The following is a 103,809-nucleotide window of genomic DNA, read 5'->3' on the forward strand; positions in this document are numbered from 1 at the left end:
CTAGCGATTTTTGCTAAATTTGACTATGCATTTAATTACGCAGGTTGCTTCAGAAATCACTACTTAATGATGACATTATCATCACATCAATCTAGGGGCTATTATAAAGCACATATTGGGCAGAAAGGGATGCATTCGATACCCCGGATTCCAGAGTATGTGTTAACTATTATTGGCCACTTTGAGGATTAGCCTTTATGAAACATGTAAATTGATCTTATATGCATGATGAAAGTGCTCAACCTGGTATAATGGTCTTACTAAACAATTGAAAAATAAGCTAAAAATTGCTCAAACAAAGTCATTAGATTTATACATGGGTATGAATGTAGATCAAATTTGAAATTATCAGATTTTGATACAATATGATTGTTATATATTGAAATATAGAAAGTTTACAAGGCAATTAAGGCTTAACCATGTGTATAAAATTGTGAACAAAAATGTCCATCCTTTAGTTATTTCGCCAAGATGTCTGACATGAATTTGCATAATACTAGGGGCTCAGATTGTAACATTTATGTGCCCTAGAGGAATAGTTTTTCCTGTGATATGGATTATCTGTTAGGTTTAAATGGAGCCAATATTTTGGCCTTGGACGATTTGTATTTAAAAGGACCCCATTGGAAATAAATTGTAAAATTTTATGGGCTATCCTGTGAAATTATATATGTCTTAATCTTAATGTTTGTTTTATTTTAACTGTAATTTAATCATTATACCTCTAAGGAAATACCTTTCTTTTTATTTGTGATCTTTTTGTATTATTCTTAAAGTGACACTCTTATTTAAAATCAATACATACACATGTATAACAAACATAAACTTTGTCTGGTAAACCTTAAACTATACTTACTAAATAATGCATTTATGGAAAATATTAATTACTGATCAACAGATTGTAACCGTGTATTTAATAGCAGAAAGCGCAAACATATTATATGATAGGTGAATGCTAAAAGATTTACTGTAGTCTAATATAGTCTAATTAATTAAGATGTTTTATGAATACCAGCTCAGTTTTTATTAGCATACCCCTTATAAACTGGCAGAGTATAGAATGTCCCTCATTCATTCAAAGCTTGTGCCACACATATGTTTTATGTTTATTCAGAAATACATGTAGACACTGTCCATGTGTATACATTTGAGAAAATAATATATATATATTAGTTGTCAAGTGATCAATGCAATATTTATAATATACAAAACATGACATCGCATAGAATACAAAACGTATAACTATTGTATATATATATATGTAGAAATTAAAAAATCAATACGTGACACTATACAGTATGACAGCGAGAGATAGTTTATAGGCTATCGCTATCTAGTCATAATAATAATGATACGTGTTTCTTAAATTAAATGCATAATAAACATACATGGCTAAATTTCTATTCACTTGAATATTTTCGGATTGCATCAATTCAACAAATTTTGGTACGTTTGGTCTATTTCGATAATACTAGAGATATATGACTTTCGTAATTCGTTATATAGAGGGCATTCAAGAATAAAATAAAATTCATCTTCCAATACATCACACAAAATACATTTTCTATTTTCAAAATATACTGGTTCGGGTCTGTGTCATCTTCCTGCTTCTATTTATAATCTATGAGATTAATTTACATAGATCTTTTCTAAACTTATATATACTAACATTCGTCAAATAAGGTTGCAACACAAAATTACAAAACAGTGTGTAAGTTCTTGCACGTGACGAGTTATCAAGTTCTGACCTCCAGTCTTGGATAAATGTATCATTAAGCCTAGACTTCAACAAAGGCATAAATATATTTTCATCACCAACACCTTGATTCAACCAAGCATAATGAAATCCAAGAGATTGTAACAATGTACATACAGATTTTGCCCAAGACTTACAGTTTGGCTGTGTTTCTAGGTTACTACACATTTGAGTGTAAACACCTTTAGTATATTTATGATCTTCTAATTTAACAACCTTTAACCAATATCTTATCACATTAACAGCTCTTCTGCTTAATAATGAAGTTCTACCAAGCTCTCCATAGATGAAACTATTCTGAGTTTGAATGTTAACACCTAAGATATTTTTACAGAAATTTAAATGAACTCTTTCTAGAGCAAGATAATTATTTAGACTCCAAATTTCTGATCCATAATTTAAAATTGGGAGAATTAATTTATCAAACAGATCTAATTTATTTTGTATGGAAATTGAGGGAAATTTTATCAAATATGAATTTAATTTAAAAACATCCTTAGATGCTTGTCCTGCTAGTGTATTAAAGGTTGCTGTAAAAGAGCCCCCACTTGTAAAAACAATACCTGTATAAAGTGTCTGACTATCTCTACATCACAAGGGGTCACTGTTTAATGGGCTAGCTTAAACTTTAGACTAAAACTGTTTGCAAGCTGCAAAGGAAATTTGAAAAATCTAGTTAATTGTGTGTAGAGTGAGGGAGGGGGGTGGGGTGGGGGGGGCTAAAGCGTTAAATCAGATAAAGTCATAGTTCTTTTGAATTTCTCTCGTTAAATCAGACTTGTACAAATTAATTTACGTGGTTGGCACACATACTTCCTTAATTTGATCAAATCCTTTTATATCAAAGGACTGTTATTTGCAGTTTCAGAGAAGATTTTCAATGATGTAATTATATACTATATAGAAAACCTGTCACCTCTTTTTCAGGGGAGCTTTAAACCACAGGGCCATACTTTGAACAATCTTTGTAAAAGACATCTACATTGTACACCTATGTCAGACTGCATACACAGTGCTATTAGGAAGTAGTTTTTATTTAAATAGTAAAGAATTATTTTGTCCCTCTTAATTTGTGCTTGGTATTCAATTCATATAACATGTTACCATGATAACTTAGTGCTGTTGATAAATATTAGGCACTGCCTTCTGTCTAATGCTATTCATATTACTGCTGCAGACATTTGTACATAGCAAAGCAAGTTGAGTAGACTAAGATAAGATGAATATCGTTTTTAAAGTATGAAATATTGAAATGTCTTTTAAATACTTTGACCATCAAATTTCATAACATGGTGTCAGCAGTTCATCACACAGCTATTGAGAATGGAATACCAAACATAATTTTATTCTTTATTTTATACCCATCATCAATCCAAATGCAATACATATCACAAAATACTTTAACCCATATTCCGCTCTAGTGCAATACGGCCATATACCACTCTTGTGACGTCACGTCATAACAAGTATGTTGCGCAATATTAAATTGACGTCATTAAACCAGTGAGTGCATCCTTAAAATGATTTTTTTATGCAAAGAAGTGGCTTCTAAGTGATCAGTAATGTATATAATAAAAGGGTTATAAGTACTGCGTTTTGATCCGGATATGGCGGAATGTCATATTTGATTCTGGTAGTTTTTTGGTAGAATTTATTCGGCTTGTGCCTTGTGAAATCCTAATCTGCAAAAATCTGCTTGAGTGGAATACAACCTCCTGGATCAAAACGCAGTACTTATAACCATAGGCGGATCCAGGGGGGGGGGGCGGACCCGGCGCCCCCTCCCCCCTAAAATTTTCCAAGTATATGTATAAATTATTAATATCGTTCCATCATTGTAGATAGCTTTTAAGGTTATGATTTGCTCCACATAAAAAAAATAGATCTCGATTTACCGTGGTTGTATCGAACATCTATTTGGCCACATTGGACTCTTACGAAACATAATTGGTCCGAGACGTTGTGGAACGCTCTTATCGATTAAATTATCTATTATGACGTATTCAGTAGAATGTGTTAGCGTTTGGCTATCCTCCGTTTTTACGGCTATACACAGGAAGTAAAACGCCGTTCAATCGGACACATGCGTAATTTTGTAGTGAATATCGGACGGCTGAAATACATGCGGGGAATATCGGACACAACAGTTATTTTAATAAAATATGTTCTGGTTTTATTCGACATTGTGTTGAATGTATTAACCCTGAGAAGTCAGTGAAACAGACGTTTGCTCGTCTGTTTCACTTTTCGGATCGTTCGTCATAACACTGTTTATAGCGGTAAGGGACAATTTACGAGAGGCAATTCATTTAAACTCATAAAAAAAAAAAATTCCCACTGTGGCGTCAATTTCTATCTGCTCGAGATACTAATACATGCGTACATTGTATCTATGAAGTAAATGGGTAATTTCGATAAAGTTTCGTTTGTAACCCTAAGCATGCCGATAGCGACCGTAGTGATGTCGTCAACCAGATTGGATCCGGATCAGACGCCGTGTAACTCGGCGTCTAATCCGGATCCAAACCGTTTAGCAATCCAGTAACATTTTCACCAAATCCGATAATATGAAACAAGATTAACTTAAGAGATTAAATACACGAGAATTCAGCGGACTACTTACTTAAAGCAGACACTTTCACTCGGTGTCACTGAACAAACATTAAAGTTTGCCCAATAAATGTATGAATTACTTTTTTAATTTTACCAAGGTCTTTCAATTTATGAGGGAAAAAACTTGATCTATAGGGAGGTGACGATCAGCTTAACGGCGTTACTACGTTACAAAGTGTCTCTCGCAGTTCAAGCTTTGTAAAAACAGTGTAAACTATGGAACGCCGGGGCGCAATGCTTCTTGCGAAATGCGAAATACTTCAAGCTTTTTGCATAATGCTTTTTTTTTTGCAAAAGGCTTAATGCTTTATGCGAAATGCTTTTTGCGAATTGCTTAATGCGAAATTCTTTTTGCGAAATGCGAAATGCGAAAAGCTTCAATTAAATATTTTTTACCGTTGTTAGCATAAATTGAGCAGAATCATTTTGTATGAAATGAAAAAAGGAACACATTAATTTGAAAAATACTTTTATCTGCATGTAATAGAGGTGAAAAATAATACGTTTGTTGTGTCTATTCATTAGAATAACATATATAAACACACCAATACAATATAATATTCAGAAACGGTAAAGTAAAGAGGTGTCCTAGAGAAAATATGCCAGAAAGTCAGTTAGATTGCAAATAGCAAGATGTGCAACTCTGTATATTGCTGTAAACGCGTTAGGTTAGAAAGAGTATCGTTTCTTCCACCGTATAATTGGCGCCGCACTGAAGTGCGCGCCTATTATGGAATGGGAATTTATTTTAGTTAGTGGTAGGGGCGGTTTTTAAGTTGGTTGACATTTGGGTTTTACTGTTATTTTATAATGATTAAAAAATGCAAATGGGTGGCGATTGTATGGATGTTAAAAATGCTTTTTATGGTTGAATAGATAGTCTTCAATTTATCTTCAAAACATTATTTCGGAAGAACGACAAATAAATTTAATAACTGTTCCCGATTCGTTTACGTTTTCCGATTGGTTACCTGAAATATCTGAAATATCATGTGCCAGAAATGTAAAATATGTGGACCGGTAATTATGTGAATGGGAATAATTATGTTTAATGTTGTTTTGTTATGTTTACTGCATTGATTAACCATGAGGTAATCTTTTTTCTTTAATCTAATCGATATTGGAATTAAGTTTTCACCTAACTTTATTTGTTAATGTGTTGAAGGTGACATTAGTAAAATTTTATTACGATTGTCCCCGAGTTGTAACACATACCGGATGTTGCTATTTTTAGAACCAGAAGATATTCCCCGCTATTCATAGGTCAATAATGGAATTTCTACATCGTAGCAGTTGGAAACTCGGGTGATGATTTTATCATGAATATACGTTTAAAATAAGTAAACACTCAAAGTGGACACTGACAGTTGATTACGATACACCTAAAAATTTGAGTCATTACAGTAAAACATGGATTATAAGTGAATTATACGCGTAAGAGAAGATTTTCTGTCGAAAAAACGAATGTCAACAATCGGCATGGAACTGGGATATTCGTATCAAAGGGCTATGTATGTAAGTATCTTTGAGTAGTTGTGTACGTTGATGTGTTTGTTTTTTAATTTATCTTTGGAATTCTAAAATCAGTTTTATTTGCTAAATGTTAAGGCAGCGTGTTAATATTTTTACATACATGTACTATAATTATATATTATTATAAATACACATGTTACATCTACTTATGTACCAGTCAATTGTAACCACGCCCCCCCCCCAGGTCGGGGGTATACCGGTGATACCGGGGGGAAAGGACCGTGTTTTTACCTTCGAGGTGTCCCCACAGTGCCGGGTGAATGCGGTGGTGGGGCATGGTTACTTTGACTTTCGGTCCAGCCAACCCCAGGTAAAATCCTCGTCCTGCGAGAACAAACTGATTGTCAAATCCCTGCCATATGCCCCCGCACCCCAGGGAGCCTAGGTAAGGCATATTCCCCGCTATATTTTGCTTGAAGACAAAACCACCGCATTCACCCGGCACTGCAGGGCCACCTGAAAGGTAAAAACACAGCCCGTTTCCCTGGCTATCCCCGGCATAACGCCGGACCTGGGGGGCCGTGGTTACAATTGACTGATGCATTATGTACATGTTATATATTTTTAAATGTACTTATGCACATTATTTATGTATATGATATGAGTATGTAATCTTTTATTTGATTGTTTTATCTTAGAAAAATATTAGACTTAAAATTTTGTTTAAAAATGATGTGTTTTGGTATGTGACCTATTTTTAACATACCATAATACATAAACATATCCATTATTTGTTTACAAACTGCATATTTTCAAAATAAACCTGTAAGAAAAGACGTACATGGTTTCGGGCTAGGAGCCACGACAGCTTTGACACTAGCGACATTCATTTGCTTGGTGTAGGTCTCGTTAAAACCCCGTACTGTTGTAAATCATTATCAACCATATGCACAACTACACGTTTGTGCTTACCAATTTACTCTTGGCTAAAACGGATATTAGTGCAGAATGTATAATTGGTACATGTGCATTTGTCTTTTACAGTTGTAGTTTCTGCCGGTTGATAATCAGAAGTTTAATTTCTTTCAGGTAGGAAAATGACTGAATATTGCTAAGTCAACAAATTGGGATTATGAAGAATTCCAGCCTGCATTAAATATGTTAGATCATTGAGACAGATTTGACATCCATGTCATCCACAATGCAGTCACATCTGATAGAGATGATGTGAGTATTTCATATAAAACATATTTGAGTTGGTGTTTGTTGTTTTATAAACTCACTGTATTCAATAATCAAGTGGTGGTGGTGGTGGTGGTGATGATGACAATGATGATGATGATGATGATGATGATGATGATGATGAATTTTATTGATAAATTTAGTAATTTCCTTTATATATTATCTACATGTATGTATCAGCTTGTTGTGTTTTTTTTTAATAATGTCGAGAAATATTAAACTGTTTATATTTTATTTTGTATATACATGTATGGCAGTATTATTATCTATACTAATAAGTTAGAAAGGCTTTTAAAGTACATTTTTTTCCTTTACAGCACTAAACATTCTAGATGGGTAAAGAACCTGAAGGGGCATAACAACCAAATCAGCATTGACTCAGCATTGAGTATTTATCATCTGTGCACACACTACAATAGTCTGGAGTTCCTTCCCCTAACACTATCGTTATCGTACTGTATGAAATATCAGTAAGCAGGGAACCAGACTAACACTACAAGTACAAACGCATGGGAACAGACCAAACTTCAAATGTTGTGAAGACTTATTGTGAAAAATTCTAAATGTAAGAATACCATTGACAAAATAAAACAAATAGACATCGATTACCTACAGAGACTGTTTACATGTTATAATATTAAAAAGACAAATTAGTTGAGAACTTTCACTCTGACATTTTTGGAGGGGCATTACCGCCTACATGTACATAGTGTTCTTGTTTCTTTACATATTTTAATTTGAAAGTACATTCATTGTTTTTAAATCTGAATTCTGAGTAAGTATCATATGTAAAATTCATTTATTTGAATGATTACATTTTATGAATAAGTCCAATAAAGCTTTATCAATTTTTACAAGAAAAGGGTTGATTTTTAAGCGTTCCATTAGCTATAAAAATGTATGGTTACATGACATTATGTATATTTTCTTCAAAATTGAACGGTAAACTATCATAAATTGTCTTTTAAATTGTTCATTAGACATCATAGAAAATATTTAAAATGATTTCAGCAGGTTGTCTTATTATTAATTATTTTTTATGAATTTATAAAACTGCTTTATATTTTCAAACATCGAAATACTGCTCTGTTCAGAAGACTCACAAGATCAATCCAAATGATTTGTTTGCATGTGTATCAATAATGCTGTTCGGTTGAACTTATGTTTTCTGTTAACTGAAGTTTATTTCACCAGAAACTGTTGTGTTTATTTCATAAGCTCTGATAATGTGAAACAAAAATCAAATATAGACAAAATATTTACTTTTCGCTCTTTGTAGCCCTTGGAGTTTGGGTTTGGGTGTAATGAAACTTAAATAACTTTAATTCACGGTAAAATATCTTCAAAATTTGGATAAAAGTCCCATAGTGTACCTTGATAATATTATGTTGTCGGTGAAAGTTTTTATTAAAGTGTGTATAACTTAAATACCTTAATTCAGTTTAAATAATTATGGCCTTTAATAATTTTTGTTTTCAAATAGATTTCCTGTTATATTGAGCTTTGTCAATTTTGTTGTTGTTTTGTATTATGTACAATTACTACTTCTATTTCCTAACTTAAATTTTTTGTCTCATTTGTCAAATTGAATTGGTACATATTTCATATAAAGTGAAAAAAACACACACTATTTTTAAAGATGCACTCTTACTCCCAAACAAGACTTATCACAATTAATATTATTGTTTTGATTTTTCAAAATGGGTTGATAGATGTCAACAACAATGTTTCTAATGAAGGATTTTGAGTTCAATTTGCTAATAAGAATGAACATAAAACATGGTGTTTCTGCCTTGTGATACTATAGAAGACCACAGTAAATCTTTTAGCAATCACCAATCATTTACTATTTGTCATGCTTTCTGCTATTATAAACAGAGTCACAAGCTTGTTATAAATCAGTAAACAATATTTCAGTAAATGCAGTTCCTTGGTGTGGGGATTGCTTTATTTATTTATTTAATGAACGGTATAGAAGTTTTTTTTTATTAAAATCCCAACTTGCCCTAAAACTTTTACTTGCCTAAAACTTTAACCTAAGTCAATCAGGGGCCATAACTAAGGATATTGAGTTATGTAACCTCATTTGGTGATGGTCCTGAACAATTGAGTGAAGTATAAAGTCAATTGAATGAAGGGTATAGAAGCTATTAAACAATATCCCAACCTGCCCTAAAACTTTAACCTAAGTTCCATAGTCAATCAGGGGCCATAATTTGTATAAAAGACAATATGGAGTTATCTAACCTCATTATGTGGTGGCTCTGAACATCTGTGTGAAGTATTAAGTCAATTGAATGAATGGTATTGGAGTTATAAGTGAAAATCCCAACTTGCCCTAAAACTTTAACCTGCCCTAAAACTTTAACCTAAGTCAATCAGGGGCCATAACTTGTATTAAGGTTAATATGGAGTTATGTAAGCTCATTGTGTGATGGTCCTGAACAACTGTGTGAAGTATTAAGTCAATTGAACAAAGGATATAGAAGTTATTAATAAATATTCCAACTTGTCCTAAAACTTTAACCTTAGTTCCATAGTCAATCAGGGGCCATAATCTATGTAAATAATAATATGGAGTTATCTAACCTCATCATGTGATGGCCCTGAACAACTGCCTGAAATATTAAGTCAATTGAATGTAGGGTATTTGACTTATAAGTGAAAATCCCAACTTGCCCTAAAACTTTAACCGGACGCCGATTTACCGTTTTTACAACTTTTTTTTGTCTTGGAAAGAGCAAATTTTTGCGTAAACATCTTCAAACCAATGATATCAGAGTGTTGACAAACAATCAGCTCGTAGTTTGTCATATTTCCATTCGAAAATTAATGTTAAATGGCTTAAACCGTTACTAACAGTTTAAGAATAATGCTTAAAACATTATTTTTTTTACTTTAATATAAAAATCTGCCATCTAAATTTTGGTCAGCAGTCTTATATAACTGGTTTCCATGGATTTTCGCAAAAATTGGCTCGTTCCAAGACAAAAAATAAAAAAGTTGTCAAAATGAGAGTGCAGCTTTAAACTCATAATAAAATTTCAATGCACTACATTTGACATAATTTTAAACAGATGAAAAAATGTTATTTTTAAAAAGCACAATATATCCTTAAGTGACCTTACATTATAATGAATTCATTCAGATCATTATTAAGTGACTTTTCTTGCACTTAAATGTGAACAAGAAAGCTTGGGATTGAACACTAAATGAAACAAGAATGAAATTAAATGAATCACAAAATATCATCAGAATTATACACACAAATGTTCTTTGATATACAAAAAAAGGAAACTTTTTAGACTTTCAAAAATTTAACATTTACTAAATTTACAAGGACGGGTGATTGCCAAAGTATTTGCCAAATGTACTGCAACAGCTGATACCTGTTGCCTAGATCACTTAGGCAAAAGAAACGTTTCTTTTTTGTATATCAAAGACACCAAATATCTTCAGATGTGTTGTTTATCTCATTGTATGTATCCAAAATGGTTTTAAACAACATTTTAGTGACAAACAATGATTCAGATGCCTGTGCTCTGATCAGAGTAAATTTTGAGGTCAATAAGTAGACTGGTACCCTGATTTACTTTTCCTAAAAAATATCAAGTTATACAGGTACGCGGCATATGGTTTTTAGTAAACATTTATAGTATTTGAATAGTAAATACCAAAAATCATGTTGTATTTTAAAAAAGTGCAAAGTTCCACGCGATGATAAGTTAAAAAAAAACTTTGTATCGAAAAGAAAATATCACGGAAACATGCAAATTATGTCGAAAAAAAAAGAACAGGGACCGACTTCGGAATACCAACATTGTATACAAAGGTTAACAATACTTTTTTTAAACCAACTTTCCTGGTTGTTTTCTACTTAGAACGCACGCTTTATTCGCTTAACGTACGAATTCACAAACATTTCGAATGCGCGACGGGCACCGCGGTTAGCTGATACTGGGTTCTTTTCGGATAAAAGAGAAAGAGGGTACCAGTCTATCAATACAGAGCATTGAACGGAAAAATTTCGATGCGTACTTTTCCAATATGTTCATATTCTTATTGCATATAATCTGACCGTATGCAAGAACATTCATATAGTTAACCCGATTAATTCACTCGCTACGTATGAAATTCTTGTGCTTCATTAAAAGAACATGCAGTTAGCTTGAATTGTGAGGAGAACTATTTTTATTGGATGTTTTCATTGTAATCAGTTCTGGTACTACTTTGATTATTCAAATTCGCTAACGGCAATCCAATCAAAATACAGCGTATGAATACATTACGTCAGTGAACCCCCAGATGCGGCTTGAAAATGCAGAGGGCGCGTTTATGGCTATGAACAAGGCCACAAGTGCCCTAGTCCAAAAATCATTACTTTAGTCTTGGTAGAATTAACACTTAGCTTCCATCTATCACAATACTCTTCTTATATAAATAAACCTTTTTTAACTCATTCTCAGAATCAGCCATGATTTCAATATCATCAGCATGTAACAGCAGAAATAATTTTAACATGCCCATATCAATGCCTTTGAACCCATTCAGCATGTAATGTTCTTCTATGTCATTTAAATACATTGAAAATAAAAATGGAGATAAACTTTCTCCCTGCCTCACACCTAAGAAACATGTAAAATCTTCATTACTTACTGTATTATTAAGTTTTATTCTTGATTTAACATTTGAATACATAGATTTTATAACATTTAACATGTTTCCTCTAACTCTTAATCTTAAAAGCTTATACCATATGATATCTCCCACCAAAAAATCGAACGCCTTCGTAAAGTCAACAAAAACTGCATACAGTCTCTTTTTATTCTCTAACAAATAATTAATGATACCATGTAAAACAAAGATATTGTCGACAGTACCAATATTCTGTCTAAATCCTGCTTGAGCTTCAATATACACATGATAATTTTCCGCCCCAAAATTCAACCTATTATTTATCACTTTAGTAAACAATTTACCAAAAGTACAATTAATAATGTAATTCCCCTACTGGGTGAGTACCTAAATCGAAACACTATTTTTAGATAGACTTGCACCACAACTACAAAAATTTCCATCAGCATACTAGGATTCAAGACCAATTGGTTGATATAAAGGCATTTTTGTAGATATTACCAATCTGCAGGAAAAGTACTTTATTAACCGCACAATCAAGGACTGCCATTTTCGTCCTCGGAGTACCTAAATATGGAACAGTTTTAATTCGTTATTTATTTTTATGTATTCTTTTAAAATTATTGCTCCATGTTTCGTTTAAGTAAATTAATAATTCATTTTATTTCCATTTTCTTTTTTTGTCATTTTTTGTCAGTAAAATTTTATGGTTTCAGTAAAATATAGGCTGTACCAATATGCTGTGATTGTGGCAAGCATGAAGTCTTTCCCCCGCATGCCATGTATTGACATTTGAACATGAACAACTTTAAATGATCGCAGTATTTGAAATACTTACCGGAGAATCGTGTTCCTTGGAACTGGTATCTGAAGCAAGCGTCTTTATTGATTAAAATCGTAAATAAACTGATCTCGATCGGAAAAACACTTTTATAATAGGTGTTCCATATTTAGGTACTGTTCCGATTTAGGTACTCGCCCAGTATAGTTATTTGCATTATCCTTATCACCTTTCTTGTGTAATGGAACTATAAAGCCTTCTGACCATGCATCTGGAAAATATCCCATATCAAACAATTTATCAATTTAACAAAGTACAAAACGCCTTCAAAAAACAGTCACTATTAATACCATTTAAAAAACTCATTTAACAAATAATAAGGCCCTGCTGCCTTACCATTATTCAATTGCCTACATGCCTTAACAATTTCAACATGAGTAAAAGCTTCATTCAGTTCCTCAAACATAGTATTTAATTCCCCAAATACATATCATTGAAATGAATAATATCTTCATCAGGTTGATAAAAATTTGAGTCTGGGTCATTGATAGCTTAAAAATACTCTAGGAAATCTTTATTTGACAAATTCAATTTGAACTAAAATTCATAACTCAGAACTAAAACATTAAACGTTAAGTTTATAACTATTAGTATTACAGCACGTGAGATTTTGTATGCCCCAAGGGGTGGCATAAAGTTATCTGATCGTCAGTCAGTCCACCCGTCCGTCCCCACAGTTTCCGATCAATATCTGAAGATCGCTTAGACCCAGCTAGGGTTCTTGTACTTTGTAAGCAGGTTGGTCATGACCAGCAGATAAAGGCTTTTCAGTTTGGTCAAAGTTCAAGGTCGTGGTGACCTGGTTTCCGATCAATATATGAAGAACACTTAGGCTCAGGGATCTTTAACTTTCTAGGTAGGTAGGTAGGTCATGACCATGCTATTAACTCTACTGAGTTTGAAGTCAGGGGGTCAAAGGTCAAGGTCGTGGTGACCTTCAGTTGAAAATCGGTTTACATTCAATATCTGAAGAACGCTTTGGCTCAGGGACCTCATACTTGGTAGTTTGGTTGGTCATGACCAGCAGATGAACCATATCAATTTAGAGGTCAGTGGATTTTTTTGACCAGCAGATGAACCCTATTGCGTTTAGTGTTAAGGTCAGTGGGTTAAAGGTCGAGATCGTTGTGACCGTGAGCTGGAAATACGTATTTTCTTATCAATAATTGAAATACGCTTCCAGTAGGTCTATAGACCTTGAACTTGGTAGAGGTCCCTTAAACATGACCAGCACCCTAACTATTTTGACGTCAGATGTCAAGGTCGTGGTGTCCTTGAGTTGAAAATCCGATTTCGTTCAATAATTAGAGTGCCTGTATCCAGGTACCTCAAACCTGGGACTCCCAGCTCAAACTTGGTATCCTGGCGGACTGCGTATGCTTCTTTTTAGTTATATGTTTCATAATTTTATATTGCACAAATAAAATGAAATGAAACTGTTGTCTGTTTTATTTGTTCCCTTGCATGGGCCTTCATTTCTTTCTTTCCTTTGGAATCGTTGGGTTAATAAGAGGTGCTTACACTATTTAAGCGCTTGGTTTTGCTGATCAATTTTCCGCCGGATTTTGGAGTTTATAAAGTAACAGACAGGTTTTGAGTGTATTTTTGTTTGTTTTTTTGAGTGTATTTTTGTTTGTTTGAATCCTTATATGTATAACATCTAACGCATGACAGTCGGACATGAACTTGTCATTTCGATTTGATGTGAACATTTCGTAAATCTGGCCACTGTAAAAGATAATGTGCAATAACTGCAAAGTTTAAACTCGGATACTGGACTTACCGAATTACGATTATTTACCGAAAGACGGATAAAATTACAGAAATACAGAAATACGCATGAAAGTTACCGAAAGACGCCTTCTACACATTTTTTTTATTGTCGGTATATTAATATTTCACAAATATCCTGAAAATGGGTAAAACACTTCTATTTTGCGTCACTTTCGGTAAAAATAAGCTTCAATTGTTAACCATAACAGTAGAATTGTCAGAAAACTTCATTTGAAAAAGAATGTGAATGCTAGTGTTATTTTTTTTAAGTTATACTTGAAACAACACCAATTTGTCATTTTTAATTATTGCCAAATTACACTCTTCGTTTAAAATGATTTCACATGTAAAATACTTCTTTAAAATCATGTTGTTTTTGTTTCATAAAATTATACATATTGCAGCCTAGGCAGGTTATATGAGGCTCATTTAGACTTGGACCAGTGATAACAGGGTTCATGATGGGTGAATATATCATTTTGTACCCATGTGAAAGCCATTAGAAGGGATGATGCATTCCTTTGCCTCTCTTGTGGTGATAAGTAACTAAAAAGTGACTGTATGGCAAATATGTAAATATTTAATTTTTTTTTTTTTTTTAAATAAAATGCATTAAACAGTTTAAACAAGTTATACAAATTAAAATAAAAAATATTGTGTACAAACTTTTGTTGCGAAGTATAGTTAAAGGTCATGGTCGAAAGCATGTTGTATCTAGGTCAAATACAACATATGACAGCCGCCATTTTGGATTCAAAATGTAAACAACAGACGATTGAAACAGATTTTATTTTTTTGTTTTTTGAAAGATGAATGATTGCTTTAAATGGTACACACAAACATTTATTTTTTATTATCACTTATTAATGATTAAAATGTAAATAATCCTTAGGCGGTCGAAAACCCGTTGTTCCGGGTTACATTACCAACCCAAATTTCAGAGAAAAAGATGAAGATATGATGATGTTGTAGGCAGTTGAAATTTCATTATTAAAGATCGAATTCCGCTAGCTAAAGAACTTCAGCGAACACATTATATATTACCTTTTTGGACGTGTTAGCTGAAGAGAACGCCGTATCCAAACCCTACCAGAATTTGTGACATTTTTATGTCACGCTGTTATTTCACTTGTTTGCATTGTACAGACAAAATAACTATACTGGCTAAGGTCACAAATCCAAACACTTTTTGAGGTTTTTTACAATTATCTTGGAGAGTTTTTGTTGTAGTAAGTTAAAATTTCGTATGAAACATCTTTGGTTCATGTGAAAACAGCTGTAAAAGTACAGATTCATGATCTCATCAATTTCATGTCGAAAATCGTTCATTTTATGGACAGTAAATCACCCTTAAATTTATGCTATGGAGGGCACAAATACTGAACAGTTGAAAAGCGAAAATACATGGTCATACAATTATAATTAAAAAGTATGCTATTTTAAATAAACACTTAGCTGCAAAGTGATTTATTGTTTCCGATGTTTTTTCAAAACATTCGCTTCGAATGTATACCGTGATTTCTATTTATAAATATCTTGAATGTAGGTCAACATAACTGCAAAACCTAAAGATGCGCGTGCGCCCTCTGACGTCATTCCCCCATGTGCTACATTTTGATCTTTAAGCGTATAAACATTGAATGGCATTTTTGAGACCAATACTTAACAAAACAAGATAAAACTTCGCAAGTGTGACCAAGGCAAGCCTCTGTATTGATCTAGATCATCGAATAATCGATCACTGTAAACAAACGCGTGTTTTAGCCGGTGTTTGGGATTTGTGCCTGTTCGGAAATGTACCGTCAACCAGTATCCTCAGGTAAATGAAGTAAAATGTAGTTCACAAGCACATTTTCAAAACCAAAAAACGGTTTATAGATAGTTAATTTATCATTTTAATAAATCTGATTATAAGCATTCCTTAACTAGGTCATAGTTGTGTTCAAATTTAATCACGTGACACCAAGATTTTCAGAAAATACCCATGTGACCTACATTTGACCTCACAAATGTGACCTACATTTGACCTCACAAATGTAGTGTTTATTTTGCTGTTATTTTTTTCTATTTTAAATAATGAGTAAATAACTAATAACAAATCAATTGTTTTTACTTTAATATCAAAGGGTATTTTCAGCCTTACTGCAATTGGTTTCAACTAAATTAACAATGTGAATCCGATACTATAAATAGAATCCATCGACGTCATCATGGTCATGTGATTGCATTGCATCATCACACTCAATTGATTCTGGTTAACTTTACTATGGGGGTTACGCCATAACTTTAATGTGTTGTAAACATCAAAATAATAAATATCAACATTAAAGTTATGGAAGCCAGAACTAGAATTCCGCGTGCCGACTCACCAACCGAAAGACAGATAAAAACTTCCAATATACACAATTATTCCAATTAATGATGACCTCATAATATTCATATATCTAAAACACACACATAAAAGGGGAAATGTTAATGAAAATATTTACTTATTGGTCAATTTGAATAAAGACAATGTCAGTGAAATAGTTGTCTCCCTTCACCAACCTAAAGACGGTTTAACATATTAATAAGTTGTTTGATTATGAAAATGATTATGAATTAATAATAATTCAGTTATATTCTTATAGAAATGTTAGAATAATAAACAACAATTGAAAATATCGAAACACACCATTATTGCAAACGTTTCGTAAACAAATGTCGTACAAGAACTAGAACGCACAATGGAATGTTATGATATTGGAATTCTTAAAACGATAAAAAAAAAATTCAGTCAAACAAAGACATGTGCGCAGTCCAAGTAGGTCAAAGCATCGGAACGCTTTGTGAAATGGCCAATCCATTCATTACATTTTTAATTTCGAGTGCATGCATATGATAGAAAAAAAAATAAAGGTAAAGGATGCAATTTATTCTGAACCTTAGAATCCATATGACAGTGCACAATAGTCGAAAGTGTCGTTAAAATGCAAGGTAAGTACTGGTTAAATTGAAGGAGTAGACATATCTTCAAATAGAAAGCATAGTAAAGCAGAAAAATGTCTGTTATACAGTCTGATATGCATCTGTACAAAATAATGACAACATGTTTTTCAACCGTAAAATTTTGTTGAAGTATGAGTAGATTTAAATTCGAACAATATTTATTACATTTTACCCCAGTAATATAGAGTGTCTACTCATTCATTTTGTTTTTGCAATAATCTAGAAGATTAATTATATATGTGTCCTTGATGTAATGATATTAAAAGAAAATACATTAAGAAATGTACTTAAAATTTGCAGAATGTACATGTATTAGCAGTGCTCCAGCCAGGATTTGAAAAGGGCAGGGTGGAGTTTTGAAAAGGGCAAACTACATGAGTCGTGTAGGGGCGATTGGGGGTCGTTGTGGGGGGGGGGGGGGGTCCACCCCTGTCACAAGGGGTTTTTTTTAGGGGGGGGGGGGTCTCCACCTCGAATTTGTTTTGTGTTCATACTCAATTTAAATCATTTTCCATGATTTCCAGACTTGAACAAAAAAAGTTTGTTTTTTTTCTCCAAATTTGGAAGGGTGTGTTTGAATATCAAAATTAAAATTTGTCTTTTTGTCTGTGGTAGTATGATTGTACTTGTCTGGAGTCTTCTCTAGTGCAATGTCACATTTTTCTCCAAAAAATCATGTAAAATGAAGAAAAAAGACAGTTGAAGCAATCAAATAAATAAATACACAAAAAAAAAAATATGTAGGGGACGAATCTTAGTTTGGTACGATCAGGATTGGGTACGAATGTTACATTCAGCCTGGCTGTTTTTTTAATTGTCTTTGGTAGAATAATGATTAATATGCTAATGTTTTAAAATAAAATGACAATACAAATCACTGCCCTTGCTTTAAAAATCACTTATAAAACATGGAACATTGATAAAATAACTCCGAAATTCGTTCTGACAAAATGGCGCTTTCGGCGAATTTTGACATGATCGTAACCATGATATGTAAACAGTACATAAAGCATCAACATATATTTGTGGGTTACAATGAAATTTTTATCATGAATATTTTACAAATAAACTTTAAAAAACATTTACTGAAATGGTGATGTATTTGATTGTGTTAGCGCCACCTTTGTTATGTTTACAAATCGGCAGTGACCGTCTGCTTCAAATTAACAATGTTTAAATGGCGATTTTCGTCAGTACAATACAATTAACAATTATTTTTAAAGATTTAATTGTGTTTGACAACCTTTTTGACCATCCCTTCACATTTTCTATCGCATTTTACGAACTTTCATCATTAAATGAACGAATTCTCAATGTATATTCTGATTGGCTGACATTCAATATCTCCGCCTTCTGCCGATGTTTCCCTATTTGTCTCTTCTTAATTATTGGATTAGAAGATGACCGATTATGAATACACTGGTCGTCTGCTCACTACACAATTAGCTGTCATATGACTTGGACAAGGCACATGGGAAGATGAAAGGGCAGTACGGCATATTTTAAGCAGTCAATGGGGGCATGATGACACCTAGCGGGAACACTACTATCATAAGTATTACGTAATTTGTCTCAATTATGACAGCGGATTAAGGGCTGTCGATATTTTATAATGATTTCAATAGTAAAAAGGGCACTAACAGGATAATTGGTGCTAACAGAGCATTTGTGAAAAGGGCACTACTCAAAAAGGGGACAGGGCGGTAAGAAAAGAGGCACGGGCGCTGCGCCATTGAAAAACGGGCTAGCTGGAGCACTGATTAGTGCATGTTAATTATAGAACTATATTATCGGTATTGATAGTATGTCTGTCATTTCATTCACGTTATTACAGTACGTAAAATATTAGCACATTAATTGACATGTCAAACTGTATATGTGAATTGGCGACTGTAAAGGATGTTATGTATCATAAAGGCTTTTGTTTTAACTTAGTTACTTCATTATACCCCCGACAAACGAAGTTTGAAGGGGTATATTGGAGTCACCCTGTAGTCGGTCGGTCGGTCGATTTGTCGGTCCGTCCCTTGCAATTTACCTTGTCTGGAGCATAACTTAAAAACTACTGGATGGAATTGGATTAAACTTCATACAATGGTAGAGCATAATGATAGGAAGTGCAGTGTAATAACCATAACTCTATTATTGCTTATTACTGAGTTATTGCCCTTTGTTACTTTTTTTGTCCGGAGTATTACTTGAAAAGTACTTGATGGAATTCATTGGAACTTCATACATGTGTAAAGCACAATGAGAGGAAGTGCAGTGTTCAAGAACCATAACTCTACTTTAGCTAATTACTGAGTTATTGCCCTTTATTTGTTTTTTTTTGGCTGTCAATTTTTTTTCCAGACATTAACTTGCAAACTACGAGACGGAATTTATTGAAACTTCATACAATGGTAAAGCACAATGAGAGGAAGTGCAGTGCACAAGAACCATAACTCTATTTTAGCTAATTACATTATGGCCTTTGTTACTTTTTTCTTGTCCCATCATAACTTGAAACTATTGGATGGAATTTAATAAACCTTCATACAGTGATAGATCATAATGAGAGGAAGTGCAATGTACAGGAACTGCGATTCTATTTCAGCTAATTAAAGAGTTAATGCCCTTTGTTACTTTTTTCTTGTCCGGAGCATAACTTGAAAACTATTGGATGGAATTTAATAAAGCTTCATACAGTGATAGATCATAATGAGAGGAAGTGCAGTGTACATGAACCACAATTCTATTTCAGTCAATTACAGAGTTATTGCCCTTTGTTACTTTTTTCTTGTCCGGAGCATAACTTGAAAACTATTGGATGGAATTTAATAAAGCTTCATACAGTGATAGATCATAATGAGAGGAAGTGCAGGGAACAAGAACCACAATTCTATTTCCAGGGTTCGAATTTAACTTTGAGGAGCACTCGCAAAATTTTGCGAGTGCATTTTGAGGCAACTCGCAAAATGAAAAATCAACTTGCAATTTTATTATTTGCTTTATTCCCTTATAATATTGTCTAATTAAAGTAGAAATTAACACCTAAGACATATTATGAATATTAAAAAGTATCAATCTTGAGTGACTCGACTACTAGAACTTGTTGATGGCTTATTCTATTTGGAGGGTATGGAAAGACTCATCTGATGCTGGCAGCTTTTTGATAACAAAGCTGTCCAATAATTTGACATTGTTCACTTTGTATATTTACCCTCGCCATCGGGTAATTTAATACCCATTCGACAAGCACGCTACAGATTTCATTAAGTCTATAAGTATTAAAAACAATAAAATAATAAATCTAAAATAAAAAAGCAACAGTAAATGTAGCGTGGATACTTTGGACCATGAAATATATTGATCAACGAAGTCTATTCATTTTGACAGTCGGGCGGAAATATATTCAAAGGATGATGGGGTTAACATGTAGTGCGCGAAAGCGCTAAATTTAGCCAATGATTAAGCTAGGTGATTACGTCATTCGTATTAACTTTGTATTATGCACGCCTCGGAGCATCCCGGAAAGATTCGAGATAAAACTCGGCCTTTTTTCCGTACTTGTTCTATTTTTGAAAACCTACTAGAGGGTGACTCCGTACTGTCTTCCTTATAACGGTAGTGTAAACATGCCCCTTACAGGCTGTTTACACTCGACTACGTAGCGGAATTAAGTTCAGGTTTATTCTCCTTTCCTTTTAACATTTTGTGGTCTAGAAAAAGCCACTCGCAGAATTTTGCGAGCTTGAATAAAAGTCACTCGCAATTTCCAAATGTCGCTCGCATTTTGCGAGTATGCGAGTCTAAATTCGAACCCTGATTTCAGTCAATTACAAAGTTATTGCCCTTTGTTACTTTTTTCTTGTCCGGAGCATAACTTGAAAACTATTGGATGGAATTTAATAAAGCTTCATACAGTGATAGATCATAATGAGAGGAAGTGCAGGGAACAAGAACCACAATTCTATTTCAGTCAATTACAGAGTTATTGCCCTTTGTTACTTTTTTCTTGTCCGGAGCATAATTTAAAACTATTGGATGGAATTTAATAAAGCTTCATACAGTGATAGATCATAATGAGAGGAAGTGCAGTGTACAGGAACCACAATTCTATTTCAGCTAATTACAGAGTTACTGCCCTTTGTTACTTTTTTCTTGTCCGGAGCATAACTTGAAAACTATTGGATGGAATTTAATAGAACTTCATACAGTGATAGATCATAATGAGAGGAAGTGCAGTGTACATGAACCACAATTCTATATCAAATAATTACAGAGTTATTGCCCTTTGTTACTTTTTTCTTGTCCGGAGCATAACTTGAAAAAAAGTAACTCATTTATAGATGGTCATAGGCAATCGTATATTCTGTGCTTTAGAACATCAAATATATCAGTATTAACATCTCAGTATTAGCATCACTGATATTGTTTAAAGCCTTTTTTCTAACTACATAATAAAAAAATGAATAACTGACGATAGTCCATAAAATAAAGTTGTCATTTATAGGTTGGCTTTCCAAATAGTTGACAGCAATTTCATTTCAGGGTGGCGTTCGGGGGTATTAATCACCTTCAGTGATAGCTCTAGTTATAAACAAAACTACATGAAATTATAATCTTCTTTGTATTAGGATTGATTGCTATTCATTTTGACATTGAAATATTTATTACGTATTATTTATCTGGGGCTTCTTCTACTAAATAATTCCAAATTTAATTCTTTTACTTAATAGCATTAACAGACATACTTTCAATATCGATACCAAGATCGGTACGAGTAGTAAACATAGAACGATTGTGTACTTACAGACTCCAACATGCCATGTCCGGAAAGTCGTTAAGTCTTACAAACCAGGGCAAGTCTGAGCGTATGCTTCTTGTAACTTACGGTGTAGCGATACAACTTGATTAGTCACACATCGGCAAGCATCGATAATAGTTCATGTGACATAATCACACATCTTAATCCAGTTATTTTGACAAAATACAAGCCCGTAAAAACTGTTGGTGATGGCAACTGCCTGTATAGAGCTGCTTCTTTAGCATTGACTGGGTCTGAGAACAATCACATGTTACTTCTTCTGATGGCTGCTATTGAAATCATTCAAAATAAAGCATACTATGATGTAAAGAAGTCAAAGAGCAAATTCCTTAATGATGTTAGTCCGACAGTTCTAATGCAGCTAATAAAACATAAAATAAAGTATTTTAAGTTATAACTGTTTCATTTCAATAATGAACATATCTACATAGTTACTTACAAATGATATTTGTTGTACATCATAATTCAACTTAATTTGATGCAAGGCAATGCCTATATTTTTGCTGATATGAACTTAGGTAGTAACAACTTTCTTTTCTTCATGGTCATATTTAAGCATGGTGCATTCAATGGTAAATCTTAATATTTTCTTCAAACTCAATGTCAATTTAATTTTTTTGTATTGTGTGTCACATTTGTGTGTAAAACAAGATGAATTTCCATTTCATTAGCATTGCTGTTTGCATTGTGCATTTTCCATATCTATACCATTCATATGTATATATGTCTTTGTCAATGATATTGTAAGTTAATCAATCTATTTATTTGCAGCATTCAATTTTTGTTATTCAAATTTTTATGACTTGTGTTTTGTGCAGCCTTCCGTATTCTATTTATTCATATGTATATGTTATTGTGTAAAGAATGATTGAAAAATAAAATAAAAAGTTAGTATTAAGTTAACTGTATGTAATTGTCTTGTTTTTACTTCAGCTTAACCATTTTCATAAATCGTATTTCGGTTAACGATGGGAGAATACTCTTTTTTGGCTAAATAAAGGAAATTCTTTGTCAATAAACTCATAATTAATAAAAAAAATTTATAATTTTTGGCTACAATGCGTATAATCATTATATATATATATATATAGGATAATCAAAAAATAAATACATTAGAAGGCGTCTTTCGGTAACTTTCTTGCGTATTTCGGTAATTTTATTCGTCTTTCGGTAATAAAACGTATTTTGGAAAGTCTAGTATCCCACAGTTGATTGCACTTCCTGCTTTTGTTAACCAGGTTTTCAACGAAAACCTGGTTATTAGAATGTTGTTGTCGTTGGGGGGACGGGCGGGCGGACGGGCAGGCGGGCGTCAAACATTGATTTCTGTTCAATAACTTTAGTTAGCATTGATAGATATTGATGAAACTTGGTGTGTAGGTAGCTTTTGGGAAGAGCTAGCTTGGGATTGCTTTTGAGGGGGGTGGGGCTAAGGTCAAGGTCACTGTTACTAAAAATAGAAAAATGGTTTCTGCCCAATAACTTTAGTTAGCATTGATAGATATTGACGAAACTTGGTGTGTAAGTTGCTTATGTGAAGAGCTAGCTTGGGATTGCTTTTGAGTGGGGAGGGGCTAAGGTCAAGGTCACTATTACTTAAAATAGAAAAATGGTAAAGGTCACTGTTACTTAAAATAGAAAAATGGTTTCTGCCCAATAACTTTAGTTAGCATTGATAGATATTGATGAAACTTGGTGTGTAGGTAGCTTATGTACAGAGCTAGCTTGGGATTGCTTTTGAGGGGGTTGGGGCTAAGGTCAAGGTCACCTGTTACTAAAAATAGAAAAATGGTTTCTGCCTAATAACATAAGTTAGCATTGATAGATATTGATGAAACTTAGTGTGTAGGTAGCTTATGTGAAGAGCTAGCTTAGAATTGCTTTTGAGTGGGGAGGGGCTAAGGTCAAGGTCACTATTACTAAAAATAGAAAAATGGTGGGCTGCCAACAGTAATTTTCAGTTACGTCTCTTTTTGATAAAAGTAAAGATAAAGTCATACAACAAATTAATTGGCTATAATTTCTGATTGCCCATAACAAAAACCTGGTTTCGTCGCATTGCGGCGCTTCTAGTATTATATTTATTTTGATTATTGTGTTTGAAGATTACCAGTTAGTTACATTATTTTATGTGAATTTAGATAACCATTTTTTGGTAAAATAAGTTGAAGCAAAATAGAGTTACTGACAGGTCTCTTTGTTAATGCAAACAGTCACAAATAACATACTGATTTATGATTCTTTGCTTTGTAGTTAAATTATATAAGTAAACATGAAAGTCTAAATAAATATTTTACTATTGTTTAACATTGATCCCCTTGAGAGGACCCCCTGAAAAAATCATGACATCACAACATGTGTGCAACCCTTGTTTGATTAGGTCAAATAAAAAAAAAACCTGTGTTTTTGGTAACATGGCGGAAAAAAATAGGGTCGGTCAGCCGGGATCTTTTTTTTTTTACAGTTTCAATTTCATCCAATATTCTGTTGCATTGGATCAATTATATATGAGCCGCATCGCGCGATTTTGGGCCTTTGGACATAATTATTACAAATGAAATAATCATTAATAAAAAATGCCAAAAATAATGATTTTTCCTATGTACATCAATTTTTTCCCAACTTCTTTCTCTCTAAGGTTTGTCATTGGTGCATCATTTTCTCGACAATTTATGACCATTGGTTAACTCATGTTTCCATGGCAACCATGGATTTTGTCCCGACATATTTTGACTGGGTTGATAGTCTGTGTTTAAAACGGCAAAATGTATCAAAAATACAAAAATGATTCATTATTTTTATCTTAATTTATGTTCTTTAAAGATTCTGTGATAAGAAAATAATTTAAATCATCAGCTAGTTTAACACGTAACTTACGCAATTTAAATGATATCATCATGAAATTCTCAGAATATCTTCCTGAAATATCAAGCCATTCAAATATCTTAAAACATTGTAATAGTGAAAATATGTCCGAAGGCCCTAAATCGCGCGACGCGGTTCATATGTTATATATATATATATATATATATATATATATATATATATATATATATATAAGCGTTTCATAATTTACAAAAAGTCAGAAAAAAACAGCTTTGTTTAATGTCTGAAATCATTTCTTTACCTTCGACTACTGTTTTTTCACGCCTATAAGACATGATTGGTTTTTAGAACAAACACAGCACTTCAATTTCTACAAATCTGTGATAATGTTCTAGCAAAACAGTCAATTATCAACTAAATTTGTTAATTTGCTTGAAGAAAATCACCGATATTCTTGTCAAATTTGAGCTTTCTAATGTGGAGGTAGGTTAATAATAGAACAAGTAAACGCGGATTTATTTTAGGTATCTTATTATCGTAATATCAAAGTTTAATTCATATTTGTAGTGAATTCAAACATTTTGGTCATTGTTTTTAAGATTCTCAGACGACGATTATTATTATCCCTCTTCGCAGAAGAGGGGTATATTGCTTTGCACATGTCGGTCGGTCTGTCAGTAGACCAAAGCTTGTCCGAGTGATAACTCAACAATTCCTGGATGTATGGTCATCAAAATTCATATGAAGATAGGGCCTGACCAGTAGATGACCCCTATTGATTTAAGGGGCCATCGGGTTAAAGGTCAAGGTCACAGTGACCTTAAATGGTAAAAGGATTTTAAAGTTTGTCTGAGTGGTTAATCAACAGTGACCTTGACTGATAAAATGTTGTCTGATTGGAAATTTGACAATGCCTGCACTTATGTCCCTCAACCTTGACCTGGAGGTTGGGTCTGACTAGTAGATGACTCCCTATTGATTTTGGGGATCATCGGACCAAAGATCAAGGTCACATTAACCTTGAATGATAAAAAGTTGTCAGATTGATAACTCGACAATGCCTGCACCCATGGCCCTCAAACTTGACTTATGGATTTGGCCTGACCAGTAGATGACCCCTATTTATTTTGGGGGTCATTGGGCCAAAGTTCAAGTTCACATTGACCTTTAAAGACAAACGGTTGTCTGAGTGATAGCTCGAAAATGCCTGCACCCATGGCCCTCAAAATAGACTTGGAGGTTGGGCCAGACCACTGGATTACCCCTATTTATATGGGGGGGGGTCATCAGGTCAAAGGTCAAGGTCACAGTGACCTTGAAGCCAATTCCTGGACTTAGGGTCATAAAACTTGACATGAAGGTTGGGCCACTAGATGACCCGTGTTGATTTTGGGTTTCACCTTTAACAGGAAAAAGTTAACAAAGCTTCTCCCAGTGAAAACTCAACAAAGCCTGGAGCTATGATCATCAAATTTGACATGAAGGCAGGGCCTGACCAGTAGATGACCCCTATTGATTTTAGGAGTTATCGGGGCAAAGGTCAATGTCACAATGACCTTGAATGCGAAAATGTTGTTTGAGTGATAACTCGACAATACCTGCACCCATGGCCCTCAAATTTGACTAGGGGGTTGGACCTGTCCTGTTGGTGACCCCTTTTAATTTAAGGTGTCAAAGGTCAAGGTCACAGTGATCTGTAACGCCGAAGGTTGTCTGTGTGATAACTTGACACTGCCTGCACCCATGGCCCTCAAACTTGACATGGAGGTCCATGCATATTTCATTCAATTGTGATAATAATCCTGACAACATGGAACAGGGGGGCATAATGTTTATTCTTGTTAATTATTATTTTTTCGATGGTATGGTATTTTTTAACCAGCCTAAACGAAATCCTGGCAATAAAATCAGATCATACAGTATCTGACTGACCGATTAAAATACAAATTATAGCCATTCACCTTTGATCTCATCTCGCTCGTACTCTGACATCACAAATTGCACTGTTTGATCTGCAGCCGACACAATCCAATAAATATGTTGTTAACTTTCGCAGGTGGTTTGCTTGGATTTCAGTTGATGGGACTTTAATTAGGCGAAATAAATAACGATTGATAATTGCAGATAAATTAATGCAGTGTTCTCAATAAGAACTGGCTGCCGGTCAAAATGGACGGTTCAAATGGCAATTGGGCCGATTCAAATTTTGAAAACTAAATGAATTTTTAGTAGAAGCTGGTCGGTTACTTTACTATTTGAGACGGTTCAACCGAAACTTATTGAGAACCCTGTTAATGTGATGATTAATAAAGTGTGTATTGGAACATGGCATTTAGCCTGCATGAATTCGCAAAGCCTAATTTTAAGAAACCTGCATGATATACGCAAAACCTATGCATGATATATGCAAAGCCTTATATTAAGAAAAAAGTAAGTTTTGTTTTTAACATGTGGATAAATAACGCCACAAACTATATCCTATATATTTTCATTATAAAGGCAGCAAACATGTTTGGACCATAAACAATCATTTGCCAATTAGAAGATATCATACAGGGTTCACCGAACTCAGCCATTTTGTTTTCCTGTTGACAAAGCGTCTCGGTAATACATATCAGGATTGAAAGTATATTCTCCGGGAACAGAGACAGAGAAACAACGAAAATAACGACGATATATTTTATGTTTGATTTTTTTACTTTTATGCCTTAAAAAAAGAAAAATTATGTGGGTCGGGCTACCGGAAACACAGGTGGGGTTTTTCTTGGCCTTATTGTAATTATTGATTATATTGAATAGAAATAATTGATCTCCTATCAAACAGTTAAGAAACCCTGGGGGAAATTGAGCGCAGGCACAGACATATAACACTAGAATACTCTATTAGAGGGATGTGATTACTATTAGACTATTATAGGTCATGATTATGAAAACAATGCTGTTTCCAGCATTACTACAATGCATCTGTTAAACATATTCAAGGTTCACAATGTTTCCAGCATTACTGCAATGCATCTGTTAAACATATTCAAGGTTCACAATGTTTCCAGCATTACTACAATGCATCTGTTAAACATATTCAAGGTTCACAATGTTTCCAGCATTACTACAATGCATCTGTTAAACATATTCAAGGTTCACAATGTTTCCAGCATTACTACGATGCATTTGTTAAATATATTAATTATTCGTGGTTTGGAATGTTTTTAACATTACTACTGTATTTTCTCGACTATAAGACGGGGAAATTTGGTCCTGATTTTGAACCTTAAAGTAGGGGGCCGTCTTATAGGCGAGTCTATAAGAATTTCATAAAGAATAGAGTCCTAATCAGGAATATTCAACATAAGGTATTCAACTGACTGATTTATTGTCTGTGGATGACACCCCAATAAAAGTGACACGATCACACCCATCAGATTAAGATGACCATAGATCTGCTTTGTTTCGCTACGATGAACACTCAATATAACACATGTTATCGGTCCAAACACGTTGTTTTTCACAGGAGACATATTTTGTTACCTTTAAAATAAAAATATTTTGACAATTTTTTTTTTAAAATGCATTGTTATTTTTTCTATGTCGTAAATAAAACTTACTTTTTCCTTACTATAAGGCTTTGCATATATCATGCACATGCATGTAACTAGCAGATTTCAATACATATTTCATTAATCGTTACATTAATTTATCCGCAATCATCAATGGTTATTTATTACTCAAAATTTAAGTCCCATCAACTGCAATCCAAACAAACACTTACGAAAATATAACTCGTTAACACATGTAATGGAATTTGTTCTGTTTGTCGGTTGCAGATCAAACAGTACAATTTGTGACGTCACAGCACGAGCTGTTTAAAGATCAAAGATGCACTGCAATGGTTTGTATTTAAATCAAAGGTCAATCAAATACCGTATGAACCCACTTAAATCCCAAAATTGCGTCTAGGCTGGTTAAAACATACCATACCATCGGAGAATAAAAATCAATTATCCCAAGCAAATGAACAAATTTAGTTGATATTTGACTGTTAGGCTTGAACATTATCATAGACTTGGAGAATTTCAAGTGCTGGATTTGCTTTAAAAGTTTACCCCGTCTTATAAACGAGTTAAGACAAAAACACCAGATTTTATGGGCAAAGTCAGGGGGTCGTCTTAAAAGCGGATCGCCTTATAGTCGGGAAAATACGGTACAATGCATTACTACGATGCATTTGTTAAACAAATTCGTTGTTTGGAATGTTTCCAGCATTACTACGATGCATTTGCTAAACAAACTCGTGGCTTGGAATGTTTCCAGCATTACTACGATGCGTTTGCTAAACAAACTCATGGCTTGGAATGTTTCCAGCATTACTACGATGCATTTGCTAAACAAACTCGTGGCTTGGAATGTTTCCAGCATTACTGCGATGCATTTGCTAAACAAACTCGTGGCTTGGAATGTTTCCAGCATTACTGCGATGCATTTGCTAAACATAATCATGGTTTGGAATGTTTCCAGCATTACTGCGATGCATTTGATAAACATAATCATGGTTTGGAATGTTTCCAGCATTACTGCGATGCATTTGATAACAGTCTTCGCACTATTTTTTTTCAAGCACTAGCCCAGTCGGGCTAGCAGCCTGGAAAAAGCACTAGCCCGAATCAAGTTTCACTAGCCCGAACCAAAATAACTTTTTAACAGAGATATATTAATATATGTGTAAGGTAATAAAGCTATAACACCAGTAAACTGTTTTCTCATTTTAATCTCTACTGTATTCCATCAACAATGAAAACACAAGGTAGGTCTTCTGACATCTCGCATTCAGTTTCTCCGTCACTATTGTCTCCATCATACATCATCTTCTCTGGCACCAGCGATGTCCTAGTTGACTAAATGTAATGCATGAAATTGCATAAAATTTATTTGTCAAAATAACTGTTCAACCGAAAATAGTATTTAATAATTATTGTAAAATTCAGTACAAACAGTTATATTGTAACTGAGATCTTGTGTCTGTCACCTCGTCTGCCTGGTCCATCTCATCTGCCTTGTCGAAATCAGAGTCTGTAAGGGTGATTACCTCCTTGGGTCTTGCAGGCTGCTTTATACCCTCTCCTACTCGTCTCTTCTGGCCAGATGGTGTAGAGGTCTGAAATTGTTAACATGTACATTGTATTAAACATGTAGATTATTCAATTATTGTTTGTCATGCTTTTGAATTCATATAGTTTCATATACTTTTTAATAACTATATCAATTCTTGCTTTATTTAACCTACCATCCATTCAGTATGTTGTACCTTTGACAAAGGCATTGTCATTGGTTGGGGAGTACTGTTTACAAATGCTACAAGTCATAATACACTCACTGTAACAAAGCCATGGTCTGTTCACAGTCCAAAATGACTGGAACTTTCGTTTTCTTGCCTGTTCATAAACCTTAGTTACCTCCTTTTTAGCATCAGGCCTGTCACTAGGAGCCTTTCTTTTCGGGGTAGCTCCTTCGAAATAACGTGAAGCGACATCGATCAGTGTGAAGAAATGACAGCTACACGATTAGACTGTATCCCGTTCTCAATTTTTCAAGCTTCCCTCAAGTACACAAAATGTTACATTTTGAATAAGCGTTTATCGATCTGATGCGAATAGCGGTAAACCAGTCATAGTGCAAGCGTCTAATAAGCGCATTTCAATAAGCGTCTAGGTAGCCTGTTGTAACAGATACGGATACCGATAGGTAAAACATTTCGGATAATTATTTTTCGGAAAAATCACTCGAAAGGGCAGGCTAGTGACTTGATTTTTTCAGTCAACCGAGCGGAAAACAGCTCGACTCGGTCGATGGTCGAGTGGGTTACGTCGAAGACTGTGATAAACATAATCGTGGTTTGGAATGTTTCCAGCATTACTGGGATGCATTTGTTAAACATAATCGTGGTTTTGAATGTTTCCAGCATTACTACGATGCATTTGCTAAACAAACTCGTGGCTTGGAATGTTTCCAGCATCACTACGATGCATTTGCTAAACAAACTCGTGGCTTGGAATGTTCCCAGCATTACTGCGATGCATTTGCTAAACAAACTCGTGGCTTGGAATGTTTCCAGCATAACTGCGATGCATTTGCTAAACATAATCATGGCTTGGAATGTTTCCAGCATTACTGCGATGCATTTGCTAAACATAATCATGGCTTGGAATGTTTCCAGCATTACTGCGATGCATTTGATAAACATAATCATGGTTTGGAATGTTTCCAGCATTACTGCGATGCATTTGTTAAACAAACTGGTGGTTTGGATTGTTCCCAGCATTCCTACGATGCATTTGCTTAACATAATCGTGGTTCGGAATGTTTCCAGCATTCCTACGATGCATTTGCTAAACATAATCTTTGTTTGGAATGTTTCCAGCATTACTATGATGCATTTGTTAAACAAACTCGTGGTTTGGAACGTTTCCAGTATTCCTACGATGCATTTGCTAAACATAATCTTTGTTTGGAATGTTTCCAGCATTACTATGATGCATTTGTTAAACAAACTCGTGGTTTGGAACGTTTCCAGTATTCCTACGATGCATTTGTTAAACATAATTATGGCTTAGAATGTTTCCAGCATTACTACAATGCATTTGCTAAACATAATCATGGTTTGGAATGTTTCCAGCATTACTACGATGCATGTGTTAAACATAATCATGGTTTGGAATGGGTTTTTTATAAAAATTGTTGCAAATTTCTTAAAATCGCTTTGTTTTCCTCTACAGATTAAAACATGGCATTTGAGTTTGGTTTTCAAAACTTCGGAGAAGATGAAGAAGAAGATGACTTTGAAGGGCAGGTATAATTATGTTTCATCCTTTTTGTGTACAGTCTGAAAGAATGCTAAGATGCATGGGTGAAAAATTTCTGTTTTATGACGGATTTCCTGTTTTTTCAGCCTTCACAGAGGTCGTTTTTTACAAATTGTTTATATCTGGAGAGATTTTACAGGGTTGGGGGTGGGGGTTACCATTTTAATTCTAAAAACAGAAATGACTATTGAATAGTCTCCTAAATAATAGCATTTGCAGCACATCGATACTACTCGAACGTAGTCAGAAATAGTAGTTCATTTCCTTACGAATGACCTATATTTCATTGGTGATCTTCGTCTGCTTCCGTAGATCATGTGAACTAGCTGCACATTGGGGAATTACTTGAATAACTTCGTCAACCTTTTATGACCTACCACACATTGGTGGCAAAATTGTAAAAACGGAAAAATGTCAACAATTTTCAACTATGGGCCTTGAGAATAATTTAACTTGAAACTTAAAAAGATTATTAATAAAGTTTCTACACATAGGCTACACAACTTATGAGCTTGAACAACTAATGACCAGACTGTCACTGACAAAAAAAAATTGAAATGGCAGTGGTGCTGTCAGAAGTACAGTAGATACAAAGGGTTTAAATAGGATCCTATTTTACTGTGACAAAGTATGCCATTATGTTGATGCAACATCTATTGAACATAATCTTTTGATTTTTTTGACAAAAAAATGAGCAGAAATCTCTCAATTCATGTATCCACTGATACTTCTAATTGTTGATATGTTTTTCTGATTATTTTCTACCCTACCAGAGCACACAATATATACATGACAAGTGGCTTTGTGTTTGAAAATGTAAGGTAATGCCAGAGGCCCCCTGGAACCCCTGACCAGGGCTTTGCCCTGGACCCACCTTGGACAAGGTCTCCATTTTCACTTTCATAAGAACTTTGTGTAACCATTACTAATTAATACAGTTCTCGTTAAAACACCTCTTTTTATTCAATCTTCAACCACATGTTTCTGAAAAAGCTGCGGGTAGGGATCATAAAGTTTGACAAGCATTTCTTGTGAACTGAGCTCCAGATAAGCAGAGTATCAGCATAAAAACACTAAATTAAAATTACAGAAAAGTAAATTCAATTCAATTTCAAGTATTAAATAGCACATATAAAATGATGGTTTACTTGAACACAGTAGCTTATATTGTTTTACAGCTTTGGCATAGTGTTTTTGAAACTAGTTGTAATGTACCAATCATGGTATTAAAATAAATCCAGCCATCTCATTTTGTGTTATTGAAAATGTTTGGGATCTTGCTTTATGTCACTATGACAACATTAATATGAATTGATTTAAACGGCTTTGAATGACAGACACAATAATTAACAACTCGGTAAGCTAATCGCATAAACTTAAATTATATTCAAAACCCATTATGCATACCTACATTTAAATGAGTATATAACTATACATGACAATCAAAATATTGTACTGTTCTATAAAAATTATATTAAAAGGAATTGTTTTCAACAATGTACCCTGGTATTGAAATTTTATTGAGGCTTTTCACCCTTTTTTTCTAGTTATTTGCGGCCATTAATGTACATTACATATTAGTTGATCCATACACAGATTATATTTTTTATAAGTTAGGCATGTTTCTTGTTATTTTGTTTCCAGTGGAAAGGCGCAGGCTTGCGGGATGGTCTTATTCTGTTAGTGGACTGCACCAAACAGATGTTTGATGTGGAAAATGAGGATGAAGAAGAGAGTCTCTTTCAGCTCTGTATTCGGGTATGCAAGACATTTTAGTGATCTTTGAAATTTACCTATTGGTCACTGTTTTCTTTCACTGACCACTAGACTGCTTTTTTGAATGATGCTTAGCTTTTAAAGCCCTCTGGTGATGCATTGACTTTTAAATGATTGCTGAAAATGTTATGATTATATTATAAAACAGAGCTAGCCTATATGTGGTAACAGTACAAGTACCAGTATACGGATTAGGGCTGGTTGATATCAAATCTTGATAACTAGTTATTTGTTTAAAAAGAACCATTTAAATTTCAAACGCCAAAATTTAAGAGCCAAGCCCAAACTAGCACTTCCTGACTGTGAAATATAAATAATTTACAACCATTTAAAAATGCAAATTTTTAAACAATTGTGATAATTCTAGACTTTGTAAAATTAATGGAAGTGTTGTTTTTTTGTTATGTTTTTTGAAATCTAATGATAAAATGAAATTTGCAGTGCTGCAAGACTACCCTGCAGAACAAAATCATCAGTAGCGAGAAGGATTTGATTGGCATTGTTTTCTTCGGAACTGTGAGTTCTTTGCTTGTTTTATGTTTTATACTATGATAATGACAAGAAATCAAAAAACTTTTGTTAAAAGAAAATGGTGAAGAACCTCTTGCAATTATAAATCTTTGATCATTCTTTTGTCACCAATATATACAACTGAAGGCCAAAAAGTAATTGCTGATGGCATTGATGCTACCTTGCTTGCCTGAGAAACTGGTTGTCAAAGTTGATCTTACGTTGGCCGCCATTAAATATTACCTTTTGTGGCCCACCCCCCTTGTTCATGTAGTTAATAATGTTTATAAGGGGCAAGTATTAAGGTGTTGTGGGTTAATCTGTTCAAAACCTTTTATTTAAGCTATTTTCAGAAATACAGTGGAACCTCGCTAAACCCGATCTCCACAAAACCGGAATCCTCGGGATACCGGACTTTTTTCAGAGTCCCGATTTTTCCCTTATACTTTTCAATGTAAAATAATCCCCACAAAACCGGAACCTTGGAATTCCGGATACCGGACAAAAAAATCGAGAAAATTTGTTAGTTGTCAACGTAATTTTACCTCGCAAAACCGGACGTTTATTTGTTCAAACATGTCAAAATGATTTTGTGTATTAGGAATTCGCGAATCGCGTGTCACTTTGTCACTTTGTTTTGACAGCCGGTGCGTCGTTAAATATTGCACCTTTGATGTTGTGATAACTCGATAATCGATAATGATGATTCCGCTGTGGATTGACTGCCGCGCGATAATCAAACGTTAATCAAACTTGTGAAAAGAAAAATTGATTGAGACATTAATTTGTTTGTTGTAGAAAATAAAGAACTAGAAACGGTTATTAAGTGATCATTTTGGGGGGTTGTTTTATCTAAAGACTTCTATGAGTGAATCAAATTAGAGCGGTGCGTTGATTAAAATATCAATATACTTAACAAGCATTAAATTACGCGAGTTGTTTTATTATTTTAGACTCGGAAAAAAGATGATTATAAAAACGCAGAAATATGTTTATCACTTTTGCATGTGCTTTAATCATGTCTCAACCTCCGTCTAAACTTACTCCGTACATCAAATCCTCACTAAACCGGAATCCTCACTAAACCGGAAATTTTCCCCGGTCCGGACCTTGTCCGGTTTAGTGAGTTTTCACTGTATATGTAAATTAGAAAGCCTTTAATGGCAGGAACAATTTTTTTTCAAACTTGTCATGTAGGTGTATATTTGGTAGCTTTTTTGCAAGTATTTAAATGTTTCTTTTAATTTCAGGAAAAGTCAAAGAATCCTAATGATTTCAAGCACATTTATGTGTATCAGGTAAATTATGAAATCAGACTCAGATTAGTGTGTTAACATTTGCCTTGGTAGTTATTAAATGAGCTAAGGTATACAAGGGTTCTTTGGAAACTGAAAATGCATCATTCATGACTAATTACTGATTTTTAAATCAATTACATGCAAAGTAATGCAGAAAATTGTTGACAACCAATGTGGTTGTTTGAAAGAGCAAATACAGTCATCTTTTAATACATTATACTCCAATTCTATCACAAGAACTGATTTTAATTTGATGTCTGCTATAAGTCTGTGACTTCTTACGTAAATTGGTGCTTTTAAATGACAGTAAAATGTCTGGCTTCAGCGTCAATAAGCGTTTTGCAAGCACTTGAATAGCATCAAAGTAAAAAAAAAGAATGTTATAATCTTTGTACAAGCAAAATATGGAAACTAACAAAACAGGGACTAACAAAACAGGGCCTGATAAAATAGGGCCTGGCAAAACAGGTCCTGATAAAACAAGGTCTGACAAAAAAGGGCCTGACAAAACAGGACCTGACAAAATAGGGCCTGACAAAATAGGGCCTTACTCATTGGCCTGACAGAACAGGGCCTGACAAAACAGGGCCTGACAAAACAGGGCCTGACTAAACAGGACCTGACAAAATAGGGCCTGACAAAATAGGGCCTTACTCATTGGCCTGACAGAACAGGGCCTGACAAAACAGGGCCTGACTAAACAGCCTGACAAAACAGGACCTGACTAAATGGCCTGACAAAATAGGACCTGACTAAACGTCCTCACAACCAGGGCCTGATAAAACAGGACCTGACTAAACGTCCTCACAACCAGGGCCTGATAAAACAGGACCTGATTAAATGGCCTGACAAAACAGGACCTGACTAAATAGGGCCTGACTAATAGGCCTGACAAAAACAGGGCATGACAAAATAGGGCCTGTCTAATAGGCCTGACAAAAACAGGGCATGATTAAACAGGCCCTGACAAAACAGGACCTGATTAAATGGCCTGACAAAACAGGGCCTGACAAAATAGGGCCTAACTAATAGGCCTGACAAAAACAGGGCATGACAAAATAGGGCCTGTCTAATAGGCCTGACAAAAACAGGGCATGACAAAATAGGCCCTGACAAAACAGGACCTGATTAAATGGCCTGACAAAATAGGGCCTGACAAAATAGGGCCTGACTAATAGGCCTGACAAAAACAGGGCATGACAAAATAGGGCCTGTCTAATAGGCCTGACAAAAACAGGGCATGACAAAATAGGGCCTGTCTAATAGGCCTGACAAAAACAGGGCATGATTAAACAGGCCCTGACAAAACAGGACCTGATTAAATGGCCTGACAAAACAGGGCCTGACAAAATAGGGCCTGACTAATAGACCTGACAAAAACAGGGCATGATTAAACAGGCCCTGACAAAACGGGGCCTGACTAAACATGGCCTGACAAAATAGGACCTTACTCATTGGCCTGACAGAACAGGGCCTGACAAAACAGGACCTGATTAAATGGCCTGACAAAACAGGGCCTGACAAAGTAGGGCCTGACTAATAGGCCTGACAAAAACAGGGCCTGATTAAACAGGCCCTGACAAAACGGGGCCTGACTAAACATGGCCTGACAAAATAGGTCCTGACTAAACAAGGCCTGTGAAAAAGGTGACAAAGGTTACAAGGGCAATCTGGAAGTTGGTCATTCGTACAAGATCATGATATTTCAGGGAGTTAAAACCTATAAATAGAAGGCAAACATAAAATGATAAGAAAAAGTCAAAATTAACAACTGATTCAGTGATTTTTTTCTGATCGATTCTTAACATATTCTTTTTTCCCAAATGTGAAAGAAAAAAATCCAATTTTTTTGGATTTTTGTTGTTGATGTTTTTAACTATTAAATGACCATATTGGACCCCAAACAGTTCAGAGTTGGTGTTTTTTTAAAGAAACAAACTTTATCACATTCTTTAATCTTTCTTTTTATTTTTATACGCCTGAAGGGTCGTATTATGTTATGGCCTCCATCGTCTGTCTGTCTGTCTGTCCGTCCGTTAGCAATTCCGTGTCCGGGCCATAACTTGGTAACTAATAAAGCGATTTTCAAATAACTTTATACAAATCATCACTACATTAAAAGGATGTGTCGCGCACAATTTCCAGGTCCATACCTCAAAGACTAGAATCACCATGGGGGTGCGTTAGCAAATCCGTGTCCGGACCACAACTTGGTCACTAATAAAGTCATTTTCAAATAACTTTATACAAAGCATCATTACATTAAAAGGATGTGTCGCGCGCAATTTCCAGGTTGATACCTCAAACACTAGAATCACCATGGGGGGGGGCGTTAGCAATTCCATGTCCAGGCCATAACTGGGTTACTACTAAAGCAATTTTCAAATAACTTTACACAAATCATCTCTACATTAAAAGGATTTGTCAAGCATGCTTTCCAGGTCTGTACCTCAAAGGCTAATTTCACTGGGGGGCGTTAGCAATTCCGTTAGCAATTCCGTGTCCAGGCCACAACTTTGTGTTACTACTAATAAAGGAATTTTTAGAAAACGTATCCTAGCCACAACTTTGTAACCAATAAAGCAATTTTTAGATAACTTTATACAAATTATTGCTACATTAAAAGGATGTGTTGTGAGCACTTTCCAAGTCCTGCTACTTTTAAACTTAGTAAGCAGTATACTAGCATAACCTAAATGTTTATTAAAGACCTCAAGCCGAATCTTCTTCGGGCGTATAATGCTCCGTTTCGCGGTGCTCTTGTTTAATGTAATCTTGTTCATTGGCAATGTTGGTAATCCCAATTTTAGTCAAATTGACACATTAATCCCCAATGAGAAAGGCCCTGTCCTGCCCTATTCACAACATGGTGGGAAACTGGATTTGACTATTACAAATTTTATGAAATAATAATTTGTGCTACATTATTACCTTTGAAGCAAATGCGCAAGTGGGGGATACTATGTGAGCGACTTAGCTATGTTCTTACATAAACTGCACTGTGAACCGATATAGGGTGTTTATGAAATGCTCCTGATGTATCAGTTATTCCCAATTTACTCAAAATTCATATTTAGGATTATTCTACAATAAAGGGATCGTTCAAGCGCATTATTTTTGTTGATTTTATGAATACCTTTTCACTTATAAATGCTGTCTTAAAACTTACTGAACAACTCTGGATAGCGATAGTCTAAATCATAATAACATGTGTTCATTACTTAGTATCTAACAGTGCTGAATTGAACATAGGAGCTGATGATGCACTGACTCAGATATTTCACTGTTTATTGAAATATCCATGCACCTACATTGCCTGGTAAAAGTACTGGCACCTTTATAACCACAAAGCATCAACAGGTTGAAAGAATTATAATTGTGCCTTGGAAATTACATCCTATTTAACATTCTGAATTTCACTCATTATGTTCTCAAATAATTTGACCTTGATACTATTTATATACATGTTTTTTTAGGAGCTTGACCAACCAGGAGCCACTAGAATTCTGGAGCTGGAGGAAATGTGTGAAGGTACTGTATGAAATATTTTAGTATTATAGTATTGGATGTTTGTATTTTAAGAGTGTTGTTTGCAATACTGCATAGAATATCATATTCTTTCAGGTAGTTATTACAAGTGTTTTGGGCATCCTTTGTTTTGTAAAAAAAAGATCAGCCTTTCAGTATCACATCACTGGTATCCATGAGCTTTAAACTAACCTTTAGTGTGTTGGAGTTGTGTAAACAAAATAAAAGCTTGTTTAATACCATTTAATCTTTTGTAGGTTGTCATTAAAACTTGAATCCTGGTAAAAAATATCTGTACATGTTCAATAATGCCCAACAGTCTGATTAAAAAGTACAACAGACAAAAATTGACAACCAATCCACCATGCAGTCACTTTTTATCTTTGTGTGCATCCTTTTGTCTTTAAAAATGCTTGCGATGAATATTTCCAAACTGCATGGGAAGAAATGGCAGGGTTTCCTGAAAACATTTAAACTACATATGGCTATCTGTCCAAAGAGGCTTTTCAGGGTCATTTGGCATATTCCGGTGACAGTTCTTGTTTTACAAATTGCTTCAAGACCAAGTAAACTCCTATAAGCCTCTAATTTGACATGTGTATCTGATTTTAGAGAAACACAAGACATTCACAGTAGACTATGGTCACAGCCTGGCATTCTCTCTCAGTGAGGCATTATGGACCTGTCAGAATATGTTTGCTAACAGGTAGTGGTCCATAATTCATTTAAGTTCATCTATCCTTATGTTTTGTCCTATTAAAGTTTTACTGTTGTTGTTTTTTTAAACAAAACTCTTAGTGCTTGTGTATTTGTTACTTTCCTAAAATGGCTATGTTCCATGTTGCAGATTAATGATTTAGGCAGATATGTTGATTGAATACCAAGCTCATTGCTGGGTAAATTACATATAACACGTTACATAAAATATGTTTGTGTTACAAATGATAAACCTTTACTTAACAGTCCACAGAAGGTGAATTCCAAAAGAATCCTGCTGTTCACATGCAATGAGGATCCCCACACAGGGAATGCACAGTTACAGGTCAGAGTCTTAACATTGCCTCCTACAGAAAGCATCTCTACATAACTGACACTAAAGTATTTTCAGGGGAATATGAAGATTTCATTGGAAAGTTAATGTTCTCATTTTATTTATTTTTTGTCTCCTCTGCTGTTTTTTTAACCAGGTTTTCACATAGTGAAACCTGGTTATTAGAATGGCGAACGTCGTTGTTCGGGAGGGCAGGCGGCCGGACGGCGTCAAACTCACCTATGAAACTGAATAATTTTAGTAAGGGGTGACATATCTTGACCAAACTTGGTGTATAGAAAGAGTTTATGGGTACCTTTCATGGGATTGCATTTGGGGTCCCTAGGGTCAAGGTCAAGCTCACTGTTACTAAAAATAGAAAAATGGTTGAAACTGAATAACTTTAATAAGGGATAACATACCTTGACTAAACTTGGTCTATAGGCAGATTTTATGGAGACCTTTCATGGGATTGCGTTTGGGGTCCCTTGGGTCAAGGTCAAGGTCACTGTTACTAAAAATAGAAAAACAGTTGAAACTGAATAACGTTAGTTAGGGATGACATATCTTGACTTAATTTGGTCTAGAGTAAGAGTGTATGGAGACCTTTCATGGGAGTGCGTTTGGGGTCCCTAGGGTCAAGGTCAAGGTCACTGTTACTAAAAATAGAAAAACGGTTGAAACTGAATATCTTGGAGTTAGGGATGATATATATTGACTAAACTTGCTCAATATGAAGAGTTTATGGAGACCTTTCATGGGATTGCGTTTAGGGTCCCTAGGGTCAAGGTCACTGTTACTAAAAATAGAAAAAGAGTTGAAACTGAATAACTTTAGTTAGGATTGACATATCTTGACCAAACTTGGTCAATGGGAAGAGTTTATAAATACCTTTCATGGGATTGTGTTTGGGGTCCCTAGGGTCAAGGTCAAGGTCACTGTTACTAAAAATGGAAAAACGGTTGAAACTGAATTACTTTAGTTAGGGATGACAGATCTTGACTAAACTTGGTCTATAGGAAGAGTTTATGGAGACCTTTCATGGGATTGCGTTTGGGGTCCCTAGGTTAAAGATCAAGGTGACAGTTACTAAAAATAGAAAAACAGTTGAAACTGAATAACTTTAGTAAGGGTAGACATATCTTGACCAAACTTGGTCTATAGAAAGAGTTTATGGATACCTTTTATGGGATTGGGATTGGGGTCCCTAGGTTCAAGGTCAAGGTCACTTTTACTAAAAATAGAAAACAGTTGAAACTGAATAATTTTAGACAGGGTCTACATATCTTGACCAAACTAGGTATAAAGGAAGAGTTTATGGATACCTTTCATGGGATTGCGTTTGGGGTCCCTAGATTCAAGGTCAAGGTCACTGTTACTAAAAATAGAAAAATGGTTGAAACTGAATAACTTAAGTTAGGGTTGACATATCCTGACCCAACTTGGTATAAAGGAAGAGTTTATGGATACCTTTCAATGGATTGCATTTGGGGTCCCTAGGGTCAAGGTCACTGTTACTAAAAATAGAAAAACAGACACAGGCTGAAGTTCTTCTGTCAATCATTAAAAACCTGGTTTCGTTGCATTGCGGCGTTTCTTGTTGTTGTTTTAAATTGTTGAGGAATGTCATAGCTTTGATGTCAGCATCAGATATGGAATGCAAAATCTGTAACCTCAGGGATAACTTAATGTTAATATGAAGATTGATACATATATCAGGTAAGGCGAAAACTCTTTTTTTTTCACAGGACATTGCGACAGGTAAACTAAAAGTTGCTGGGAACCATTTAAAAATACATACAGAATTTTGTAATTACTGGACATTGTGACCAACCAGACACCCAACAATGATATCAGCTTGTGATGAAGCACAATGAGCAAGATAGCCAACAATGGCATCAATTTGTCATGAAAGCACCTCAAGCGAGACAGCCAACAATGGCATGAACTAGTCATTAAAAGACCACAAACCAGCCATTGTTGGCTGTCTCGCTTGAGGTGCTTTCATGACAAATTGACGTCATTGTTGGCTGTCAGGTTTGTTGTCTTTTAATGACTAGTTCATGCCATTGCAGGCTGCCTCACTTGAGGTGCTTTCATGACAAGTTGACGTCATTGTTAGCTGTCTGGTTCGTGGTGCTTTAATGACTAGCTGATGTCATTGTTGGCTGTCTGGTTTGTGGTGCTTTAATGACAAGTTGACGTCATTGCTGGCTGTCTGGTTCGTGGTGCTTTCATGACAAGTTGAGGTTATTGTTGGCTCTCTGGTTCGTGGTGCTTTAATGACAAGTTGAGGTTATTGTTGGCTCTCTGGTTCGTGGTGCTTTAATGACTAGCTGATGTCATTGTTGGCTGTCTGGTTCGTGGTGCTTTAATGACAAGTTGACGTCATTGTTGGCTCTCTGGTTCGTGGTGCTTTAATGACTAGTTGACGCCATTGTTGGCTGTCTGGTTTGTGGTGCTTTAATGACTAGTTGACGCCATTGTTGGCTGTCTGGTTCGTGGTGCTTTAATGACTAGTTGACGCCATTGTTGGCTGTCTGGTTTGTGGTGCTTTAATGACAAGTTGACGTCATTGTTGGCTGTCTGGTTCGTGGTGCTATACTGACAAGTTGATGCCAGCTGTCTGGATTGAGGTGCTTATATGACTAGTTGACGCCATTGTTGGCTGCTTGGTTCGTAGTGCTTTCATGACAAGTTGATGTCATTGTTGGCTGTCTGGTTCGTGGTGCTATACTGACAAGTTGATGCCAGCTGTCTGGATTGAGGTGCTTATATGACTAGTTGACGCCATTGTTGGCTGCCTGGTTCGTAGTGCTTTCATGACAAGTTGATATCATTGTTGGCTGTCTGGTTCGTGGTGCTATACTGACAAGTTGATGCCAGCTGTCTGGATTGAGGTGCTTATATGACTAGTTGATGTCATTGTTGGCTGTCTGGATTGAGGTGCTTATATGACAAGTGGATGTCATTGTTGGCTGTCTGGTTTGTGGTGCTATACTTACAAGTTGATGCCAGCTGTCTGGATTGAGGTGCTTATATGACAAGTTGATGTCATTGTTGGCTGTCTGGTTCGTGGTGCTATACTTACAAGTTGATGCCAGCTGTCTGGATTGAGGTGCTTATATGACAAGTTGATGTCATTGTTGGCTGCCTGGTTCGTAGTGCTTACATGACAAGTTGATGTCATTGTTGGCTGTCTGGTTCGTGGTGCTATACTGACAAGTTGATGCCAGCTGTCTGGATTGAGGTGCTTTCATGACAAGTTGATGTCATTGTTGGCTGTCTGGTTCGTGGTGCTATACTGACAAGTTGATGCCAGCTGTCTGGATTGAGGTGCTTATATGACAAGTTGATGTCATTGTTGGCTGCCTGGTTCGTGGTGCTATACTGACAAGTTGATGCCAGCTGTCTGGATTGAGGTGCTTACATGACAAGTTGATGTCATTGTTGGCTGTCTGGTTCGTGGTGCTATACTGACAAGTTGATGCCAGCTGTCTGGATTGAGGTGCTTTAATGACAAGTTGATGTTATTGTTGGCTGCCTGGTTCGTAGTGCTTTCATGACTAGTTGACGTCATTGTTGGAGGTTTTTTTGTCCGGAGTATAATTTGAAAAGTTCTGGATGGAATTCATTGGAACTTCATACAATGGTAAAGCACAATGAGAGTAAGTGCAGTGTTCAAGAACCATAACTCTACTTTAGCTAATTACTGAGTTATTGCCCTTTATGTGGGTTTTTTTGCTGTCAATTTTTTTTCCAGACATTAACTTGCAAACTACTAGATGGAATTTATTGAAACTTCATACGATGGTAAAGCACAATGAGAGGATGTGCAGTGCACAAGAACCATAACTCTATTTTAGCTAATTTCAGAGTTATGGCCTTTAATATTTTTTTCTGGTCCGGAGCATAACTTGAAAAAAAGTAACTTAACTCATTTATAGATGGTCATAGGCAATCGTATATTCTGTGCTTTAGAACATCAAATATATCAGTATTAACATCTCAGTATTAGCATCACTGATATTGTTTAAAGCTTTTTTTCTAACTTTTCAAAACATAATCAAAAAATGAATAACTGACGATAGTCCATAAAATAAAGTTGTCATTTATAGGTTGGCTTTCCAAATAGTTGACTGCAATTTCATATCAGGGCAGCATTCGGGGGGGGGGGGGGGGGGGTAGCTCTAGTTGACTGCTTTGTTGGCTATCTGGTTCGTGGTGCTTTAATGATTTGTTGAGGCCATTGTTAGCAGTCAGGAATTGGTGCTTAAATGACTAATTGATGACATTGTTTGCTGTCAGGTTTGTGGTGCTTTAATAACAAATGGATGTCATTGCTGGCTGTCAGGTTTGTGGTGCTTAAATAACAAATGGATGTCATTGCTGGCTGTCAGGTTTGTGCTGCGTTAATAACAAACCGATGTCATTGCTGGCTGTCAGGTTTGTGGTGCTTTAATAACAAACCGATGTCATTGCTGGTTGTCAGGTTTGTGGTGCTTTAATAACAAACCGATGTCATTGCTGGCTGTCAGGTTTGTGGTGCTTTAATAACAAACCGATGTCATTGCTGGTTGTCAGGTTTGTGGTGCTTTAATAACAAACCGATGTCATTGCTGGCTGTCAGGTTTGTGGTGCTTTAATAACAAATGGATGTCATTGCTGGCTGTCAGGTTTGTGCTGCGTTAATAACAAACCGATGTCATTGCTGGTTGTCAGGTTTGTGGTGCTTTAATAACAAATGGATGTCATTGCTGGCTGTCAGGTTTGTGGTGCTTTAATAACAAACCGATGTCATTGCTGGTTGTCAGGTTTGTGGTGCTTTAATAACAAATGGATGTCATTGCTGGTTGTCAGGTTTGTGGTGCTTTAATAACAAACCGATGTCATTGCTGGTTGTCAGGTTTGTGGTGCTTTAATAACAAACCGATGTCATTGCTGGCTGTCAGGTTTGTGGTGCTTTAATAACAAATGGATGTCATTGCTGGCTGTCAGGTTTGTGCTGCGTTAATAACAAACCGATGTCATTGCTGGTTGTCAGGTTTGTGGTGCTTTAATAACAAATGGATGTCATTGCTGGCTGTCAGGTTTGTGGTGCTTAAATAACAAATGGATGTCATTGCTGGTTGTCAGGTTTGTGGTGCTTTAATAACAAATGGATGTCATTGCTGGCTGTCAGGTTTGTGGTGCTTAAATAACAAACCGATGTCATTGCTGGCTGTCAGGTTTGTGGTGCTTAAATAACAAACCGATGTCATTGCTGGCTGTCAGGTTTGTGGTGCTTTAATAACAAACCGATGTCATTGCTGGCTGTCAGGTTTGTGCTGCGTTAATAACAAACCGATGTCATTGCTGGCTGTAATGACAAGGTGATGTCATTGTTAGCTGTCAAGTTTTGTGTTTAGGTCATCATGTTGAGTGCTGGTCTAGGGACTGTTGTTTGAATAATCAATATTAATCAGTATTTCATCATTTGGAATTGATATGAATGAGTGACTTAAAACTAAACTGTGTTTATAGTCTATATTGTTTATTTCTCATTGATAGCGGCAGGCCAAGACCAAAGCTAGTGACTTGAATGAGACAGGAATCGATCTTGAACTGATGCACCTTCAACTGCCAGGGCATACATTTGATGTGAACAAGTTTTACAAGGTATGACATAGTGTTGTGCCGATGATCGATTATAATCGACAATTGATCGGAAAGGCCTACATTGGCGACAATCAATAGTGAAATTAAAAAATTGATTATAGAAACAAGGGACGTAACCGCTACCGACTTTGTAACCAGTAAAGTTAATGTCATTAAAATATTTTTTGTTTCTGGTTAATGCTAGTAAATGTTAAAATGTTAAGGTGGTAATATATTAAGTTACCTACTCATATACTTTTCAAGTCAGTAAGTCAATACAGTATCTTATTACAAATTTTATTTGTAATTTAACTGCTAAAGGATTGGTTTCTAACTTCTCATGTTTGTGGGTTAAAAGTGATTTTTAAAACATATTACCGTTTACTTCTTACCATGTGAGAATTTGGTTTTCAGTTTTCTGTCTGAAAACATACAGTTTTTTAGCTTGACTATTCGAAGAATAGGTGGGCTATACTATTCGCCCCAGCGTCGGCGGTGGCGTCCAGTTAAAGTTTTAGGGCAAGTTGGGATTTTAACTTATAAATCCAATACACTTCATTCAATTGACTTAATACTTCACACAGCTGTTCAGGGCCATCACATGATGAGGTTAGATAACTCCATATCATTCTTTACACATATTATGGCCCCTGATTGGCTATGGAACTGGTTAAAGTTTTAGGGTAAGTTGGAATATTTATTAATAACTTCTATATCCTTTGTTCAATTGACTTAATACTTCACACAGATGTTCAGGACCATCACACAAGGAGGTTACGTAACTCCATATTATCCTAAATACAAGTTATGGCCCCTGATTGACTTAGGTTAAAGTTTTAGGGCAGGTTAAAGTTTTAGGGCAAGTTGGGATTTTAACTTAAAACTCCAATACCATTCATTCAATTGACTTAATACTTCACACAGATGTTCAGAGCCATCACATAATGAGGTTAGATAACTCCATATTATCTTTTGTACAAATTATGGCCCCTGATTGACTATGGAACTTAGGTTAAAGTTTTAGGACAGGTTGGGATATTGTTTAATAACTTCTATACCCTTCATTCAATTGACTTAATACTTCACACAATTGTTCAGGACCATCACCCAATGAGGTTACATAACTCCATATCCTTAATACAAATTATGGCCCCTGATTGACTTAGGTTAAAGTTTTAGGCAAGTAAAAGTTAAGGGCAAGTTTCTACAAACTTCTATACCTTTCATTAAATGCACTTACTAATATTCAAAATTATTTACGACCATCTTACAACAAGAAACATAACTCCGTTTTAAGCCGAAATACAAATTATGGCCCTTGAATTTTTTGATTTTTTTTTTTTTATTTCCTTTGAAAGGCATATTTGTATATTCTTAACCACATTTTCATAATGGGAAATCAAGTTATTTGAATGACTTGCGTCATTGTTTGGGCGGGCTGGTGGGAGGGCAGCATCAGTAACCTTATGTATCGAATAATTTTAGTTAGGTTTGACATAAAGAGACCAAATTTTGGTATTATTACATCGTTATTGTATTCTAAGTCAAAGCGGCGTAGTCAAGCGCGCTGTCTTACGATGGCTCTTGTTTAACTGCTTGATGTACTTGTAACTGACTGATTATTAAAAAGAAATTTATATCTTCCTCTGTGTTTATTTTACACATGTATACAATACTAAATGTAAGACAAAAAATAGAGCCTGTGGTCTCATGTTGTGTAATAGTAACTTTTAAACACTAAAGGATAGTTGCGTTCTGTATAAATAAGGTAATTTATACAAATAAATGTACATACAATATTGTAAGGGAACATTGGTTCTTAAAACTGATGCATGTAAACATCTGTTGGCCAAAGATAATTAAATAATGATTAAATCGATTAATAACCAATCATTGATCGGTTTCATAAACCGATTATCAATAGTTATTTTTTTGTCCGATTCCCAACACAAGTATGACATTTATAAGTTGCAAGTTTTTGTTAGGGATACTTTGCTCTTGTATCTTGACACTAGAGGGATGTGGTCACTTGCAGTACAATGCTGTTATTAATATCTTATATGTGTCTTTTATAATCAGTCTAACATTAATTTGTATAAGATGAAAGGCACCCAGGATTTTGAGTGATATCAGACACTACCACAACCTGCCTCTTGAGGTTGCATTTATACATGTACCTGGTATTTACATTTAGTTTCTTATGAAAGGACCTGCTGTACACAGATGATGACGAGATGACAGAGCTGGCAGACCCATCCGAAAAACTGGAGGAACTGTTAACCAGGTATGTTAGAAGATAGAATGTAACACTTGAAATTTATTGCTGTATCATCATGTCAGGCAATATTCTACTGCATGCTTAGGAACTTTCCCATCAACAAAATTTCCAGATGGGCATGGGATTTTCACAACCTTGGCTTGTACTTGGAGCATTTTGTGTAAGAGACAAGGCTTGTCGTGGGTATTTTTTTATATTACAATCATCCTTCAAAACTATAAAAAAAATTATAGAATGATACTGATTCTTAGAATGATGTAATAGTACAGAGGTTTAGAACCATAATCATACAACTGATACTCTTGTACAGGTTGTTTCATTTTTGAACTTTGATCACTGAATGTTATTTGTTGCCTCGTTACAGGGTGCGTTCAAAGGATCACAAAAAGAGGGCATACAGACACATGGCCTTTAGCCTAGGCGAAGGACTGGAAATGGGCATTGGGGTGTAAGATTTCTTTATAATGTTTTCATTAAGTGTAATTTATCACATGAAGCATAGACAAAGGATTATTTTTTTCCATACAGACTTATTAGCAGGATTTTTCAACGAAAAATTACGGGTTATAGATTGGCGAAAACCGGGCAGGTGATTGGGCGGGCGGATGGACGTTAACAATTCTGCGTTAAAGTTTTCATTATGTAATAAAATCAAGAGTTTTTATCCAATGGTTATCAAACTTGGTCAGACTATTTGTCGGTATGTTATCTTGAATATATATGAATATGGGTCATCTTGGGTCAAAAACTAGGTCACTAGGTCAAATCTTTAGAAGAAATATTTCACTTTAGAAGAAATATTTCACGGTAATTTTTTATCAAAACTTGATGAAACATGGTCAGAATACTTGTCTGCATTATATCTTGCATATTTTTTAATATGTGTCAACCCGGGTCAAAATCTAGGTCAATAGGTCAAATCTTAGGAAAAAATATCACCACATCTATAAATTCAATTTTTTTTCATATCTTGATGAAACTTGGTCAGAATATTTGTCTGCATAATATCTTGCTTATTTTTTATATCTGTCATGCGGGTCAAATTCTAAATCACAAGGTTAAATCTTAGGAAAATCTTTCCACGTCATAAATTCAACAATTTTTTGTTAAATCTTTATGAAACTTGGTCAGAATATTTGTCTGCATTATATCTTGCAATTTCTTTAATATGGGTCATCCCAGTCAAAATCTAGGTCACAAGGTCAAATCTTAGGAGAAAGAATTCCACAGTCATAAAAATTCATTAATTTTTGTTAAATCTTTATGATACTTGGTCAGAATATTTGTCTACATGTTGTCTTAAACATTTGTGAATATGGGTCACCTCAGATCAAAATCTAGGTCACTAGGTCAAATCTTAGGAAATATTTTCCGGATGTCATAAAAAAAATCTATGCTTACCAAACCTATCAATATCAGTCAACAAATAAATTCAATTGCTCTTTTATAAACACACATCCCAATCATGAACTTTCATATCTATATACCATATTTTTCAAAAAAAAATAAGTAACTTTAAAAATATTTGTGTACATGAAATCTTAGATAATAAAGTGTGTCATCTAGGGTCAAAAACAAGGTCTCTGGGACAGATCTTATTGGAAAAGCTGCTGTATTTATAAAATGTTCATTTTTCCTCACACAAATGGAATAGTTTCTGTTGATCAGGTTATTTGTATGAACGATATCTCCGATTAGTATAAATATGGGTCTTTTTGGTTAAAAATACTAGATCACTAGCTCAAATCCTAGGTTTGGAAAATTGCATCGTCAAATAAAAAATTCGGCTTTAATGCGGCGTTGCCCCAGTGGCGTCTTGTTTATTTATTGTTTTTATACAAAAAAAATTCGGGTGGCAATCATACTAACTATAAAAAAAAAAATCAGTATTGTTTCAAGAGCTCTAAATAAGGGCTTGAAAACACTGAAAATTACAAAAAATCTGCTTAATTTTACTTTTGTCTGGGTCTTTCTAATCAACCAAAAAGTAAATACTCTGACCTCAAACCATTCCTGGGCTTATGATTCTCATCAAGACATATTTTTCTTTAAAAGTCTCAGACTCTTGAAAGTTAGAATATTACACAAATCATTTCAACACAAAAATGCTCAGCTTGATCCTGTTGTAAGGGTCTTAACTTTTTTCGGAAACTGAACTGGGGCCTGGAGCTCTGTGCATCTTTTTTTGCATCATGAGATGGCGCGATGTACGTTGTCTGTGTGTCCGTGTCTGTAAACAATTGCTGGTGAATGTGATACAGTCTTCAGTTTTGATTGTATCTCTATAAGAAGTTAGATATCCATGAGAGCTCGGTTCCGTTATCAACAATTGCTTATAAACATCATCTCCTCTGACCGCCTGGACAATTTGATGAACTTTCATAGGACCATTCCTTGGTTGGTGCCCTTTCAAAATTATTCAAAGAAATTAATTCCAAGCAGAACTCTGGTTGTAATTATTTTGTAGAAGTACATTTTTAGCTCGACCATTCGAAGAATAGGTGGGCTATACTACTCTCCCCAGCGTCGGCGTCCGGTTAAAGTTTTAGGGCAAGTTGGGATTTTAACTTAAAACTCCAATACCATTCATTCAATTGACTTAATACTTCACACAGATGTTCAGAGCCATTACATAATGAGGTTAGATAACTCCATAGTATCTTTTATACAAATTATGGCCCCTGAATGACTATGGAACTTAGGTTAAAGTTTTAGGGCAGGTTGGGATATTGTTTAATAACTTCTATACCCTTCATTCAATTGACTTAATACTTCACACAATTGTTCAGGACCATCACCCAATGAGGTTACATAACTCCATATCCTTAATACAAGTTATGGCCCCTGATTGACTTAGGTAAAAGTTTTAGGCAAGTAAAAGTTAAGGGCAAGTTGGGATTTTAATAAAAGAACTTCTATACCGTTCATAAAATGCACTTAATAAAATTCAAAATTAATTACGACCATCTTGCAACAAGAAACATAACTCCGTTTTAAGCCTAAATACAAATTATGGCCCTTGAATTTTTAGCTCACCTGTCACATAGTGACAAGGTGAGCTTTTGTGATCACAATTTGTCCGGCGTCCGTCGTCCGTCCGTCATCCGTCCGTAAACTTTTACTTTAAACGACATCTCCTCATAAACCGCTTAGCCAATTTCATCCAAACTTCACAGGAATGTTCCTTGGGTGGTCCCCTTTGAAAATTGTTCAAAGAATTGAATTCCATGCAGAACTCTGGTTGCCATGGCAATGGAAAGGAAAAACTTTAAAAATCTTCTTCTCCCAAACCACAAGGCTTAGGCCGTTGATATATGGTAGGTAGGATCACCAAATGGTCCTCTACCAAGATTGTTCAAATTATGGCCCTTGGGTCAAAATTGGCCCCGCCCCGGGGGGTCATGGGTTTTCTCTATATGTTTATAGTGAAAACTTAAAAAATCTTCTCCTCTGAACTTACTTGGCCTAGAGCTTAGATATTTGTCATGATTCATCGTCTAGTGGACCTCTACAAAGTTTGTTCAAATTATGGCCCTGGGGTCAAAATTGGCCCCGCCCCGGGGGGTCATGGGTATGCTCTATATGTTTATAGTTAAAACTTCAAAAATCTTCTCCTCTGAACTTACTTGGACTAGAGCTTAGATATTTGGCATGATTCATCGTCTAGTGGACCTCTACAAAGATTGTTCAAATTATGGCCTTGGGGTCAAAATTGGCTCCGCCCCGGGGGGTCATGGGTTTTCTCTATATGTTGTAGTGAAAACTTCAAAAATCTTCTCCTTTGAACTTACTTGGGCTAGAGCTTAGATATTTGGCATGATTCATCGTCTAGTGGACCTCTACAAAGATTGTTCAAATTATGGCCTTGGGGTCAAAATTGGCCCCGCCCCGGGGGGTCATGGGTATACTTGATATGTTTATAGTTAAAACTTCAAAAATCTTCTCCTCTTAACTTACTTGGACTAGAGCTTAGATATTTGGCATGATTCATCGTCTAGTAGACCTCTACAAAGATTGTTCAAATAATGGCCTTGGGGTCAAAATTGGCCCCGCCCCGAGGGGTTAGGGTATTCTCTATATGTTTATAGTGAAAACTTCAAAAATCTTCTCCTTTAAACTTACTTGGACTAGAGCTTAGATATTTGGCATGATTCATCGTCAAGTGGACCTCTACAAAGATTGTTCAAATTATGGCCTTGGGGTCAAAATTGGCCCCGCCCCGGGGGGTCATGGGTATACTTGATATGTTTATAGTTAAAACTTCAAAAATCTTCTCCTCTTAACTTACTTGGACTAGAGCTTAGATATTTGGCATGATTCATCGTCTAGTGGACCTCTACAAAGATTGTTCAAATTATGGCCCTGTGGTCAAAATTGGCCCCGCCCCTGGGTGGTCATGTGTTTTCTCTATATGTTTATATTAAAAAAAAATCAAAAATCTCCTCTGAACTTACGTTGCTTAGAGCTTAGATATTTGGCTTGATTCATCGTCTAGTGGACCTCTACAAAGATTGTTCAAATTATGGCCTTGGGGTCAAAATTGGCCCCACCCCCTTCGGGGGTCATGGGTTTTCTCTATATGTTTATAGTGAAAACTTCAAAAATCATCTCCTCTGAACTTACGTGGCTTAGAGCTTAGATATTTGGCATGATTCATCATCTAGTGAACCTCTACAAAGTTTGTTCAAATTATGGCCCTGGGGTCAAAATTGGCCACACCCCGGGGCTGATGGGTTTTCTCTATATGTGTTATAGTGAAAACTTAAAAAATCTTCTCCGAACTCACAATGACAAGTAAAGTCTTAATTTAAACTGGATAACATATTTAGTACACATACCAATTTTCAATATGGGCCACATACAACAATTAATAACAAATATACATATATAGATACACACGTAAAATCAAGTAGTGACAAGAGCTTAGATATTTGGCATGATATATCATCTAGTTAACTTGTACCAATATTGTTCAATCTTTGGCCCTGGGGTCAAAAAATGGCCCCACCCGGGCGGTCATGGGTTTCCTTATATATGTATATGATGAAAACTTATAAAATCTTCTTCTCCGAAACCAAAAGGCGAAGGCCTTAGATATTTGGTATGAAGCATTGTTTATCGGACCACTATTAAGATTGTTCAAACTTTAGCCCTGGGGTCAAAATTGGCCACGCCCCGTGTTCATAGGCTTAGGTTTTCAATATTTTTATATAGTCTTATATAATAAAACTTTAAAAATCCTCTTCTCCAAAATATAAGACCTAGAGCTTTCATATTTGGTATATAGTGTTACCTAGTGGACCTACACCAAAGGTATTCAAATTATTGTCCCGGGGTCAAATTGGCCTTGCTCAGGGGTCATTTGTTTTTACATTGTCTTTTCCTCTGAAAGTAAAGGTCAGAATGACTCCATACTTGATATGTAGCATCCTTACATGGTCCTCTCTCAACTTTGTTCAAATGGTTTTGTTTGGCCCCTTTTAGGGGTCACCAGAGCAAAAAATAGAAAAACCTTTAAACAACTTGATCTTATTAACTGCTTGATGGATCTTCAAGTCTGAAGCATCCTAGCATGGGCCTCTGTCAGGTCTTTTCAAATAATTTTGTTTGGCCCCTTTTAAGGGCCACCAGAGCTAAAATTAGTAAAAAAAAACTTAACATTTTAGCATGAACCCCTTGATAGATCTTCAGCAAATTTAGTTTGAAGTGTCCTTGCATGGACCTCTCTTAAATTTGTTCACATAATTTTGTTTGGCCCGGTTGCCATGGCAACCTAAAGGAAAATGTCAACAATTGGTTATAATCATCTTCTTCTCCTAAACCGCTTTGACAATTTTGATGAAACTTCATAGGAATGATCCTTGGTTGGTGCTTTTTCAAAATTGTTCAAAGAAATTAATTCCATGTAGAACTCTGGTTGACATGGCAACCTAAAGGAAAAGTGTCAACAATTGGTTACAATCATCTTCTTCTCCTAAACCGCTTGGACAATTTTGATGAAACTTCATAGGAATGATCCTTGGTTGGTGCTTTTTCAAAATTGTTCAAAAAAATTAATTCCATGCAGAACTCTGGTTGTCATGGCAACCTGAAGGAAAATATAGGCTGTCGTGTCCGTGCTGTGACTTACTCTTATATGGACAGATTTTAAAATGACTTGCCATATGTTTTCGACATTATAACCAAGACAACGTGTCGTGTGCAAGACCCAAGTCCCTACCTCTAAGGTGAAAGATACACTAAGTGTTTATTCGCAATGGAATGCTGAATATGAGGACATAAAGAGTGTTGGCTGTCATTTAGTATGATTGTTTTTTTTTCTATGCTCAGAGGCAGGGTTCCCGCTGGCGATCGCCATTGTCGCCATTTGCGACAAAATCGCAAAAGTGGCGATAACTTTTCAAATTTGGCGAATTTATGGCGACAACGATTTTTTTCTGAAATATTTTCTTAAAATGACGTAAGTGGTGACCATGCGGCCTGCATGATAATCGATTCTGTCACTGCCATAAATCAAGCGCATCTGCTGGTGCGACAACAAAAATTAATCCGATAATTAGGGCAAGCAGTCACGGCCCAGTCAACACCTCGCTAATTATTGCAGAATTTTATTGCTTTCACGGATAAACAATGACATCCTTTAACTGTTATGTCTCTTATTAGCAAACAATTTTAATATTTAGCTCAACAGCCTTGTTGTTGCGTAATTATCGTGTTAGTTTTAAATATGCAAATCGTAGAATTTTATGTTGTCGGAAAGTCACGTGATATGCAAATTTCGTAATGACGTTTACGCGCTTAAAATAGACTTGCTTTCGGTTTTGTCGCAATTTGTAATTGCTATAAATGCAGCATTCTAAGAGTTCAAAAAGTGTCAAAAAGATTAACAGAAATCAAATAAATAGGATTAAACCCCATTTGATAAGGCTTCTAATATATTGGCTGGAGTAAAGAGTAGGTAGACAAATTTCTATTAGGAAAGTTATGGCCCTAGTTTGACAATGTATATTTCTTAGAGTTTTCATTTATTTTAAATTTATCTCATAATTTCACAAATGTATTCTTTTATTGTATGCAGGCATTAGACTGAAATCAACATATTGATGTTTATGTCACATTTTTTGCAATATTTTTTTTATTTATATACTAGTCCATATACAATGAATTTTGTCAACAGAATAACAATTTGCTATTAATATCTTGTGCTTCATGTACAACAAAATGTTATGATTTGCACGACAATGTGCTAATTAAATGCAATTTAAGGCTCTTAAAATGCTTAAACCCCATGAGCTTCAGGGGGCTTCGCCCCCTTGGCCCCCACAAGGGCGCTGCCCTGGACCCGTAAGGGGGCCTATCGCGGCCCCCTTAACCCCCCGCGAAAAAGTGGCGACAACTTTTTAGAACCCAGGGGGAACCCTGAGAGGCAATTTAATATAACTTGCAATATGTATTTGACACATAAAGGCAAGATCAACTTTTTATGTACTTGTTCATAGATCAATGTCACATTGGGGGGCATTTGTCACATACTTTGACAGCTCTTGTTCAATATTCTTTGAGAAACAAGCTATGTTAAACTCTTTTACTCAGGTGAGCGATTTAGGGCCATCATGGCCCTCTTGTTCATTGAACTAGACCATTACACAAAATTGTACACATCCTATATATTGCTTGGATAGTTAAAACATCTTATATAAACATGAATTTAATAAATCTAATATGCTGTGCATGTTGGAGGTAGTGTAATTTAAATATTTAAATATATTTAAATATTTAAATATTTTTTGTATATCTAAAATGTCTACTTTGAATAGCTGGAAGTCTTTGAAATAATTTGAAGATATTGATTCATAAGAATTTTGACTTGATTATATTATAAGCAATTATAGACAATTCTTTTTTATACTTCAATCAATTTATAAACAGTTTAGATAGGGTAAACTTTGAAAAATCTTCTTGTCTGATCAATGTGCAGGCAATTGTTTCAAGTCTGTCAGTGTGCAGGCAACTGTATCAAGTCCTGTCAGATTAAGAGGGATGGTTGATTTTTAGCTCTAATAGCCAAAGGCTATTGGAGGGCACAGTGTCCGCCGTTCATGTGACTGTCTGTAAACAATTGCTTGTGAACATCAAATTATGCCCCTGGGGTCAAAACTGGCCATGCCCCAAGGTTCACAAGTTTCCTGTAGGGAAATCATTGAAATGCAGAGAAAAATATAAAATAGGTTAAAGTATGTTGATCATGGCTACTAGATATCTTCAATTGCCTACAAATGTTTTATGATCTTGAAAAGGAACAAATTGGGCAAGCCGGTAGAGCATAGGCCCTCATGGGCCTCTTGGTTTAGTTTCTTTCTATCACAATTATGAGAACTGATTGGCTTGTTTGTAGGTTGCTTGTTCATGACAGAACTTGCTCTTTTTGCCAGGTATAACCTTGTGAGGCGCTGTACAGCACCATATGCTGTAAAACTGGACAAATCAAATGATGAGCTTAAGAGCCACCAAAAGATTTACTTGAAGGTTTGTTGTGATTCAGAGCCTTTCATTTTACATGTATATATTGTTAAAGCCTCAATTGAAGTTCTCCTTTGGAATTGTCAAAAACTCAATAGTACTCCCTCAGTACTGCTTAAGTCTGCTCTGTAGACAAGTCTTCCTACACTACCACAAACGTCTCAGTGGACATTTTTCCTACACTACCACAAAAGCCTCAGGTGACAGTGTTTCTCTGTACTGCTAACTCTCTCTCTCTCTCTCTCTCTCTCTCTCTCTCTCTCTCTCTCTCTCTCTCTCTCTCTCCCTCCCTCCCTCCCTCCCTCCCCCTCTCCTCCCTCCCTCCCTCCCTCCCTCCCTCTCTCTCATTGTAACAGCTTTGGTAACCATTGTAACAGCTTTGGTAATCGTAGTAACAGATGTGGAATTTATGTTCAGTAGTTGGTACAAACTTGACTTTGATGAAGTTAGTTTTATTCACATTTTTTTTTCAACTCTTTGAACAGAGGTTTCCCAAAGATGTTGTTGACTTTTTTGCATGTCATAATAATAATCGATGGAAAGGCATGTGTTCTGCATAAATGCAAGAACTCTTTATAATGTTTAACACCAGCAATGACAAACTTTGCTCTGAAAGTAGTTAAATGAAAATTTGTAAACAAATCGGACAGGAAGGAGCTCTGTGTGATACGCCCATTCCACCAGTAATTATATACCCCTGTAATGGATACCCTGAGTAAATGGTTTTGCTTCCAAAACAAACAAAAAACTTAAAAAGATTTTTTTCTCGTTTGTGACTTAAATATCACAGTACCAGTATTTTCATTATTTTTCTTTAAATCACATGTTGATTTTAATTCTCCATCAGGACACAGGCGAGGTTCTACTGGAACAGGACCTAAAGAAATGTCAGACGTACGGCGGCAAGAAGATCTATTTTGAAAAGGAGGAAGTGGATCTCATCAAGAGATTCGACCCTTCAGGTAGGCACTAATGTTTCCTTGGCCAGTTGCTTCATAGCAACTAGTAAGAATTGCCTTGATGTGGATATAAATGTCTTTGAAAACAAATTGAACAGGAGTGTGAAGACCATTATTCCTACATTGGGTCTCAAAATCTCATACTCAAACAAAATCTTCAGTGTTTTCAGGATGCTTTTTTCTGGTATCATCCTTGATACATTTTTGTGCATGCTAATGTATACCTATATTTTTTGTCATGTTGGAAGAAAAAGTTTTCATTGTCATAGCCTTGGTTCATTCATTAGACATATTATATGCATAATTGGTGGCAGCATTGAGCGTGTTCAAAAACTGTTATGTTGCTAGTTGGCCCTAACTTAAAAACTGAAAAGATAATTACATGAAACTCGCATATATGTTAACAATGGCAGTGTGCATTTGTGGAGCAAGTACCATTTAACCCTTTGCGTGGGTCTAAAAATAGACACTTGGAAATTCCAATTAACTCGAAATTTGACATACTACGCTTATCATACTGGTGATAGTTAAGCGCTTCAGCAGCAAGATCATCTGTCTGAGTTTGTTTGTTTGATACACAGATGCAAAATTGGCATCTTCAAGGTTAAGAAATACAATTCTTATTAGTTAATCCTAGAACATTTCGAGAGCAGATATTCAAAAGTGATGAAGAGGAACTTACCTTCTGAATTTTATATCATCACAGTGATTTGATCTATATAGCACAGCTTAATTACAATTTGCAGGCAAGCCAACAAGTTGGTGTGAAAGTTGATTCCTTATTATTTGATTTCACTTGTCTAATAGCCAGTTATTATACAATTACAAGGAATGTTTAACCCTTTAGCACATAGACAAGTGGCCAGATTACACCTCCCAGTCAATAGCCAACTTACTGATAAGCAGTCCTTGTCTGCATAGGTACTTTTCAGGATATTTGAAAATGAGGTAATGAATACTGCAGTATGACCTTAAAATCAATATAACTCCATATAATTGTTTCCAAATCTTTTTTATGTGAATACATTCTTATAGATAATTAAATTATCTAATAAATGGTGTCAATAATGAAATATAAAATTATTTTATTTCATCTGTGAATGCATTTCCAAGATGGAATTGTAACATTTCTTTGAAATGTCATAATTGCATTAAATCAAAGGGTAATAAAATGCTGGGATCGATCTAAATTTTATTACCCCTATCATAAAAAAGACCCATATGGATTAAAAAGCCGACAATTGATGTTCTTGTGTATAATACACAGAAATGTGGCAGGAATATCCGGTGTCATCCAGCTGAAAGATCAAGTCCAGAGTGTCTGTTTAACTTTATAACCCCCTCATAAAATTCTTTACAAAAAGAAAGCCGAGAAATGTTTTCAAAGTAATGAATGAAAACATCTAGATCATGAAACGCTTGCACAAATGTGTTTACTTGACCTATTTTACGACCAGAACCATGCTGGCCATCCATTTGTTGTAAAAACAAGACAAAGGAACTTAATACACAACATCACAGCTGCAGCATTAGATTTATTATTTCATTTATTCGACAACAAAATCCAAATATTTGAATACGATTTTGACATTCGAATACAATTTTGACATTCGATCGAATAGTTGTTTGCATCCCTAGTTACTTCAAAGACATAACTTCAAGAGTTATAAGGCATTTTACAATTTAAGGACTGTATCTGATGGGATTCAAGCCGCAGAAAAGCCTGAAAATCTACTTCAAAGTGAAACCTGCATCCTTTATCTACCCAGATGAACAGGTGAGTCTGAATGATAAGTATTAGTAGTTGTTTAAGATTTCTCAGAATTTGCCCATGCCCTAACGCTGCATTATGGCCTCACTCTTCCATATTCCACATTATGGCCTGACCCTTCCCATGTTCCACATTATGGCCTCACTCTTCCATATTCCACATTATGGCCTCACTCTTCCATATTCCACATTATGGCCTCACACTTCCATATTCCACATTATGGCCTGACCCTTCCATGTTCCACATTATGGCCTCACTCTTCCATATTCCACATTATGGCCTCACTCTTCCATATTCCACATACAGTTGAAACTCATTATGTCGACTTTGTCCGGACCTAGGAAAAAAAGTCGAGATAACGAACATTCGACACATCCGAATTCAAAAAAAATAAACCAAGTCCAACACATTTGAGTTTGATTTGTGTTCAATGTTTACATCAACAATTGAACGGTCTTGTTACATATTACCGTCGTGATAGCAGCAAACATATTATTGAAAAATAAAGTGAAATTTAAGTGTCAAATTTGTTGAATTCACGTATATGGAATACCTAAAAAAGATATAAAACCACAATTACATACACTTGTACATTCAATCTAAAACTCAACCACAGAAATGCCTAATTCTTTAGCGAACCATCTGGCATTTGTTCTCATCAACTCACCATCGATAGTGGCATTTTTTTCTGGAGTTGCGAAGCACAGCTTTTACTCTGGGATATTTTGCACCACGAGCTTGAGCAATAAATGCCTCTTTAATCAAAAACATAAACAACTTTAATGATTCACACTTACCAATTATGCTCCAATTATGACAGTTTGTTATTTTGACACGCACGGTAATTTAGCAACATGCCGAAAACCGTCATGAATATTTTCACACCTACAACTCGATCTATGGTTCAACATAAGGAATAAAGAACATGTGTGAAATTCCACCACAGGGACTATATATGAGGTCGACATAGCGCAAAAATCGAGATAGAAAAATTGACACAAGCAGATTTATTTTATATAGAATAAGATGGAATAAATTCGGGACCGGGGAAAAAAAGTCAACACAACCGGAAAGTCGAGATATCCGACGTCGACAAAGTGAGTTTGGACTGTAATGGCCGCACTCTTTCATATTCCACATTATTGCCTGACCCTTCCATATTCCACATTATGGCCTGCACTGCGGAAAATGGTTGTATATACGGGAATGTACTGAAACCAGTACACCCAACGTGTACGGTAAGTGTACGGGATGTTGAATATACGGGTGTGTTTGGACCCGTATATTCATAAAACTTGCATATCTTGAGTATATGGGATTTGATGTACGTGCGTGTACTAACCCGTACATCAGTGTTATAATAAAAAAAATGAATTCTGTAATTAATTAAGGTCTTTGGGTGTTTAATTTGATAGCATACATGATATGAACGACATTTATACCATTTACTTAAAAAACACTGTTACGTAGAAAAACAGGATGGTGTCAGTAAATATCACCTTTGTAGAAAATTGAATGCTTTAATGGGTTTCGACAGCTTTTGATGAAATTAAAAAGGGTCTGAATGATAACAAATAAATAAATTGGACAATACTGAGTTGATTGACTAACGACTAGTACTTAAACTATTTTGATGGATGTACGGCACCGTACATCTCCGTATATCTTGAGTGTATGGGCATGTACGGTCTCCGTACATGTTGAAAATAGGGAAAATTATGTTCTTCCGTATATTCATCGTGTACGGGATTATACCATTCCCGTACACGCTGAATATACGGGCGTGTACAATTCCCGTATATTATGGATGTACGGAAATATACCAGTTCCCGTACACGCTGAGTATACGGAAAAGTAACATTTCCGTACACTATGGATATACGGAAATGTACTGTTTCCCGTACACCCATGTTATAAAATTGTTTTGAATTTTGTAATCAAGTAAGGTATATTGTTCTTTCATTTGACAGAATATATGATACATGTATGAACAACATTTATACCATTGACTTGCAGAGAAACAGGAATATGTAAGTAAGAGTCACGTTTTGTAGAAATTGTAAATGCTTTTTTGGTTTCACAGCCTTTTATGAAATTAAAGCGACATCTTTATGATACAGAAGAATAAGATTTGACAATGCTGAGTGGTGTTACATTTGACAGCTATATGATACGATCAACATTTATTACATATACCATTGACTTATTCGTTTTTCAGTGTTTCAGAGTAACAGGAGTCGCGTTTTGTAGAAATATTAACGCTTGTATGTGTTTTAACAGCCGTTGAAGAAATTACAATGACATCTATATGGTACAAAATAATTGAATTCGACAATGCTGGGTGGATAATTTCACGGCTAGGGCCCAGGAATGTTTAGTTTCCCGTACATGATGAATATACTGGCGTGTACAAATCCTGTATATTATGGATGTTCGGAAATATACAAGTATATTTCCGTACAAAACGGAAACACGGACATGTTGTGTTTCTCGTGCATGATACGTGTTTAGTTTCCCCGTATATGCTGAATATACCAATGGGGCATATAGGTTATGATTGGAGGGGTTCACTCCTTAATGTTAGGTTATATAAACACATAAGGCTATATCACTTCTAGTAAATCGTAGGAATTAACTAATACATTTTTCAGATAAGTCCACGGACGACTGTTTCAATTTATGGGTGACCGAAGAAATTGGGTGCATACGGTAACTAATATATGTTGTTTTTATATTGAAAGGTGGCACCTAATATATTTAAGAAGTGTCATCACTGTCTTTTTCTCGGGTACTTCTATTGCCTTTTCAATTAGTGCATGTCGCGCGAAGATCATTTGTTTTCATAACCACATGGCCATTGGGTCATAAATCTACGAAACACGAATTATTAAAATTATTAAATAATTTCATCGACAAGCTGCGGAAAATATTATTATCATATTATGCATGAATTGAATAATGATGAATAAATAAATAAATAAATAAATAAATAAATAAATAAATAAATAAATAAATGAATAAAATAAGTAAATAAATATCCAGCAGGTTTATCTAACTTATAATTGTATTCAAACGAATTTATATTATCTGTGACATCTGCTTTGATGAATGCTGATAAAATAAGATCATATCTAAGATAAGGCGTCAAAAGAGACCGATTACTTATTAAACACAACATAAATATTCATTAATTTCAAGTCTTCTTAAAAATTGCATTTTATTAAAATTGCATTAAGTTATAATTTTGAAGAAACCAGATTTGTTTTAATCTTAATTTTATTGAAAATGGCTCTAATTGTTAGCTTAATTTCTTCATAGTTTGATTCCTATTATGAACTTCCTTTTCATTAAAAGCAGTTTACCCTAATCCTCCCATTGGTATGAGGGAGTATGAGGGAGTTGAAATAAAGATGCTCTTTAAAGATTGACAATTCTAACATTTTTTTAAGTTTGGTCTCATCTAATGAAATTGGCATCAACGCCTTCATTTCAGTCATATTATAAGATAACTCACAGTATAACAGATCGTAACTGTTTTGAAAATTGTCGAAATATTTAGTTTTTTTAAAACGTTAGTATTATTGTAACGCTTTTAGCCATAAACATCAATTTTCAAACCTAAATATGAACAATTGTGATCTGATCATTTGTCAGCAGTCTTATATCATTGAATTCCAGAATATTACGCAAAATTGGCTCATTCCAAGACAAAAAAATTGTCAAAACGGTCAATCTGAGAGAGTGCCGTTTTAATACTCATTTATTATTATGGATGTAAAAGAAATGCAGAGGAAGTTAAAATCAATGCAATTGTGTTAATGTCAGTGTTTTGGCTCTCATTATTTGTTTAATCTTTCTCTCAATCATAAAGAACACATTTGTAATAAATATTTAGAAACAAACATATTATACTACTGAAGTGCAGATTGTAAGGGGTCATGGCAGATAACAAAGGGCGACAGATAAGCCACGCCTTATTTGGCCGCTGATTGGTCAGTCGGTAATTGGTTGGCTAGTTTGACTGACAGCCCGCGTTATGTCAATTAGTGACATGATCATTTGCTTTGAAAAACCACATGACCAGTGGGTCATAAAACTATACGAAATACAACTAAAACACACAAATTCTAAATCTTATTAATTAATTCGACAGACTGCAGGAAATTTAATGACCGAATAAAATATCAATTAAAATAATTAAAAATAAATACATATGAAAAATAAATACATATATAAATAGCCAGCTTCCTTATCTCACTAATTATTGTATTTAAACAATTGTGACAACTGTTTTGAAGAATGCTGATAAAATCCGCTTAGATGTCATATATATAATAAGAGGCATCTGTTTAGAAATTAGACTGAATACTTGTTAAAATCAAGAACAATAATTATTAATTTCATGTTTGCATGATTTTCATTGACTCTAACCCATCCATTTGTATGAGGGAGTTGCAATAAAGATGGCCTATCTTTAAAGTTGCACTCTCTTAAGTTTGACAATTTTTACTTATTTACGTTTTGTCTCAGAATCAGCTAAATTTGGCTTTAAGGCCATACAACATCATTTTTTCTTTTTTGCTATGCATATTTATGCGACTATAATAATTTCAATTTACGCTGATATAATAATAATAATAATAATAATAATTATAATAATAATAATAATAAAAATAGAAATAGTAAATAAAACAATTTTAATATTCAGTTTAAATTTTCAAGAAATGCGTTAGTTTCAGCCAATATTTAGCTGCTGGTCATTAAACCAATCAAGAGCGTATAATCAATAGCCAATCGTAACAGCGGGATGCAGAAAGCGCGAGAATCGATATCATCTGTGTCATTACATGAGCCAAATAGCAACAAGGAAGAATACCCAACAATAATGAGGTAAGACTACGAGCTAGCAAATTATAAGATATAATTGTTATTTATTATGCCCCCCTTCGAAGAAGAGGGGTATATTGCTTTGCACAGGCATGTCGGTCGGTCGGTCGGTCGGTCCGTCGGTAGACCAAAGCTTGTCCGAGTGATAACTCAACAATTCCTGGACGTATGGTCGTCAAACTTCACATGAAGGTTGGGTCTGACCAGTAGATGACCCCTATTGATTTTGGGGGTCATCGGGTCAAAGGTCAAGGTCACAGTGACCTTTAATGGTAAAATAATTTTAAAGCTTGTCCGAGTGATAACTCAACAATGCCTGCACCCATGGCCCTCAAACTTGACATGGAGGTTGGGCCTGACCAGTAGATGACCCCTATTGTTTTTGGGGGTCATCAGGCCAAAGGTCAAGGTCACAGTGACCCTGAATGGTAAAAGGTTGTCCGAGTGATAACGTGACAATGCCTGCACCCAAGGCCCTCAAACTTGACTTGGAGGTTGGGCCTGACCAGTAGCTGACCCCTATTGTTTTTTGGGCTCAATGGGTCAAAGGTCAAGGTCACAGTGACCTTGAATGGTAAAAGGTTGTTCGAGTGATAACTCAACAATGCCTGCACCCATGGCCCTCAAACTTGACTTGGAGGTTGGGCCTGACCAGTAGATGACCCCAATTGTTTTTGGGGGTCATTGGGCCAAAGGTCAAGGTCACAGTGACCTTGAATGGTAAAAGGTTGTCAAACTGATAACTCAACAATGCCTGCACCCATGGCCCTCAAACTTGACTTGGAGAATTGGCCTGACCAGGAGATGACCCCTATGGTTTTTGGGGGTCATCTGGCCAAAGGTCAAGGTCACAGTGACCTGGAATGGTAAAAGGTTGTCCGAGTGATAACTCGACAATGCCTGCACCCATGGCCCTCAAACTTGACTTTGAGGTTGGGCCTGGCAAGAAGATGGTCCCTATTGATTTAAGGGGTCATTGGGGCAAAGGTCAAGGTCACAGTGACCTGGAATGGTAAAAGGTTATCCGAGTGATAACTTGACAATGGCTGCACCCATGGCCCTCAAACTTGATTTGGAGGTTGAGCCTGGCCAGAAGATTGTCCGTATTAATTTTAGGGGTCATTGGGCCAAAGGTCAAGGTCACAGTGACCTTGAATGATAAAAGGTTGTCCAAGTGATAACTCAACAATGCCTGCACCCACGGCCCTCAAACTTGACATGGAGGTTGGGCTTGACCAGTAGATGACCCCTATTGATTTTAGGGGTCAAAGGTCAAGGTCACAGTGACATTGAAAGCAAACTCGACAATTCTTGGACCTATGGTTATCAAACTTGACATGAAGGTTGGGCCTGCCCAGTAGATGACCCCTATCCACTTTGGGGGTCATCAGGCCAAGGTCAATGTCACAGTAACCTTTAACGCAAAAAAGTTAACAAATCTTCCCCCACTGATATCTCAACAATGCCTGAACCTATGATCATTAAACTTGACATTGATGTTAAGCCTGACCAGTAGATCACCCTTATTGATTTTAGGATTCATAGAGCCAAAGGTCAAGGTCACAGTGATCTTGAATGGTAAAAGGTTGTCCGAGTGATAACTCAACAATGCCTGAACCCATGGCCTTCAAACTTGACTTGGAGTTGCATCTGACTTGTAGATGACCCCTTATGATTTAAGGGGTCATTGGGTCAAAGGTCAAGGTCACAGTGACCTTGAACGAAAAAAACTTGTTTTGTGATAACTTGACAATGCCTGCACCCATGGCCCTCAAACTTGACATTTAGGTTTCTGGTGACCAGCTGATGACTCTGGATTTTGAGTTCATAGAGTCAAAGGTCATGACGGTCATAACACACTTTATCCTCACACTTTAATGGTCATAATCTTAAAACAGCAACAAATCAGCTGTCATTTCGGTCCATGCATATTTCATTCAATCATATAATCCTGACAACATGGCGCTCAGGGGGGGCATAATGTTTGACAAACATCTCTTGTTTTTTGATGGGACACCGATTATTAGTTAGTTATTATGTCTGTGAACCGTGCATAGGTATTTATAATTCGAACGTGAACCATTGAACAACCGGATAAACTTTAGTGGGTTTGGTATTTTAATTAAGGTACAGCATTGTGAGCTTAAAATATCTTTTAATTAGAATAAATGCACATCAGAATAAAGATGGCAATCTGAAAGGTTTGACATTTTGACATTAGACAATTTTTGGCTCGCTGGTACAATTTTGAGGGGAAACAAAATAATAAATATGTATGCCTTTATGAATTAATACAAGCTATGTATTGAATTTAATTTGATTAAATATTAGTTGGCATACATTGAAATTTTTTCATAGAAATGTCATGTACAACACACTTTATGTTTATGTATTATCATCACATCTGGGAATGGACTGGTTGAATTTTTAAGAGCTGCACTCTCTCAGATTGACCGTTTTGACATAAAATATTTTGTCTCAGATTTAGCTAACTTTTGTATAAATTCCTTCAATTCAAGCACAAAGATCACAGTCAATTGCTAAAAAACTGCCAAAGATTACAGTTTTTAATGCTTTGAGAGTGCATCTTTAACAAGTCTAGACAAATATAGGTTGTGTCACATTTTCTAATGGTTTTTCTATCACGGGGTTTTCTAACTTCATGGTGATGAATTTGCCATTTTGCTGTATTATATCAAATCTGCATTTCAAATGTCTGTATGCCATAAGCTTGTTGTGTCTGTATAATTTCTTTTTTCAGTGACCTGATATCAGTGCGCAATTTTATATGCCTGAAGCCAAGAAATCGCGGAATGGAACTCATATTAGTTGTGTAATGTTTTCTGGATGTTTGTTTTAACAGCCTGTATAAATTGTTGTTTGACAAGACAGTGGAATTTTAATCATACAACATTTTGTTTGAGCAAATGCCACAATGAAATGATTATGTTAAGGCAGATCTAGAATGACATTAATCATTGATTACTCAAACATGATATTTTTAAATCTTATGAATTTATATAAATAGTAGTTTTTCCTATGTCTATAAATAATGTTTTATAAAAAACAGCATGAATTTGTTATTTCTTATCATTCGTGTCTAACACGGTTAAACCCTTTCTTTGTCGCGTATAAGGTCCATACATTCATCCGTGTATGGGGTCCGTATTCCAATCCCGTACATGCTGCGTGTACGGGTCTGTATATCCATCCCTCACACGTTGCGTGTATGGAGTCCTATATCCATCCTGTACACGGGGTCCGTATATTCATCCCGTACACGTTGCGTGTATGGAGTCCTATATCCATCCTGTACACGGGGTCCGTATATCCATCCCTCACACGTTGCGTGTATGGAGTCCTATATCCATCCTGTACACGGGGTCCGTATATTCATCCCGTACACGTTGCGTGTACAGGGTCCGTATATTCATCCTGTACACGTTGCGTTTACGGGCTCCGTTTATTCATCCCATACGTGTTCCGTGTACGGGTCCGTATATCCATCCCGTACACGTTGCGTGTACGGAGTCCTATATCCATCCCGTACACGTTGCGTGTACGGAGTCCTATATCCATCCCGTACATGCTGCGTGTACGGGTCCGTATATCCATCCCGTACACGTTGCGTGTACGGAGTCCTATATCCATCCTGTACACGGGGTCCGTATATCCATCCCGTACACGTTGCGTGTATGGAGTCCTATATCCATCCTGTACACGGGGTCCGTATATCCATCCCTCACACGTTGCGTGTATGGAGTCCTATATCCATCCTGTACACGGGGTCCGTATATTCATCCCGTACACGTTGCGTGTACAGGGTCCGTATATTCATCCTGTACACGTTGCGTGTATGGAGTCCTATATCCATCCTGTACACGGGGTCCGTATATTCATCCCGTACACGTTGCGTGTACAGGGTCCGTATATTCATCCTGTACACGTTGCGTGTACAGGGTCCGTATATTCATCCCATACATGTTCCGTGTACGGGTCCGTATATCCATCCCGTACACGTTGCGTGTACGGAGTCTTATATCCATCCCGTACACGTTGCGTGTACGGAGTCCTATATCCATCCCGTACACGTTGCGTGTACGGGTCCGTATATCCATCCCGTACACGTTGCGTGTACGGAGTCCTATATCCATCCCATACACGTTGCGTGTACAGGGTCCCTATATTCATCCCGTACACTTTGCGTGTACAGGGTCAGTATATTCATCCCGTACACTATGCATGTACGGGGTCCGTATATTCATCCCGTACACGTTGCATGTACGGGGTCCATATATCCATCCCGAACATGCGAGTGTACGGGCTCCATACATCCATACATATATTTTTGGCAAAAAAATGCTATGCTAAAAATATGTATTTCTTTAAAAACACGTGAAAGAAATAAAAAATATTTTTTTATATACAATGATTACTGACCCTTCCATGTTCCACATTATGGCCTGACCCTTCCATGTTCCACATTATGGCCTGACCCTTCCATGTTCCACATTATGGCCTGACCCTTCCATGTTCCACATTATGGACTGACCCTTCCATGTTCCACATTATGGCCTGACCCTTCCATGTTCCACATTATGGCCTGACCCTTCCATGTTCCACATTATGGCCTGACCCTTCCATGTTCCACATTATGGCCTGACCCTTCCATGTTCCACATTATGGCCTGACCCTTCCATATTCCACATTATGGCCTGACCCTTCCATATTCCACCTTATGGCCTGACCCTTCCATGTTCCACATTATGGCCTGACCCTTCCATGTTCCACATTATGGCCTGACCCTTCCATGTTCCACATTATGGCCTGACCCTTCCATGTTCCACATCATGGCCTGACCCTTCCATGTTCCACATTATGGCCTGACCCTTCCATATTCCACATTATGGCCTGACCCTTCCATATTCCACATCATGGCCTGACCCTTCCATGTTCCACATTATGGCCTGACCCTTCCATGTTCCACATTATGGCCTGACCCTTCCATGTTCCACATTATGGCCTGACCCTTCCGTATTCCACATTATGGCCTGACCCTTCCATATTCCACCTTATGGCCTTACCCTTCCATGTTCAACATTATGGCCTGACCCTTCCATGTTCCACATTATGGCCTGACCCTTCCATATTCCACCTTATGGCCTGACCCTTCCATGTTCCACATTATGGCCTGACCCTTCCATGTTCCACATTATGGCCTGACCCTTCCATATTCCACCTTATGGCCTGACCCTTCCATGTTCCACATTATGGCCTGACCCTTCCATGTTCCACATTATGGCCTGACCCTTCCGTGTTCCACATTATGGCCTGACCCTTCCATATTCCACATTATGGCCTGACCCTTCCATATTCCACCTTATGGCCTGACCCTTCCATATTCCACATTATGGCCTGACCCTTCCATGTTCCACATTATGGCCTGACCCTTCCATATTCCACATTATGGCCTGACCCTTCCATATTCCACCTTATGGCCTGACCCTTCCATGTTCCACATTATGGCCTTACCCTTCCATATTGCACATTATGGCATAACCCTTCCATATTCCAAATTATGGCCTCACTCTTCCATATTCCACATTATGGCCTCACTCTTCCATATTCCACATTATGGGCTGACCCTTCCATGTTCCACATTATGGCCTGACCCTTCCATGTTCCACATTATGGCCTGACCCTTCCATATTCCACATTATGGCCTGACCCTTCCATATTCCACCTTATGGCCTGACCCTTCCATATTCCACATTATGGCCTGACCCTTCCATGTTCCACATTATGGCCTGACCCTTCCATATTCCACATTATGGCCTGACCCTTCCATATTCCACCTTATGGCCTGACCCTTCCATGTTCCACATTATGGCCTTACCCTTCCATATTGCACATTATGGCATAACCCTTCCATATTCCAAATTATGGCCTCACTCTTCCATATTCCACATTATGGCCTCACTCTTCCATATTCCACATTATGGCCTGACCCTTCCATGTTCCACATTATGGCCTGACCCTTCCATATTCCACCTTATGGCCTTACCCTTCCATATTCCACATTATGGGCTGACCCTTCCATGTTCCACATTATGGGCTGACCCTTCCATGTTCCACATTATGGCCTGACCCTTCCATGTTCCACATTATGGCCTGACACTTCCATGTTCAACATTATGGCCTGACCCTTCCTTATTCCACATTATGGCCTGACCCTTCCATATTCCACATCATGGCCTGACCCTTCCATATTCCAAATCATGGCCTGACCCTTCCATGTTCCACATTATGGCCTGACCCTTCCATGTTCCACATTATGGCCTGACCTTTCCATGTTCCACATTATGGCCTGACCCTTCCATGTTCCACATTATGGCCTGACCCTTCCATATTCCACATTATGGCCTTACCCTTCCATGTTCCACATTATGGCCTGACCCTTCCATGATCCACATTATGGCCTACACTTCCATGTTCCACATTATGGACTGACCCTTCCATGTTCCACATTATGGCCTGACCCTTCCATGTTCCACATTATAGCCTGACCCTTCCATGTTCCACATCATGGCCTTACCCTTCCATTTTCCACATCATGGCCTTACCCTTCCATGTTCCACATTATGGCCTTACCCTTCCATATTCCACATTATGGCCTGACCCTTCCATGTTCCACATTATGGCCTACACTTCCATGTTCCACATTATGGCCTGACCCTTCCATATTCCACCTTATGGCCTGACCCTTCCATGTTCCACATTATGGCCTTACCCTTCCATATTGCACATTATGGCATAACCCTTCCATATTCCAAATTATGGCCTCACTCTTCCATATTCCACATTATGGCCTCACTCTTCCATATTCCACATTATGGCCTGACCCTTCCATGTTCCACATTATAGCCTGACCCTTCCATGTTCCACATCATGGCCTTACCCTTCCATTTTCCACATCATGGCCTTACCCTTCCATGTTCCACATTATGGCCTTACCCTTCCATATTCCACATTATGGCCTGACCCTTCCATGTTCCACATTATGGCCTACACTTCCATGTTCCACATTATGGCCTGACCCTTCCATATTCCACCTTATGGCCTGACCCTTCCATATTCCAAATTATGGCCTCACTCTTCCATATTCCACATTATGGCCTCACTCTTCCATATTCCACATTATGGCCTTACCCTTCAATGTTCCACATTATGGCCTGACCCTTCCATGTTCCACATTATGGCCTGACCCTTCCATGTTCCACATTATGGCCTGACCCTTCCATGTTCCACATTATGGCCTGACCCTTCCATGTTCCACATTATGGCCTGACCCTTCCATGTTCCACATTATGGCCTGACCCTTCCATAGTCCACATCATGGCCTGACCCTTCCATGTTCCACATTATGGCCTTACCCTTCCATGTTCCACATTGTGTGGCCTGACCCTTCCATATTCCACATCATGGCCTTGCCCTTCCATATTCCACATCATGGCCTGACCCTTCCATATTCCACATCATGGCCTTGCCCTTCCATATTCCACATCATGGCCTTGCCCTTCCATATTCCACATCATGGCCTGACCCTTCCATATTCCACATTATGGCCTGACCCTTCCATATTCCACATTATGGCCTTACCCTTCCATATTCCACATCATGGCCTGACCCTTCCATATTCCACATTATGGCCTGACTCTTCCATATTCCACATTATGGACTGACCCTTCCATGTTCCACATCATTGCCTGACCCTTCCATATTCCACATTATAACCTGACACTTCCATATTCCACATTATGGCCTGACCCTTCCATATTCCACATCATGGCCTGACCCTTCCATGTTCCACATTATGGCCTGACCCTTCCATATTCCACATTATGGCCTGACCCTTCCATATTCCACATCATGGCCTGACCATTCCATATTCCACATTCTGGCCTGACCCTTCCATATTCCACATTATGGCCTGACCCTTCCATATTCCACATTCTGGCCTGACCCTTCCATATTCCACATTATGGCCTGACCATTCCATATTCCACATTCTGGCCTGACCCTTCCATATTCCACATTATGGCCTGACCCTTCCATGTTCCACATCATGGCCTGACCCTTCCATATTCCACATCACATTATGGCCTTACCCTTCCATATTCCACATTATGGCCTGACCCTTCCATGTTCCACATTATGGCCTGACCCTTCCATATTCCACATCATGGACTGACCCTTCCATATTCCACATTATGGACTGACCCTTCCATATTCCACATCATGGCCTGACCCTTCCATGTTCCACATTATGGCCTTACCCTTCCATATTCTGACCCTTCCATCTTCCACATTATGGCCTGACCCTTCCATATTCCACATTATGGCCTGACCCTTCCATATTCCACATTATGGTGTAGAAGAGAAATGTAAAAAACTAAAGAGGAACTTTATTCTCACTAGTGTAACTTAGAAGAGAGAAGAAAGAAAAAGAGAGTCTCTGTTCAAGGAATCTGTTCAGGTTCTGTCGGCAACAGTTCGATTGTGTTCGAATTTATTACTTAAAACAAATCACCCCTTGAAAAGCTAATTTTGGTCTCACATGTTGGTCAGTTTTCAAATTTTACATGTATACATATATCTGAAACTGTTCCTGACGGCTTGCATTTCAGTCAGTTACTGGCAGTACTACACTGTTCACTGCTCTCATGAAGAAGTGTATTGACAGAGATGTTGTGCCCATCTGTAAATACATCCCCAGCAAAAGTAGCCCACCTAGATTTGTGGCTCTCTTGCCCCAGGTAATTCAATATCCTGTTGTTTATTAAGATAAGAGTAAAGTTTTCAGAAAACTGGTGTGTTTATGCCTTGAGGTATTTGATTGCTGTTTTCCAAAATTGCATTTGTTTTTATCCTCACCAGGCGCTTTTTAGTAAGAAAAACTACTGGAATATCATTTTATGGGTGATATAAATTTAGGAAGTCCAGGCATTTAAAGTTAAGCAGTAAGACTTGAAACTATTTTGAAATATTTAATTGGTACATACCAACCCTTTGTACCCTTACAGGAGGAAGAGCTAGATGAACACAAAGTGCAGATTCGCCCACCGGGCTTCCACGTTATATTTCTGCCCTTTGCTGATGACTTCCGCAAAGTCAAGTTTGAACAAACACCTAAAGGTCTTATTAATTTAAATATTGAAGAATGTTAAAGATAATGCATGAACACCTGAAACACATGTTACCAATGAGAATATGCACATTTGTAGGATGACCCATAGCTCTGGCTTAATGTAATAGGTGATTGAACAAGCACTTTGAACAAACTACGGAAAACAGACAAGCATTGATATAGGCAGACAAGCATTGGTACAGATAGACAAGCATTGGTACAGACAGACAAGCATTGGTACAGACAGGCAAGCATTTACAGACAGACAAGCATTGGTAAAGACGGCAAGCATTGGATGAGACAGGCAAGCATTGGTATAGACAGACAAGCAATGGTACAGACAGACAAGCATTGGTACAGACAGACAAGCATTGGTACAGACAGGCAAGCATTGGTACAGGCAAACAAGCATTGGTACTGACAGACAAACATTGGTACAGACAGACAAGCATTGGTACAGACAGACAAGCATTGGTACAGACAGGCAAGCATTGGTACAGGCAGACAAGCAATGGTACAGACAGACAAGCATTGGAAGAGACAGACAAGCATTGGTACAGGCAGACAAACACAAGCATTGGTATAGACAGACAAGCAATGGTACAGACAGACAAGCATTGGAAGAGACAGACAAGCATTGGTATATACAGACAAGCAATGGTACCGACAGACAAGCATTGGAAGAGACAGACAAGCATTGGTACAAACAGACAGGCATTGGTACAGAAAAGCATTGGAAGGGACACACAAGCATTGATACAGAGAGACAAGAATTGGTACAGGCAAGCATTGGTACAGACAGACAGACTAGCATTGGTACAGGCAAGCATTGGTACAGACAGACAGACTAGCATTGGTACAGACAGGCAAGCATTCGTACAGACAGGCAAGCATTCGTACAGACAGACAAGCATTGGTACAGACAGACAAGCATTGGTACAGACAGGCAAGCATTGGTTCAGACAGATTAGCATTGGTAACAAGCATTGGTACAGGCAGACAAGCATAGGTACAGGCAGACAAGCATTGGTACAGGCAGACAAGCATGGGTACTGACAGGCAAGCATTGGTACAGACAAGCATTGGTACAGACAGGTAAGCATTGGTACAGGCAGACAAGCATTGGTTTAGACAGGCAAGTATTGGTACAGACAGCCAAGCATTGGTACTGGCAGACAAGCATTGGTTCAGGCAAGCATTGGTACAGACAGGCAAGCATAGGTACAGGCAGGCAGGCATTGGTACAGACAGCCAAGCATTGGTACTGACATACAAGCATTAATACAGACAGGCAAGCATTGGTACAGACAGACAATCATTGGTACAGACAGACAAGCATTGGTACAGACAAGCATTGATACAGGCAGACAAGCATTTGTACATACCAGCATTGGTACAGGCAAGCATTGATACAGGCAGGCAAGAATTGGTACAGACAGACAATCCTTGGTGCAGACAGACAAGCATTGATATAGGCAGACAAGCATTGGTACAGGCAGACAAGCATTGGTACAGACAGACAAGCATTGGTACAGACAAGCAAGCATTGGTACAGGCAGACAAGCATTGGTACAGGCAGGCAAGCATTGGTAAAGGCAAGCGTTGGTACAGGCAGACAAGCTTTGGTACAGGCAAGCGTCGGTATGGGCAATCATTGGTACAGGCAGATAAGCATTGGTATAGGCAGACAAGCATTGGTACAGGCAGACAAGCATTGGTACAGACAGACAAGCATTGGTACAGACAAGCAAGCATTGGTACAGGCAGACAAGCATTGGTACAGGCAGGCAAGCATTGGTACAGGCAAGCGTTGGTACAGGCAGACAAGCTTTGGTACAGGTAAGCGTCGGTATAGGCAATCATTGGTACAGGCAGATAAGCATTGGTACAGGCAGATAGACATTGGTACAGACAGACAAGCGTTGGTACAGGCAAGCATTGATATAGGCAGACAAGCATTGGTACACCCAAGCATTGGTACAGGCAAGCATTGGTACAGACCAGCACTTGTACTGACAAACATTGGTACAGGCAAGCATTGGTACAGACAAGCATTGGCTCAGGCAGACAGGCATTGGTACAGACAAGCAAACAAGCATTGGTACAGGCAAGGATTGGTACAGGCAAGCACTTTTACAGACCAACATTGGTACAGGCAGACAGGCATTGGTACAGACAAGCAAACAAGCATTGGTACAGACAGACAAGCATTGGTACAGACAAGCATTGGTATTGATACAAACAATCATTGGTGCAGACAGACAAGCATTGGTACAGACCAGAAAACAAGCATTGATACAGACAGACAAGCATTGGTACAGACAAGAAAACAAGCATTGGTACAGACAAACAAGCATTGGTACAGACAAGCATTGGTATTGGTAAAAACAAGCATTGGTACAGACAGACAAGCATTGGTGCAGACAAGCATTGGTACAGACATACAAGCATTGGCACAGACAGACAAGCATTGGTACAGACAAGCATTGGTATTAGCTTGCTGTGAATATTTTTTTGGAGGCTTTCGCATACAAAACATACTCTCTATTTGCAATTAATGAACTTGATGAATGAAGCGGTATTTAAATGCAAAAATGGGTGTAATTATATGATTTCCTCCCTGATTTTAGCCAATGCTGAACAGATTGACGCAGCCAAGAAAGTTCTTAAGAAACTACAGTTTCCCTATACGGCAGAAAGTTTTGAGAACCCTGTACTACAGAAATACTGGCGCAACATAGAGGCACTTGCGTTGGAAAGGGATGCTCCGGAGGAAATGACAGACTATACCTGTATGTTACACGAAGTGACTATAACAAAACGTTTTAAGTTAAATGCTATTTGTATATTTTGGTATCCGTATATATGTGTATTTTTGAAAATACACAGAAATGCAAGTTGCTTTGCATGCATTATTCTTACGACCTGTCACCAATAAAAGTGATTGTTGTTTAGAAACATTCTGTTATAGCCTTTTATTTTACCACAATTGTAAGTATACTTCCTAACAATTTGTATTTATTATCCAAGTTGAAGGTTTTTTCACCAGAAGTGTCAGTTTCACTTTAGTGGAGCTAGTAGCTGTAGAACAGTATCCAGGATCAAGCTAGAGGATGATTTGGTATAAACTTTTGAAGTGAGAGAGAAGTTGTTCACTGAAATTATGACCTACAGAAAAATTCTTGATTTAATGGCACTGTTCCTGAGTTTGTGTAAAGTGTTGATTTCAAGGGTAGGGTCATTCCTAAATCCTATATTCTTTTTTCAGTGAAATAAATTTATCAGTGCTGGCTACTTTTCATGTTTCTATATGTATTTCAGTACCTGATGAAGATAGAATCAAGAAGCGGGCTGGCTCAGCCATTACTGAGTTTAAAGACCTTGTGTTCCCTGCCGACTACAATCCCGGGGCCAAACGGAAGGTGTGTGTATAGAATATTCAGTAGAACAAAATAAATCGGAGTTAAGTTAAAAAAAATTGAATGGTTACCTATTTTGATGAGTTTTTTTAGAGCAAGCAATAGATATTAATCTATACTTGTAAATTTCTGGATATGTGGTTAAGGTGCGAGTAGGAATCAAAATTCTTCTTATATGTTTTGTTATTTTTTTTACTTTTCTATTCTTTGTATGTTTCTAGGCTGGCGGTGTCGCGGGTGACCCTGCAGCCAAGAGAGCCAAGGCTGAACAGGTCGCTGCTGCTGTCGATCTAAAAACTGAGGCTGTTGCCGGCAGGGTAAGGTTTATATTATTTTAGTCAAAATTCCTTCTTAAGGAACATTTTACAATTGATGCACTTTAAGTGTCTGGGCGCATCTGAGTTTGGTTTGTGGTCACCAAGCCTGACAATTGGGTTTTTTCAGGGTTTTCCGGTTTCCCACACAAACTTCAAACTTGACATTTAGGTTGGGGGGTGACCAGTAGATGACCTCTATTGATTTTGAGGTCATAGAGTCAAAGGTCAAGTTCAAACTAATGGTCTGATAACTTTCCTATTTAACCAGGTTTTCAAATAGTGAAGTCTGGTTATTAGAATGACATACATCAATTTGGGCAGGCAACTGGCCGGGCGGGCAGCTTCAAACTCTACAAGGAAACTGAATAACTTAAGTTAGGGTTGACATAACATGACCAAACTTTGTATATAGGAAGAGTTTATTTAGACCTGACATAGGATTGCATTTGGGGCCTGTCACTTTTACTTAAAATAGAAAAACAGTTGAAACTGAATAACTTTAGTTAGGATTGACATATCATGATAAAACTTGGTATTAAGGAAAAGTTTATGGAGACCTTTTATGGGATTGAGTTTGGGCCCCTTGAGTCAAGGTCAGTGTTACTGAAAATAGACAAAGGTTGAAACCGAAAAAACTTAGGGTTGACATACATTATGTACCTTGACTAAACTTGGTATTAAGGAAAAGTTTAAGGAGACCTTTCATTGGATTGCATTTAGGGCCCCTGTGGTTTAGGTCAAGGTCACTGCTACTAAAATTGGTTGAAACTGAATCACTTTAAAAAAAGGTTGACATATCTTGACCAAATTTGGAAATAGGAAGTGTTTATGGAAGACTTCAATAGGATTGCATTTTGGGCCATTAAAGTCAAGTTCAAGGTAAGTGTAACTAAAGTAAGAAAAAAACCCAGGTGAAACTGAATATCACAATGAAGGCTGAAGTTCACCTGTCAATCATTGAAAACCTGGCCCCAATTTCTCTAAAAATCTTAAATGTAACAGGCATAAGTAGCTTATTTCATCAGGCCAAATTTCGTACTTTATCTTTTACTAAATAAAACTAAGTTCATCTTAATTATCTTAAAGATGATTTTTCATTTTAAATCCCAAATTCCTAAAAAATGTTATTATTACACAAATTATACCAAAACAAAGATAATGAGCTTAGCTTGATCCTGTTTTAAGGGACTTAAGAACTTTCGAGAAAGTGGGGCCAGGTTGAAGAATCCTTTTAATTAATATACATATTAGTAGCTAAAAGAGTGATGTCAAAGCCGAGTACATGTATATTAAATATTTGTTTACACTTAGAATTATATCTTTTATAAATGGCTTTTTAAACACAGAATATCTTCTATAAATGGCTTTTTAAACACAGAAATATTTTTCCTTCATTTAGCTGGGGAAGCTGACAGTTGCTGTATTACGAGAGAAAATGAAGCAAGAAAACATCACATCTTCTGGGACCAAGAAGGCAGATCTCATTGACACCATTTGTGCCCACTACGATGTTGGCATGTAAAATGAAAGTTGTTACACAAGAAAAAAACAAAAAGATTTGAAGCAGATGTCATGAATATCTGTTGTCCAGAGTTAGTCAGTTTCTAGTATGAGAAATTGTATAGTGCCAGAGATGAACACAGTGAGAATTATGACAGTTAGCTTCAGTAAAGTGTGGGATACTAAGTTTTGCATACATGTTTTCATGTTGAGCAGAAAGTGCTTAAGGTGAGCTATTGTGATCACTCTCTGTCTGACGTCTGGCCTGAACACTTTTTGCATCAAATGACATCTCAGAAACCACAGGGCCGAGTTTGATCCAACTTTGAAACATCCTCATATTGATCCCTTTTAGATTTGTTCAAAATGGTTCCAGCCTATGGGACCATAGGGCTTTAACTAGAATTTTTTTTAGTCTTTTTTTTCTCATGAACCGTTTTTGCAAGAGCTTAGATTTTTGTATAGATACTATAGTGCTTTGCCAAGTGGTCCTCTACATAATTTGTTCAAATGGTAACCTCGGGGTCAATACTGGCACCATCCTGGAGGCCAATTGTTTTATATACATGTAGGAAAATCTTCGAAAACTTCTTATCAACCACAATGGCTCTAGCGAATACAAAAGGCCTCTACCAAGTTTGTTCAATTGGGTAATTTGTTCTATACAAACTTACATAGGAAAAACTAAACTAAAAAATAAATAAAATAAATATTGTTATAATAATGAGGAATTCATTTTGTTCATATTTTTGTGCTTAAAAAATGAAGTAAGTTTCTTTAATGTTTGAAACTAAAGCTGCATGATAGAAAACATCCTATTTTCAATTTTAGCAATATGGAAGTTCTGGCACACTTTAGTTATAATTTGTTGGACTGCTTTAACTCGACCTGTTAGATGAGCCTGGCCAGTGGGGGAAAGACAATGAAGAATCTCCCCTAATGGAGATTTTATTTTATAAGATAGTTTGATCATTTCATCCCTGCCTCTTTTCAGCTATTTTCGTCTGTAGTTAAAATTACTTCGTATAAAATGATTAATCAAAACAGACTCAGTCTGGTACAATGAATAACATACTGTGTCAAGTGGGCGTGTCGGTTTAGACGTCACTGCTTTGATAGCTCTAGCTTATCCAATAGAAGCTGCAATTTTTCTTGGATTATCATGAATCTTGGTCAGAATGTTCATCATGAGTTTTGAAGTACATGTATCCTATAGCAATTTATCGGCAAATAAGTCTAATTCAGCCAAAAAAGCAGTGAGCGGTATAGGGCCATTGTGGCCCTCTTGTTCATGTTTTCTTGTAGTTTCTATATGTGATCAAATGTTTTGTTATTCATTTACATTTTAAACCTGAAATGATTGCATAATGGAAGACGTCATGCATGTAGAAAATGGTAGATAATTGTATGACAGAAAGACATGTAAAATGAAAATTGGATATAATAATGACACTGAATATGGAAGTTTGGTAAAATGAATCCATAAAAGTCAGTATTTCCCTTTAATTTTTAGCTCGACTATTTGAAGAATAGGTGGGCTTTACTACTCGCCCCAGCGTCGGCGTCCGGTTAAAGTTTTAGGGCAAGTTGGGATTTTCACTTATAAGTCCAATACCTTACATTCAATTGATTTAATACTTCACACAGTTGTTCGGGGCCATCACATGATGAGGTTAGATAACTCCATATTATTCTTTACACAGATAATGGCCCCTGATTGACTATGGAACTTAGGTTAAAGTTTTAGGGCAAGTTGGAATATTTATTAATAACTTCTATATCCTTTGTTTAATTGACTTAATACTTCACACAGTTGTTCAGGACCATCACACAATGAGGTTACACAACTCCATATTATCCTAAATACAAGTTATGGCCCCTGATTGACTTAGGTTAAAGTTTTAGGGCAGGTTAAAGTTTTAGGGCAAGTTGGGATTTTCACTTAAAACTCCAATACCATTCATTCAATTGACTTAATACTTTACACAGATGTTCAGAGCCATCACATAATGAGGTTAGATAACTCCATATTTTCTTTAATACAAATTATGGCCCCAGATTGACTATGGAACTTAGGTTAAAGTTTTAGGGCAGGTTGGGATATTGCTTAATAACTTCTATACCCTTCATTCAATTGACTTAATACTTCACACAATTGTTCAGGACCATCACACAATGAGGTTACATAACTCCATATCCTTCATACAAGTTATGGCCCCTGATTGACGTAGGATAAAGTTTTAGGCAAGTAAAAGTTAAGGGCAAGTTGGGATTTTAATAAAAAAACTTCTATACCGTTCATTAAATGCACTTAATAAAATTCTAATTATTTATGACCATCTTACTACAAGAAACGTAACTCCGTTTTAAGCCTAAATACAAATTATGGCCCTTAAATTTTTTATTTATTTTTTTAATTTCCTTTGAAAGGCATATTTGTATATTCTTAACCACATTTTCATAACGGGAAATCATGTTATTTGAATGACTTGCGTCATTGTTTGGGCGGGCTGGTGGGAGGACAGCATCAAAGTCACCTTATGTATCAAATAATTTTAGTTGGGTTTGACATAAGGAGACCAAACTTGGTATTATGACATCGTTTTTGTATTCTAAGTCAAAGCGGCGTAGTCGAGCGCACTGTCTTACGACAGCTCTTGTTTAAAAAGCAATGCACATTCTTTAAAAGTCTTTATTCGTCTGAACAACCTACTCCTAGACTAATGTAACACATTTGTTCAGCTCTCTATGTTCCATTACTGATATGTTGTTAGCTGATATTAATTGTTCAAATTTGGGTAATCAAAATAAAGACATTGACAGAAACAAATGGGTTAAGAAGCATCTTAATTCCCAACTATATATCTTAAAAAAACTAATCGTACCTCTTGTTTGTATTGAAATGTTAATGTTATTAATTTGTCATATTTGATGCTTTAGGCTGGATTGTTTGCATGCTATGGTGTCGAAGTGTAAGTTGCGGTGTTCATGCATTGTAACTGAAAATTTTGAAATGTAAAAGATAATAGTGTACTGGACTTTGTAAATCGACATACATGTATGCTCTTAAAGATTGAAAACCGAATATGCACAGTGTATACAATGTATGTTTAAGTTAGGCCCCTAATTGACCTGTAACGATGTGCCTTACGTGTAAACTGTAAACAAAGTTAAAAGCATCAAACTAAAATTAAACCCAACACGGTTGTTCCCACTGGAAAGGTGGATTGGCGAGAGACTGAGGCTTGTTCCACTCACACCAGCGTACCGTTTCCTCCTTACTGGCGCCTCACTGGTAATTATTGCAAACACCTTGATATCAAGTTTTTCCTTAATTTCCTAATTTCTGCTGCAATACCTCTATTGGTCACAATGTATTTCTTCACATAGAAATCAATGCCTTGTTCTAGCAGTTCTTTGTCAGAAGGAAGCAAGAGAAAGATGAAGCATGACATCAATGTCGCCGCAAAACTGTTTCAATGTTGAGGTCTGATTAACATTAAGATTACATTTATAAAGTACACAGTTGAGACAGATACACATTATATGTTATCTACGTGTTCCAATACCTTCCTACGTATTCGCCTATCTAATCTGCGCTTCTATACTATATATGTATTCTGCGTTTTATGTATTGTCCAACGCCAAGGTACTAAGGCACAGGACGGGTCGAACTCGTATGGATGAAGGGAAAACGTAACACAAGCTTTGAATGAAAAGTGTTTTTACGAAATGTCCTAAAATAAAACATAAGAGTTAATAGCATGTGTATAATAACATTTCCCAAAATACAAAATGTACATTTATCTGGGTGGACAAACCGCCACGAGGAGAATCCTCGGCCAAAATATTCTGCGTTTTATATCAAAAACCTGTAATTGATTATTATTAAACTTATAAAATAATAACCAATAGTACGGACACCAAAGCATTTTCCAACATATAGCATTATAATATGGAACTTAAACACATATTTTATAACGAATACAACCGTTAAAATTATCGAGGCAATTAAAAATAGTTTATTAACGTTTTACCGAAAGCAAAATAAAAATAAAGAATGAAAAAACTAGTCGGCTACAAATAATGAATATGGAGTTATGAAAATTCCCTTTGGAGCAGTTTTGATCTTGAAGTAGACAACACTGCTTTTCTCGTTGTGCTCTAAAACTCACTTGTAGTAAGAAACCACCCTCTTGAATATTTGCGCAACTCATTTGAGATGGAGCCCATAACACCTTTAATGGCCATTCACACAGTGTTTTCACATTGTTCCGCTTTGTAGCTGCAATGGTAGTTCTGCTCTGACTGTAAAATCCGTGTATGTGAATGGTGCAATAATGACAAATAACACTAAGATTGTCGAAATAATATACACTATTTAATTATATTTAAAAAAGAATTACCTTCTACTCCGAAACCATGGCAACATAGAAATGAAATTAACAACATTTAACAAATAAGCATGGTCATATTCTCTTGTTTCTCACTCTAGTTAGGCCTAAAAAAAATATGTCCGTTTCGGGTAACCCGACCCTACCTATAAAAATGCACCGACCCTAACTATTTTTTTCCGTTTCTGAGCAAAAAATATTCGTTAGCGAATAGACAGTTACGAAGGGTGGATAAATGCAGATTTTAATCAGAATTATTGTTTATATGATAAAACAAAGTCAGGTAATGACAGTAATGTAGAAAAGACTGCCATGTGCAAGAAAACACTCTGAACTTACGACAGATTTTGAAAAAAAAATCCCTACCTACCCTACCTAGAAATTTGGGGAAGGTTACCCTAAACAAACATATTTTTTTTTGGCCTTAGACAAATAATTCAATTTTCGAGGTAAACAGAATGGGTTTACCGAATACCTCTTGATCATTTTAGACATATTGCATTTAAGTCATAGTCAGTCACAGCTACATGTAAATCAAATGGTAACTGCTTTAAAGTTCATATATAGTTGTCTAAAGTCAAGACAAAGTATAATCAATAAGTTAATATTGTATGAACTATTTTTTAACAAAACAACAAATATGTGGTAGTGGTACACATGTTACACCGAATGCTCTTGATTAGTCATCAAAGATTTCTTCATCATTGTTTTTATTGTATCTATATTTGTCCAGTCTCGTTTTCTTGCCATTCTCAACGGTATAAAAATCCGATCCTTTCCGATTGTAACAAGTCAGTTTTGGAGTTGGCATTTCTATGACAACAACCCTCATGACCTTTCCAGTGTTTGCCGACACTTGTTTCAGTTTTGCCGCGATTTCTGTTCCGCTGCAGACGATAATGTTGCCATCTGGGTCAAGGTCGAGGCTCGTGATTGGCTGATCGAAAGCAAGGTCGATCATGACGACACCGTTCGGTGTGAATGAGTACAACTTATTGGGCTTGTTCGCTGAGACGTATATTCGTTTCCTCTTTAAATCGACGACGACGTTTTCAACGAGAAGCTGAAATGTATGCAAACATGTACATTATGGATAAACAGGTACATGACTTTATAAATGAAACCTGTGAGAACTGTTTTGAAATTAACTCATCATAATGCAAAATATCTATAGGTCATGAACAACTGGTAAAATTCCATTATTATACTGACAATGCATTTTTTTTAAATGAATGTAGTGAATCGTACCTGTGTTGACCAGAAGTCTGTCTCGCGGACGCGCAGACTGACACTGTAATAGAACAGCTGTTTCGTGACTCCCTCGTGCGTCATCGTGCCAAAATAGTTGCACGTGCTAATGGCGAATTCCCGTTTGCTGTATTTCGCTACGATTGCGTTCCGAATATCGCATTTGACGCTGTGGTTAAGCTCAAACTTGAGGGGCTTCTTCTTTCTTTGCGCTGTATACAGATAAAATTCAATGAAGCCTCCGTTTGGGAAAGTTATTGCAAGATTGTTGGAATCAAGTGCTATGACATGTTTAGGGTCACGTTTAAGTTCCGATGTATGTATTTCTTCCATTTTTTCAGTGCTTATGAGAGAGAGGGTGTAAGAAAACCAAGTTCTGTTTTTAACTTCAAAGATCAGAGCCAGCTTTTTGTCCATGTATGTTGCAGAGATACATTGCCTTGTTATGTTCGGATCTGACTTTTTCAGGTGACATGTTTTCACTAACTCCAGGTTCAGATCGTCTACGCTTTCTTCGCGACGCGCAAACAAGAGCGGTGGAAGTTCCGCAAGATCTGGTTTAATGTTCTCAACAAATACATCCCCAAGACGCTCAGTTGCGTTTACGACTGATTCAGTGGCGTCGTCCAATTTAAGCTGTATGGTTGTACAAGTAAGGTTATCCTTTTCCACCTTAATTAAGTCATCGTATTCCTGCAACTGAGCTTTAAGGCGATGAAAAGTGAAAAACACCTGCGTGTACGTCCCGTGTTCAAGAACAGTCTCTAAGGCGGCTGTGGACGCTTCTATGGCTACTAGGAGCTGCTTGTATCGGAAGGCCCTTTCCGAGTTCCGGTTGCTGTACTCGTCTTGGAAGGATTGGATTTTCTCGTCGACCGCTTCTTCCAGGTATTGAAACAGGCGAAGCACCTTGGCTTTCATAGACTGGATTAGCTTCGGTATTTCTTCAGATTCTCGCTTAATACCATAGTTATTTGTTCTTATCGCATCTACCATATCACCAAGTGCTTTTTGTAGCCCTTTCATATTGTCTTTCAGCTGTTTTGGCTTTTCACCTTGCTTAAGCTGAACACCAAGGTCGTCAAGTTCTGTTAGAATATCGCATGCTTTATGCTTCGCGACGGTACAATCGCTACAAACTAATACATCATGATTGGCGCAGTAAAACCGTGCATATTGCGTTTGATGATGCATACATATATTATGCTTATCAAATGATTTTGAAATTGCATGGCCACTAGTGACTTGGTCCAATCCAACTATATTATGACGCATAAGAAGTTTCATCTTCATATGATTATCGACGCATTCAGAACATTGAAAATCCTCGCAATCTTGACAGTACGCTGTAGCCTCCACGGCACGGCCGCTCGCCGTGCACGACCCGCAACATTGCACAAAACTGACACCCTTTCGGCCGTGCGCAATGTTGTTTGTGCGGCTTCGCGGAGTGGCGACCTCCAGATGCGGTAACAGGAAGTGGTTGAGAGGGAAATCCTTCACCATTTCGTGAGGATGCTTGAGGACATCAGGCGGCACGGATGGGCGCTCACAAACAGGACACGGAACCTTGTCCAATTTCCCGTCACGCATAGACGCCTTAAGATCAGTGATATGAAACTTTAAACACGGTTCGCAAAATGTGTGGAGGCACGCCAACGCACGTGGTGTCTCGAACGTATCCAAACATAACGGACACTTCAGTACGTCGTCCCCACCTGGGCGTTGAATATCGTCTATGACGTTGCTGGGTTTTCCACGTTTTGCCATTCCACTAATCTGTTTTTTTCCCCTGATATTTCTTCTTTAATTTAAAGAGTATCGATCTTAAATGGTTTAGTTATTGTTCTTCTTTTGTTTTCGCTCTTAGTGTCAAGCACTTTAAATATTATTGAAAGAAAAGTGAAATTTGAACTATGTATCGGATTGCATTCCAAAAGTTCTGAAGAGTTTAGATTAGACTTGCAAATAACGTTGTTTTTCACTGTTTATTGAATAAAGTAACATGCAAGAATATTACTTTCATTAATTAAAATCAAAATCGATTTCATTTAAAACATATCTACTTTCAAAGTTCATGTTGTCAAAGGGATCAAACATGAAGAAAAATAAAATGCAAGTAGCAAATCACGACTACAGAGCACCAGTTAAACTTGTAATTCTGAATATTGCAGACTTGTACGACTTCTTTTTGTGGTTCATTTTATTGATTATTTCCTTGCATGGGAGACGAACCACTATGTTCATTTATCATTAATTAAACAAAAAAGTCCCGCGTGTTCTTGGACACTACATTCTAAATAGCCGTAAATGCAAAGTCAAGTAACCAAGTAGAATAGTTTAATTAGAAACACCTCGCCCAATAGTATCTTCATACAAGCTCCCACGTCTGGTTTCCGTTTAACGTCGCCTTAACGTCATCTTCACAGACAAACAGCTCTTCCAACTCTGTAAAAAAACATCTAGCTTTATCGGTATGAATATTTTAGGAATATAATTCTACGCCTGTGCAATTGACTTTAGGCGTACACACGCAGTTGTTACTTTCGTGTTGTCGCGCCCTCATTTGTGATGAACACGTGTGGTAAGAGTTACAGTGCGGACAAGCAATAGTGCTGAACACGTGTGGTAAGAGTTACAGTGCGTACAAACAATAGTGCTGAACACGTGTGGTAAGAGTTACAGTGTGGACAAGCAATAGTGATGAACATGTGTGGTAAGAGTTACAGTGTGGACAAGCAATAGTAATGAACACGTGTGGTAAGAGTTACAGTGCGGACAAGCAATAGTGCTGAACACGTGTGGTAAGAGTTACAGTCTGGACATGCACTGGTGATGAACACGTGTGGTAAGAGTTACAGTGCGGACAATCAATAGTGCTGAACCCGTGTGGAAAGAGTTACAGTGTGGACAAGCACTGGTGATGAACACGTGTGGTAAGAGTTACAGTGTGGACAAGCAATAGTGATGAATACGTGTGGTAAGAGTTACAGTGTGGACAAGCAATAGTGATTAACACGTGTGGTAAGAGTTACAGTGTGGACAAGCAATAGTGATTAACACGTGTGGTAAGAGTTACAGTGTGGACAAGCAATAGTGATTAACACGTGTGGTAAGAGTTACAGTGTGGACAAGCAATAGTGATGAACACTTGTGGTAAGAGTTACAGTGTGGACAAGCAATAGTGATTAACACGTGTGGTAAGAGTTACAGTGTGGACAAGTAATAGTGATTAACACGTGTGGTAAGAGTTACAGTGTGGACAAGCAATAGTGATTAACACGTGTGGTAAGAGTTACAGTGCGGACAAGCAATAGTGATGAACACTTGTGGTAAGAGTTACAGTGCGGACAAGCAATAGTGATTAACACGTGTGGTAAGAGTTACAGTGTGGACAAGTAATAGTGATTAACACGTGTGGTAAGAGTTACAGTGTGGACAAGCAATAGTGATTAACACGTGTGGTAAGAGTTACAGTGTGGACAAGCAATAGTGATTAACACGTGTGGTAAGAGTTACAGTGTGGACAAGCAATAGTGATTAACACGTGTGGTAAGAGTTACAGTGTGGACAAGCAATAGTGATTAACACGTGTGGTAAGAGTTACAGTGTGGACAAGTAATAGTGATTAACACGTGTGGTAAGAGTTACAGTGTGGACAAGTAATAGTGATTAACACGTGTGGTAAGAGGTACAGTGCGGACAAGCAATAGTGATTAACACGTGTGGTAAGAGTTACAGTGCGGACAAGCAATAGTGATTAACACGTGTGGTAAGAGTTACAGTGCGGATAAGCAATAGTGATTAACACGTGTGGTAAGAGTTACAGTGCAGACAAGCAATAGAGATGGACATGTGTGTTAAGAGTTACAGGTACAGTGTGGACAAGCAATAGATTATTTACAGACAAATGTCCAGTAACGACCCAACCTGCTATCCGAAGACGTCCGTCTCTGTGTCTGTCTAGAAGCTCGACCCACGAGGCCGCCTCCCGCTCTCCAATTTTCATGTTTCCAAGCTGTGTCAGTATGGCAACAAACACATCCTTGTCAATCGCCCCTGCAATACCAAATGACGATTCGTTTTTTAGTACCACATGCCAGCTGATTTTATAGCCGTTATTCGGCTATGTCAATAAGTTAATACTGTTTCCAATTTGAATGCTTATTTTTCCCAATGAGTCCTTGCAAAGAAAAATGGTCAAGACGTTACACGCAGTATTGAATAAAAATACACGTAGCTTAAATTGAGTAATCAGTGAAATTTTGACCGTCATAAAACCTTAGGTTTACAATATTTTCTCTGAGATGTTCCCTATAACAAATGTTAAAACCCCCAATTTGATTATAGTATGGACCATCTCCCCCCCCCCCCTACTCACCCCCCCCCCTCCCCGCGCACACACACACACACACACAAATCCTTGCAAATATTTAACTCTTTAAACGTGTTGAGGATGCGATGTCTGGTCACTCATACAAGCGGTTCGTATACCATCTCCACTGTTCGTTAAGGACTTCATGGCTTGATCAGTTGATAGTATTTGTCTACACAACCGAGGTAAAAAAAATCTAAAATCCAGTCAAGTGTGTAAAATAGGATCACTGACAGACTTGGATCTAGAATGGCTATCGATTATCTGATATATTAACCTTGCGATCATTTAATCATCAAATTATTTCGGAACTCAAATATGCCGAAAAAGACAACTACGCTGACCTGTATTTTCGATGTCAAAGACGGCAAGGGCTCCCCGAAGTTCTTGCCTCTGTTCTTCCGGACTTGGCAGCCGCATCCGCCCCGTTACCAGCTGGTAAAACTCGTCGTAATTGAGCTCTGAGAAGGTGAGAAATAAACTTTTTGATTTGTATAGATAATCCAAATGAACCAAATTAGTTTGCAGGCGGAAACTTTTTCTAAGTCTAAATCTCTAACAAGCCTTTCATGATTTATCGTCCGGAAATCGTTTTTCGATTTTTAGTAACAGTGACCTTGACTTTGGCCCCACCAGCCCCAATATCGAACTTCACCTGTATCTTCTGGTGTTACACCTGTGTACCAAAAATTGTTCAAATCTGTCAAGCCTTTCATGAGTTATCGTCCGTAAACCGTTTTTCTATTTTAGTAACAGTGACCTTGACCTTGGCCCCACCAGCCCCAATATTGAACTTGACCTATATCTTCTGATGTTACCCCTGTGTACCAAACAGTATCTTCTGATGTTACACCTGTGTACCAAAAATTGTTCAAATCTGTCTAGCTTTTCATGAGTTATCGTCCGGAAACCGTTTTTCTATTTTTAGTAACAGTGACATTGACCTTGGCCCCACCAGCCCCAATATCGAACTTGACCTGTATCTTCTGATGTTACACCTGTGTACCAAAAAGTGTTCAAATCTGTCTAGCCTTTCATGAGTTATCGTCCGGAAACCGTTTTTCTATATTTAGTAACAGTGACCTTGACCTTGGCCCCACCAGCCCCAATACCGAACTTGACCTGTATCTTCTGATGTTACACCTGTGTACCAAAAATTGTTCAAATCTGTCTAGCCTTTCATGAGTTATCGTCCGGAAACCGTTTTTCTATTTTTAGTAACACTGACCTTGACCTTGGCCCCACCAGCCCCAACTATCGAACTTGGCCTGTATCTTCTGATGTTACACCTATGTACCAAAAATTGTTCAAATCTGTCAAGCCTTTCATGAGTTATCGTCCGGAAACCGTTTTTCTCTTTTTAGTAACAGTGACCTTGACCTTGGCCCCACCAGCCCCAACATCGAACTTGACCTGTATCTTCTGATGTTACACCTCTGTACCAATTTTTTTTCAAATCTGTCTAGCCTTTTATGAGTTATCGTCCGGAAACCATAAAAACCGACAGACCGACCGACCGACAAGATCACTCCTATATACCCCCTCAAACTTCGTTTGTGGGGGTATAATTATGTACAGACCTAAATTGGAACAACAGTTTCGGATTCCCCAAATTTAATGCATGGTCATTGTGGCAAATGCATGTTTGTCTTTTGATCTTTAACGGGACTCGCTTATGTTATTCCCGGTAAAGCAATAACACATCACGCCTACAAGGACTCATGCACAAACATGAAGATAAGTTTACCTTTAACATTTTGTTGAATCGCGTTACTAAGGCTATTCAAAATCGTGGACTTCAAAGACAATATTTGAGCATTTATCAACATTTGTTGAAGGGTTCCAGCCGTCAGTATCTTAGTTTTATACATCCTAATAATTTACCACACTTTATTTCGCCATTCAATGAATGTGATTTTTACAAAAAAACATAAGTGAGTCGCTTTAAAGCCTTAAATGACATAACTCATAAATGTATCGTGTGCGTTAAAGGCAAGTTGACTCACTGCCTATGTTGTGATCTATTTGGGGCCCGGGTCGCTGTCCAGCGTTAAAGGTCACATAGCGGCTGTTCAGTAAATCAGAAATGTTATATACCAGTGTTAGTATCCACGAGTAAACGTTCAACCTCACTGTCGATTGGATTATGGTTCAGCATGCGCAGTGCGAGTGGTATTTGGTCACGTGGTATACTTCCGCGCCCTTTGACGTCAATAACCGCAAACACTTTGGCACAAACTGAAAATGTTCATTTTCAGGTAAATTTGTTGCTTTCTTTAAAACACTAGTTTGACTGAAGGTATCTCAGTATTTGAGATTTACAAATTATTTTAATCTGGCCGAAAATTCTCGTTTTGGGAATTGTTAATGATAATCAAGGTAAATTGATTTGTAAGTAGTAAAATCAAGATTTAATAATAAATTTGGCTTCATGGAATAAACTACTTAGGCTTAAAGCGGCTTGGAGTTATAACGAAATAGAGTCACCATATTTCAGTAATGATAGGGCATTATTTACTTCTCAACTTCCATTCCTTAAATGCACTGCCTTTCAGCAATATTGCGTTTATCAATCGATGAACGCAACATCTTCGGATATGTTCGGATCGCATAACAATATACATAAAATGTTTTGATCTTGTTATTGTGTCAGCAGGTGCCGTAAAATATAAATAAACATTTTAGAAAGTGTTAAATTATGATATGCTAAATGTATCGTAGCCATAAGTGTTTCAATGTTACGTTTAAAAGTGATTTCAAATGGTTGTTTTTTTCCCGCGAATTCGTGACGTCATTTGATAAAACGTTTCCGGTTACAGTCGTGTCGTTCTATTTACAGAGTGGATAAATAGAGGATATTTGTTTATTTCAGTGTAAGATCGTATTTTATTTCACGAGTGTCATAGAAAAACATATTTTCACGAGTGGCGAAGCCACGAGTGAAAATGTAGTTTTTTTATGATCACGAGTGAAATTAAATACGATCTTACACTGAAATAAACAAATTTTCTGTTTCTTTTATGCTTATTTTCGGAGTTTTATTTGTTTTTTATTTATTTCTGAATTACCCCCTTTTTGAAAAGGGTGGGCTTTACGCCGCTACCCGTGGGGTGCCCCTCATGCATAATTATAGCTGTCAACTTTTCTACTTTCGGTTTGCTGAGAAATAGTTCTGTGCTATTCATTCTTATTGCTTAATATTCGCTCGTTTTTTATTGCAAAGCTTTATGAATAGTAAACATGAAGTATTATTAGTGCACTAATGTTCCAAAAAATAATGAAAACACTTTATTTTAACCAAATTACTACGCCGCTATTTATAGAATGAAAATTTGGAAGGTCAAATGTGTTAGCAAAACAAATGTTGATACTCATTGGATTTTAACCATTCTTCTTAGTTTAAGACTGCATATACGCGTGTTTTTAAAGTAAGTTAATATTCAGTCATCTTACTGTCATAGACCAGTCTGTTTCGCTTTAAAATGTTTGTTTTCCGGAAGAGTAAATGCCACGCTAGTTTGTTGACACATTTTGAGATGTGGGTGGGGTAAAAAATATCGGATCTATCTGTAAATTGTTGTGTGAATTCTCCAGGAAGCTCAGTTTACGTACTACAACGGTTAACAGTTCAAAATACATTTGAACGATGCTATAACATTTTATTTATGTTCGAACAGTTGTTTTTGTCTGTAATTTGTTTGGAATGAAAGCAAATGTTCGAACATTCAGCTTCAAAGATCAGTAAAATGTTTGATAAACGGGATAACCGGTAATAAACGGTAAGTTGTTAATTTCCAATTATATATTTATTTAAATTTATAAAATATTTCTTTATTTTTTAAACAGTTTTTGACATAATTTACTGAAGTCCAGTGTTTTGTTTTGACCAAGGCAAGTACATGTAACAACAAAGGATTTTAAAAGTAGTTCTGAATATTGATTTTTTCACTCCTTATTTTGCAGGGAAAATATCAAATTGATATTTTCACTGTTGTTATTTCACTGTTAAAACCCCATATTTCATCGTAAAGCATGAAAGAAAAAAAGATTATTGAAAGGTTTTCTAAAATGAAATGAAGTATTTTTTTAACCATTCTTGAATGAAATAATGCACTATTCGGACTCCACACACTTTGACCAGCCCAATTGCGTTCATACCCCGATAATGACATCAATCCCGCAATTCTTTCCTTAATAAATGACATAAAGCATATGATTTTTAAATTCAAATTTAAGTTCAATACCAACAATGGCGTTGAAATGACCCATTGCAGGTCAAAGCGACCGGATATGTCCAGGTCGAAGTGATTTGGAACAAATCTGATAAGAAGACGAGATTAAGTGTAGAATAAGTATTTCATTTTGTACTCTATATTCAACGACTCTAGTTGTTACAGCCATTGTAGTGCAAGGTTTTATAGTCATTGTAGTGAAAAGTTGTTATAGTCATTATAGTGTAAAGTTGTTATAGTCATTGTAGTGAAAAGTTGTTACAGTCATTGTAGTGTAAGGTTGTTATAGTCATTGTAGTGTAAAGTTGTTATAGTCATTGTAGTGTAAAGTTGTTACAGTCATTGTAGTGTAAAGTTGTTACAGTCATTGTAGTGTAAAGTTGTTACAGTCATTGTAGTGTAAAGTTGTTACAGTCATTGTAGTGTAAAGTTGTTACAGTCATTGTAGTGTAAAGTTGTTACAGTCATTGTAGTGTAAAGTTGTTACAGTCATTGTAGTGCAAAGTTGTTACAGTCATTGTAGTGTAAAGTTGTTTCAGTCATTGTAGTGTAAAGTTGTTACAGTCATTGTAGTGTAAGGTTGTTTCAGTCATTGTAGTGTAGAGTTGTTATAGTCATTGTAATGTAAGGTTGTTACAGTCATTGTAGTGTAAAGTTGTTACAGTCATTGTAATGTAAGGTTGTTACAGTCATTGTAATGTAAGGTTGTTACAGTCATTGTAGTGTAAAGTTGTTACAGTCATTGTAGTGTAAAGTTGTTATAGTCATTGTAGTGTAAGGCTGTTACAGTCATTGTAGTGTAAAGTTGTTACAGTCATTGTAGTGTAAAGTTGTTACAGTCATTGTAGTGTAAAGTTGTTATAGTCATTGTAGTGTAAAGTTGTTACAGTCATTGTAGTGTAAAGTTGTTATAGTCATTGTAGTGTAAAGTTGTTACAGTCATTGTAGTGTAAAGTTGTTATAGTCATTGTAGTGTAAAGTTGTTACAGTCATTGAAGTGTAAGGTTGTTTGTTACAGTCATTGTAGTGTAAGGTTGTTATAGTCATTGTAGTGTAAAGTTGTTATAGTGATTGTAGTGTAAGGTTGTTATAGTCATTGTAGTGTAAAGTTGTTATAGTCATTGTAGTGTAAGGTTGTTACAGTCATTGTAGTGTAAGGTTGTTACAGTCATTGTAGTGTAAGGTTGTTACAGTCATTGTAGTGTAAGGTTGTTACAGTCATTGTAATGTAAAGTTGTTATAGTCATTGTAGTGTAAGGCTGTTACAGTCATTGAAGTGTAAGGTTGTTACAGTCATTGTAGTGTAAGGTTGTTACAGTCATTGTAGTGTAAGGTTGTTACAGTCATTGTAGTGTAAAGTTGTTAAAGTCATTGTAGTGTAAGGTTGTTACAGTCATTGAAGTGTAAGGTTGTTACAGTCATTGTAGTGTAAGGTTGTTACAGTCATTGTAGTGTAAGGTTGTTACAGTCATTGTAGTGTAAAGTTGTTAAAGTCATTGTAGTGTAAAGCTGTTACAGTCATTGAAGTGTAAGGTTGTTACAGTCATTGTAGTGTAAGGTTGTTACAGTCATTGTAGTGTAAAGTTGTTATAGTCATTGTAGTGTAAAGTTGTTAAAGTCATTGTAGTGTAAGGCTGTTACAGTCATTGAAGTGTAAGGTTGTTACAGTCATTGTAGTGTAAGGTTGTTACAGTCATTGTAGTGTAAGGTTGTTACAGTCATTGTAGTGTAAAGTTGTTAAAGTCATTGTAGTGTAAGGCTGTTACAGTCATTGAAGTGTAAGGTTGTTACAGTCATTGTAGTGTAAGGTTGTTACAGTCATTGTAGTGTAAGGTTGTTACAGTCATTGTAGTGTAAAGTTGTTATAGTCATTGTAGTGTAAGGCTGTTACAGTCATTGAAGTGTAAGGTTGTTACAGTCATTGTAGTGTAAGGTTGTTACAGTCATTGTAGTGTAGAGTTGTTACAGTCATTGTAGTGTAAGGTTGTTACAGTCATTGTAGTGTAAGGTTGTTACAGTCATTGAAGTGTAAGGTTGTTACAGTCATTGTAGTGTAAGGTTGTTACAGTCATTGTAGTGTAAGGTTGTTACAGTCATTGTAATGTAAAGTTGTTATAGTCATTGTAGTGTAAAGGTGTTACAGTCATTGTAGTGTAAAGTTGTTAAAGTCATTGTAGTGTAAAGTTGTTATAGTCATTGTAGTGTAAAGTTGTTACAGTCATTGTAGTGTAAAGTTGTTACAGTCATTGTAGTGTAAGGTTGTTACAGTCATTGTAGTGTAAAGTTGTTAAAGTCATTGTAGTGTAAGGCTGTTACAGTCATTGAAGTGTAAGGTTGTTACAGTCATTGTAGTGTAAGGTTGTTACAGTCATTGTAGTGTAAGGTTGTTATAGTCATTGTAGTGTAAAGTTGTTATAGTCATTGTAGTGTAAGGCTGTTACAGTCATTGAAGTGTAAGGTTGTTACAGTCATTGTAGTGTAAGGCTGTTACAGTCATTGAAGTGTAAGGTTGTTACAGTCATTGAAGTGTAAGGTTGTTACAGTCATTGTAGTGTAAGGTTGTTACAGTCATTGAAGTGTAAGGTTGTTACAGTCATTGTAGTGTAAGGTTGTTACAGTCATTGTAGTGTAAGGTTGTTAAGTCATTGTAGTGTAAGGTTGTTACAGTCATTGTAGTGTAAGGTTGTTACAGTCATTGAAGTGTAAGGTTGTTACAGTCATTGTAGTGTAAGGTTGTTACAGTCATTGTAGTGTAAGGTTGTTACAGTCATTGTAATGTAAAGTTGTTATAGTCATTGTAGTGTAAAGGTGTTACAGTCATTGTAGTGTAAAGTTGTTAAAGTCATTGTAGTGTAAAGTTGTTATAGTCATTGTAGTGTAAAGTTGTTACAGTCATTGTAGTGTAAAGTTGTTACGGTCATTGTAGTGTAAGGTTGTTACAGTCATTGTAGTGTAAAGTTGTTACAGTCATTGCAGTGTAAGGTTGTTACAGTCATTGTAGTGTAAAGTTGTTACAGTCATTGTAGTGTAAGGTTGTTACAGTCATTGTAGTGTAAAGTTGTTATAGTCATTGTAGTGTAAGGTTGTTACTGTCATTGAAGTGTAAAGTTGTTATAGTCATTGTAGTGTAAAGTTGTTACAGTCATTGAAGTGTAAGGTTGATGAAGTCATTGTAGTGTAAAGTTGTTACAGTCATTGTAGTGTAAGGTTGTTATAGTCATTGTAGTGTAAAGTTGTTACAGTCATTGTAGTGTAAAGTTGTTATAGTCATTGTAGTGTAAAGTTGTTACAGTCATTGTAGTGTAAGGTTGTTATAGTCATTGTAGTGTACGGTTGTTATAGTCATTGTAGTGTAAGGTTGTTATAGTCATTGTAGTGTAAAGTTGTTATAGTCATTGTAGTGTAAGGTTGTTATAGTCATTGTAGTGTAAGGTTGTTATAGTCATTGTAGTGTAATGTTGTTATAGTCATTGTAGTGTAAGGTTGTTATAGTCATTGTAGTGTAAGGTTGTTATAGTCAGTGTAGTGTAAGGTTGTTACTGTCATTGAAGTGTAAGGTTGATGAAGTCATTGCAGTGCAAGGTTGTTATAGGCATTGTAGTGTAAAGTTGTTATAGTCATTGTAGTGTAAGGTTGTTATAGTCATTGTAGTGTAAGGTTGTTATAGTCATTGTAGTGTAAGGTTGTTACTGTCATTGAAGTGTAAGGTTGATGAAGTCATTGCAGTGCAAGGTTGTTATAGTCATTGTTGTGTAAGGTTGGTACAGTCGTTATAGTGTAAGGTTGTTACAGTCATTGTACTGTAAAGTTGTTTTTAGCATTAAATCAAATGTGGTTCCGGTATGCCGGGGTCCGATCCTGGTCTACGAAAGTTATTTTTTACATTTTCTAAAATTGTTTCCATCTTTTATTCGGGGAATGACAGTTCAATGAGACGTGGATGAGTTTGCGGGTGAGGGTTCCAGTGACTAGGAGAAGGTACTTCTTGTGCATGAAGAGTAGAGGATAGAGTAAAGGAGAGGTGATCGGAGTAACACAGATTCACGTACGCACGGATTAGATAATTAATTGTTTATCATATCCACTTAATCCTCTCTAATGTGATATCAATATATAAGATAATTGTAAAACAGTATAAATTACTTACTTTCCTTCATTTCGTTGGTCATCACGGCTAATTCCATCTATGATTTAAATCGCTTAAACGATCTTTTACAGCGAACCAAAATGATAAAAATAATAAACGCAGTACGAATCTGAAAAGGGAAATTATGAGACAGGTCTGGTATTTAGATTGTGTTCTTCCAAAAGCCACAGAGACATTCTGATTATATATACACAAAAAACACTCGTGAATGTTAACATTATCTGCTATTTATGACATGATATAGGAACCATTATCACTCAAAAGCCTACATAGTTTTGCCAATAGCCTTTTCCCTCAATAGATGATATTTAATATTCCGTTTATGGTTTGCAAAACTCTTGTGAATACATGACTAAGTCAGAATTCACAGATTTGTTAATGGCTCCGCTTGTTCACGCTGGATAATCATTGGAGTCATAACATTTTGTTATGTGTTGAAAATGCTCCAACGCGTCTTCCGTTAAAGTGCCAATGAGTGGAATATGGATGTAAACAGTGAGTATGGTTTCTTATTTTTCATTTTTAGAGGTTTGAAAAAAAAAATGAGAATGTCTTATAATACCTGGAAATACAGAATTGGAATTACGACGATCATTTGCTTTTAAGTATTCATTTTTAGACACAAAATGAACCTTAAAGTTCGCGAAGTAGTGTGGTATTTGGCCATACTTTAAACAGATCGAAAATGATATTAATCAGTCAGTTCATTTTCATGTTATGAAATTGCTACAGTTTTTTAACAATTCGTTTCCTACTAAATTACTATTTATGAGCACCACAACCTATTCATTGGCACCACAACGTTCAGGAAATTGAGCATAGTGCAGCAAGTGTAACAAATAAAGTTCTAAAATTTGTAACGCGGCAACCTTTTGTCAATAAAAAAGCCAAACACATGTAAAGAAAATGCTTAAACCTAAGATACGAGAACAATTCTCACGAATATCCAGATTTTTACGTTGTCAACACTTACGTCTAGCAAGTTATGCAAGTTGTAGACGATCAGATATTAAATTTTATTCAGAACTTTTACATTTAGAACAACTCATGGCCATTCCTACGTGGAACTACATTCTCCAATTATTTTTAAATTTACTCGTATAAACCTCTAAAAATAAGAAATAAGAAACCATACTCACTGTTTACATCCATATTCCACTCATTGACACTATAACGGAAGACGCGTTGGAGCATTTTCAACACATAACAAAATGTTATGGCTCCAATGATTACCCGGCGTGTTGTTTAGATGTCCAAATAGATAGAAAATAAAAAAGTTGGGTATTATTACAAAATTATTTCCATAAACAGTTAAAAAATTAAGGCGTTACACTTCAAATTGAAAACGTACTGAATCTATAATTGATTTATAATTCCAACGGGAATCTATTCATTAAAAGACATTAAATCCATTAACATATCATGTATCCTAGTAATTCTACATTTGACATCTTAATGTCACGAAATTTAAGTTAAAATCGAAGGAGAACTGGTCATAAATATCTTCTATCATTCTGAGTGTTTATAGTAAAATTAGACAAAACTATTATCAGGACTTGTGTTTACATTAGAGACGGGGGTGGGCCGTTCCTTGTATGTTATCAGTGTATAATTCTCTGGACTCGTGCCTATATACTACAGTTAACGATTTAAGTGGGAAACGAATAGTGACACTGAATGTCACGAAGGTCTGCAAAAAGGGGTTCGGGTGGTCGGGTATGATGTACAATTCTAGGAAGTGCAAAAAGGACAATACAACAGGTTTCTACCCAGGAAAACGACTCGAAGAAATGCATATCAATACGGCTGATTGTTCCATATTGCACTCCCACTTGACATCAAATGTTTGACATTTATGTTCTTTCTATAAGTAAAATAACGCACGATTTCTACGAACAAAAGCACAGCGATGATTTACGGTTTGATAGAAAACATTTGGAACTCCATGGTCGAGCCATTAGATCATTTATGTTCAATGTAAAGGTTTTAACTTTAATGCCATCAGTCGTTTATTTATAACATGTATTGACATCAAAGACAAGCGATCCCGATGATAAATAATCTTGATCAACTGAAATTCCTTATATCATCTACATGTGTATTGCGACGTGTGATTATCGCTGAATTAACTTAAAAGTCAATGATCTATTGAGATTTTAAAGGCGCACAATATAGGTTGATGTAAAAAAATAAAATAATACATTATCACTTTTAACTCATATGACTTCAATGATAAAAACAAAAGCATATGATTTGTGTACAGATAAAAATATAAGCCTTTATAAAAAATAAATAAAACGAAGTGGCCACAAAATCCACAATTAAAAAAACGCCCGAATATCGCTAATATTTTTATCAGACCAAAATTTGTCAAAAGTTCGTCCATTTGTCATTGTAAATTAAAGACTAATTATGCAAGACAAGTTTAGAATCACCTCAACAAAAATAATGTTCTTATATCGTTTTGCTGATTATGATAGACGATCTTCCCCATTACTTTGGAAGAACACATGACAGTATGATTCTTCGTTTGGGCGTTTTCTCGATGATATATAACCTCTTCCTAAAAGAAGACTTTGTATTTGCGAAATAAATGTAAACCCAAATAAAAAAAACAAAAAAAAACAAACTAATGTATGACCTGCAATAGTGATAACAAAAGCCTGAGCTCTGTAAAAAGTCTGCAACTCATGAAAACTTACCTGATGCTATTTTCTGTTTTATTTTGTTTATTTCGGTGTCATTTTGCATGAAAGTACGAAATCTTTAAAAATAAAGGGAACTCGTTCGTTTGAGGTTCAATAATTGCCACAAACAGAGTCGGACGGACGGAGGGACGGACGACAAGGGTTTACGAATTTAAGGCGTTGTTCTACTGTAACACGACTGTACATGATTTGAGACAATAATAATTTATAAACATGAACCTTAAAACTAAATTGAATGACAAAAATGGTTCCAGAACGCAATGGCGTGTCGGACGTGTTGCAATATTATATACATTGTATTTTATATTAATGTTTTAATTGCCTTTTTTCTCAAATAGTTCATGTCTTATTGTATAAACGTAAGTGTTTGTTTGTTTTAGTGTCACCATCTCAATTAAGGCCAAGTCGGCTAGACATATGAGACACCTTGATAAATGAACATCTTATATGCTCCTAGTACTCCTATCATGTATGCCAGGCCCCGAGATTAATTTTAAAGAAAGGTGCAGCAAACATGGTATTTCTACCTTATGAGACTATATCACAGTAAATCTTTTAGCACTTACCAATCATTTAACATTTTTGCGTTTTCAGCTATGAAATACACGGCTGCAACCTTTTTTGAAGTAATCAATACTTTCTATTAATGCATTATTTAGTAAGTAGTTAAAGGTGTATCACTCAAAATTGATGTTTGTTATGCATGTGTATGAATTGATTTTACATACGAGTGTTACTTTAACTTTGACATCTAGTTACACCCCTCCATGTGATTGTGTTCAAAACTCCGAAATGTCAAACTGGTGGTTATAGTCTTGAAGATGCTTGGATTAGTGCTTATTAGCTGGTAATGTTTACAAGGTGTTACTATGCCTGAGTAGTAGTTGTACTACCTGAGTAGTAGTTGTACTGCCTGAGTAGTAGTTGTACTGCCTGAGTAGTAGCTGTACTGCCTGAGTAGTAGTTGTACTGCATGAGTAGTAGTTGTACTACCTGAGTAGTAGTTGTACTACCTGAGTAGTAGTTGTACTGCCTGAGTAGTAGTTGTACTGCCTGAGTAGTAGTTGTACTACCTGAGTAGTAGTTGTACTGCCTGAGTAGTAGTTGTACTGCCTGAGTAGTAGTTGTACTGCCTGAGTAGTAGTTGTACTGCCTGAGTAGTAGTTGTACTGCCTGAGTAGTAGTTGTACTGCCTGAGTAGTAGTTGTACTGCATGAGTAGTAGCTGTACTACCTGAGTAGTAGTTGTACTGCATGAGTAGTAGTTGTACTGCCTGAGTAGTAGTTGTACTACCTGAGTAGTAGTTGTACTGCCTGAGTAGTAGTTGTACTGCCTGAGTAGTAGTTGTACTACCTGAGTAGTAGTTGTACTACCTGAGTAGTAGTTGTACTGCCTGAGTAGTAGTTGTACTGCCTGAGTAGTAGTTGTACTGCCTGAGTAGTAGTTGTACTGCCTGAGTAGTAGTTGTACTGCCTGAGTAGTAGTTGTACTGCCTGAGTAGTAGCTGTACTGCCTGAGTAGTAGTTGTACTACCTGAGTAGTAGTTGTACTGCCTGAGTAGTAGTTGTACTACCTGAGTAGTAGTTGTACTGCCTGAGTAGTAGTTGTACTGCCTGAGTAGTAGCTGTACTACCTGAGTAGTAGTTGTACTGCATGAGTAGTAGTTGTACTGCCTGAGTAGTAGTTGTACTGCCTGAGTAGTAGTTGTACTGCCTGAGTAGTAGTTGTACTGCCTGAGTAGTAGTTGTACTGCCTGAGTAGTAGTTGTACTGCCTGAGTAGTAGCTGTACTGCCTGAGTAGTAGCTGTACTACCTGAGTAGTAGCTGTACTACCTGAGTAGTAGTTGTACTGCATGAGTAGTAGCTGTACTGCCTGAGTAGTAGTTGTACTACCTGAGTAGTAGTTGTACTGCCTGAGTAGTAGTTGTACTACCTGAGTAGTAGTTGTACTGCCTGAGTAGTAGTTGTACTGCCTGAGTAGTAGTTGTACTGCCTGAGTAGTAGTTGTACTGCCTGAGTAGTAGTTGTACTGCCTGAGTAGTAGTTGTACTGCATGAGTAGTAGCTGTACTACCTGAGTAGTAGTTGTACTGCCTGAGTAGTAGTTGTACTGCCTGAGTAGTAGCTGTACTGCCTGAGTAATAGTTGTACTGCCTGAGTAGTAGTTGTACTACCTGAGTAGTAGCTGTACTGCATGAGTAGTAGTTGTACTGCCTGAGTAGTAGTTGTACTGCATGAGTAGTAGCTGTACTACCTGAGTAGTAGTTGTACTGCATGAGTAGTAGTTGTACTGCCTGAGTAGTAGTTGTACTGCCTGAGTAGTAGTTGTACTGCCTGAGTAGTAGTTGTACTGCCTGAGTAGTAGTTGTACTGCCTGAGTAGTAGCTGTACTGCCTGAGTAGTAGTTGTACTGCCTGAGTAGTAGTTGTACTGCCTGAGTAGTAGCTGTACTGCCTGAGTAGTAGTTGTACTGCCTGAGTAGTAGTTGTACTGCCTGAGTAGTAGTTGTACTGCCTGAGTAGTAGTTGTACTGCATGAGTAGTAGCTGTACTACCTGAGTAGTAGTTGTACTGCATGAGTAGTAGTTGTACTGCCTGAGTAGTAGTTGTACTGCATGCATGAGTAGTAGTTGTACTACCTGAGTAGTAGTTGTACTGCATGCATGAGTAGTAGTTGTACTGCCTGAGTAGTAGTTGTACTGCATGAGTAGTAGTTGTACTGCATGAGTAGTAGTTGTACTACCTGAGTAGTAGTTGTACTGCATGAGTAGTAGTTGTACTGCATGAGTAGTAGTTGTACTGCCTGAGTAGTAGTTGTACTGCCTGAGTAGTAGTTGCACTGCATGAGTAGTAGTTGTACTGCCTGAGTAGTAGTTGTACTGCATGAGTAGTAGTTGTACTGCATGAGTAGTAGTTGTACTGCATGAGTAGTAGTTGTACTGCATGAGTAGTAGTTGTACTACCTGAGTAGTAGTTGTACTACCTGAGTAGTAGTTGTACTACCTGAGTAGTAGTTGTACTGCCTGAGTAGTAGTTGTACTGCATGAGTAGTAGTTGTACTGCCTGAGTAGTAGTTGTACTGCCTGAGTAGTAGTTGTACTGCATGAGTAGTAGCTGTACTACCTGAGTAGTAGTTGTACTGCCTGAGTAGTAGTTGTACTGCCTGAGTAGTAGTTGTACTGCCTGAGTAGTAGTTGTACTGCATGAGTAGTAGTTGTACTGCCTGAGTAGTAGTTGTACTGCATGAGTAGTAGTTGTACTGCCTGAGTAGTAGTTGTACTGCCTGAGTAGTAGTTGTACTGCCTGAGTAGTAGTTGTACTACCTGAGTAGTAGTTGTACTACCTGAGTAGTAGTTGTACTACCTGAGTAGTAGTTGTACTACCTGAGTAGTAGTTGTACTGCCTGAGTAGTAGTTGTACTGCCTGAGTAGTAGTTGTACTGCCTGAGTAGTAGTTGTACTACCTGAGTAGTAGTTGTACTGCATGAGTAGTAGTTGTACTACCTGAGTAGTAGTTGTACTGCCTGAGTAGTAGTTGTACTGCCTGAGTAGTAGCTGTACTGCCTGAGTAGTAGTTGTACTGTACTGCCTGAGTAGTAGCTGTACTGCCTGAGTAGTAGTTGTACTGCCTGAGTAGTAGTTGTACTGCCTGAGTAGTAGTTGTACTGCCTGAGTAGTAGTTGTACTGCCTGAGTAGTAGTTGTACTGCCTGAGTAGTAGTTGTACTGCATGAGTAGTAGTTGTACTGCATGAGTAGTAGTTGTACTGCATGAGTAGTAGTTGTACTGCCTGAGTAGTAGTTGTACTGCCTGAGTAGTAGTTGTACTGCCTGAGTAGTAGTTGTACTGCCTGAGTAGTAGTTGTACTGCCTGAGTAGTAGTTGTACTGCCTGAGTAGTAGTTGTACTGCCTGAGTAGTAGTTGTACTGCATGAGTAGTAGTTGTACTACCTGAGTAGTAGCTGTACTGCCTGAGTAGTAGTTGTACTGCCTGAGTAGTAGCTGTACTGCCTGAGTAGTAGTTGTACTGCCTGAGTAGTAGTTGTACTGCCTGAGTAGTAGTTGTACTACCTGAGTAGTAGTTGTACTGCCTGAGTAGTAGCTGTACTGCCTGAGTAGTAGTTGTACTGCCTGAGTAGTAGTTGTACTGCATGAGTAGTAGTTGTACTGCATGAGTAGTAGTTGTACTGCATGAGTAGTAGTTGTACTGCCTGAGTAGTAGTTGTACTGCATGAGTAGTAGTTGTACTGCCTGAGTAGTAGTTGTACTGCCTGAGTAGTAG

The 103,809-nt window shown here is 36.6% G+C and overlaps 3 protein-coding genes and 1 long non-coding RNA gene across 7 annotated transcripts; 2 read left to right on the top strand and 2 right to left on the bottom strand.

The window, feature by feature from the left end:
* The first annotated feature begins 5,504 nt into the window (after positions 1-5,504).
* LOC128232613 (uncharacterized) lies at positions 5,505-9,003 on the top strand. Its single transcript, XR_008260553.1, has 3 exons — positions 5,505-5,884; positions 6,932-7,069; positions 7,402-9,003. It is a non-coding gene; the product is annotated as an uncharacterized LOC128232613 (long non-coding RNA).
* Positions 9,004-14,062: 5,059 nt separating this feature from the next.
* On the top strand, positions 14,063-80,625 carry LOC128231251 (X-ray repair cross-complementing protein 5-like). Of its 4 annotated transcripts, XM_052943817.1 has the most exons (21): positions 14,086-14,139; positions 28,779-28,843; positions 31,725-31,798; positions 33,456-33,569; positions 34,029-34,103; positions 35,348-35,395; positions 38,872-38,926; positions 39,536-39,629; positions 39,887-39,965; positions 45,504-45,611; positions 47,798-47,874; positions 48,233-48,316; positions 56,301-56,394; positions 57,236-57,350; positions 59,036-59,124; positions 72,693-72,821; positions 73,089-73,200; positions 75,823-75,984; positions 76,514-76,614; positions 76,833-76,928; positions 78,328-80,625. In XM_052943817.1, the coding sequence occupies exons 3-21, from the start codon at positions 31,733-31,735 to the stop codon at positions 78,448-78,450; spliced, it is 1,821 nt and encodes a 606-aa protein (XP_052799777.1). In that variant the 5' UTR covers positions 14,086-14,139; positions 28,779-28,843; positions 31,725-31,732; the 3' UTR covers positions 78,451-80,625. The 4 variants fall into 4 exon arrangements, with proteins under 4 accessions (XP_052799774.1, XP_052799775.1, XP_052799777.1 ...); XM_052943814.1 differs by lacking the exon at positions 28,779-28,843 and having other exon boundaries at positions 14,063-14,139; XM_052943815.1 differs by lacking the exon at positions 28,779-28,843 and having other exon boundaries at positions 14,065-14,150.
* Positions 80,626-82,051: 1,426 nt separating this feature from the next.
* LOC128230153 (uncharacterized) lies at positions 82,052-85,939 on the bottom strand. The gene is made up of 2 exons (XM_052942197.1): positions 84,071-85,939; positions 82,052-83,885 (listed from the first exon to the last, which is right to left on the bottom strand). The coding sequence occupies exons 1-2, from the start codon at positions 85,838-85,840 to the stop codon at positions 83,502-83,504; spliced, it is 2,154 nt and encodes a 717-aa protein (XP_052798157.1). The 5' UTR covers positions 85,841-85,939; the 3' UTR covers positions 82,052-83,501.
* A 100-nt stretch (positions 85,940-86,039) lies between these two features.
* Positions 86,040-98,293, bottom strand: LOC128230154 (troponin C-like). The gene is made up of 6 exons (XM_052942198.1): positions 98,176-98,293; positions 96,825-96,933; positions 90,543-90,683; positions 88,790-88,906; positions 88,001-88,129; positions 86,040-86,518 (listed from the first exon to the last, which is right to left on the bottom strand). Exons 2-6 carry the CDS (start codon positions 96,859-96,861, stop codon positions 86,442-86,444), a joined length of 501 nt encoding a protein of 166 aa, XP_052798158.1. The 5' UTR covers positions 96,862-96,933; positions 98,176-98,293; the 3' UTR covers positions 86,040-86,441.
* Positions 98,294-103,809: the final 5,516 nt, after the last annotated feature.

This window comes from Mya arenaria, chromosome 4, assembly GCF_026914265.1.
Source record: "Mya arenaria isolate MELC-2E11 chromosome 4, ASM2691426v1".
Taxonomy (NCBI): domain Eukaryota; kingdom Metazoa; phylum Mollusca; class Bivalvia; order Myida; family Myidae; genus Mya; species Mya arenaria.

Bases quoted from the DNA above. Each gene is read 5' to 3' on its own strand.
- LOC128231251 (XM_052943814.1), top strand. From the start codon at position 31,733: ATGGCATTTGAGTTTGGTTTTCAAAACTTCGGAGAAGATGAAGAAGAA. The intron at 39,630-39,886 runs GTAGTGGTCCAT...TTTACTTAACAG, and splicing joins CAGAATATGTTTGCTAACAG to TCCACAGAAGGTGAATTCCA. The intron at 75,985-76,513 runs GTATGTTACACG...TATGTATTTCAG, and splicing joins GGAAATGACAGACTATACCT to TACCTGATGAAGATAGAATC.
- LOC128230153 (XM_052942197.1), bottom strand. From the start codon at position 85,840: ATGGCAAAACGTGGAAAACCCAGCAACGTCATAGACGATATTCAACGC. The intron at 83,886-84,070 runs GTACGATTCACT...CATACATTTCAG, and splicing joins CAGACTTCTGGTCAACACAG to CTTCTCGTTGAAAACGTCGT.
- LOC128230154 (XM_052942198.1), bottom strand. From the start codon at position 96,861: ATGGAATTAGCCGTGATGACCAACGAAATGAAGGAAA. The intron at 90,684-96,824 runs GTAAGTAATTTA...GAACATTTTCAG, and splicing joins GACCAACGAAATGAAGGAAA to TTTGTGCCAAAGTGTTTGCG. The intron at 88,907-90,542 runs GTATATAACATT...TCACCTTCTCAG, and splicing joins ACTCGTGGATACTAACACTG to AGCTCAATTACGACGAGTTT.